General features: G+C 58.2%; 2 protein-coding genes and 1 long non-coding RNA gene across 5 annotated transcripts in view; 1 reads left to right on the top strand and 2 right to left on the bottom strand.

Moving 5' to 3' along the window:
* Positions 1 to 1,079, bottom strand: part of LOC115654084 — a 17,315-nt gene extending 16,236 nt beyond the window's left edge. Inside the window, exon 1 of the long non-coding RNA XR_004001084.1 lies at positions 1,069 to 1,079. This is a non-coding gene — a long non-coding RNA (uncharacterized LOC115654084). The remainder of the gene's footprint in view (positions 1 to 1,068) is intronic.
* Positions 1,080 to 30,460: 29,381 nt separating this feature from the next.
* On the top strand, positions 30,461 to 87,173 carry NPR2 (natriuretic peptide receptor 2). Of its 2 annotated transcripts, XM_030567480.1 has the most exons (22): positions 30,461 to 31,163; positions 53,149 to 53,348; positions 61,428 to 61,541; positions 66,445 to 66,580; positions 66,909 to 67,003; positions 67,340 to 67,472; positions 67,926 to 68,010; positions 69,657 to 69,777; positions 71,314 to 71,388; positions 71,582 to 71,659; positions 72,203 to 72,307; positions 76,880 to 76,951; positions 77,454 to 77,613; positions 79,360 to 79,515; positions 81,205 to 81,373; positions 82,086 to 82,232; positions 83,011 to 83,134; positions 84,742 to 84,810; positions 85,043 to 85,217; positions 85,397 to 85,495; positions 85,704 to 85,795; positions 86,252 to 87,173. In XM_030567480.1, the coding sequence occupies exons 1-22, from the start codon at positions 30,461 to 30,463 to the stop codon at positions 86,312 to 86,314; spliced, it is 3,171 nt and encodes a 1,056-aa protein (XP_030423340.1). In that variant the 3' UTR covers positions 86,315 to 87,173. The 2 variants fall into 2 exon arrangements, with proteins under 2 accessions (XP_030423340.1, XP_030423341.1); XM_030567481.1 differs by lacking the exon at positions 71,582 to 71,659.
* A 1,667-nt stretch (positions 87,174 to 88,840) lies between these two features.
* Positions 88,841 to 126,396, bottom strand: SPAG8 (sperm associated antigen 8). Of its 2 annotated transcripts, none has more exons than XM_030567732.1 (7): positions 126,057 to 126,396; positions 97,296 to 97,605; positions 93,383 to 93,557; positions 92,457 to 92,502; positions 90,447 to 90,561; positions 89,968 to 90,030; positions 88,841 to 88,993 (listed from the first exon to the last, which is right to left on the bottom strand). In XM_030567732.1, the coding sequence occupies exons 2-7, from the start codon at positions 97,539 to 97,541 to the stop codon at positions 88,871 to 88,873; spliced, it is 768 nt and encodes a 255-aa protein (XP_030423592.1). In that variant the 5' UTR covers positions 97,542 to 97,605; positions 126,057 to 126,396; the 3' UTR covers positions 88,841 to 88,870. The 2 variants fall into 2 exon arrangements, with proteins under 2 accessions (XP_030423592.1, XP_030423591.1); XM_030567731.1 differs by lacking the exon at positions 126,057 to 126,396 and adding an exon at positions 103,375 to 103,506.
* Between the last annotated feature and the right edge of the window lie 13,291 nt (positions 126,397 to 139,687).

Here is a 139,687-nt window from a genome sequence, read left to right as displayed (position 1 = left end):
TAAAATCAAGACCAGTAATATGCATACTTGGTGCCAATTTCACAAAGCTGAAAGCAACTATGAACAAAATCAGTTGGGAGGAAGTTTAATTAGAAAAATGTGAATATTTATTGAATACTTCTGCCTTTTCTGCATTATTATTGATAACTTTACCATTTCCCTCTAGTAACAGAACAATGTCATTGTCAGGATTCTTTTTGTTCCCAATGTATTTTAAAAAAAACTTATATTGTCTTTAACTCTGCTGGTCACAATTTTCTCCTTGTGTACCTTTGCTTCCCTTATCAAGTTTCTACAATTCCTAACTTCTGATTTATATTCATCACTATACTCTTTTCCTTTCTTCCATTTGTTACATTTTTTTAATAGCGGGCATCAATTCCCCTCTAAACCAGGTCAGTTTTTTAGCCAGCACGGCCTTCTTTCTCAGTTACGTGACTGTGGCTTTTGGAGTATTTGTTGATTTTGAGTAATGTGTTCAGGAGTAATTAACAAGGTTCAAACAGGCATTGGGTATTTGTGTCTCAAAAAGCCACAGTCCTGCCATGAATGACAAGCTCTGGCAGGGACATTAACCTTCATGCTCAGGGCTGGAATCAATCTCTAGCGATTGGAGACCAGGAGAAGACCTGATGTCAAGGTAGATGATCCCACACTTGCTACTACAGGGTTCTTTCATCTCCTTCTATAGCCCCTGGTACTGGCAGTATCTGAGAGAGGACACTGGGCTAGATGGATCCTGGGGCTGATCCACTCTGGCAATTCCTGCACCCCGACACTGGCTTCTCTCTCTGCTCGGAGTTGCAGAGGGTTAGAGCCCATTGCAGGGCCTAATCCAGGGAGCAGGTTCTTGCTTCATGAGCTTGCTCTGGGCCAGGGACTGTAATAGCTTGGATGCTGCATTTCTTCAGCTCATGCCTCCAGCTGCTCCCACGAGGGAGGTGCTAATGGCTATTGAGATGTTTCTGCCCACAACCTCAGGCCAGGCCCATTCCTGACTGTCGCTGCCTCTGCATGTGGCTGAAGGAGCCGGTCGGCCCTCGCTGCCCTTGCTGCTCCCCTGGTCACACTGCTGATTAGAGATCCTCTCCCTGGCAGCAGCAGTTACTGTCACTCCAGTCGGTCGGTGAGTCTCTTGGCCTTGTTATACAAGTGTAGGCCCAGCCCCTGCGGTGTCACTAGGGCGGGTGCAGTGCACCAGGACTGGGGAATGCTGTGTTTGGGATTTGACCCTGGGTCTTTTGCCAGCAGTGCTTGTCCCCGGCCTGGCATCTCTGCTGTCTCTCACCAGGGTTGGGAGCAGTAACGCCAGAGGCACCCAAGGATCGCCCTAGTGAAGGATTAGCCTCCTTCTCCAGCACCTTCAGTTAAACTCAGCTGGGCGCTGGGCATCCCCTGGGCCCAGCCAGGCAGCCGAGTCCCAGCCGCCAGGTTTTGGTTGTGTGACTGATCAGGATGATGATGCAACCTAGGTGCGATCCCCGCCTGTGCCGCTGCCCTGAGCCACAGGCCCCAGGGCACCAGTTTTGGGGACACACGCCCTGTCTGGCATATCACAGAATAGTCTGTCTCTCTGCTGGCTGCTGAGTGCTGCCTGGGGCAGGCTGGGGGCCCCTCACACCACGTAACACCATCCCATTCCCATGCAGCCCTGTGCGGGAAGTTAGACAAACGCCAATCAAACCAGTAAGGCAGCCAGACTCTGCAGCTCCAGGATCTCAGCTTGAGAAGTGACCCCTGCAAGACCAGTCACACCCTGGAAACAGAGAGCCCCATTTTCTGGCAGCCAGGGCAAGCAGGAGGGCATGACTCCTAGGGGGCAGCAGGGCCAATCAGAGCTACCCCTGCTTGTTAACAGCAAGTGCCTTTCCCTTCTAACCTGGCTGGCTGTGCAAATGCCAGGAGAGGGGCCAGGGAAGCTGTTCTCCTGCCCCCTCCGGTGCCCCTCAGACCCCAGGAGGGACTGGCTTTGGGCACCTGGAGCTGGCATCTTAGAGCTTTACATGTAAAGGTTCCCCAGGCTGGCAGCCCCTGCATGTGCCTCTGTTCTCAGCGCCTTGAGCTCTGCCTGCCCACCAACCTCCAGCAGTTCCTTCACGTCCCATTAGCTCTGAGCTGGCTTCACTCCTCTGGCCCCATCTCCTCACTGCCAGGTCACTGCAGACTAAACAAGCCCTGTCCCCATGAGCCAGTCTGTCCTGCTGCCCCTCAATCCAGGCCCTGAGCTCTGCTCTTTCTAGTCTGGCCTGGACAATGGGCGGCGTGCTCCCAGTGTGCCATCACCCTGGGCGCAGAGCACACGCCAGGCCCTGCAGCCAGTCCATTGCCCATCCCCTTGCACAGAGGGTGTCAGCGTGACCCTTGCATGAGCTCTCGGCACAGGCAAAACACCCCACTGGGAGCACAGGGCCTGACTCTGCCCAGCAATTCATGGCGTGATCGCGCAGTGTCCCTGGAAGGAAGTGGAACCGGACCTCCTCACCAAGTGCCCTGCTGCCTAAGCCACGCATCCGTCTGCCTGTCAAGACTCTTGTGTGGTCCCCATCACTTGGGTATCTCCATGCCAACATGGCAACAGAGACAGTGTCCTGTGGTCTCCGTCATCTCCTGCTTGTGTGTGATCTCCCTGCATGGTGTGCAGCAGCCTGGGGATCACGCCCTCTGGGAGGTGAGGATCTCCTTGGGAGGAGCTGTCCGAATAGTGTGTTTGTTCCTCTGGGCGCGTGTGCAGGGAGTCCTCAAGAGCTGATGGCTCATTTCAGTTGCAGAATAGCCCAGGGTTTAGGGCAGGTCAGGTTCTGTCTTCAAGAGTCCCTAAGGTGTCAGGATTAGCCCTGCCAGCCCTGCCAGGGTCACCCGTAGACACAGCTGCAGTCAACAAACTTGTTGGAGTGAGCAGTGGCTTCTCATGCACCATGGACAGGCCTGTGGCTCAGGGCTGCTGCCCAGCTGCCCTCCCTGGAAGAGGTGCTGGTGATCTCCAGCTGTGGTGGCCCAGGTGCGTCTCGCTGGCTTGCTGCTGTATGCCTGTCCCATGGGATGGCTCACACTTCCCTGGCGCTGGAAGAGCCACGGTCTCAGTGACAGGGCCACCCTCAGGCAAGAGGAGCATCACTGTGCTCCTGCTTTGCACCAGCTGCATTTCCGCAGGCCCAGAGAGCCCAGCTCCCGTGCAGCCGGTCCATTCGGTGAAGCTGGGGCCAGAGCTGGAGGGGATGTGTGGGCGCCTCATGAACAGTGGTGGGGGGAGAACGGAGTGCGTGGCACCATTATAACAACTCAACCCACCCTCCTCACGAAGAGGTTGGATCGACCTCCCTCATCCTCAGGCACTTACAAGGGATTGTTCTGCCCTCTGGTGTCATTGTTGTACCACTGCACATCCAGTCAGTATCTAGGTCTGGGAGATTCTCTGGAAAGTCTCCGTGGAAACACCTGCACTTCTTGATCACGGATGCAGCAGGACTCTCTGATAACACAATCCCTCGGCTGGCCTCGCGTCCAGATCCACTGCAGGGGTTGGTACGCGGTCCTCAGCTGTCTCAGTATGTCTGGATGGAGTAATCGGATGGTCTAATGGCGCCATAACACCTGGTACGTCCAGCTCTGAAAGAATTCTCTGTAGGCATCTCCTCGTGGTCCTGCAGATTAACCTGACTAACGTCTACGAATGTGCCTTCCACCTGGTAACTCGGGACAGGGTCTCACCTGTGCTACGATGTGGCCTGATAACCAGCGAGGGCCATTGCAAAAATTAAGAGCATATAGTGCGTTACTTACACCTAAAGTTTGTGATGGTGCTCGTACATCGGATCCAGCCTGCTACTCTCTCAGCGGCTCCATCAGGGTGCAGAGAGCCCAGGTGAATTGCTAGGTTCCTTCCCATTAAGAGTTCTGCGGCTGGCTTTCCTAGTGTAGCTTCTGGTATCCTGCGATCGTGGAAAAGAAGCCTGGCCTGCTTGGCTTCCATGCTGCCACGTGGCATCTTCTTCATTCCCTCTCTTCTGATTCACACAGCCCACGGCACTCGGCCGCTCGAAGAAGGGTGGCAGGGCGCAGCTGGAATGTCTTGGTTGCTCTTTTGTTGTTAAATAAATTCCTGAACTACAGCACTAGTGAACTGGGTACCATTGTCGCTCCTGTCTGACTCAGGCAACCTCAACATGGCAAAGGTAAGATGCCATTTATCAGCTATAGTCTAGGCTGTGCAGTGGGGCAAGATGCTTGCCTCAATCCAGTTTGAATGAGCATAAATTATTATTAAAAACATCCCCCTCACAAACCTCCCATAAATGGACCAGCACAGGCACCAAGAGTTGCTGAGGCCATGCCCATGGGTGAATTTTTGATGAAGCTGGATTGGCAAACTGTCACGGAGTCACCGGGCAATACTCTGGAACTGCTCCCCACCAAGCCAGGCAGGACTTTGGGGAGCCTCCTCTCCCTTGGAGTAGACTGTCTGCAGGGCAAGAAGCTCACACGGCTTCACCTCCTGGGTCTCTCCTTGGAGCATTCAGCATCCTCTGCCCCTCCGTGCGCTTCCCACAGCGAGTCCACCCCAGCGGGGTCCTGGGGAAGCCACAGGGTCCTGCCCCCTCACTTCACAGTCAGATGTGACTCTCAGCCAGCCAGTAACACAGAGGTTTATTCGATGACAGGAACAGGGTCTGAAACAGAGCTTGTAGATACAGCGAACCGGACCCCTCGGCCGGGTCCATTCTGGGGGGCAGTGAGCCAGATCCCCCACATCTGCACTTCACTCCTCATCCCCAGCCAGCTCCAGACTCCAAAAACCCCTCCAGCCCCTCCTCTCTGCTTAGCCCCTTTCCCAGGCCAGGAGGTCACCTGATCTCTGTCTCCAACACCTTCAGTTGGCACCTTTGCAGGGGAGGGGCCCAGGCCATCAGCTGCCAGGAGACAGAGTGCCAGGCATTTAGGTGCACTGGCCCTGTGCTCTGCAGCAATCACACACCCTTATCCCACCACCTAGATACTTAAGAACTGCACAGGGGACACTGAGGCACCAACAAAGTATTCAGAGAAAACATTACGAACATTCCCAGTTCGCCACACAAACCACACAGTGTCACACAACACTTGTGATCTCCCAGTCCATTCCCAGCCATCACACACAATGGTGTGCAAGCCCACCATGCGTGCAGTGCCAGGATGTGCTTCGTGTAATGACTTTTTGGCACCACCAGTCTACTTACTAGTGGCATGATCACCTGAATCGCTAATCTAAGTACCCACCCTGGATACTCAGCCCCCTTTGGAGAGTATGTGAGCCAGCAGCACCAGGGCCGGGTTCCATAGCTAGAGGTTCTTTTTCAACCATACAACACAGAACCGTCTCAAGCCCCCACCCAGTGACCTGGGACAATTACACCCACCCCAGGTGCCTCTGAGAGGCAAAACTTCCCCTCGCAAGCACAGAGTGTAGGAAAGACACTTTTCATGAAAGGAGGGAAGTCACCTGATATTAACTAGGGAAAATGCCACAAGCAGGATTCATAAACAAACTGTGAGCAGGACGCCCACCCAGAGTGCATGGGGCAGAGCTTCCACCTCGTGTTCTTCCGTTCTACAGCCGACCGTTCCTTTTCTGTGCCCCCCCTGCTCCCTCACCACATCCCACTCACAGGGGGTGTCCTGGGTCAGTGAAACCCGGAGGCGCAGCTGGGTGAGTTCCCCTCCCACCTGGGGAAGAAGGCACCTGGCTTGCTCCGGCCTCTGAGCACTTGCCCTGGCGGCCACTCATGCGGCTCCTGCCTGCTGACTGTTAGTTACCTTCTGCTGCCACCAGCCTCTCTGCTGGGACCTCTGCAGATCAGTCTCCTAGTGACTGTCAGCTTTCAGCGGGCCGGGCACAAACACTGCCCCACGACAAGCTCTCATTTAAGCCCTTAGAGCTAAATAAGCTTCAGTAGGAGCCTGTTATTTTATCTTAGAAGAGTGGGGGGAACAGTTCAAAGCAGAGGGAGGAGGGATGGCTCTGTGGTTTGAGCACTGGCCTGCTAAACCCAGGGTTGTGCATTCAATCCTTGAGAGGGCCACTTAGGGATCTGGGGCCCTAACAGGGAGGTGCAACAGGGAGTTTTGCAAGGGAGTTCTCCAGGTGAAGGAGGAGCACATACAGCATCTGTGGGGTAAGTGACTGTCTGCAGTGTTTGGGTTTGTGTGTGTGTTTGGGGGTTACTTGCTGTGTGCTGAGCTTGTGTTTGTCAGTCTGTTTGGTTTGTTTGTTTGAAGGACCGTGTGCTGTAGCTGGCAGTTGGAGGTGGAGCTACTAGGAAGGTTTGAAAGCTAGAAGCCTCTGGTAATTGGCTGAACCTTAACCAGTGGGCGGGGCATTCACTCAGGCCAGGGCTTTATAAAGCTGTGCACAAGCGACCAGGGAGCTTAGCTAACAGGGAGATTTGCAAGGGAGTTTGGAAGGGGGGGTCCCTTGTCAGTCTCATCTGTGACCCATTGGTCCCCTGAACCCATAACCTGAGCCACATCGAAAACCTTTCTGTTTACAGCAGAGAGGAGCGGATAGGGAGCTGTAGACAGGAATTTGAGAGCGTTTGACAGAGGGAGGCTTACAATGGTGAGGAGGACCCGCAACACCTGTGCCAGCACTGCTTCTGTCTCCTCCACCTGCGCCTGTAGCCAGACAGAGCACCAAAGCATGGATGCTTTTACCCAGATTCTGGTGTGGGCTTGCGAAGACACTAATTTGCAATTTCCACTTACTGATATCCAGGCTGGGGGTGGCATCCAATGTGAAAGGTGTCTACTAGTGGAATCTCTCAGGCAGCAGGTGGGAGAGCTACAGGAGGAGGTGGCCAGGCTGAGGAACATCCATGTCCATGAGCAATTCCTGGACAGTATCCATGTGGAGACAGCTGACGGTGCTGTCCCAGTTGACAGGACTATTGACACTCCAGTGGAGGAGGAGATGCCTCAGGGTGTATCTGACACACCTGTGGAGGAGGAGGCTCAGGGTGGACACAGCCAGCTGGTTACTTCTAGCAGCAGGCAGTGCTCCACCCCTGCTGCGAACCCTCCTGCTGTGGTAAAAGATAACCGTTATGCTCTTCTTGATACAGGAGAGAAGAAATCACCCCCAACAGTTAAGGGGGTGAAGCCTCGTACCCCTAAGGCTGGGAGGTCTGCTGCCACCACTGATAAGAAACGTAGGGTAGTGGTGGTTGGAGACTCTCTGCTGAGGGGGACGGAGACACCCATCTGTCGCCCTGACCGTTCATCCCGGGAGGTATGCTGCCTGCCAGGGGCCCGTATCCGAGATGTTACAGAGGCATTGTCGAGGATTATCCGGCCTTCTGACTACTATCCCATGCTACTCATCCATGTGGGCACAAATGATACTGTGAGGTGTGACGCTGAGCAGATCAAGAGTGACTACAGGGCTTTGGGAGTACGGGTTAAGGAGTTTGGAGCGCAGGTGGTATTCTCTTCGATTCTTCCTGTTGAAGGTAGGGGTCCGGGCAGAAACAGATGCATCATGGAGGTGAATGCCTGGCTGCGAAGATGGTGTCGCCAGGAGGGCTTTGGCTTCCTCGACCACGGGATGCTATTTGAGGAAGGACTGCTAGGAACAGATGGCGTTCACCTTTCGAAGCGGGGAGAGGCCTTATTTGCGCACAGACTGGCTAACCTAGTAAGGAGGGCTTTAAACTAGGTTCGACGGGGACAGGTGAGCAAACCCACAGGTAAGTGGGGAACAAGACCTGGGAGATGGGTTGGAAACAGGAGGGAGCACGGGCTATAATGGCAGAGAGGAAGCAGGGTCAGGGCAAAGCTGGGAGGCAAGATCAAACCAGTATCTTAGATGCCTTTATACAAATGCAAGAAGTATGGGTAATAAGCAGGAAGAACTGGAAGTGCTAATAAATAAATACAACTATGACATTATTGGCATTACTGAAACTTGGTGGGATAATACACACGACTGGAATGTTGGTGTGGATGGGTATAGTTTGCTCAGGAAGGATAGACAGGGGAAAAAGGGAGGAGGTGTTGCCTTATATATTAAAAATGTACACACTTGGACTGAGGTGGAGATGGACATAGGAGACGGAAGGGTGGAGAGTCTCTGGGTTAGGCTAAAAGGGGTAAAAAACACAGGTGATGTCGTGCTGGGAGTCTACTACAGGCCACCTAATCAGGCGGAAGAGGTGGATGAGGCTTTTTTCAAACAACTAACAAAATCATCCAAAGCCCAAGATTTGGTGGTGATGGGGGACTTCAACTATCCAGATATATGTTGGGAAAATAACACCGCGGGGCACAGACTATCCAATAAGTTCCTGGACTGCATTGCAGACAACTTTTTATTTCAGAAAGTTGAAAAAGCTACTAGGGGGGAAGCTGTTCTAGACTTGATTTTAACCAATAGGGAGGAACTTGTTGAGAATTTAAAAGTAGAAGGAAGCTTGGGTGAAAGTGATCATGAAATCATAGAATTTGCAATTCTAAGGAAGGGTAGAAAGGAGTACAGCAGAATAGAGACAATGGATTTCAGGAAGGTGGATTTTGGTAAGCTCAGAGAGCTGATAGGCAAGGTCCCATGGGAATTAAGACTGAGGGGAAAAACAACTGAGGAAAGTTGGCAGTTTTTCAAAGGGACGCTATTAAGGGCCCAAAAGCAAGTTATTCCGATGGTTAGGAAAGATAGAAAATGTGGCAAAAGACCAGCTTGGCTTACCCTTGAGATCTTGCGTGACCTACAAAATAAAAAGGCGTCATATAAAAAATGGAAACTAGGACAGATCACGAAGGATGAATATAGGCAAATAACACAGGAATGCAGAGGCAAGATTAGAAAAGCAAAGGCACAAAATGAACTCAAACTAGCTATGGGAATAAAGGGAAACAAGAAGGCTTTTTATCAATACATTAGAAGCAAGAGGAAGACTAAGGACAGGGTAGGCCCACTGCTCAATGAGGAGGGGGTAACAGTAACGGGAGACTTGGAAATGGCAGAGATGCTTAATGACTTCTTTGTTTCGGTCTTCACTGAGAAGTCTGAAGGAATGTCTAGTATAGTGAATGCTTACGGGAAGAGGGTAGGTTTAGAAGAGAAAATAAGGAAAGAGCAAGTAAAAAATCACTTAGAAAAGTTAGATGCCTGCAAGTCACCAGGGCCTGATGAAATGCATCCTAGAATACTCAAGGAGTTAATAGAGGAGGTATCTGAGCCTCTAGCTATTATCTTTGGGAAATCATGGGAGACGGGGGAGATTCCAGAAGACTGGAAGGGGGCAAATATAGTGCTCATCTATAAAAAGGGAAATAAAAACAACCCAGGAAACTACAGACCAGTTAGTTTAACTTCTGTGCCAGGGAAGATAATGGAGCAAGTAATTAAATAAATCATCTGCAAACACTTGGAAGGTGGTAAGGTGATAGGGAATAGCCAGCATGGATTTGTAAAGAACAAATCGTGTCAAACTAATCTGATAACGTTCTTTGATAGGATAACGAGCCTTGTGGATAAGGGAGAAGCGGTGGATGTGATATACCTAGACTTTAGTAAGGCATTTGATACAGTTTCACATGATATTCTTATAGATAAGCTAGGAAAGTACAATTTAGATGGGGCTACTATAAGGTGGGTGCATAACTGGCTGGATAACCGTACTCAGAGAGTAGTTGTTAATGGCTCCCAATCCTGCTGGAAAGGTATAACAAGTGGGGTTCCGCAGGGGTCTGTTTTGGGACCGGTTCTGTTCAATATCTTCATCAACGATTTAGATGTTGGCATAGAAAGTACGCTTATTAAGTTTGCGGACGATACCAAACTGGGAGGGATTGCAACTGCTCTGGAGGACAGGGTCAAAATTCAAAATGATCTGGACAAATTGGAGAAATGGTCTGAGGTAAACAGGATGAAGTTCAATAAAGATAAATGCAAAGTGCTCCACTTAGGAAGGAACAATCAGTTTCACACATACAGAATGGGAAGAGACTGTCTAGGAAGGAGTACGGCAGAAAGAGATCTAGGGGTCATAGTGGACCACAAGCTTAATATGAGTGAACAGTGTGATACTGTTGCAAAAAAAGCAAACGTGATTCTGGGATGCATTAACAGGTGTGTTGTAAACAAGACACGAGAAGTCATTCTTCCGCTTTACTCTGCGCTGGTTAGGCCTCAACTGTAGTATTGTGTCCAGTTCTGGGAACCGCATTTCAAGAAAGATGTGGAGAAATTGGAGAGGGTCCAGAGAAGAGCAACAAGAATGATTAAAGGTCTTGAGAACATGACCTATGAAGGAAGGCTGAAAGAATTGGGTTTGTTTAGTTTGGAAAAGAGAAGACTGAGAGGGGACATGATAGCAGTTTTCAGGTATATAAAAGGGTGTCATCAGGAGGAGGGAGACAGCTTGTTCACCTTAGCCTCTAATGATAGAACAAGAAGCAATGGGCTTAAACTGCAGCAAGGGAGATTTAGGTTGGACATTAGGAAAAAGTTCCTAACTGTCAGGGTAGTTAAACACTGGAATAAATTGCCTAGGGAAGTTGTGGAATCTCCATCTCTGGAGATATTTAAGAGTAGGTTAGATAAATGTCTATCAGGGATGGTCTAGACAGTATTTGGTCCTGCCATGAGGGCAGGGGACTGGACTCGATGACCTCTCGAGGTCCCTTCCAGTCCTAGAGTCTATGAATCTATGGGGCAAAAATCAGTACTTGGTCCTGCTAGTGAAGGCAGGGGGCTGGACTCGATGACCCTTCCCTTCCTGTTCTGAGACTGGGGACTGTTAGGGTAGGAGTGACCAAACAGCAAGTGTGGAAAAATTGAGGGGGGTGGGTGGGTGGGTAATAGGCACCTATATAAGAAAAAGACCCAAAAATCAGGACTGTCCCTATAAAACCAGGGCACCTGGTCACCCTACTTTAGGGAGAATCCACACCTGTCTCCACCCCTCTTACTTTCATGGGGCTCTGGCTTACTGAGGTCCTTTCAGCTGAGGACAGCCCCTCATTTGGGGCAGGGTAAGCACAGCCCTGTCCCCCTTTTACTCCTACAATTAAAAACATGGATAACAGCATTTCACCCCACTGCAGTCAGTACTAAAATGATTTGTATCCCAACACCAGCCAACATTGGCCAGCACGGCTCTGTCTGCTGGATACCGACACAGAGGGGGTGTTCATGTCAATACAATCTGGTCCTGAAGTCTCCCCACCTCCCTGCCAGCTGTCAGGGGAGAGCTCCTTCAGACCCTGCTTCCAAGTAATAAGGTTGGAGTTCTGTGCTTGCCTCTCTGTCCAGCCACCTGTACCTACCCTCTGCCCTCCAGCCAGCAAGGGGTCAGGGTCTGGGTCTCTCTGTGCAGTTGATTAGAGATGTAGTTCAATAAGGAGGAGGGTTTCTGTAGGCTCAGCCCAGGCTGGCTTGTGTTCCCTGCTGCAGCCCAGAGATAGGACTGCAGGGTGGGGCGGGGCTGGGGGGTGTTCAGATATTTCGCTTTGCTGCAGAGAAGTGGAGCTGCGCAGGCTGCCTAGCCCTCAGGTGAGGCTGAGCCTGCACCCTCCTGTTACAGACTGGCCACCCCCACCTTCCTCAGCTGGGGGCTAGGGTGGGGCAGCCTGCTCCCTGCCTCGCTTCTCAAGTTCCCAGCAGCTCCCTGTGTCCCAAGCCTGCCTGGAGCCAGCACCGCTCTGTGGGTGGCGAGCACCCTGTGCTGGTGCAGTGTATGCTCTCACCACTCTGTTTGCTGCTCGTCCCTGAACCCCTTCGTCCCGCAGGAAGGTGGTGGCCACGAGGTGAGGGCAAAGCACGGCCCTGGGTTTGAACCTGGCGAAGAGAAGGAATGGACCCTTCCCAGCACAGCAGAAGTGTCCCAAGGACCGGGCCGCTCCAGGCTGGTTTGTGCTGCTCTGGAAAGGGAGGGAGCAGGGTGGGGGCGACGCTGGCTGGTAACACTGACTTGGGGCAAAGCATCCTGGAGGAGAACCCCAGAGCACCAGGTTGGCAGCGGGTTCCATGCTGAGAAATGCCCAGGGAAGCACACTGGAGGGATCAATTGGACTTTATTACCTGGGTCTGTGCAGGAAAAGGCCCAGCAGCCAGCATGGGCATCTCAGGCCAGGCTTGGCTCGAGGCCTAGTGGGGGCCGTGGCGTTCGGGTGAGCGAAGAGAGGGACACGCAGTGACCCTACAGTAGGGCGATAATATTGTCTAACCCCTGGGCCGGCCTCCCCTGGAACGCTGGCTCCAGCTGTGGCCAGGCATGCAGTACCCCCGCAGTGCCTGCATCGAGCTGGCCCCCTTGGGCGACCCTGACTCAGGGACACCTGACCTGGGGCCACAACAGGGGCCGTCCGTTCATGCAGCCCCACTCTGCCTCAGGCTCTGAGCACCTTTCTGCAGCAGGCACGGCCCCTGGGGGTTAGGGAGAGGCAGCGCCCCAGGTGTTCCACACTCCATGGGGCTCCAACACACCTGGCCGAAACCCTGGGCTGCACCCCTGGGCACTGCTCTGCTGCTTTACGGCTGCTTTAAATGGGCTGCTGAGATGTTCTCTACTGAGTGAGGGGGACCCCCAGCTGCCACCAAGCCCCGTCTGGCCCTGGCGTAGGGTGTGTGCCAGGGTGGAGGTGCTGAGTGGGGCGGGGCCAGCGTGAGCTGCCCTCCAGTGCTCGCGGGGGACCATTATGGCACAGCTTAGAAGAGGGAACAGCTGAGTTTGTGCTAAGTCCCACTGGGGGTGGAATTGCCCTAGGACTGGGGGCAGGGGTGGCATTAAGCAATGCTGCCTCTATACCCCACACACGCTAAAACTGCAGCCTCGTATCCCCTCCACTGTGACCCTCGTCTCCTGCCACCTCCTCCTCTCCACCCTCCCATGTCTCTGCTACTAACCTGTACCTTCTCTGGGGCAGCGCCTGTCCGAACAGATGCCAGCACCGGCTCCCAGCAGGTCCTCGGGGGTTACTGGGGGGCCAATAATCTCTCAGAATAGCAAAGCCACCCTGTGGTGTCCTCCCAGCAGTGCTGGGGCACTGAGCAATGACCCCTCGGTCTCGACAGCCTACGCTCTCCACAGCACCCGCATCTCAGTGCCTGGCCGTCCGGTCGCTCTCAGGCCACATGGGCTCCTAAAGGAAGCGCCTGTGAGCAAAGGGCAGTGGCTGGAGCCTGGTAGGTACAGGAGAGCTGGCGGGGCAGGCTGGGTGCTACGTCCCCCCAGGCAGAACTGGGCTGGTTACTGCCTAGAACAGGCACACTTCACTGCAGTGCTGGGTTTCGATGGGAACCTCACTGAGCTAAGGACGTGTAAATGAGAACCTCCAGGAGTAGCACTGAGGTTCTTGGGCACTGGTGCGACGGCTGCTGGAATACAGTCTGGTGCCCACAGTTCACAAAGGACGTTGATAAAATGGAGAGGGGTCAGAGAAGCGCCACAAGAATGATTTAAGGCTTAGAAACCTGCCTTGTAGTGACAGCCTCAAAGAGCTCAATCTTACCTTAACAAAGGGAAGGTGAAGGGGTGACTTGATTACAGTCTGTAAGCACCTGTCTGGGGAACAAATGTTTAACAATGGGCTTTCCAGTCTAGCAGCGAAAGGTCTAAACATGATCCAATGGCTGGAAGTTGAAGCTAGACAAATTCAGACTCAAAATAAGGCACATTTTTAACACTGGAACAGTTTACCAAGGCTCATTGGGGATTCTCCGTCCCTGACAACTTTTAAATCAAGATGGGATGTTTTTCTAACAGATCTGCTCTGGGAATTGTTTTGAGGAAGTTCTCTGGCCCATCCTGTGCTGGGGGTCAGACTAGTCCCACAGTCTGTGCTGTGCAGGGAGTCAGACGGATGATCACAGTGGTCCCTTCTGCCCTAGGACTCTAGGAATTTGTGAGCCCAGGCAAACCTGCAGCCTGGCTCGGGCAGTCAGCACGGGAGCCTGTGAACTGAGTCCAGGGTGAAGACAGTGAGAGAGCGAGTGACTGTGAGGGCTGTGCCAGCCCAGGGAGCCCTGAATGGCACATTGCGCATTCCCTGGCACAGCCGCCCCCTCAGCCTGGCGGTGCCAGAAGAGAGAAAGCAGACTCAGGCCGGGGCAACAGGTGGCCTGCTGGGAACCTGGGAACAGGGCCTGTGTAGGAGCCATCACAGCTGGAGTGTGTGTGATAGCCCATGCGAGGGTGCGGGGGAAATACCAGCTCCAATCTGGGCACATGGCAGGAGGAATGGCTAGTCCAGTGGGTAGGGAGTGGCACATGGGGCCTTTCTGCAGTAGCAGGTGCTGGCGCTCACCTGGCCCCAGGCAGGGGAGACTGGCTGGCTTGGGGGGTTCCAGTCTGCCCCAGGTCCATTGTTGGGGTTGCCAGGTGTCCAGTTTTTGACTGGAACACCTGGTCAAAAAGGGACACTGGCGGCTCTGGTCAGCACTGCTGACCAGGCTGCTAAAAGTCCGGTCAGCTCCTGGAAGCAGCTAGCATGTCCAGCTCCTAGGCAGAGGGGTAGCCAAGGGGTTCCACATGCTGCTCCTGCCATGAGTGCTGGCTCCGCAGCTCCCATTGGTCGGGAACTGCAGCCACTGGGGGGGGGGGCAGGAGCAGAGCTTGTCATGGGGGGCTACTATAAACCACTGAATCAGGAGCAGGAGGAGACAAAGGAGGCATTTCTAGAACAAATAAGAGAAATATTCAAAACACAGGACCTGGCAATAGTGCGGGGCTTTAACTACCCAAGCCAGGGGCGCTGGAACTCTTTTTATAGTAGGGGTGCTGAAAGCCAAAGAAACTGTACAGCAACGGTTCCCAAACTTTTTACCTTGTGTTCCCCCCCGTCCCCGTCCATGTCCCCCACTGCCCGCCAGAGCTGGGGCTTGGAGCAGTGCCATGTCTCCAGGAGGGAGGACCTGGACAAGGGTAAGGGGGCCGAGGCTAGGGGCAAGTGAGGGGCCAGGAGTGGAGCCCCATGTAAAACCTGGGGGACCCCCTGCACCCTAGTTCCCACACTTATGACCTAGACATCTGTGGAAAAAGTCATACGGCAAAACACAAAATTTCTGGTAAGTTCTTGGAATGTGTCAGGGTCAACTTTTTGTTTCAGGAAGTGGAGGAGGTAACCAGGGGACCAGTCATTTTCTACGTGATTCTGGCCATCAGGGAGGAATTGGTAGTGACCCTGAAGGAGGAAGGGAATTCGGGTGACAGTGATTGTGAAGTGATGATTTCATGGTTCTAAGGAAAGGAAGGAGTGAAAGCAGCAGAATAAGGCCAATGAACTTCAGAAAAGTCGACTTTAACAGACTCAGAGAACTGGTAGGTCCGGTCCATGGGAAGAAAATCTAAGGAACAAAGTTGCTCGGGAGAGCTGGCTGTTTCTCAAGGAGATAAAATGAAAGGCATAACTGCCACCTATCCCAATGCGAAGAGAATAGTAAGAGACCAATATGGCTCCATCAGGAGCTCTTTCATGATCTGAAAATCAAAAATGAATCCAACACAAAGTGGAAAGATGGATGAACAGCTAAAGAGGGGTACACAGGATCAGCACAAGCTTCCAAGGACAAAATGAGAGAGGCTGAGGCACAAAAGGATTTACACTTAGCAAGGGACAGAAAGGACTCTGAGAGAAGAGGTTCAAATACATTAGGAGCAAGAGAAAGATGAATGGAAGTGGAAGTCCACTGCTCAGCAAGGAAGCAGAGATAGTAACTAATGACATCACACGGCTCAGAGGTTTAATGCCTATTTGGCTTCAGTCTTCACTAAAAAGGTTAATGGTGACCAGATACTCAACCCAATTAACAAGTGGGGAGGAACATAAGCTAAAGTAGGGAAGGAACAAGTTAAAGAATATTTAGATCAGTTAGATGCAGGGCCTGATGAAATTCCTCCCAGGGTACTGAAGGAAGTAGCTGAAGCAATCTCAGAGCCATTAGCAATTATATTTGAGAATTCCTGGAGGACAGAGGAACTCCTAAGGTCACAGAGGACTGGAGAAGTGCAAACATAGTGCCTCTCTTTAAAAGGGGGAACAAAGAGGACCTGGGGATGTATAGATGTATAGACAGCTGCAGCGGCACAGGAGCCAGCACACAGAGCTGTAAACAGGGGAGTTTCAGAGGGAGTTTGCAGGGGAGTCTAAGACAGAGGAACCGACAAGCTAGTTAAGGGATAGGGTGGTGGTCTGGTGCCTGCTGGGGGCTTGTGTTGTGTTGACTACCAGGCGTCAGGTGGGAAGGCCATGACTGATACAGAGGTAGCAGTGAAAGACACAATGAGGATGACTGGATGTGGAAGCTGCGTCATGTACATGATCCTGGAGGGAGCACCTGAGAAGAGCTTTGGCTGCATGAAGTGCCGCCTGATAGAGCTGATGGAAGAGAAGATCCGAGGACTGGAGATGCAGGTGCAAACTCTGGTTGAGTTCAGAAGGGGGTTTGAGCAGAGGATGGAGCACAGACATGAGGGGGCTGAAGTGATAAGCTCAGACGTGCAGATGGAAGCAGGACCGAAGAATTCAGAGGAGAGACTGCTGGGGGAGGACAGTGGAGGGTGGAAGCATGTGACTAGGAGAACCAGGCAGAGGAAAAGACGGGCCAGCGAAGGAGAAACAGAACTCAGGAACAGGTTTGCAGAGTTGGAAAATGAAGAAGGGGCACAGCAGGTGGTCGCTGAAGGAGAGAGGGCAAGGAAAAAGAGAAGAGCTGTTAGTCCTACAAGAGGAGAGGAGGAGTCAATCGGCGCCACACCAAATATGAGCCCCAAGAGGATTGCAAGGGTGAATAGAAATCGAGAGGACTTGCAGCCAGTGGGAGCAGAGGATAGACCGGAGAATCTCACTGTCGCCAGGAAAAGGCAGATCTACCTGATTGGAGACTCCTTACTGAGAAGAGTAGACAGGCCTGTGACTAGAGCTGATCGGGAGAACAGAAGGGTGTGCTATCTGCCGGGTGCTAAGATACAGGATGTGGACCTGCAGCTGAAAAGGATCCTAGCGGGAGCAGGGAAGAATCCATTGATTGTCCTTCATGTGGGAACGAATGATACGGCTAGATACTCTCTGGAATGTATCAAGGGAGACTATGCCAGACTGGGGAAGACGCTTAAGGAAATCGAGGCTCAGGTGATCTTCAGTGGGATTCTGCCGGTTCCTAGAGAAGGGCAACAAAGGTGTGACAAGATTACGGCGATCAACAGATGGCTCAGGCAGTAGTGCTATAAGGAGGGCTTTGGGATGTACGGCCATTGGGAAGTATTTACGGACAGAAGACTGTTCTCTCGGGATGGACTTCACCTGAGCAAGGAGGGAAATAGACTTCTAGGATGGAGGCTCGCCGAACTGATTAAGAGAGCTTTAAACTAGGAATTTGGGGGAGATGGTTGGGAGATGTCCGGGAGATCTCCATGCCAGAATTTAACCTTGAGAGGGAAGTAAACAAAGTAAGCGGGGATACAGCCGTGGACAGAAGAATTGGCATAAGGAGGAAGGGTAGTGTAGATAGCAGACTAACAGGTGATGCTGGTGGTAGAATGTCTGTGCCTAACAGGGTAAAGAATGTCAGTGAAGCCAAATGGCAAAAATTAAGATGTCTGTACACTAATGCGAGGAGCCTAGGGAACAAAATGGAGGAACTAGAGCTACTGGTGCAGGAAGTGAAACCGGATATTATAGGGATAACAGAAACATGGTGGAATAGTAGTCATGACTGGAGTACGGGTATTGAAGGCTATGTGCTGTTTAGGAAAGATAGAAATAAAGGCAAAGGTGGTGGAGTAGCATTGTACATCAATGAGGAGGTTAACTGTAAAGAAATAAGAAGTGATGGAATGGACAAGACAGAGTCTGTCTGGGCAAAAATCACACTAGGAAAGAAAGCTACTAGAGCCTCCCCTGAGATAGTGCTTGGGGTGTGCTACAGACCGCCGGGATCTGATTTGGATATGGATAGAGACTCCTTTAATGTTTTTAAGGAAGTAAACACTAATGGGAAATGTGTGATCATGGGAGACTTTAACTTCCCAGATATAGACTAGAGGACAAGTGCTAGCAAGAATAGTAGGGCTCAGATTTTTCTGGATGTGATAGCTGATGGATTCCTTCACCAAGTAGTTGAAGAACCAGCAAGCGGGGATGCCATTTTAGATTTGGTTTTGGTGAGTAGTGAGGACCTCATAGAAGAAATGGTTGTAGGGGACAACCTTGGTTCGAGTGATCATGAGCTAATTCAGTTCAAACTAGATGGAAGGATAAACAAAAATAGATCTGGGACTAGGGTTTTTGATTTCAAAAGGGCTAACTTTAAAGAATTAAAGAAATTAGGGAAGTGGATTGGACTGAAGAACTTGTGGATCTAAATGCGGAGGAGGCCTGGAATTACTTTAAGTCGCAGCTGCAGAAACTATTGGAAGCCTGCATCCCAAGAAACGGGAAAAAAAACATAGGCAGGAGTTGTAGACCAAGCTGGATGAGCAAGCATCTTAGAGAGGTGATTAAGAAAAAGCAGAAAGCCTACAAGGAGTGGAAGAAGGGTGGGATTAGCAAAGAAAGCTACCTTAGTGAGGTCAGAACATGTAGGGATAAAGTGAGAAAGGCTAAAAGCCAAGTAGAGTTGGACCTTGCAAAGGGAATTAAAACCAATAGTAAAAGATTCTATAATCATATAAATAAGAAGAAAACAAAGAAAGAAGAAGTGGGACCACTGCACACTGAGGATGGAAAGGAGGTTAAGGATAACCAAGGCATGGCCCAATATCTAAATAAGTACTTTGCCTCAGTCTTTAATAAGGCTAATGAGGAGCTTAAGGGTAATGGAAGGATGACAAATGGGAATGAGGATATGGAGGTGGATATTACCACATCTGAGGCAGAAGCCAAACTTGAACAGCTTAATGGGACAAAATTGGAGGGCCCAGATAATTTTCATCCGAGAATATTAAAGGAACTGGTGCATGAAATTGCAAGCCCGTTAGCGAGAATTTTTAATGAATCAGTAAACTCAGGGGTTGTACTGTACGACTGGAGAATTGCTAACGTAGTTCCTATCTTTAAGAAAGGGAGAAAGAGTGATCCGAGTAACTATAGGCCTGTTAGTTTGACATCTGTAGTATGTAAGGTCTTGGAAAAAATTTTGAAGGAGAAAGTAGTTAAGGACATTGAGGTCAATGGTAATTGGGACAAAGTACAACATGGTTTTACTAAAGGTAGATCGTGCCAAACCAATCTGATCTCCTTCTTTGAGAAGGTGACAGACTATTTAGACAAAGGATATGCGGTAGACCTAATTTACCTCGATTTCAGTAAGGCATTTGACACGGTTCCACATACGGAATTATTAGTCAAATTGGAAAAGATGGGGATCAATATGAGAATTGAAAGGTGGATAAGGAACTGGTTAAAGGTGAGACTACAACGGGTCGTACTGAAGGGTGAACTGTCAGGCTGGAAGGAGGTTACTAGTGGAGTTCCTCAAGGATCAGTTTTGGGACCAATCTTATTTAACCTTTTTATTACTGACCTTGGCACAAAAAGCAGGAATGTGCTAATAAAGTTTGCGGATGACACAAAGCTGGGGGGTATTGCTAACACGGAGAAGGACCGGGATATCATACAGGAAGATCTGGATGACCTTGTAAACTGGAGTAATAGCAATAGGATGAAATTTAATAGTGAAAAGTGCAAGGTCATGCACTTAGGGATTAATAATAAGAACTTTAGATATAGATTGGGGACACATCAATTGGAAGCAACAGAGGAGGAGAAGGACCTTGGGGTATTAGTAGATCACAGGATGACTATGAGCCTCCAATGTGATATGGCCGTTAAAAAAGCTAATGCGGTTTTAGGATGCATCAGGTGAGGTATTTCCAGTAGAGATAAGGAGGTGTTAGTACCGTTATACAAGGCACTGGTGAAACTTCATTTGGAATACTGTGTGCAGTTCTGGTCTCCCATGTTTAAGAAGGATGAATTCAAACTGGAACAGGTACAGAGAAAGGCTACTAGGATGATCTGAGGAATGGAAAACGTGTCTTATGAAAGGAGACTCAAAGAGCTTGGCTTGTTTAGCCTAGCCAAAAGAAGGCTGAGGGGGGATATGATGGCTCTTTATAAATATATCAGAGAGATTAATATTAGGGAGGGAGAGGAATTATTTAAGCTTAGTACGAATGTAGACACAAGAACAAATGGGTATAAACTGGACACTAGGAAGTTTAGACTTGAAATTAGACGAAGGTTTCTAACCATTAGAGGAGTGAAGTTCTGGAACAGCCTTCCAAGGGGAGTAGTGGGGGCAAAAGACATATCTGACTTCAAGGCTAATATTGATACGTTTATGGAAGGGATGGTATGATGGGAGAGCCTAATTTTGGCAATTGATCTTTGATTATCAGCAGATAAGTATGCCCAGTGGTCGGTGATGGGATGTTGGATGGGATGGGATCTGAGTTACTGCAGAGAATTCTTTTCTGAGTGCTGGCTGGTGAGTCTTGCTCACATGCTCAGGGTTTAGCTGATCGCCATATTTGGGGTTGGGAAGGAATTTTCCTCCGGGGCAGATTGGCAGAGACCCTGGAGGTTTTTCGCCTTCCTCTGCAGCGTGGGACATGGGTCACTTGCTGGAGGATTCTCTGCAGCTTGAGGTCTTCAAACCACAATTTGAAGACTTCAATAACTCAGACATAGGTTAGGGGTTTGTTATACAAGTGGATGGGTAGGGCTCTGTGGCCTGCTTTGTGCAGGGGGTCGGACTAGATGATCACATTGGTCCCTTCTGACCCTGGAGTCTGAGTCTATGAGATATGTCAACCTAATTTGAATACCTGGAAAGATACTGGAACAAATTCTTAAACAATCAATGTGTAAGTACCTAGAGGATTCTTTGGGATTGGAAGAACATTTTCTTTTATATGATGAGATAAGATTTTCAGTAATTATCATCATATTTGACAAGTGTGTTTGGACGAACAGCAAAGAGTCCTGTGGCACCTTATTGACTAACAGACGTTTTGGAGCATGAGCTTTCGTGGGTGAATACCCACTTCATCAGATGTGTGTGGATGGAGGCCTGAGGCTGGGCACTTTAAGGGAACTGTGTTGTTTGGACTTCTGAGTAACCAGAGAGGTGCTGTAGAAGCTGTTCTGTGCTGGCTGGTAAATCTACGTATTGGAATAACCACCAGCTCCTGGAGTTGGTCTGCCCCGTTTTGTTTGCAGTTCACCTTAATTGAGTGACCTCAGCTGGCTCCCATGGGCAGCACCGTCACAGTGGCATAGTCAGCAGGACCCACAGAACCAGGTCAATTAAGCTTTGGGTCAGAACCCCACGCTATCCAAATTCGAATTTTGGTATTGAGAGTTTGGTTGGTTAAAGAGCAGTTGCAATGGATGAGCAAAGAGCATATGAGGGTCTTGACAAAAAACTGAATTAGAAAGAGAAGCTGCTGAGATAGAGAAAGAAGCTGATAAAAGAAAGAAGGAGGCTGATCAGAGAGAAGAAAGAGCTCGTAAGGGGCGCATGGAGCTGCTGGCTGCTGAGGAAGGTTCGCCACATGTGACAAGAAACTGCCAGACTTCAGCTCCAAGTCAAAGAAGCAAGGGAACAACAGCAGAAATTGTATCCTCTTGAAAGTCCAGTTTGTAACAATGTTGGTATGTTGTGTAACTCTGAGCAGTTGTCTCGGTGTAACTGTCACCGAGTCCCTGGGTGATGCTCTGGAACTGCTCCCCACAAAGCCAGGCAGGACTTTGGGGAGCCTCCTCTCCCTTGGAGCAGACAGTCTCCAGGGCAAGAAGCTCACATGTCTTCACCTCCTGGGTCTCTCCTTGGAGCATTCAGCATCCTCTGCCCCTCCGTGCGCTTCCCACAGCGAGCCTGCCCCAGCTGGAGGAGCCAGAGGGTCCTGTACCCCCACTTTGCAGTCAGACATGACTCTCAGCCAGCTAGTAAAACAGAGGTTTATTCAATGACAGGAACAGGGTCTAAAACAGAGATTGTAGGTACAGAGACCCGGACCCCTCAGCCGGGTCCATTCTGGGGGGCAATGAGCCAGACCCCCACATCTGCACTTCACTCCTCATCCCCAGCCAGCTCCAGACTAACAACCCCCTCCAGCCCCTCCTCTCTGCTCAGCCCCTTTCCCAGACCAGAAAGTCACCTGATCCCTTTGTCTCCAACACCTTCAGCTGGCACCTTTGCAGGGGAGGGGCCCAGGCCATCAGGTGCCAGGAGACAGAGTGCCAGGCATTTAGGTGCACTGGCCCTTTGCTCCGCAGCAATCACACACCCTTATTTCAGCACCTAGATATTAAGAACTGAATAGGGGACACTGAGGCACCAACACAGTATTCAGAGGCCTCGGCTACACTGGCACTTTACAGCGCTGCAACTTTCGCGCTCAGGGGTGTGAAAAAACATCCCCCTGATTGCTGCAAGATACAGCGCTGTAAAGCACCAGTGTAAACAGTGCCGCAGCGCTGGGAGCGCAGCTCCCAGCGCTGGGAGCTACACCCATAGAGGATATGGAGTACGTGCAGCTCTCTCCCGGCGCTGGCGCTGCGACCACACTCACACTTCAAAGCGCTGCCATGGGCGCACTACCGCAGCAGCTCTTTGAAGTTTCAGGTATAGCCATACCCAGAGAAAACATTACAAACATTCCCAGTTCGTCACAGTAACCCAATGTACCCCAACACTGCCACCTGTTATGTCAATGATGTTACTGTGAGGTCAGTAGAGGGTGACCCCACAAGTTGTGCCAGTGCTGTGTACAGGAGTGGTAATGGAAAATTCATAGAGACTGTAAAAGTCAATGGTAAAAGCTGTTTAGGGCAAGTTATGGCTTCTAACATCGCTCTTGTTAAAGCAGATCTGGTCAAAGAGGAAGATTATTTACCAAATCAGAGTGTGAATGTTGTAGTCCTCTAGGAGTTTACTGTCCGTGTGCCTTTAGCCAGAATCCACCTCGAATGGAATGGGGCTAAACATGATGTTGTAGCTGGGGTAAGAAAGTTGTTGCCTAAGGATCTTTTGATTGGGGAAGATGTTAAAGCTTTGTTCAGTCCAGGTAGCCAGTCACAGGACAGGAATGATCTTAAACCTATGTCTGTTATGGGCAATGATTTGAGTGGGAGGCTTTCTCCAAATGTTTATCTGTGCAAAAAAGCAGTTTATCTGTGAATGAAGTTTCTGAATGTCTGTCTAATGTCTCAGAAGTGAATCTGGAATTAGATCAAGACAAGGGGGAGGAGGACAAGATTTTGGGAGGACCCTAGGCAGCCTTGTAAGGTGATGGCTTTGTCTAGTCAGCAGTTTGGGAAGACAAGGATAGTGGAAGATGAGTGTCCCTGTCCCTTACCTGTTTCCTGTGTGGAGAAATGTGACAGTGAAGGGAATGTGCCTGTGTCTGTCGGGGATATTGACTTGCCTATGGAGGAAGCTACCCCGGTCTCCAAGCAGTTGTCTGTGAACAGCCTGGTGTGCTGGGACAAGGGAAGTGAGATCCCAGGCTGTGTGTCTGGTGAAGGAGAATGTGTCTCCGGCTCTTCTGTGTCTGTGGAGAAGACAGAAGCTGCCTTTCAGCCTGTGAGGGTTGAGAATAGTGCAGTTGTCTCAAAGTTGGTTGTGAACACAGCTAAAGCCCAGGAAGGGAATGGTCCTAAGTTCATGTCTGCTGGGGAGAATGGCACTGTGACTAGGTTGCATCCAGTTAGTGTCGTAGCAAAATCCCAGAGACCAGCCAATTCTGGTGCTTGTATTTTGCCTGTTGCTAATGTGTGGTTGGAAAAGGGTGTAGCAACTCTGTCTGACCAGGGTGATATCCTAGCCAGGGCACAAGGAGAGCATGAAGGTGATCTGATTGTGGTACCTACTGACAGTTGGGAAACTTCTAGCAAGAAGAACAAGATTCCTGAAAGTGTATGTGGCAAAGGGAAGGAGAAGGCTTCTAACCTTTTTTCTAGTGAGTCTATACATTTGCCTGAAAGGGGATTGTGTAGGAATCTGCCTGATGGGCCAAAGGTGATCATGGATGTAAGTGAGACCCAGAAAGAGTCTGTGGCGGCTCAGGGAAGTGTTCCTTTAGAACAAGCCCTAGGTGAAGAGGGTAAGGGCAGAACTTCTGAGAGGGGTGAATTGTTGCTTAGAACAGCTTTTAGGGAAAGGAATCCTCATGATAATCTGTGCAAGCAGTTTACTGCAACTGAAGGGTTTGAAAGTGAGTTAATCTAGTGTTTGTGTTGATGCAAATTTCCTGGCTGGCAGGGAGAAGACAGACTTGCTAATAGCAGTTAGCACAGAGAGCCCACCCCATGAGCCAGTGAATTCTGTTAAGCAAGAGAAATCAGGGTTTGATCCTTCAAGACAAGGAGGAAAGAAAGAACTTAATTTTGCAAAGGGAAGCCACAGGTTAACCCTAAAAGGTCCAACCCCCAGTGGTACTGATCCAAAGGTGTGGCAGACAAACATGATTGTAGATGGACATGTGCAATGGGTTTGTTGTTATTGCTAATGGTGATTTTTGTAACCATTGTGTCGCTATTATCAAAAATTGTAAAAATGTACAATGTGCCTATTCTTTTGAAAAAACCCTTGAACATGTTAAGGGGAATACATGGGGACACACTCTATGTTAAAAGGCCTTGTAATGCTAATGTTGCACAGTTAATGCCTGTAAACAGGAGGAAAGACATTCCAGACCTGATGTGCTAGATCACATGACAAAGGGCCCTTCTGCCACAAGCTCCATGCCCAAAACTGCACGTGCAGTCACCTGCCTGATCAGCCAGTGCAATGCTGGGACGTGCACACACCTGTGATCAGAGAGGGGCACACCAGGTGTGAGCGTGTACCCATGTGTTCATGCATGGAACTGTGCACCCCGTAGGCCCTGGGCGAAAGGCCAGCTCTGGCATTCTGCGGGAAGTGTCTTTCTCCCTTGGCGTTTGCTCTCTACAGAGACAGGCTGGGGTCTTGCCCTCTGTGCAGCTCCAAGGCTGTGCGAAGAGCTGCGGTGGCCTGTCTGCACAGCTCTCCGAGTGGGAGGGAAGTTTGGGGCTGGTGCGAGCTTCGGGGGCAGGTGCAACGTGCTGCTGCAGAACAGCCCAGCCCCAGCAGGGCTGTACCACAACTGCGTGGGGCCAGACCCAGAATGATCCCCAGCACTGAGTGCCTGGGCTGTGTGACGGACCGGGGGCAGGCACGGGGTGGGGTGGGGCAGCCGGCTCACGGACAGGAGTCTGGTGCTAGCTCAGGAATGGGGCCGGGTCTCTGGTCCCAGCTCCCCCAGCTCTAGGTGCTGGCACTGCCAACTCCCCTGCCGCAGGGCATCAGGGGGGGCTGGAGCCCAGCCGGGCATTGGCAGCCTCAGCCCCCTCTCTTTGGAGGCTTCCCTGCTGCTCCCTTTCCTGGGGGGAAACATCTGCACCCACCCCCCACCCCGGAACCAGAGGAGTTTATGGGGGAGGGAGGAAGGAGCGGCTCACAGGGGGGGAGGGGGAACAGAAAGAGCCCTGGATGTTCCCTGCAGCCCCCGCCTGAGAAGAGGCCGAGTAGGGGAGGGGCCCCTGGAGGCGCAGGCCTGGGTGCGGGTAGAACTGATGTAGAAGCAGAACAGGGCAGAACTAATTGCTAGGAGGGGACGCAGAGCGGGGTTTTGGGGGAGTGGGACTGGGAGCCCAGTGCTGAATCCAGCTCCCTATAACTTGATCTCAGTCACCTCATTCCATCTCCAGAAATGTGGGTCGCTGGCAGGAGCATGGAGGCTGTGAGGCGCTGTGGGAGCTCAACAGCCAGAGGCCAGGCCAAAAGCCACACGCTCATGTGAAGATCTGTGGGGCTGGCTCGTGCGGTGTGACCTTGGGGGCCACATCCCGCAGGCTTGGCTCCTTGGCCGGCTGCCCCGGGAGCTGGAGGGAGCCTGGATTTCCCCTGCTGGCCACCAGGTGTCACCTCATGTCAGTAAAGCCACCCCATAGCTGGCCGGGGGCACGGAGGCAGCCCCCAGGGAGGGAGAGCAGGCCCCAGCCCCCGGGTGCGGCTCTGGGGCAGGGCTGGGGGCTCTGCGTGTGGGCCCACGAGTGATGGCCAGGGGCGTGCAGGAAACACCGTTTGACGTCCACAGTAGAACTCGTAACGACCCCCCGGGGATGGAGGGTCCGTAACCCTGAAACGGGCGTAACTCGGACAAAACCTCCTGGTTCCTTCCAAAGTTACAGCTGAACAGTGACTTCCTGCAGCTTCGAAACGTTGCTGTGCAGAAGGAAAATGCTGCTTTTACCCAGGTGAATTTAAATGAAAGTCTCACAGAAAGTTTCCTTCCCCATCAAAACTTTTTTAAACTTGCCCTTTATTTTGTAGTGGTTTACGTTTAACACAGAACAGTGCGGGATTCACTTCAGCGAGTTTATTTCTTTATTGGTCTCTGCTGCTGCCTGACTGTACTTCCGGTTCCAATGGGTGCGTGGCTGACCGGCCAGTTTGTAACTCCGAGGTTCTGCTGTGTATTTGGGTGGGGCAGCTAAAGTCAGGCCAATGGGGCCCTGCATGTGTGTGTGTGGGGATTCTGCACCTGCCCCAAGCTTGCAGGCGGGGGAGACTATGCCGCCTCACCCTCCCCTAACTACGCCCATGCTTGGAATGTGCCCACTGGGGCCGGGGCCTCACCCCATGGAGGGCCCTGCCACCTCCCTCACACCTAGTGTCTGTGCCTGGGGGCAGGGATGGGGGGGAATTACCCCCACCCCACAAACCACTGCCCACCCTCCCCTACTGGGCCCTGTCCCGTCCTCCCCACTAGGCCTTGCCCCCCACCACCACAGGCCACTGCCGCCACCTCCACTGGGCCCCACACACCACTGGGCCCTGCCTTTCCACTCCACCACCACTGGGCCTTGTCCTCCCCCATATCACAGGCCACTGCCCCCTCCCTCACTGGGTCCTGCCCTGCCCCCCACACCACAGCCACTGCCCCCTCCCCCAGTAGGTCCTGCCCTACCCCCCACACCATAGGGCACTGCCCCCTCCCTCACTGGCTCCTGCCCCACCTCCCCAACCACAGGCCACTTCCCCCTCCCCCACTGGGTCCTGCCTTGCCCCCCCACACCACAGGACACTGCCCTCTGATGGGCATTGCCCCTGCCAGGTCTCACCTCTGCCTCTGAGCCCTTTTCTTTCCCTGTTTGCCCAGCTCATCCTCGGCCCTTTGTACTTCTGTCTGCTTCCCCTCTCCCCGGGTCCCCTCTGCTCCTAGGAGCTCCAAACCCCTCCCCAGCACCGCTGCCAGCTCCCTGTGCATGGATCAGTGGGCACCGGCCAGGGGATTGGTGCCCCCACACCTCAGGCCAGGCTCTTTCCCCCAGCCTTGCTCCAGGCTGCAGCCCGGGCCGCAGGGGAAGCTTCCTCTGTGGCTGGGTGGGGAGCGGCTCTCACATCTGCTGCCGAGTTTACGAGGGCTGGCGTTGGCGTTGCGTGCAGCAGGCCCTGCTCCAGGGCCGGCCCCGTAGGACCATGGGTCCTGCCCAGGAATGAGAGGAATGCTGCGTGCAGCCCCAGACAGACACATGCAAACCTGCTCTGTGCTGTGCGGCCCAGGCCGGGCATTGGCCACTGGCCCCGGCTCCGGGGCCCCAGCCAGACGCTTCTGCTCCCCCGGCCCAGCACTTCCTCTCACAACAGCAGCCTGGAGAAAATAGGAGGCAGCAGCCAGACAGGAGGGTGGCCACAGGCACCCTGGGCCCTGGCTGGGGGGGCCAGCAGCAGTGCTGCCCATAGGGCATTTGGTTGTAACCCCCATGGGAGGGCCATTCCAGCCCTTTGCCACTGGGCGACTCTGACTGAGCGCCCTTCTCTCAGAGCCTGCTGGGCCTCGTCAGCCTAAGAGCCTCTCCCTGTACCCCCATGGCATTTGCCTGGGGAGGGGTGATGCCAGTGGGCTGGGGCAGGGCCGCGGAGGGGGGGTGGGATACACAGTACATCTTGCTGATCTGGGGTTCCCTGGCTCTGTGAGGGAGGCAGCGGGGGGCTCGCAGGGTGCTGTGTCTAGGTGCACACATTTGTACAGCGTGGGGGCTATTGGTGATCGCTGGCTTCTTGTGCTGGCCTCAGGGCAGAGCCGGTCAGGCAGCCTCAGAGACCGTGGCAAGTAGCGACCTCAGCCCCACAGGGCACTTGGCAAGAGCACAGCTCAGCTCCCAACAGGCAACTCGCCAGGGATGAGGCTGGGAGGGGATTTGGGGGGCAGAAGGGCGGCTCTGAGGTGGCTGAAGGCAGCTTGTCTGAGGGGGGGTCAGGGACGAGGCTGGGAGGGCATGGGGGGCAGGCTCTGAGGTGGCTGAAGGCAGCGTGTCCAAGGGGGAAGCCAGGGACAAGGCTGGGATTTGGGGGGCACGAGGGCAGGCTCCGAGGTGTCTGAAGGCAGCGTGTGTGTGTGTGGGGGGATCAGGGATGAGCCTTGGGAGGGGGCAGGCTCCAAGGCAGGTGAAGGCAGCGTGTCTGAGGGGGGAGCCAGGGACAAGGCTGAGATGGGGGGGCAGGAGGGCAGGCTCCGAGGTGTCTGAAGGCAGGGTGTCTAAGGGGGGAGTCAGGGACAAGGCTGGGAGGGGATGGGGGGGCAGGCTCCAAGGCGGCTGAAGGCAGCGTGTCTGAGGGGGGAGCCAGGGACAAGGCTGAGATGGGGGGGCAGAAGGGCAGGCTTGAGGCGTCCAAGGGGGGCAGGAGTGGCGCGAGGGTTTTTGGCACCCTAGGCGCAGGGCCGGCTTGCCAGTCCCAGGGCTCCGGTGGACCTGCCGCAGGCGTGTCTGCGGATGCTTCACCGGAGCCGCGGGACCAGCGGACCGTCTGCAGGAACGCCTGCGGGAGGTCCACCGGAGCAGTCTGCCGCCCTCCCAAATCCTGGCGCCCTAGTCACCTAAATGGAAGCGCTGGCCCTGGAGGGGGGAGCCAGGGACGAGGCTGCGAGGGGGTTGGGGTGGGACGGGGCAGGCTCTGAAGCAGCTCCAGTTGTTTGGAACCTCAGATCCTTCATTTTACAGAGCTCATAAAACACTTCCCATGGAGACGTCTGGCACTAAGCAGTGCTCAGCTCGGCCGAGACCAGTGGGGCACCCACAAGCTGCTCAGACGGGTGTAAGAGCCCTGCCTGGCATGTCAGAAGAGCCACTGCAGCCGCGGCCACCTTCCCACTCTACAGCTGCTGTGTAAGGAGACTGGAGCCACAGCTGCGGTTCCCAGGCTGCCAGATGTTGCTCACACTGGCGCTACGGAGGACACCCGGTGCACTGTCTGGAGTTGCCCGGGGGAGCTGTGCTGAGCCCGGGCTCCCAGCTCGCTCTGCGCCATGGTGCCGACTGAATTCCTGCCAGCAGCACACGCGTGGGATTGTGCCACATTGCCAGGGCAGAGGCTGCAGCCTGCTGAGAAAACCGCCTTGGTTGGCCCTGGGCGTGTAAGCCTAGGCCAGTCCCAGGGAGGGCAGCAGGGTGCGGGACCCCGTCCCATCCATACCCCCAACGCTCTCAGTGGCTTGCACAGATGGTACGACGAGGCCCCCTGCTCCACTCCCACAGCCGAGTATGCCAGCTGAGAGCCCCCTGCCCCTCCCATATGCTCTGGCTGCAGTCCTGTGCCGGGGCCCTGTACAGCTACCTGGCACGGGGACTCCCCCACCTGGGGGCAGCGCTAGAGGGGGCACGGGGAGCGCAGGGGCCAGCAGCTGGTTTGACAGCTGGGGGGCTGCAGTTCTCCTGTGGAAGTACCATCCAAGGGCCTGGTGAAGGTCTGGGGAGCTGCTCAGCTGGGCCTGCGGAGGGCAGGGAGGTGGGCATGACTGGACGCTGGGGGAGGAAGATATGGAGGGGGGTATGGTCCTGTTGCCAGCTGCCTCTTTCACCTCCGCAGGGCGTTAACTCGTGTCACTAAGGATGGGGGAGCACTGTGAGCTTTCAGCGCCGAGCCTGTGGTGAATGGCTTCCTCCCCTGTGACTGCTGCCCGGCTGCAGCCCTGGAGCGTCCCGGCCGCGCTCCAGGATTTGGCACCGGGATCGTGGGGCCAGCGCGCGAGGCGCCCACGGGCTGCAGCTGGCGGCCCCGATCCCCGCAGCCCCCAGCTCAGCGCTGGCCGAGGGGCGCCGAGCTCCAGCGGGCAGGAGCAGCCGGCCCGCAGCTCGGGCCGCGGATCCGCTTCCAGGCCCCCGTGCCGAGCCCCGCGGGAGCCCCCCGGCCCTGGCCCGCGCGCAGCCCGGGGACCGGCGGAGGCGGCAGGGGGCGCTGGGCGGCTCCGCAGCGGCGGGCTCTGTACAGTCACGTCCGGAGGGAGGCGCAGGGCAGCGGGGGCCGGGGCCGGGGCCGGGCCGGGCCGGGGGAGGAGGCGCCTCTCCTGGGGAGCTCGGCGCATTCGGAGCGAGCGGCGGGCGAGGGAGCAGGAGCCGCGCGGGCCGGAGCGTGGCAGGGCCAGCGCCGGGCGGCTCCCGGGCCGGGGCCGGGCCCCCCATGGCGCCGCCGCCGCCGCTGCTGCTCCTGGCCGCGCTCTGGGCCACCGGGCGTGCCGAGCCCGAGGGCGCGAACCGCAGCCTGAGCCTGGCCGTGGTGCTCCCCGAGCGGAACGTGAGCTACCCGTGGGCCTGGCCGCGCGTGGGCCCCGCCATCCGCCTGGCGCTCGAGGCGCTGGAGCGCGGCGACCCCCCGCTGCTGCCCGGCCCGCTGGCCGTGCGCCTCCACTTCAGGAGCTCGGAGCTGGAGGGCGCCTGCTCCGAGTACGTGGCGCCCCTCAACGCCGTGGACCTGAAGCTCTACCACGACCCCGACGTGCTCTTCGGGCCGGGCTGCGTCTACCCGGCCGCCTCGGTGGGGCGCTTCGCCTCGCACTGGCGCCTGCCGCTCATCACGGCCGGGGCCGTGGCCACGGGCTTCAGCCACAAGCAGGAGCACTACGGCACCACGGTGCGCACCGGGCCCTCCGCGCCCAAGCTGGGCGCCTTCGTCTCGCAGCTCCACGCGCACTTCAACTGGAGCGCCCGCGCCGCGCTGCTCTACGCCGACCACAAGACCGACGACCGGCCCTACTACTTCACCATCGAGGGCGTGTACCAGGAGCTGCAGGAGGCGCTCAACCTCAGCGTGCGCTACCACATCTACGCGCCCGAGGAGGGCGGCGCCGACGCGGCCCTGCACTTCCTGCGGGCCAGCGCGCGCGGTGAGTGCGCGGGGGCTGGGGGTGCGCGCGGGGCCTCTGCGCGGTGAGTGCGCGGGGGCTGGGGGTGCGCGCGGGGCCTCTGCGCGGTGAGTGCGCGGGGGCTCTGCGCGGGCGGTGCGCACGAGGTCTCTGCGCGGCGCAGGGCGCGCAGCGGCAGAGGTGTCCCGGGATGCAGCGGGACGGCCGGGCGCACTCATGGGTCGGTTCCCGAGGGGTCCGCACCCCCGTTTTGCTCCCTGGGTGGGAATTTAGGGCGAGCGCAGCCCTTTGGAAATTGGGCTGAGTGTCCGCGCAGGAGGTTTCGCCGGGCGGGCTGGGACTTAGGCGGAGCAGGGGGCATCGCCGCGCCCGGAGGAGTCTCGGTACTAGCCCAGCGTTCCGCCCGGTGTCCAGCCACGCCTTGGTCTCCTCCGCTCCATGGCACCTGCCACTGCGCCCCACAGCCCCTGCCCGGGCCCCTGCGTGGGGCAGCCCACGCCGCCCACCAGCCGCCCAGCTCTCCTCGGCCCAGGCGCGGACTCAGCCTCCCCGGCGCTCTGGCCGTCCAGCGGTCCGGGGCGCGGCAGGGACCGTGCGTCAGGGCGACTTAGCTCGGGAGGGGGGGAGACGGGACGCAGCGGATCCGGCCGAAGAGTAAATGGACCTGGCGAGGTGGGGCGGGGCCAGCAGAGACCCCAGCCGGTCCCAGGCTGAGTTCTGTGCCCTGGCAGGGGGCTGAGACCGGCCAGAGGGGAACGAAATAGCCCGTGACTGAGCTGCAGGAGTCCCCAGCCCCAGGGCTGCGCCCTACAGGAACTGCACCCTCAGGCACAGCCTGCCCCCCACAGGCTTTGTAGGCCTGGCTCTGGTGTGGGTTCCCGGCTGTTCCAGGGCACCCCTGGTCCCATCCCGGCAATGTGGCTCAGGGGCGCTGCGTGAGACTTTATTATTATTATTTGTGATAGCAGCACTTACACCCTGGCTGAGATCGGGGCCCCGTCGGGCCGGGCGCTGCCCAGACGCCGGCCGAGATTGGGGGGGCCCCGTCGGGCCGGGCGCTGCCCAGACCCCGGCCGAGATTGGGGGCCTGCCGGGCTGGGTGCTGCCCAGACCCCGGCTGAGATTGGGGGGCCCCGTCGGTGCCCAGACCCTGGCCGAGATCGAGGGCCCACCGGGCCAGGCACTGCCCCGACCCCAGCCGAGATCGGGGTCCCGTTGAGCTGGGCGCCGCCCAGACCCCGGCCGAGATCAGGGTCCCGTCGGGCCGGGCGCTGCCCAGACCCCGGCCGAGATCAGGGGGGGCCCCGTTGGGCCAGGCGCTGCCCAGACCCCGGCCGAGATTGGGGGGGCCCCGTTGGGCCGGGCACTGCCCGGACCCCTGCCGAGATCGGGAGGCCCTGTTGGGCCGGGCGCTGCCCGGACCCCGGCTGAGATCGGGGCCCCGTCGGGCCCAGTGCTGCCCAGACCCCGGCCGAGGTCGGGGGCCTGGTCGGGCCGGGCACTGCCCAGATCCCGACCGAGATTGGGGGCCTGCCGGGCCGGGTGCTGCCCAGACCCCGGCCGAGATTGGGGGGGCCCGTCGGGCTGGGCGGTGCCCAGACCCTGGCCGAGATCAGGGGGTCCTGTCGGGCTGGGCGCCGCCCAGACCCCGGCCGAGATTGAGGGCCCGCCGGGCCGAGTGTCGACCAGACCTCGGCCGAGATCGGGGGGCCCTGTCGGGCCGGCTGCTGCCCAGACCTCAGCCAAGATCGAGGGCCCCATCGGGCCAGGCACTGCCCCGACCCCAGCCGAGATCGGGGTCCTGTTGAGCTGGGCGCTGCCCAGACTGATACAGGGAGAGACAAGGCAGGATGAGGGGAACAGCACGGTAGTGGCGAAGGACATGCTAGTGCCATGATGAGGGCGGGGTTTGGCCTGGGCAGAGCCTGGGGAAGGCACCATGGGCTAAACGCCCTTGTAGGGAGTGGCAGAGCAGTGCCAATCTCCGAGCTGGCATGCACCCTTTTGGCCAGGCTGGGCAGTGTCACCCTCTCCGGCCCCAGCACGGTCCCCAGGAGGGTAGCTGCAAGGGAGCAGAGCACAGAGCTGGAAACAAGTGCGTGACTTTTCCCGGCAGCTGGCCGGGAGCTGGGATTCCAGGCCCCGGGGAAGGGGGGGGCGGGCTGGGGGCTGCGCCAGCCTGCTGATGGATTGATAAAGCTGCTGGCCCGCTGGGGAGGTGGCCCTGGGAGAGTGGCTATATCGGGAGCAGGAGGAAATGGAGAGGATTACGGAGCAGCTGGAGCCCAAGGGCAGCCTGAGGCTGTTTCATTATTGATGAGAAGGGGTTATTGATTCCGGAGGCAGCTGCTCGGCTGCTGGCTAATGGATCCTAAGATGCTGTGTCATTAAGAAGGGCAGGGAGTCTGGGATGCTGGAGCCGGCATGGCTGGTGGATGCTCCGCTCTGATCCCATGCAAGCCTGGCCACAGCAGGAGCAGGGCATGGGGCAGTTGGTGCTTCGTGCTGGCTCCTGCCTCAGGTGCTGGGCCTGGGGTGCCCTCTGTGCTGCCCCACACTCATGCTGGGAGCAGGCAGGTGCAGGCCCAGGCTGGAGACGCATTGTTTGCTGCTGAAAGTTAGGAGCTGCAGTGACCTGGCCCTTGGGGGGCTGAGAGCATGAGCCCAGCGGAGGGTCTGAATTCTGGGCCCTCAGGGCCCCATGCCCAGCTCAGGGAGGGGTCAGTGCCAGGGCTCTGTGACTGATGGTGGGTAGTCGTTGGGCTAGGGCAGAGGAAGGGCACAGGGGGTGGTCCAGTGGCCAGGGCAGTCGGTAGGTGCTGGAGACCCAGGCTAAGTCCCTGCTCCAGGGATGGTTTAATTATTTACACGGTGGCAGCGAGTGCTCAGGGTGGGGAGACACCCCCAGCCAGGGCTTCTCTGTTCATTGTGCTGTGGGTGCCCAGCATCTCCCATGCCCCAAGTGAATGTCCTGAGCGCTGTGCTCGGGCCCAGCAGGCCTCAGCTTGGGCTAAAGGGCCTGAGATCAATCGGAGAAGTGCTGGGCTGAGACAGATCATGGGCTTGAGGTCAGAAGTAGCGGATCCCTCCTGGGAGTGATACTGGCACCGGGGCCCTGCGCCCTCCTGGCTCCTTCCAGCGCCCAGGCCTGTCCCAGAGCCTGGCGTCTCCCCCGTCCCGCTGCGCCTGGCCTTTGCTGCCCTGCTCACCCCACAGCAGGGCGTGGGCATGCCTGTGTGCAAGGGGTTGGCCTGCAGCACCGTGTGACATTCCTGCTGCAGCCTCCTCCCCCGGCTTGCTCAATCCTACGGCCTGCTAGCTGCTGGGGGAGGCCCGGGCTGCTCCCCGGCCTCTGTGCCCCTGCTGGGGCAAGGAGCCCCCTTGGGGAGGGGATTTCAGCTGGCAGGCTGGGGGCACCCTGGGGCAGTGCTGGCGGCTGGGGTGCTGAGCAGGGCTTTGGCCTGGCCGGGGAGACAGCCTGGGCGTCCCGTTCCTCTCCGTGGAGGTGCCGGCAGGGCAGCTGCTCTGTTTCCAATTAGTGCCGGGGCGGTGCTAGGGGCAGGAATCCAGGGACCTGCACATTCCTGCTGCCGCCTCAAACCCAAACATGTTTTCACCCTGCTTGGAGCCTGGTGGCTTTGGCCAAGGATTTCCCGGCTGTGCCAGACTCACCCCCATGTGTGTCAGGGGCTCCTGGACCCAGGGCCGGGGATGAGCAAGGGGGGTGGCTCAGAGCAGGCTCCCCCAGCACTTTTCTGCCCCACACAGCTGGGGCCTGTTTTGAAGCCCGTCCCTCGGTGCCCCGCTCGGGGGCTGCTCATGCTGTGGGTCCCCGGACTGTTCCAAGGGCAGAGACCCGGGCTTCGTCAGGGGCGAAGGGCTAGGCTGGGAGATAGAGAGGAATGGGGGCAGGGCTCTGGGGGGCTGAGTTCTGGAGATGCCAGAGCATGAGATGGGGGTCAGGAGGGGCAGGTGCGAGACTGGAGCAATGAGAAAGGGCAGGTCCCCACTTTGCTACTGGAGTACTTGCTGGGGTTGGCCTGGTTCATGGGGCTGGCTGGAGGCCTGCAAGGGGGGGGGATGCCCAGCATGTGGGGGGGGCTGGCGAAGGCGTTTGGCTGGAGGTCTGCGTGGGGTGAGGCTGGCACAGGGGTCTCTCTGAGAATGTCTGTGGGGCTGGCTAGGATTCTGTGGGAGCTAGCTAGAAGAGTGGGGGGTGGAGGCTGGCTTGGGACATGTGTGTGGGGGACCTGGCTGTGGGCATATGGGGGGGGGAGGGGCTGGCTGGCCAGGGGTGCACAAGGGGTCTGGCTTGAGGCATGAGTAGGAGTGCTGGCAAGCTGTGGGGGGGGGGGGGGGGGGGTGGCTGGCTGGCTGGGGGTCACTTTGATGTATGCATTTTTTTTGCCTGCAAGATCACACAAGTCTCTGCAGGGGGTCCCCCTCGCCCCCCCACCCTGGGGATCAAGCCCCCTGCTGGCCACCCTAGAAATGGCACTTTCCTTCTCCATGGGCACTTTGCAAAGAGGGGACAGGCAGGGCCATAAGCTCTGGTCCTGGTGTGCTGAGAGAGAGGAGGTGGGCGGGGGGAGGGGAACGAACTGCGGGGACAAGTGTCCGAGGTGGGTTCTCCCCCAGTGACCGTTTTTCACTCAGGATGGGATGGGTTGCTAAGAGATCTGCTCCTGGTGTCCTACCAGGGTCAGACTGGGTGGGCACAGGAGTCCCGCTGTCCTTGGAGTCATTGGACTCTGTCCCGGACTGCCCTGAATGTAGCGTGGGGGTGGGCGTGGGGGTCACTGGAGCCAGCATCCTAGGAACCAGTCTGACCATCTGGGGCTGCCCGAGCTCCAGGATCACCTGGCCAGAGACCGCCCCCCCAAGCCATGGGGAGCCAGAGCCCGGCTGCAGGAAGAGATGCCCCATCTGGGTGCAAGGGCCCAAGTGATGGAGAATCCCCCCATCTCCAGGGCAGCTCTGCCCAGGCATCGTGCCCCTCACTAGCAAGCGTCTGGCTGGGTTTGCCCAGTGCCAGCTGCCCGCTCACTGCCCTGAGTGCGCTCCCCCGCCGAGGGCTGACAGGTCGGGGGACATTGCCGCTGAGCCATCCCTTCAGCGCTCTCACCAACAGGCTGAGTTCTCCAGTGTCTCCATCCTCAGGGGAGCGGGATCCCCGAGCTGGGCCCATCCCGGCACCGCGTGCAGGGCCGCCCCTGCCGAGCTGGGACGCAATCTGGGGAGCAGGGGACAGAAGTGGGTCTATCTCTACAGGGAGGTTCCCTGGCAGGCAGTGGGGGCTGCTGAGCACAGCAGGGTAGGGGCAGCGCTGTTTTGGCTGGGGGAAGGGTCTTGCCTCGCCCAGGAAGGGCAGCGGTGCTGACCAGGCAGCAGCCCCTTCGCCTCCACTAGTCTTGGCAGTGCAGTAACGCGCCCGGCATCAGCCACGCAGCACTGGGGCAGGCGGGCAGGGGTGGGGAGTTGTGCGTTCCTCTGGAGCAGCAGTTCTTGACCTGAGGTGCAGGGCCGCCGGGGGGCTGCCCAGAGAAACCAGAGAGCAGAGCCCGTGTTAGACTCACTGGGGCTCAGGCAGGGCTGCTATAACCACCAGGCTAACTAGGCGGCTGCCTGAGGCGCCAAGATTTGGGGGTGCCAGAAAGGTTGCCCCCAATTTGTTTTTATACTATTGCTTAGGGGCAGGTACCTGTCAGTCTCCAGCGCTGGGGCCGCGCCAGCAGCCTGTTCACCTTGGAGTCTCCCCCACTTACCCCGGGGCCGCTGGCTGCCATGTAGCGCGAAGGACGGCTGTAGGTGGGAAACAGCAGCAGCAGCAGCGTGACCTCTCCTGCCCCATGGCGGCTATGCTCCCCGCCTGCCCCTGCTGCCGTGGAGGCTGCTGCTGCCCTGGGCTCAGGCCGCCTGGCTCCCCCCGAGCAGCACCCTGCTCCTGCTGCTCTCGGCTGGCAGTTGCCGGGCCCCAGCTGAGCCCCTTGCGTCTCCTCCGCGGCGGCACCTCCCGCTGTGTCCTCCCGGGCGGCCGTGGCCAGGGTGCTTGAGGGGAGGAGCGGCCCCCAGGCAAGCAGGGGAGACTCCGAGGTGAAGAGGCTGCTGGTGTGGCCCGAGCACTGGAGACTGACAGATCCCGATCCCTGCCCCTGCCCGGCACCACCTGCCCCCCAGCCCAGTGAGTGTGCCCTGCCCCATACTGTCAGCCACCCCAAGCTCACTGTGACACCAGCACCCCTTGGCAAAGGGCCCCCTGATCTTCACAAACAGCCGTCACCACAGGCCTGACAAACTCACTCACCCCACACGTGTCTTACAGGGCACTTACCCACAACGTGGAAGGGATCTACACAAGGCTGGTACCTTGTCAAGAGTGAGACTCTTTGTGAGATGTCTGCATGGGTAATACTGAAGGAATAATGGATTTACCTTAGAAGTGCTTTATAGACTTGGCGTAGAAATCAGTCACCAGGGGATAATGGCCCTTTGGGGCAAGGGGGATTTGTCACCCTGGCTGGTGATGCAATGCCAGGCTCAGTTGTTTAGCTTTGCACAATAGTAAGACTCTGACTGGGACACATCAGAGGCAACGGCAAACCACTGAAACGCCTTAAAGGTAAAAAGACACATTACAAAGCCTTTCCCCCTTCTGACAGGCTGTTTATAAAGCCAAGTTTACTAGTTTTGAGGTGGTGGCAGCAGTCAGGGTGCGTGCAAGGTGGAAGTTTCGCCTAGGGCGCAAAATATCCTTGCACCAGCTTAGGACAGAAAGCCAAAGCCCGAGCCCTGCCACCCAGGGCTAAAGCCGAAGGCCGAGCATCTTAGCTTTGCAGCGGCCCCAGGCAATCGCTCTGCTTGGTAGCCCCTAATGCTGGCCCTGGCATTTAGCAGTTGTGCCATAGGCGGGCCGGGCAGTTCGTATTGCATGTTGGGGGACCTCAGAAAAAAACAGGTTGCAAACCCCTGGGCTAGAGCGTCAGGCACTGGCTGGCTGAGGAGTCCCAGGCCTGGCACAGCCTGTGTTCCCGAGCGTCCGGGGCCCCTGTGCTGCCCAGCTCGGTGCTTGCACCGAATACAGTGAACGAGCACTGGGAGCACCGAGCATTAGGGGTCGAGGGAGGTGCCTCCAGCTCCTGGCTGCAGACAGCCCTGAAGAGCTGCAGAGATCTGGCCCTGGGGCGCCCTAGGCTCTTCAGAAGTTAATATGCGGCACGCGTATAGGCACCGACTCCGGGGCTGGAGCTACAGGCGCCAACTTTCCAATGTGCTGGGGGGTGCTCACTGCTCAACCCCTGGCTCTGCCACAGGCCCTGCCCCCTCCCCTGAGCCTGCTGAGCCCTCGCTCCTCCCTCGCCAGAGCCTCCTGCACGCCGTGAAACAGCTGATCTGGAGGTGCGGGGAGGGTTGGGGAGGTGCTGATCAGTGGGGCTGCTTGTGGGTGGGAGGATCTGGAAGCAGGGTGTGGGGAGCTGATGGGGGGCTGCTGAGGTATTACTGTGGCTCTTTGGCAATGTACATTGGTAAATTCTGGCTTCTTCTCAGCTCTCATTGGCCACCCCTGTCCTAGGCTGTCAGTGCCAGGTGACGGGCTGGGCTGGGCAGGAGATGACAAGCCAGTGCTCTCGTCAGGGCTCAGTTTGCTCCCCCTGAACAGTCGCTGACCCTAAGTCCAAACCCTAGGCCCAGGCGGCAGCATCTGGGAGCCAGTAAAGCCCCCTTGGCTGCCTCTGTCTGTGTGCCCTGCACAGGCAGCTGCCAGGGCAGGCAGCTGGGAGCCACCGGCTCTCTGGGGAACCAGCTAATGGGGCCAGGCTGAAGCCCGCTAGTCCCTGTGCGCTGAGTGGATTAGCCGGGGAAGGCCTGGCTCAGCAGTCAGAGGCTGCTGGGAAGGCATTGGCAACGACCCCCAGCTGGAGCGGTGACTCCTGGGTGGGGGGGGGGGGAGAGGAGGGGGAGGCGGAGGGGCTGTCCCCACGGGGTGATGATCGTTGGGGGAGTTGGGGCGGAAGGGCCATCTGGGGGAGTGACTCTCCTAGGGGGGAGGGTCCGTCCCAGGAGGGTGACTCTTGGTGGAGGGGTAGAAGGGGATGATTCAGGGGGGGACTGTCCCGGGGGGTGACTGTCCCAGAGTCACAGCGGGAACGGCTCCGAATGAAGCTCAGCCAGGACTCTGGGGCAGCGTCTCCCCTCAGGGCACCTGTCACCAGGGCAAGGAGCCTGCTCGGCTTCGGCACCTCCTGGATCTGATCTCGGAGCGTTCAGCCCCCTGATCACCCCGGGAGCTCCCCACAGCCAGTCCCCCTGGGCAGGACCCCTGGGGAGCCTCACGTCCCCACAGGGCCCTGCCCCCCACTCCGCAGCCAGCATTGACCCAGCCAGCGTGTGACACAGACGCGTTATTAGTCGTCGGGACCCCAGCGTAGAGCAAAGCTTGTTAGCTCAGGAACATTCAGCAAAGTCCATCTTGGGGGGGACCTAGGGCCCCCTCCCCGTATCCCCACCTCCGAGTCCCAAAACAGGAGACTGGCAGGCCCAGCCTCTGTCAGGCCCAGCCGCTCCCCTCTGGCCTTTGTCTCTTTCCCAGGCAAACAGCAGGTCACCTCACCTGGCCTCCACTTCTCTTTGTTCTCCAACATCTCCAGCTGATTCTTGCAGGGGCTGGCTCCCGCCATCAGTTGCCAGGCTACCGAGTGTTGGCCATTCTCTGTCTATGGCAGCCATCTGGTGTCACGCTTGCCCTCTAGGGGCCTCTGCAATGATATCACACTCTTGTCCCACCAAGGTACTTGAGTAACACATGGGGGAAACTGAGGCACACCCTAGTCAGAGAAAACATTAAGAACATTCCTACTTCATCACAGACTCATTGGGGGGTTGGGGTGTGACTCAGTTGCCAACTTTCCAGTTTCTGAAAACCAGACACCCTGCTCTGGCCCCTCTCCCTGAGGTCCTGCCCCCACTCACTCCTCTCCCCTCCAATCCAAACAAAAACACCTAAACCCCAAAGCAGGAATTATTGCAGGAAATTGCATGTTTCCTACCCCCTTTCAATCTTAACCCTTATCATGTGTTCTGAGGAAAGGGGGCGGTGAAGCTTTGCTGCAATACTTCTCTTGTATTTGTCAGGGACTCTGGAAAGTGTCAAGGAGTTGCTCACTCCTACTGCAATAAGTACCATTACCTGTATCCCTGCCGCGCCGAGCCAGAGATGCTGTGGAAAAGAGGGATGAGACTGCTGCCATAACAACCCGTCAGCAGAGAGCCATTGGGATACAGATAGTTACTACACAAGTACTCTGCACCATAAAATATAAACACAGAAAATGCATTTCAGCAGCAGAACCCTGCTCTGATTCACCCTCTGTACAAAACATGGACTTTTGCTGGCAGCATTTTCATTTTGGCTGAGAAGTTCATTCTTGCCCCTCCTCTATCGGAAGAGCCAGTACTCGAGCCCCATCTTTGCCAAGATCACATTGAGATCAGGTGACACATTCCTCTCCCCAGAGATTGGAGGGGGAGGAGAGCTCAGGGGGTTGAGCATTGGCCTGCTAAACCCAGGGTTGTGAGTTCAGCCCTTGAGGGGCCACTTAGGGATCTGGGACAAACTCAGCACTTGGTCCTGCTAATGAAGGCGGGGGCTGGACTCAATGACCCTTCGGGATCCCTTCCAGCTCTATGCGATAGGTGTAGCTCCATGTATTATCTCTGCGCTGCACAGAGAAAAGGTCCACAGCTCAATGAGGCAGGTCCTGGAATAATCCCAACGAGGTAGTGGGTATTTAGGACCCTCTTAGAGACACAGCATTGAGGGAAGCATGTGGGGAGGAGGAGGAGAGATACCGACTCTGCTGAGCTAAACCTCCAGCGCCCTCCCCAAAAAAGGTTCCTAAAAAGTCAAAGACCTTTAAATAAACTCCAATACTGACACAATGACCACCCCCCATACACACCAGAGGCGAGGCTGCAGCATGGAGTAATTCCGGGGGGTTGGGATCAGGGGGTCCATTGTGGTATCTCTGTTCCTCCTGCAGAATGCGTGGCAGGGGAGCTGGCTCTAGTCCAGTGCAGGGAGGGGGGAGGACTGCATGGGCAGGGTGCATGCCTGGGAGGGGGGATGAGGCTCAGAGCCAAGGTGGCCCCATTGGGGGAGTGGGGCACACAGGGGTTTTGCAGCCTCGGGCTGGCTGGGGACACAGCAGCTCCAGGCTGTGTGTGCAGAGGAGTTGGCAGTGACGTGACACACTGCCAAGGGGCAAGTGGGCTGCCCTGGGCAGGGGGCACAGCAGGTGCACAGATGGGGGCACCCTGCCCTGGCTACTCACCTATGCCAGGGGGAAGCTGGCCGTGGTGCAGCAGAGGCACAGATGTGGGGGGGTTGAGGGAGGGCAGCTGGGCAGGAGCAGGGGGGAGGGCCTGGGCTCCCATCCCTGGCGCTGCTGCTGGAGCGGAGGAAACGGCAATGGAGACTCTGGCGCAGGCACACACTGAGAGAAGCAAAGTGGGGGGGGGCAGCCACTTGCTGCCCACTCGCTGCCCAATCCCCTCACAGCACGTCCCTGCCCAGGTACCTGCTTGGCCCCAACTGTTCAGTGCTCCTGCAGGCAGCAACCAGACGTTGGGTGTCCAGACAGTGTTTCTGACTGGAAGCTGTCAGGTGCCCTTTTCAACCAAACTTTCCAGTTGAAAAAAGGGGCACCTGGCAACCCTAGGCCATGTAGAGGGGCCGTCCCAGAGGGGTGATTCTGTTGTGGGGGAATGGGGCATGGAGGAGCTGTCACAGGGGGAACACTCGTGGGTTTGGGATTTAGAGGGGCCATCTCGGGAAGGTGACGGGGGGGGATATTGAGGTGCTGTTCCAGGGGGGTGACTTGTTGGCGGGGAGAGTTGGAGCACAGAAGTGTCATCCAGATGGAGATGATGGAGCATTGAGGAGTTTTTGTTGGGGATTTAGTCACCTTAAATGGAAAGGTAGATTGGGAACTTTCCTTGTCCCCATTCCCCCCACAAGGAGAAAAGGGGAACATCCAGTGAGACTGAAAGGAGGAAAATTGAAAATGGATCAAATGAAACTCTTTTTCACATGGTGTGTAATTGGCCTGTGGAACACACTGCAACAGGATTTCATTGAGGCCAAACTTTTAACAAGTTTCAAAGGGGATTGGCCCTTCCTGAGCATTACAGCAATATTCAGGGTGCACTTAATGCTAACAGTTCTGGCAGGGAGATTAAACTTTGCTTCAAGCCCAGAGAACAATCTCTAACTATTAGAGACCAGGATGGGACCTGATGTGGGGTACTGCCACGGTGCAAGTCTCCCCCCTGCGGCACCTCCTGCTGGTCATCCAGGGAATTAGTGTTTCCAACTTCAGAGCACCCTCTGCAGGCCAGTGTCCCCCTGCCTCTGTGCCTGAGTCCCTCCTGGACCCCAGTACCCCTTTCAGGCCAGGGTGCTTCCCCCTGGCAGTACACCCCCACCACAGATCTGGATCTCCCCTCCCCAGGGAACCCCCACCCCATTCTCACCTCACCTCAGTATCAGGCTACTGCCAGTCATCACCTAGCCCCCATTCCCTGGGGCAGACTGCAGTGTCAGCCACACATCACCAGCAAGGGGGTTGGACCTGCTGCCTCTGCAACCCTAGTACCTGTTCTTGGCCTTTAACAAAGCCTCAGCGGGGGGGGGGGGGTTCCAGGCCAGAGCTCCTCTGGCCTTCCCCCAGCCCTGCTCACTCCCAGGCAGCCAGACCCTTCTCTCTCAAGAGCTAGAGGGAGAGACCTGCTCTGGCTTCTGGCCCCAGCCCTCTTATAAGGGCCAGCGGGGCCCTCATTAAGCCAGCCACGGCCTGACTGGGGCATGGCCCCCAGCTGAGGCTGCTTTCCCTGTCAGCCCCGCTTTTCCCTCTCTGCCACAGCCTCTCCCCGGGCTGCTGTATGCCTTTGTAGGCAAGAGCAGGTAACCACCCCGCTACAGGTCCATAATCCCACACTTGCTCCTGTGGGTCACTGTGCCGTCCTCTGGAGTATCTAGCACTGCCCATGGGCGGGGCCCTGGGCTGATGGGTGCCGGGTCAATCCTGTCTGGCAGTGCCTGCGAACCCATCCAGGTGGTGGGGGTGGGCTCTGAGTACATTCCTCGGCTGGTGTGGTGTGAGTCCTGCATCGGCCTCGTGCGCTGCCATGCCGTTGGGGCTGGGCCAGCGGGGCTCTGGGCCCTGCATCACACTTGGACCGGTCCCCCCAGTTCTGTGCAGACTCTGAGCTATTCCTGCCTGGGACAGCTCGGTGTGTTCCCAGGGGGCCCACAGCCCTCAGCCGCCTGGCAGATCCCAGCTGGCCAGTCATGGCAGAGCCCAGGCTAGAGCTCTGCCAGGTGGGGGTGAGCAGGGGCACATGTTTGTGCAGTGAGATGTGACTGATGCTTACACTCGCCACCTGTCTCTGCCCTGCAGCGATTCACACCACATCACCCCTATTCTCTGCCTGTCTCTGCCCTGCAGCATCTGACACTGCATGTCCCCCCGCCTCTCTTCTCTGCAGTGACTGATACCACATCACCCCTATTCTCTGCCTGTCTCTGCTCTGCAGCGTCTGACACTGCATGTCCCCCCCGCCTCTCTTCTCTGCAGTGACTGATACCACATCACCCCTATTCTCTGCCTGTCTCTGCTCTGCAGCGTCTGACACTGCATGTCCCCCCCGCCTCTCTTCTCTGCCGTGACTGATACCACATCACCCCTATTCTCTGCCTGTCTCTGCCCTGCAGCATCTGACACTGCATGTCCCCCCCGCCTCTCTTCTCTGCAGTGACTGATACCACATCACCCCTATTCTCTGCCTGTCTCTGCTCTGCAGCGTCTGACACTGCATGTCCCCCCCGCCTGTCTCTGCTCTGCAGTGATTGATACCACATCACCCTCATTCTCTGCCTGTCTCTGCTCTGCAGTGTCTGACACTGCATGTCCCCCCGCCTCTCTTCTCTGCAGTGACTGATACCACATCACCCCTATTCTCTGCCTGTCTCTGCTCTGCAGCGTCTGACACTGCATGTCCCCCCCGCCTCTCTTCTCTGCAGCGATTCACACCACATCACCCCTATTCTCTGTCTGTCTCTGCCCTGCAGCATCTGACACTGCATGTCCCCCCCGCCTGTCTCTGCTCTTCAGTGACTGATACCACATCACCCTCATTCTCTGCCTGTCTCTGCTCTGCAGCGTCTGACACTGCATGTCCCCCCCGCCTGTCTCTGCTCTGCAGCGATTCACACCACATCACCCCTATTCTCTGTCTGTCTCTGCCCTGCAGCATCTGACACTGCATGTCCCCCCCGCCTGTCTCTGCTCTTCAGTGACTGATACCACATCACCCCTATTCTCTGCCTGTCTCTGCTCTGCAGCGTCTGACACTGCATGTCCCCCCCGCCTCTCTGCAGCGATTCACACCACATCACCCCTATTCTCTGCCTGTCTCTGCCCTGCAGCATCTGACACTGCATGTCCCCCCCGCCTGTCTCTGCTCTGCAGTGACTGATACCACATCACCCTCATTCTCTGCCTGTCTCTGCTCTGCAGTGTCTGACACTGCATGTCCCCCCGCCTCTCTTCTCTGCAGTGACTGATACCACATCACCCCTATTCTCTGCCTGTCTCTGCTCTGCAGCGTCTGACACTGCATGTCCCCCCCGCCTGTCTCTGCTCTGCAGTGACTGATACCACATAACCCCTATTCTCTGCCTGTCTCTGCCCTGCAGCATCTGACACTGCATGTCCCCCCGCCTCTCTTCTCTGCAGTGACTGATACCACATCACCCCTATTCTCTGCCTGTCTCTGCTCTGCAGTGTCTGACACTGCATGTCCCCCCCGCCTGTCTCTGCTCTGCAGTGACTGATACCACATCACCCCTATTCTCTGTCTGTCTCTGCCCTGCAGCATCTGACACTGCATGTCCCCCCCGCCTGTCTCTGCTCTGCAGTGACTGATACCACATCACCCTCATTCTCTGCCTGTCTCTGCTCTTCAGCGTCTGACACTGCATGTCCCCCCCGCCTGTCTCTGCTCTGCAGTGACTGATACCACATCACCCCTATTCTCTGCCTGTCTCTGCTCTGCAGCGTCTGACACTGCATGTCCCCCCTGCCTGTCTCTGCTCTGCAGTGATTGATACCACATCACCCTCATTCTCTGCCTGTCTCTGCTCTGCAGTGTCTGACACTGCATGTCCCCCCCGCCTGTCTCTGCTCTGCAGTGACTGATACCACATCACCCTCTTCTTCTTCGAGTGATTGCTCACATCCATTCCAGGTAGGTGTGCGCGCCGCGCGTGCACGTTCGTCGGAAACTTTTTTACCCTAGCAACTCCAGTGGGCCGGCAGGTCGCCCCCTAGAGTGGCGCCGCCATGGCGCTCTATATATACCCCTGCCGGCCCGCCCGCTCCTCAGTTCCTTCTTACCGCCGTGTCGGTCGTTGGAACTGTGGAGCGCGGCTTAGCTGTCCTCCACGTCCCTAGCTCTCCTAGTTCTCTATCGTTTATCTATCGTTCATCTCTAGTTCCATTATAGTTGTTAATTAGTTTGTTAAGTACATAGTTTAGTTAAATAGTTGTTAAGTAGTTCTTCGCCGGGGGCTTAGCCCTTCCTGGCACCCGGCGCCAGGCTCATGCCTGTTTCGCCGGGCTTCAAGCAGTGTGCGGCCTGCAAGAAGCCCATGCCTACCAGCGATCCCCACGAAGCGTGCCTGAAGTGCCTCGGGGAATCGCACAGATCCGACAAGTGCCGCATCTGTAAGGCTTTTAAGCCGAGGACAAAGAAGGAGAGGGATCAGAGGCTCCGAACTCTCCTAATGGAGGCGGCACTTGACCCGTCGGCTTCGCAGGCCGTGGTATCGGCACCGGCACCGGATCGCTCCGGCACCGAGAAGACTCCTCGGCACCGACCCTCTCCGGCACTGGAATCAGAGCCAAGGCCGTCGAAGTCTGATACTCCGGCCAGGCAGACCCGGCTTGAGCGCCCGGCCACGACATCGGCCGCGGCGCCGCCGGCACCGTCAGCACCGTTGACTCCGGGCCCGGCGGGTCCGTTGAGTCCGGTGCCGCCGAGCTCCCCCATGAGATCTGGGGTTGAGGTAGTGGTCCCATCCACACCGGAGACCTTCGCCTCGGCTCGGGACCTTATTGCCCTGACTGAGCCCACTCGGCTGCCACCCCCGGTACCTCCGGTGCGGGTTGTGTCCAGAGGCAAGCCCATGATATCGGCACCGCCCAGAGACAGTCGTTCACGATCCAGGTCCCGACGTCTTGGGCGCTCCAGATCCCGACGCCGCTCGCAGTCCCGGCACCGCTCCCCTCAGCGGTACCGGTCGCACTCGCGGCAACGGTCGGCATCGAGACGGTCACGGTCAGGCTCCAGTCGGCGACACCGGCACCGCGACTCCAGGAGCAGGTCCCGACGCTACTCGCCGCACCGGTCGACCTCCCGGCACCGAGCTGGTGGCAGGTCCCGGTCTCGGTCGACCTCCCGGCACCGAGCTGGTGGCAGGTCCCGGTACCGAAGCGGCACCAGGTACCGATCAGGATCCCGGCACCGTGACAGATCCCGGTCCCGATCCCGGTCCCGGCACCGATATGACTCCCGGCACCGGTCCCCGGCACCGAGACGATCCTCCGTGCCGGCCCACGCAGACCCTTACCATCCGGGGTCGGCCCCACCGTGGCCCTCGAGACAGCCGTCCGTATCCTCCCAGACGGACAGCGGGTATGCGCTGGGCACCGACCGGCAGGCGGCGCTGTTTGGTGATCCGCCGCTGCAGGACCAAGGCCCACAACAGTGGGGATTCTGGACACCCTGGGCGTACCATCAGGCCCAGGGCCCCCAGCAGCTCCCTGCTAGACCGGCGACTGCGGAGCGTAGGGCCCCTGAAGCCTCCTTGTCTCGCCCCCCTCCCTCCCCGGAAGGGGAGGAAGGGTCCAAACAGCAGGACTCCGCTGTGGCTCCGGAGGCAGAGGCGAGGGCTGAGGAAGACCCTCAGTTGGACACTCTCGTGCCTGGGGTCTCATCATCCTCCTCCCCGGATGAGGCGGTGGCGGGTACCTCCTCCAACAGTCCCCCCCCGCTGGATCTCAGGGCGCACCAGGACCTCCTCAGGCGATTGGCTCAAAACCTGAGTCTGCAGGCAGAGGAGGTCTCGGAGATAGAGGATCCAATTGTCACCATCCTCTCTTCTGATGCTCCCACCAGGGTCGCCCTGCCCTTCATACGGACCATCCAGGCCAACGCCAATACTATCTGGCAGTCCCCGGCCTCCATCCCTCCGACAGCGAAAGGAGTCGAGAGAAAGTACATGGCCCCTTCTAGGGGATACGAATATTTACATGTTCACCCGACTCCCGGTTCACTGGTGGTGCAATCGGTGAACGATAGGGAGCGTCACGGCCAGGAGGCTCCGGCCCCCAAATCCAGAGAGGCCAGGCGGATGGACCTCCTTGGCCGTAAGGTGTATTCGGCTGGGGCGCTGCAGCTCAGGGTCTCTAACCAGCAGGCCCTGCTGAGCAGATACACCTTTAACTCCTGGGTGGCAGTGGACAAATTTAAGGAGCTGCTGCCACAGGATGCTCGCCAAGAGTTTACGGCCATCTTGGACGAAGGCAAGAAGGTCGCACGCACGGCCTTACAAGCCTCCTTGGACGCTGCGGACTCGGCTGCCCGTACCCTCGCGTCAGGAGTTACGATGCGTTGCATCTCCTGGCTGCAGGTTTCCGGCCTTCCGCCGGAGCTCCAGCACACTATACAGGACCTTCCTTTCGAAGGCCAGGGCCTGTTTTCCGATAAGACAGACCCCAGACTCAAGAGTCTAAAAGACAACCGGGTCATCATGCGGTCCCTCGGGATGCACACCCCCGTGACGCAGCGTAGACCCTTTAGGCCGCAACAACAGCAACAACGTAGGCCGTTTTCCCAGTTCCGCCAGCGGCAGGACCTTTACAGGCGCCGCGGCAGGAACGGCAGGCGCAGGCAGTCTGGGAACCAAGGGGGGCAGAACCAAGGATCCTCAAAACCCCCACCTGGTCCTAAGCCTTCATTTTGAAGGTGCGCCCGAGGGCGCGGTAACACTTTCCCCTATGGATCCTTCCCCCCCATTTTCCAACCGCCTTTCGTTTTTCCTCCCGGCGTGGTCCCAAATAACATCGGACCGCTGGGTCTTAAGCATGGTGCAGACGGGATACCGCCTGCAGTTTGTTTCGTTTCCTCCTTCCCGCCCTCCTTCCTCGTCCCTCTTCAGGGACCCCTCTCACGAGCAATTCCTTCGGCAGGAGGTGCAGACGCTCCTCAGCAAAGGAGCTATAGAGGCGGTTCCGGAAAACGAGAAAGGCAAGGGGTTTTATTCCCGCTACTTTCTGATCCCCAAGGCCAAGGGGGGCCTCAGGCCTATCCTCGACCTGCGAGAACTCAACAAATACCTCGTGAAGTTGAAGTTCCGCATGGTATCCCTGGGGACCATTATTCCATCCCTGGATCCGGGAGACTGGTACGCCGCCCTCGACATGCAGGACGCGTATTTCCACATTGCCATTTGGCCGCGCCACAGACGCTTTCTCCGCTTCGTTGTGGGGGCTCTTCATTATCAATTTGCAGTCCTCCCATTCGGCCTGTCCACGGCCCCGAGGGTGTTTACAAAATGCATGGCAGTTGTCGTGGCGCATCTTCGGCGCAACCGTGTCCACGTGTTCCCTTATCTGGACGACTGGTTGATTCGGGGCACGTCGGAACAGCAGGTCAACAGCCATGTCCGCATGATCACCGCCATATTTGCAAGTCTGGGCCTCTTGATAAACACAGACAAGTCCACTCTGAGGCCCACGCAGAAGGTGGAATTTATCGGGGCCGTTCTGGATGCCACTGTGGGCAGGGCCTCGCTGCCTCTGCAACGGTTCCAGACCATGGCGGCGATCATTCAACGTTTGCGGTCAGCCCCATTGACGTCAGTGAGGACATGTCTAACCCTGTTAGGCCACATGGCGGCGTGCACTTTTGTGACCGACTACGCTCGGCTCCACATGAGGCCTCTCCAGCTGTGGCTTATCAGTCATTACAGGCCGGCAAGGCAACCTTTAGACATGTTAGTCACAATCCCCCAGAAGGTCTTAGATTCTCTCGGCTGGTGGTTAGACCAGTCCGTATTATGTGCGGGTCTTCCCTTTCACCCCTCTCAGCCCTCGGTATCACTGACAACGGATGCCTCAGATCTAGGCTGGGGGGCCCACGTAGGGACCCTGCGGACACAGGGCCTGTGGTCCCAGGAGGAGGTGGGGCTCCACATCAACATGCGGGAGTTGAGAGCGGTCCGCCTTGCTTGTCAAGCGTTTTGTCATCAGCTTCAGGGTCGTTGTGTCGCCGTGTTCACGGACAACACGACGACCATGTACTATATCAACAAGCAGGGAGGCACCAGGTCCTCCTCCCTGTGCCACGAGGCGATATGACTCTGGGACTTTTGCGTAGCCCACTCCATTCACCTCAGGGCTTCCTTCCTCCCTGGAGTACGGAACACTCTGGCAGATCGATTGAGCAGATCCTTCCTGTCACACGAGTGGTCCCTTCGCCCGGACGTCGCTCTCTCCATTTTCCAGAGGTGGGGTTATCCCCGGGTGGACCTCTTCGCGTCCAAAGGGAACAGGAAGTGCCAAGCGTTCTGCTCCTTTCAGGGCAGGGAGCCGGGGTCGATAGCGGATGCCTTCCTCATCCAGTGGTCAACCCACCTGTACTATGCATTTCCCCCGTTCCCTCTGGTACACAAGGTCCTCCTGAAGGTGCGCAGGGACAGGGCTCTCGTGATCATGGTGGCCCCGGCATGGCCCAGGCAGCACTGGTACACCATGCTGCTGGACTTGGCCTTAGCCGACCCAGTTCCCCTGCCCCTTCATCCGGACCTGATTACCCAGGACCACGGGACCCTCTGTCACCCAGACCTGCAGTCGCTGCACCTAGCGGCGTGGCTCCTGCGTGGCTGACTGGTTCCGAGCTGCGCTGCTCCACGCCTGTGAGAGAGGTGCTCTTGAGCAGCAGGAAACCGTCCACAAGAGCCACATATTCGGCGAAATGGAAGCGCTTCTCCTGTTGGTGCGTAGAGAGAAATCTCCGCCCTATGGAAGTTTCGGTAACCGAAATCTTAGACTACGTTTGGTCCCTCAAAGGGCAAGGTCTGGCCTTATCGTCGTTGCGAGTCCACCTAGCAGCTATCTCCACCTTTCACCCGGGTGCGGACGGTCGCTCCGTTTTTTCTCACCCGACGGTGTCGAGATTCCTTAAAGGGCTGGAATGTTTATTCCCTAACGTCCGTCCCCCTGCTCCAACCTGGGATCTTAACCTGGTGTTGTCCCGGCTCATGGGGCCCCCCTTTGAGCCGTTAGCTACTTGCTCCCTGCTCTACCTCTCTTGGAAAACTGCCTTTCTAGTGGCTATCACCTCAGCTAGACGGGTGTCGGAGCTCCGAGCTCTTGTGGTAGACCCCCCATATACGGTCTTCCACAAGGACAAGGTGCAGCTGAGACCACACCCTGCTTTTCTGCCCAAGGTGGTCTCAGCCTTCCACGTCAACCAAGAGATTTTCCTTCCGGTTTTTTTCCCAAAACCTCACTCCTCAGGCAGGGAGCAGCAGCTCCACTCGCTGGATGTCCGTAGGGCTCTCGCGTTCTACATAGAGAGGACTAAGCCCTTCCAAAAATCCCCCCAACTTTTCGTGGCGGTAGCGGACCGTATGAAAGGGCTTCCTATCTCCTCCCAGAGGTTATCCTCGTGGGTAACGTCCTGTATCAGGACCTGCTATGACTTGGCTCACGTTCCTACGGGCCGTGTCACTGCGCACTCTACCAGGGCGCAGTCGTCGTCGCTGGCTTTCCTCGCCCCTGTGCCCATCCAGGAAATCTGTCGGGCAGCGACCTGGTCATCGGTCCACACCTTTGCTTCCCATTACGCCCTGGTCCAGCAGTCCAGAGAGGACGCGGCCTTCGGATCCGCAGTGCTCCATGCCGCTACTTCTCACTCCGACCCCACCGCCTAGGTAAGGCTTGGGAATCACCTACCTGGAATGGATGTGAGCAATCACTCGAAGAAGAAAAGACGGTTACTCACCTTTGTAACTGTTGTTCTTTGAGATGTGTTGCTCACATCCATTCCACACCCGCCCTCCTTCCGCTCTGTCGGAGTAGCCGGCAAGAAGGAACTGAGGAGCGGGTGGGCCGGCAGGGGTATATATAGAGCGCCATGGCGGCGCCACTCTAGGGGGCGACCTGCCGGCCCACTGGAGTTGCTAGGGTAAAAAAGTTTCCGACGAACGTGCACGCGCGGCGCGCACACCTACCTGGAATGGATGTGAGCAACACATCTCGAAGAACAACAGTTACAAAGGTGAGTAACCGTCTTATTCTCTGCCTGTCTCTGCTCTGCAGTGTCTGACACTGCATGTCCCCCCCGCCTCTCTTCTCTGCAGTGACTGATACCACATCACCCCTATTCTCTGCCTGTCTCTGCCCTGCAGCATCTGACACTGCATGTCCCCCCGCCTCTCTTCTCTGCAGTGACTGATACCACATCACCCTCATTCTCTGCCTGTCTCTGCTCTGCAGTGTCTGACACTGCATGTCCCCCCTCCTCTCTTCTCTGCAGTGACTGATACCACATCACCCTCATTCTCTGCCTGTCTCTGCCTGCAGTTGACTGCATGTCGCCCCTGTCTCTGCTCTGCAGTGACTGATACCACATCACCCTCATTCTCTGCCTGTCTCTGCCCTGCAGCGTTGACACTGCATGTCCCCCCGCCTCTCTTCTCTGCAGTGACTGATACCACATCACCCTCATTCTCTGCCTGTCTCTGCCCTGCAGCGTCTGACACTGCATGTCCCCCCCGCCTGTCTCTGCTCTGCAGTGACTGATACCACATCACCCTCATTCTCTGCCTGTCTCTGCCCTGCAGCGTCTGACGCTGCATGTCCCCCCTCCTCTGTCTGTCTCTGCTCTGTAGTGACTGACACCACAACACCCCCATTCTCTGCCTGTCTCTGCCCTGCAGCGATTGACACCACAACACCCCCTGTGACAACTGGTTTTAATGTTTCCTCTGAATACTGTGTGGGTGCCTAAGTTATGGCCGACACTCTATCACCTGGCAACTAATGGCCCGGCCCGGTCCCCCTTTCAGGGGGATGCTAAAGGTGTGGGAGAACAAAGAGATCAGGTGACCTCCGGGCCTGGAAAGAGATACAGCCCAGAGAGGAGGGGCTGGAGGGAGTTTGGCAGTTTTGGAAGCTGGCTGGGAAATGGAGGGGAGTCCCGACGGGGCTTGGGCCTCCCAACAGGGCCGTGGCCTCCCTGGGTAAAGGGGGTCCTGTTGTCTGTACCAGCAAGACCTGTTTTAGACTGTGTTCCTGTCATCTAAATAAATCCTTCTGCTTTACTGGCTGGCTGAGAGTCATGTCTGACTGCAAAGTGGGGGTGCAGGACCCTGTGGCTTCCCCAGGACCCCGCTGGGGCGACTCGCTGTGGGAAGTGCACGGAGGGGCAGAGGATGCTGAATGCTCCTAGGAGAGACCCAGGAGGTGAAGCCGTGTGAGCTTCTTGCCCTGGAGCCAGTCTGCTCTGAGGGAGAAGAGGATCCCCAAAGTCCTGCCTGGCTTTGTGGGGAGCAGTTCCAGAGCATCGCCTGGGGACTCTGTAACACCCCCATTCTCTGCCTGTCTCTGGCCCGCAGTGACTGACACTGTCTGTCCCCACCCCCGCCTGCCTCTGCTCTGCGGTGACTGACACCTCATCATCCCCATTCTGTGCCTGTCTCTGCCCCGCGACTGACGCCATTCTGTCCCCGTCAGCTCTTCGCCTTTCTCTGCCCCCAATGACTAATACCTCCCGTCCCCCCTCCTCTGCCTGTCTCTGCTCTGCAGCAAACTGACACCACCCCTTCCCTCCCATCTCTTGCCCACAGTGACTGATGCCTCCCCTGTGTTTCCCCTCACAGTCATCTACGTCTGCGGCCCCCTGGAGATGCTGCACCAGATTATGAGGCTGGCCCAGCAGGAGAGCCTCACCAATGGCGACTACGTCTTCTTCTATGTGGACGTGTTTGGGGAGAGCCTGCGTGCCAGTGCCACCCGCGATGCCTTGAAACCCTGGCAGAACAAACAGAGTCAGGACGTGGGCCTGCGTCAGGCCTTCCAGGTACCCTCCGGGACTGGGGCTCAGGGCTTGGGCCTGTCCTGCGCCAGTCCCGTGTCAGCCCCCAGGCAGCCTCCAAGAGTCCAAAGCAGGGCCTTTGAGTGCACACGATCCCTGTCTCGCTCTGAGGCTCTGTAATAGTCAGCAGCCTCCAGAGCATCTCCTGGTGCCCAGGGGCACCTCTGCAGTGGTCAGCTTCTGCTTTCCCCTTTTCAGGGCTTCCAGCGCCACCCAGTCCAGAGAAAATGAAGCATTCCCTGCCTGGGATCCAATTGCCCCTGCCCCTCTAGCCCCAGCTAAGTGTCTCTCTCATGATAAACTCAAATAGCAGTTGCCCACTCAGGCAGCCCACCTCCCAGCTGCAGCCAGGCACAGTCCTGCCCCCCTGCACCTCCCACGTGGAGTGGGTCCTTCCCCCAACTGCTAACTCAGGGCCCTGCAGGAACCTCCTCAGGCCGTGTCTATGCTACAGACCTCGGCTGGCGCACAAGACGCTGGCATGAAGCCACTGCAGTTAATACATCGCTTGTGCACATGCTTGCTGGGGTCCTCGCACTGTGCTTGTGGCCATGATCAGGGCGGCGCTCCATGGGTAGGTGTCCCAGCGTGAACTCACATCAGCCGGCACGTTGGCTTTTGGCAAATGCTGGTGATGCGACATGGGGCAGAGATTAATTGTACAGGGGTGACAGGGAGTGAGGCAGCAAGTCCCCAGCACGCAACAGCCTCCCAAATGCCATGCCTAGGCTGTAAGTTTTGCACCTTTTTCAAAAGTCCTGCAGACTCACCCAGCACTTCCCAGTCTGCTGGATCTGACAGGAGCATGGAGCCTGCACCGCTCTGCGCTCTTGTCAGATGCGTTGCGAACATGGGACGTACGAGCCTCTGGTGTTTGCAGAGCTGCAGGAAGAACTGCATCAACAGGGAATGTGACGATTTCTTGGAGGACAGATTGCCATGGGACGTCCGAAAACCAATTCAAGGTTGTTGGTGGTCTCACAGGGCAGCTGCAGATGGTGGAACGCCACTCCTGGGCTGAGAAATGAGCAGTGACCAGTGGGATCGCACTGCGGTGCAGATTTGGGACGACAAGCATTGGCGCAGTCCTGGATCTGTGTGCCGAGCTCTCCCCAGGCTGCCAGCACAGAGACACCAGAGCAAGAGCTGCACTGACGACAGAGAAGTGAGTGGCAATTGCACTGTGGAAGCTTGCAATGCCCCACTCCTACTGGTCGTGGGAAATCAGTTTGCAACTGGAAAATGCACAGCACAGGCCGTTACTATTCAAGCCTGCAGGGCCATTAATCATCTCCTGTTATGCAGGACTGTGACTCTCGGCGGCGTGTAGGACATAGTGGATGGATTTGCAGCTGTGGGGTTCCCGAACAGCGGTGGAGCAATAGACAGCACGTATAGCTCTATTTTAGCCCCAGACCACCTTGCCACAGAGCGCATCAGCAGAATGGGCTTTTCTGTGTTTATGCAACGCTGGTGCATCACTGTGGATGCTTCACTGATGTCAGTGTTCGCTGGTCCGGACGCTCCCATCTTTAGAACATAAGACTGCTCCGAAAGCTGCAAGCAGGGACTTTATTTCCTGATCCTCATTGGCAATGCTGAAATGCCAGGAGGGATCCTGGGGGCTCCCCCACCCCTTACTCCTGTGGCTCACGAAGCTGTACACCAGCCACCTGGACAGCACCAAGGAGAGATGTGCCCGTGGAATGTGCTTTTGGTCAAGTGAAGAGACGCTGGTGGTGGTTGTTCACAGGATTAGATCTCAGTGAGAAAAACATCCCCTGTTGTGTCCTGCAGAATACCGGTGAGGCACGGGAGGAGAAGCTGCTGTTAGCGTGGAGAGGGAGTGGCTGTCTCCTGAGTTTGACCAGACAGACAGAAGGACTGTGAGAAGAGCTCGTGTGGTTGTGAGAGGCCTTGAAAGAGCCCTTTACCCGTGATCCCGACAGTGTGGTGTGGGGGCCAGTGCTCCACTTGGCCCTTACGCATTGGGACTGTTAGGAATTGTGTGGGGGCTGGGGACCATTTCTAATAAGAACAGCTTGTCCGTGGACCTGTGAATTGGGCGCTGCGTGCTGTACCTTTATCATTATCCCACTGTGCGTTGCTGAGCCCAAGAATTCTGCTGCCCAGGACGAGAACAAGTCAGGGGCATTTCAGTAGCGCTGGCCTTCTGTAGCATGTGTGGCTAAATAAAGATAAACGATGGTCCCAAGCCAGGTTCTATTGGTGCCCAAAGTGGTGCATGGCAATGGTGTGCAATTAAAAACCGATACGCTAGAAAGTTCGGAAAGAAAGGAACAGAACGAAACAAGGAGAAAGAACATTCTTGTCCACTTCAGCCCATTTTGGCTGCCCATACCACAGCCGAGGCTCTCTCCTGTCAGCGTACAGGAAGCTGGGCTGCTCCTGGCTGCCCCTCTGGGTGTAGGGGTGCAGGCAGGGATGCGCCCCCATGCGACATGGACTGTTAAGAGGGCTATAGGGAGGTGCTGCAGTGGAGTTCTCCATGGACTGCAAAGGGAGGCGAGCCCGGGCTTATTGAACCTGTAGGTCCACGAGAGTCTGCAGCATCTGTGTTTGCTGCCGGAGAAGCCCCATCATGGCCTGGTGCACCTCCCTCTCCTTGGTCTGCCGGGACCCTGGGGCCTTTCTCTTGTCTGCTCTTTCCCTCTCCATACAGTCTGCAGTATTCTCACTCTGGGCACTCTGCTCACAGTCTGATGCAGCGCTGGCTTGCAGGATCTCACTGGACATGGGGTGTGGGGGTGCATGTCCTCTTAAATCCCGAGTCCTCCTCTGGCTCAGGAGGGGGAAACCCCTGAAGCCGCAGTGGCAGAGCTAGAGGTGGCGCACACAGCGAGACCCTTGCAGAGTCTCTCGGTGAACGTTTCACAGAGAGCTCATGGGAAGAGGCAAGGAACATCCCTCAGCATATGAATAAGCTGCTCCGCCTGCCACCCTGGCCTAACTCAAACAGGGCAGATACCACCTCGTCTCGTCGGTGTGCTTCTACCTCTTCTTGTACGAGTACATGAGCGAGAAGTCGATGGCTGTGTCCTTTCACAGTGCGCTCCATCACCACCACTGCATTTAGACTGTCGTGAGAAGGGCATTCACGTTCCTTCCAGGTGGGACTGGCTGGCCTGGGGGAGTCTCAGACGGGTCCTGGCTCGTGGCGTAGCAGGACCCCCTCTCCTTGTCCTCACTGTTCACAGCAATGATCTGGCTCTGGCTCTTGGAGGCATCCGTGGAGGTGTGGGGGTGTCTCTGCTGAGGGTGGCATGCAGCTCTTTGTATAAGCAGCAAGTCTGTGGCTTGGTGCCAGATCGGTTGTTGGCCTCCCTAGCTTCCTGTTACACCCACCACAGCTCCTCTGCTTTCATGCCACACTGCCGCTACTCCCTGCCACACCCCTTCTCCTGGATCCCCCAAGCAATTGGCTCACGGCTGTCCACGTTTCTATGGTCGGTCCGTAGTGGTGCTCCCCACAGGCTCGGGAGATCTGGTACCTGTCTGCTCCAGGAAGGAGCGTGTTGCTGGCTGGGCGGTTGCACATGACGGTGGAGGGCTGCTAGGCTAGATGGACATTTCAGAAATGTCTGGTGGTTTTTAAATAGGGTGCTGGGTTCCGGTCTTCGTGCCCCTGGGCAGCCAAGTTCACAATTGTGACCAGAGTGGTTGTACTGGGCATTGTGGGACAGCAGCCAGAGGACCGGTGGTGTTACTGCGTCGCCGTAACAGGGCGCATGCATGGGCGGGAGACGAATGGAAGCATAGAGACATGCACAGCTAGTTCCACACGAGCCTGACTCTGAGTGTAGACAGGCCTGGAGCCCTGCAGACATAACTACAACTTTCTGGACTTACCCTTCTCCGCGGCCTCCTGCTGCTTCTCTCCTGGCATCACCTGATTCCTCTTTGGGGGGCTCAGTCTGCAACCAGGGTGGGCCAGCCTCAGCTTTCCAGCTGCTAAGGGGTGAGCCACCCTGTTATTGGTTCCCTGCAGAAAATCCTGCAGAGCCAGAGCCCCGAGGGAGCTCCCCCAGGGCCCAAGGCAGCAGTTTACTACTCACCTGGCGCAGTGTGTGAAGGTCCCGAGGTCGGCAGACAGATGCAGAGGTTCAGACGGGTCAGTCTAGCCAACACCCAGCCAAGCCCTGTCTCACCCTTTGTCGTTTGTCCCAGGTGTGTGATCAGTGTCTCTGCGCACTCAGCTCCTGGCACCGCCACCTGGCACCGGTCCCCTGTGCTCTCCGCTCCGGGCTTTGCTCTGCTTCACTGCAGAGAGGCAGGGAACCTCCCTCCTTGGCTGTTGTCACTCGATGCGACTGTCTCGCCATTGGGGCCCCCCTGGCTCGCCGGAGCCTCCATTCACACACCTGTGGATGTCATTCATGTTAATAACTCTGGTTCCCAGCCGGGCTGCTGAGTCAGCACCTCCTCCCTTCCCTTCCACGCAGTGCCTGGCCTTGCCAAGTCCAGAGGGAAACAGGCTGGGGCTGGGGGTCGGGGGTCAGGCCTATGCCAGGCTGGAGTTGGGGGTTGGGCATTGGGCCTATGCCAGGCTGGGGGTCAGGGGTGGAGGCTACAACAGGCTGGGGTTGGGGGTCAGGGGTCGGGCCTACGCCAAGCCATGACTAGAGTTCGGGGGTCGGGCCTGTGCCAGGCTGGGGCTAGAGTCAGGGATAATGCCTATGCCAGGCCAGGGCTGAGGTCAGGGGTCGGGACTAGGACTGGGGTCAGGCCTACGTCAGGCCGGGGCTAGGGGTTGGGGGTTGGGCCTACACCAGGCTGGGAGTCAGGGGTCATAGCTGCAACAGGCTGGGGCTGGTGGTTAGGGGTCAGGCCTATCCCAGGTCAGGGCTAGAGGTTGGGGGTCGGACCTGTGCCAGGCCGGGTCTGGAGTCAGGGGTCAGGCCTATGCCAGGCTGGGGATCAGGATGTGATGAAGTGAGAATGTTCATAATGTTTTCTCTGAATAATGTGTGGGTGCCTCAGTTTCCCCTTTGCATTTCTTAAGTATCTAGTATCAGAGGGGTAGCCGTGTTAGTCTGGATCTGTAAAAGCAGCAAAGAATCCTGTGGCACCTTATAGACTAACAGACATTTTGGATAATGAGCTTTCGTGGGTGGGTATTCACTCACGAAAGCTCATGCTCCAAAATGTCTGTTAGTCTATAAGGTGCCACAGGATTCTTTGCTGCTTTTAAGTATCTAGCTCAGGGGTCGGCAACCTTTCAGGAGTGCTGTGCTGAGTCTTCAGTTATTCACTCTAATTTAAGGTTCTGCGTGCCATGTCACGGAGTCCCCGGGCGATGATCTGGAACAGCTTCCCACCAAGCCAGTCAGGACTTTGGGGAGCCTCCTCTCCCTTGGAGCAGACTGTCTCCAGGGCAAGAAACTCACACGGCTTCACCTCCTGGGTCTCTCCTTGGAGCATTCAGCATCCTCTGCCCCTCCGTGCGCTTCCCACAGTGAGCCTGCCCAGTGGGGTCCTGGGGAAGCCACCGGGTCCTGCCCCCCCACTTTGCAGTCAGACGTGACTCTCAGCCAGCCAGTAACACAGAGGTTTATTCGATGACAGGAACAGGGTCTAAAACAGAGCTTGTAGGTACAGCGAACCGGACCCCTCAGCCGGGTCCATTCTGGGGGGCAGTGAGCCAGACCCCCACATCTGCACTTCACTTCTCGTCCTCAGCCAGCTCCAGACTAACAGCCCCTCCAGCCCCTCCTCTCTGCTCAGCTCCTTTCCCCGGGCCAGGAGGTCACCTGATCCCTTTGTCTCCAACACCTTCAGCTGGCACCTTTGCAGAGGAGGGGCCCAGGCCATCAGTTGCCAGGAGACAGAGTGTCAGGCATTTAGGTGCACTGGCCCTTTGCTCTGCCACATACTTAAGAACTGCCATGGGGACACTGAGGCACCAATACAGTATTCAGAGAAAACATTTAAGAACATTTCTAGTTCATCACATGCCAGTAATACATTTTAACGTTTTTAGAAGGTCTCTTTCTATAAGTCTATAATATACAACTAAACTACTGTTGTATGTAAAGTAAATAAGATTTTTAAAATGTTTAAGAAGCTTCATTTAAAATTAAATTAAAATGCAGAGCCCCCGGACTGGTGGCCAGGATCTGGCCAGTGTGAGTGCCACTGAAAATCAGATTGTGTGCCACCTTTTCACACGTGCCATAGGTTGCCTACCCTGATCTAGGTGGTGGGAGAAGAGGGTGTGATTGTTGCAGAGCCCTAGAGGGCAGATGTGATGCTGGCTGGACAGAAAATGGCTGACACCCTGTCTTCTGTCTACAAAGTTGCCAGCTGACGGTGTTGGAGAACAAAGAGATCAGGTGACCTTCTGGCCCGGGAAAGAGACAAAGGCCAGAAAGGAGGGGCCGGAGAGTTTTTAAGTTTGCATCTGGCTGGGGATGTGGAGTGAGGGGCAGACGTGGGAGTCTGGCTCACTGCCCCCTAGAATGGACCCAGCCGAGGGGTCCGGTTCGCTGTATCTACAAGCTCTGTTTTAGACCCTGTTCCTGTCATCGAATAAACCTCTGTGTTACTGGCTGGCTGAGAGTCACGTCTGACTGCGAAGTGGGAGTGCAGGACCCTCTGGTCCCCCCGTACCCCGCCTGGGCGGGCTCGCTGTGGGAAGCGCACGGAGGGGCAGAGGATGCTGAATGCTCCAAGGAGAGACCCAGGAGGTGAAGCCGTGTGAGCTTCTTGCCCTGCAGACAGTCTGCTCCAAGGGAGAGGAGGCTCCCCAAAGTCCTGCCTGGCTTTGTGGGGAGCAGTTCCAGAGCATCGCCCGGGGACTCGGTGACACGGGGGTTGGGCCTGTGCCAGGCCAGGGCTGGAGTCGGGTCAGGCCTATGTTAGCCTGGGGGTCAGGGGTCGGGACTGCACCAGGGCTTCCAGGTCCATGCCTGGGGTGGGGTTTGGGGGCCCCCACAAAAGCCATTCCCTCTTCAGTGATTGTCAGGAGCCTCACCTAGTGCCCTCTCCCTCAGGAGCAGGACACAGGTGGTGGACTCCACCCCTGGGGGGGATTCTGGGAGACTCCAGGGGGACACATGGTGTCACACAGGACCGGTGCTATGACCCCAACTTTGGAACAGCTTCTACAAGGATCCCATCATGTGCCAGACACCCTAGGGTGTCACTTCTCCTCCAGGGTGAGCCACGCGGCCTCTCCACCTCCTTAGGCTGGACCCCCTGCTCCACCCTGTGAGCTCCACCCCGCGAGTCCAAGGCAGACCTGTCCAACCTTGGGGAGCAACGCTCCCTTCCGCCGGCGTCTGCAGGGACACTCAGCCAGTGGGGACAGACAGTCGGGATTATTAGTCGACAAGCCGCACAGCATAGGAAGTCCTTGGTTAGCCCAGAGAAAAGAAAGTCACAGCTGGTCAGGTCCGCCCAGAGCCCCAAGCCTTGGCCCCTGACCACCTTGCAGGGTGTCCAGACAGCAAATGTGAAAAATCAGGATGGGGGTGGGGGGTAATAGGAGCCTATATAAGAAAAAGACCCCAAAATTGGGACTGTCCCTATAAAATTGGGACATCTTGTCACCCTACTGCTGTGTCCCCGTTGGGTGTGCCCTAAGCGCTCAGCAGCCAGCCCTTAACCACCCCTGGCACCTCCCCAGCCCTTTGTTCTCCAGCTGGGCAAATGCTACTTGGCTTCTTGGTGAGAGGGAGCCGCCCATAGCCGCTGGTTGCTAGGTATCAATGTCCCAGTGACTGGGTTTGCCATTGTCTTCTCACAAACTCTCTGGATATGGGGCCCAAGCCCCAGACTGAAGAGAGCCATCCACGCCCGAGTCTCTGAGCCACTGCAGAGAGCACCAAGCCTTTCTACTCACTAGGTAACACTGCAGCACACTGGGGAAACTGAGGCACACATAGACTGCATAAAAATGTTACAGAAAATTCCCATCTGGTCACCCGAGGCCCAGAGACAGAATACCCCTCTCTGAGGGGCGCTGTCATCCTCCTCTCCCTGGCCCCAGCAGGATGGGCTCGCCGCTGGGTATGAGGCTGTGGCCTGTGCTTTGCCTTGCAGACGGTGCTGGTGATCACCTACCATGAACCCCAGAACCCCGAGTACCAGCACTTCCAGACCCAGCTGATCCTGCGAGCCAAGGAGGAGTTCAAGGTGGAGCTCGGCTACTCGCTGGTAAGTGGGCTGGGCCTGCCGGAGCATTGCCAGGGCTTCTGTCTGCCTGGCACCTTCCCTGCTGGGCTGTGGGCAGGGGGTGCCATGGCACGACCCAAGAGGCCTACGGGGATGGGGCCCGGCCCGAGCATCCTTAGCAAGGCCTGTAAAATATTGGTCCTGGTCTCAGCTGCCTGGTCCCAGGGCTGGGCCAGGCCAGCCTGCCCCATGTGTGCCAGTGGCATAGAGCAGCCTGGGAGCGGGTGTGCGGGCTGGCTCCCCTCCCCAGGGCAGGGATGGGCTGGGCGAGCCAGCAGGAGATGAAGGGCGCAGGGTGGGATGGAGAAAACGAAAACGTGAGAGAGGAGGAGGGACCCAGCACAGGAGTGTGGAGGGTGAGCGCCCCCCACCCCGTATGGAGCTCTTGACACTCTCCCCACCCACAGGCCCTGAGGATTCCCCACACAGGAGTGCTGGCAGCTGGGAAGCAGGTGGATCCTGGCCAGTCCCCATCCCGCCCACCTGCCCCGCTCTGGGAAACCTCTCCCAGGGCTCCGAGCAGGAAGGGAACAGGCTGGTAGACACAAAGGGCCCTTCTGGCTGTGCCACGGGTCGGCAGGGGCCCCGTCTGGCTCGGTTAGGCCGGAGGATCTAGGGGCCTGCCCAACCCCCGTTCCTGACAGTGCTGCTCTGTGAGCCCCAGCCATTGAGGTCTGTGCTGTGGGGCTGCAGGGTCCTGTTCACACGTGCATGGCACTGGCTGAACTTGCAGGAAAGCCCTTACACACACAAGCACACACTGCCCTTACACATGTGCACACTGCCCATACGCACACACACTGCCTTTACATGTGTGCACGCTTCCCTGACACACATGGGCCACCCTTACATGTGTGCATGCTGCCCTTACACACATGCCACCCTTACATGTGTGCACACTTCCCTTACACACATGTTGCCCTTACATGTGTGCATGCTGCCCTGACACACACTCTGCCCTTACACGTGTGCATGCTGCCCTGACACACACGCACTGCCCTTAGACGTGTGTATGCTGCCTTGACGCACACTCTGCCCTTACATGTGTGCACGCTACCCTGACACACATGCGCTGCCCTTAGACGTGTGTATGCTGCCTTGACACACACTCTGCCCTTACATGTGTGCATGCTGCCCTGACACCACCCTTACACATGTGCGTGCTGCCCTGACACACATGCACTGCCCTTACAAGTGTGCACGCTGCCCTGACACACATGCTGCCTCTGTCTCTGGCACGTCAACCCCCTGCAGCAGCGGCAGTGGGAGCTCCCTCTCAAGCTCTGTCACTCGCTGAGGACTGGCCCTGGGGATGGTTCCCGTTGAACAGTGCCCCTCCAAGAACAGCAGGTCTCTGTCACGGTGGCAGCGTGGGCTGGGCCTTGCCCGCATGACTCACAGAGTTACGGCCGCTGCAGTGCCCTGCTCAGTGACAACAACCCCTGATTGCGGTGCAGGCAGGTGGAGGCTGAGGGCATCCTTGACCTATCGTTTCTGTGCTACTAAGGGCCCGGGTTTCTGAATACTCTGAGAGTGTCGCTTAGCAACCTCCTGGATTCGGAAGGGGCGACGCGTGCGGTCGAATCTGGCACGCTGCAGCGGGAGTCGCCTGGGCTGTTGCTGTCGGCGGTGTCTGCTGTGCACGTGGGGTGGGAGTGGCTGTTCGTGAGAGCCTCTCGCTCCTCTCACATGCCACAAGGACAAGGAAGTTCCAGGGAAACCAAGGGGCAGCAGCGTTACAGCTGATGAAAGGAAATGCACAATGTGTGATCGGCCTGCGGAACTGTCCGCCACAAGGTGTCGCTGAGGCTGCAAGCCCAGGGAAGGCTCAGCTATTTCTGTGGTGAATGAGACCAGCCAGACTCACAATACTAAGGATTAAAGACAGTTTGGGAGGGACCCGTACCTCACAGTGGGAGAGCCCGGAGGGATGGGGCTGCCATCCCATCCTTGGGGTGTGGGGCTGCGGCAGGTTCAGCTCCTCTAGTGCTGCAGCTGGCGGGTGTTGACTTCTGTGGCTCAGGTAGCTCCATGAGTTGCTTAACTTCTCTGTATCTTTATGAACAAAGGGAATTGCCCTGGTTATGCCGTATGCTGGGATCCCTCCTATGAGGGTAGAGTGGCTGTTGTGGGGTGTCAGGGAGTCACCGGGCGATGCTCTGGAACTGCTCCCCACAAAGCCAGGCAGGACTTTGGGGAGCCTCCTCTCCCTAGGAGCAGACTTGTTCAGGGCAAGAAGCTCACACAGCTTCACCTCCTGGGTCTCTCCTTGGAGCATTCAGCATCCTCTGCCCCTCCGTGCGCTTCCCACAGCGAGCCCGCCCCAGCGGGGTCCTGGGGAAGCCAGAGGGTCCTGCCCCCTCATTTCGCAGTCAGACATGACTCTCAGCCAGCCAGTAACACAGAGGTTTATTCGATGACAGGAACAGGGTCTAAAACAGAGCTTGTAGATACAGCGAACCGGACCCCTCGGCTGGGTCCATTCTGGGGGGCAGTGAGCCAGACCCCCACATCTGCACTTCACTCCTCGTCCCCAGCCAGCTCCAGACTAACAACCCCCTCCAGCCCCTCCTCTCTGCTGAGCCCCTTTCCCGGACCAGGAGATCAGCTGATGTCTGTCTCCAACACCTTCAGTTGGCACCTTTGCAGAGGGGGGGGCCCAGGCCATCAGGTGCCAGGAGACAGAGTGCCAGGCATTTAGGTGCACTAGCCCTTTGCTCTGTAGCAATCACACACCCTTATCCCACCACCTAGATATTAAGAACTGCACAGGGGACCCTGGACACCAACACAGTATTCAGAACAAACATTAAGACCATTCCCAGTTTGTCACATGAGGATACTCTCGGGGTTCAGCCCCATTATGTGAAGGTCTTGGTTAGAGCTGGAGCCCAGACTTCACTGCCCTATGGCCTGGTGGCTGGGAGCCACTCCTCAGCCAGGAAGCTGGAGTCTGTAGTCGTCTCAGGGTCTGTCTACACAGCAAAGCAAAACCCCCGCTGGCCCGTGCCAGCCGACTTGGGCCGTGGGGCTCGTCCCTGCTGTGTGGATTCTGCAGCCTGAGCGCTGGGATCCTCCCACCCCGAAGGGTCCTGGAACCCAGGGCTCCAGCCACAGCAATGAAACAGCCCTGCAGCTGAAGTCAACTGGCAGGGGCCAGCCATGGGGTTTTCTTTGCTTTGCAGACAGACGTTTAGGAGCTTCCCCGTGGGGCTGGGCTGGTGGGTGGCCGAGGGCCCCAGGATGGGGCTGAAAGCTGCTGTGGAATTAATGGAGCTGGGAGTCACTCTCGCTGTTGGGGAGTCTCTGGAGCATGTCTGGGTTGGCGACACTCCCAGTTTGGCTGGGCTGGGCTGGGCTGGGCTGGGAGCCCAGCCAGCTGCTGTTGGGCGACGCTCAGGCTGCAGCACTGCCTGGCTCCCTGTGTCAGGCAGCACCAGGGGAGCGGGAAGCTCCAGGGCTTGGTGCCTGAGAGCAGATCCTCTCTGCTAAGCAACCTCTGGAGTGACATTTGGGAAGCTGCCCTCACCCAACCCGCACTGTCCCCAAGGGCCCCGCGCTGCCCCTGAGGTGTGACCCCACGGAGGTGGAGTGGGTTCTCCTGCTGCCTGCCAGTGCGGTCCAGGACAAGCCAGTGGATCTGATGGTGCCCTGGAGAACGTGTGGGGAGCCCACCTGCTTTGTGCAGGCCCCAGCACCTCCCACTAGGAGCTTGGACAGAGAGATGCCAGCTGCTTAGCTGGAAGGTCACCTGCCCCACGGAGCTGGGAGGTCTTGCTGCAGGTGAGAGAAACTGGCAGGTGCTCACACAGCCCCTAGAACAGCAGCACATGCACACAACAGCCTCCTGAGGCTTTCCCCTGCACCCCACAGCCTGGACCTCTGAAGGGAGCAGCAGCGCCCCAGCCCCGTTCCCTCACCTGTCACCGTGGGTCCCTCCTGTACAGCCCCAATCTTTGCACTCTCCCCCTATACCGGGCGTCTCCCCAGTCCCTGCTCATTCCGTGCCCTGCTCAGAAGCCCTGCATTCCTGCTGCACCCTTGCCAGGTGGGGCACGGGGGCCTGTGGGGTCGTGTCAGGGATAGGGACCACATTGGGTGCGGGGCCGTGGCAGGCATGGGCAGCTGTATGGGCTGTACTGTGGATCAGAGCCAGGGAGCTGGGGGGCTGTGCTGGGGATTGGCTCTGTGCTGGGTGCAGGGCTGTCTGGCACAGGGCACGGGGGGCTGTACGGGCCATGTTGGGGATCAGGACTGGGGAGCTGTACTGGGGATTGGCGTTGTGCTGGGTGTGGGGCTGTCTCTGGCGCAGGGCAGCGTGGAGAAGGTACAGGGGAGCTGTACGGGCCATGTCAGGCATCAGGGCTGGGGAGCCATACTGGGGATTGACGCTGTGCCGAGTACAGGGCTGTCTCTGGCGCAGGGCACGGAAGGGCTGTACGGGCCATGTCAGGGATCAGGGCTGGGGAGTCGTGTTGGGGATCGACATTGTGCCGGGTGCGGGGCTGTCTCTGGCGCAGGGCACCGTGGAGGAGGTACAGGGGGACTGTACGGGCCGTGTCAGGGATCAGGACTGGGGTGCTGTACTGGGGATTGGCGCTGTGCTGGGTGTGGGGCTGTCTCTGGCGCAGGGCACCGTAGAGGAGATACAGGGGAGCTGTACAGGCCATGTCAGGCATCAGGGCTGGGGAGCCGTCCTGGGGATTGACACTGTGCTGGGTGCAGGGCTGTTTCTGGTGCAGGGCATGGCGGGGCTGTACGAGCCGTGTCGGGGATCAGGGCTGGGGAGCTGTGCTGGGGATTGATGCTGTGCTGGGTGCAGGGCTGTCTCCGGTGCAGGCACCAGGACGGGCGCAGGGCTCTGATGTCTCTCTCCCGCGGGCAGATGAACCTGGTGGCTGGCTGCTTCTACGACGGCGTGCTGCTCTACGCCATGGCACTGAACGAGACGTTGGCTGAGGGCGGCTCCAAGAAGGATGGCACCCGCATCGTGCAGAAGATGCGGGACCGGAAGTTCCAGGGTACCGGCCTGGGGAGCCCGTGAGGCGAGGGGAGATACCAGGCCAGGCACCCTGGCTGCCACAGGCTGTGTCCCCGTCACTATCCCAGCAACTTTTGCCAGGGCAGCCATGGCCTGTGCTGGTCCCACTGGATGTGCTCAGGCTCAGCGCCTGGCCAGGCACACAAGTTACCAGGGGGAGGGGGACAAGCAGCCCCAGGCTCAGCTACTGCTCGTCGGTGTTTCGGGAGAGAAGCTGGTGCCGAGTGCTCACTGGTCAGGAAGGGACCCCCACCCCCTCTCTTTGCCTCCCCTGCCCCAGGGCGCTCACCCCTGCCCCTCCCTTCCAGGGGTCACCGGACTGGTGAGCATGGACAGCAACAACGACCGGGACACGGACTTCAGTCTGTGGGTGATGGGTGACCCCGAGAACGGGGAATACGAGGTGGGTGCAGCCCTGAGCCGGGGGGCTCCAGTGTCCTCAGGACTGTCCCAGCTGCCGAGCCACCTCCCAGGGCAGGGCAGTGCTGGGAGCAGGAGCTGAGCCTGCCGTGGGGGTTAGGGGAGGGAGATGCAGCAGGGTCAGTGCCCCCAGCAGGGGTTGGGGGGATTTTGGGGGACAAAGCGGGTAGGTGGGGGGAGGGGGAGGCTTTGTGATGCCTGTGCTCTGGGCTGTTGGGGGGCTGTTTGTCAAGGAAGGGGATGCATGGAGGGATGGGGGAACTGCTGGTCTGGCTGTGGAGGGATCGCTGTGGCCCAGCTGTGCTCTCTCTCCATGCAGGTGGCAGGGCACTACGCCGGGGCAGAGAAGAAGCTGAACTGGCTGGGGAGGCCCATTCAGTGGGTGAAGGGGGCGCCCCCCCCTGACAACCCCCCCTGCGTCTTCGATGTGGATGACCCCTCCTGTGATAAAAGTGGGTGTGATGGGCCTGCACCCCTGCCCTGGGCAGCCTGCATCCTGTTGGGCCTGTCTCCTGAGCTCCCGGCATCCTTGCCTCCCATTCAGCCTGCCCTGGGGATGGGGTCAGGGGGCCCGGCATCCCTCTGTCCCAGCAGCGTCTGGACTGGAAGGCGCCTGCCCCATATGCAGAAAAATGCCCAACTGAGCCAGGAGCCTTGGGACTGCAGGACGCCTGCTCCCCTGAGCCCCACCCCCCGGATCCATCCCCGGATCTCTGAGCATGGGGAGCTCTGTCAGGTCTCTGGCTGCTGCCCTCAGTACTAGGCTTGGGGCCCGTCTGGGCACCGAGCAGCACATGCTGGGTGCCCCGAGGGAAGGGCTGAACATTCAACAGGGAGCAGGACACGGCTTGGGGGCTGTGTGGGGAGCCCTGCCCTGCTAACGAGCTCTCCACTCGTCTCTCCAGCCCCACTCTCCACGCTGGCCATCGTGGCGCTGGGCACCGGCCTCACCCTTGTCATGTTTGGAATCTCCAGCTTCCTGATTTTCAGGTGAGACGGCTGTGCCCAGTCCTGGCACCCTGCCTCCGGGGCCCTGCCCTGCACCCTGCTTCCGGGGCCCCACCACGACACCCTGCTTCCGGGGCCCCACCCTGGACCCTGCTTCTGGGGCCCCGCTGCAGCATCTTGCTTCCAGGGCCCCGCCCTGGACCCTGCTTCCGGGGCCCTGCCCTGGCACCCTGCCTCTGGGGCCCTGCCTTGGACCCTGCTCCTGGGGGCCCACCCTGGCACCCTCCTCCCGGGGCCTGGCCACAGCACCCTGCTCCTGGGGCCCGGCCCTGGACCCTGCTCCCAGGACCTGTCCTTGGCACCCTGCTCCCGGAGCCCCGCCCTGGACCCTGCTCCCGGAGCCCCGCCATGGCTCCCTGGTCCCAGGTCGGATCACAGCCACTGCATGTGCACTGCAGGGTGCGTGTGCAGGGTGGGGTGGGGTGAATCCTCAGCAGTCCCCTTCCCACTGGCACCCAGCAGCCCCTCAGCAGAGGCCAAAGGCAGAGGGGCCTGTTCAATGGAGCCCCCAGGAGGGGGGCCAGCTGAGGGCCGGGAGTGGGGGGCGGCTCTGCCACTGCCCGGGGTGCTCTGTGCCTGGCCCAGCCAGTCCCATTTGCAGAGTGCCAAGGCGCAGGGCCTGGTTGGTGGCCACCCCGGCAGAGACGTCCTGTCCTGGGGGCTCCTGGGCAAATGTCCCACCCTGTGATCACAGCCGGCCAGTCTGCCCAGGCAGCCCCAATGGGGAGGGAGCTGTGAAGGGGAGTAGCCATACACAGCACAGCCAGATCCCTCGATACCAGCTGCCCTTCGGAGGGCACAGCTCTGGGTCCTCTGCCCAGCCGGCTCCAGCCTCACGCTGCCCAGCCTGGGGCCACCCCCACATCTCAGAGCAGCAGGCCCACCGGCAGCTGGGTTCCTCTGGGAATCGCTCTGCTCAGAGCTTCTGTATTAACCCCAGAGCCTCCTGGGGAGCTCAGCCCCATGGCACCATCCTGCTCCGTGTCAGCTGGGAAACCATTAGCCTGGCCCACCGGCACGGTATCTGAGCTGCCGGCCTGCTCCCCGCCCCACAGTATCCAAAGGCGTTGGCTGGCGTCACAGCACCAGTGCAGGGGTCGGGAGGCTGCGGCCAGGGCTTTCCAGGGCCCCTCCAGCAGCGAGCCTGCGACGTGCACCATCCTGGGGAGTGTGTGCTGCCCCTGCTCCCGCCTGATCTGCACGGAGTCCCTGAGCGGTGCCACGTCCGGCACAGGGGAACTGGGTGCCCCACAGGGATCCCACAGGAGGCTTTGGAGGATGCTGCTCCCAGGGGACAGCACCCCATTCCCTCAGCCACCCCAGTGCAGTGGCTAATGGGTACAGCCCCCACCCCATGCTGTATGTGCACAGGCTTGTGCTCCGCTGCACACACACAGCATAGCACGCTGCACATGCCTGGTGAATCTCCTGCGTGCACACCCAGTGTGACTGGGCTCTGAGAGCAGACATGGGGGGGCTGCGTGGCACTAGGGTCTGACTCCACCCTGGGCACAGGGTGGTGGGGACAAGCCTGGGGGCTGGACGCTCTGGGACACTCCAGATGTATCACCTGTGCGCACGGTGCCCCTGGGGGTCCAGGGGCTCCCCTGACACCCTGTGCTCCCCAGGAAGCTGATGCTTGAGAAGGAGCTGGCCAGTATGTTGTGGCGGATCCGCTGGGATGAGCTGCAGTTTGGGAACGCCGAGCGCTACTACAAGGGGGCGGGCAGCCGGCTCACCCTGTCGCTGGTGAGAACTCCCATCCCCGTACATCCCGCGCCTCCAGAGCGCCCGCGCCTGTGGCCATCCCTGTGCCTGTACCCCTCGTCCCCTCCCCAGGAGAGCGCTTACCCCTCGGCCCCTCCCCGAAGGAGCCCGTACACCCCGCGCCTCCAGAGTGCCTGCGCCTGTGGCCATCCCGGCGCCCATACACCTCGGCCCCTCCCCTATAGAGCACTTACCCCTCGGCCCCTCCCCGACAGCCCCTGCGCCTCGGCCCCTCCCCTATAGAGCCTGTACACCTCGGCCCCTCCCCTATAGAGCCCGTACGCCTCGTGCCTCCAGGGCGCCCGCGCCTGTACCCCTCAGCCCCTCCCCGACAGGGCTCCTGTGCCTTGGCCCCTCCCCGACAGCCCCCGCGCCTCAGCCCCTCCCCGACGGAGCCCCTGAACCTCGGCCCCTCCCCGACAGCCCCCGCGCCTCAGCCCCTCCCCGACGGAGCCCCTATGCCTCGGCCCCTCCCCGACAGAGCCCCTGCACCTTGATCCCTCCCCGACAGCCCCTTCGCCTCGGCCCCTCCATAACAGCCCCTGCTCCTCGGCCCCTCCCCAACAGATCCCCTGAACCTCGGCCCCTCCCTAACAGCCCCTGGCCTCGGCCCCTCCCCAATGGGGCTCCTGCGCCTCGGCCCCTCCCCGAGGGGGCTCCTGCACCTCAGCCCCTCCCCGACAGCCCCTGCGCCTCGGCCCCTCCCTGACTGGGCTCCTGCACCTTGTCCCCTCCCCGACAGCCCCTGCGCCTTGCCCCCTCCCTGACAGCCCCTGCGCCTCGGCCCCTCCCCAACAGCCCCTGCGCCTCGGTCCCTCCCCAATGGGGCTCCTGCGCCTCGGCCCCTCCCTGACAGCCCCTGCGCCTCGGCCCCTCCCCAACAGCCCCTGCGCCTCGGTCCCTCCCCAATGGGGCTCCTGCGCCTCGGCCCCTCCCCGAGGGGGCTCCTGCGCCTCGGCCCCTCCCCGACAGAGCCCCTGCGCCTCGGCCCCTCCCCAACCGGGCTCCTGCGCCTCGGCCCCTCCCCAACAGAGCCCCTGCGCCTCGGCCCCTCCCCGACCGGGCTCCTGCGCCTCGGCCCCTCCCCGACGGGGCTCCTGCGCCTTGGCTCCTCCCAGATGGGGCTCCTGCACCTCTGCCCCTCCCCGACAGCCCCTGCGCCTCGGCCCCTCCCTGACAGCCCCTGCGCCTCGGCCCCTCCTCGACGGGGCTCCTGCGCCTCGGCCCCTCCCCGACGACAGAGCCCCTGCACCTCGGCCCCTCTCCTGTGGGGCCCTGCCCTGTGTACCGTGCCCTATACACTCCCTCAGGCACCCCCACAGAGCCTTTCTCTGCACTGTCCCCTGTCACCTCCCCAGCCATCCCCACGTAGCTCTTATAACCCACCCCTCACCTCGAGGCACCCGCCATGCCAGCCCCTGGTCCTCCTGCCACCTCGTAGGCTAGAGCGCCCCCCAGGCCACATCCTGCCCCCCACTGTCCCTATCACGCTCTCCTAACTGCCTTGTTCCCTCCCAGCGTGGCTCCAGCTACGGCTCCCTGATGACGGCCCAGGGCAAGTACCAGATCTTCGCCAACACTGGCCACTTCAAGGTGAGTCCCTGGCATTCGCCTGCCCCGTCCCCTTGCATTGCGCCCTGCCCCATGTGGCGCTGAACCTGTCCCTGTCCCTACCCCCCAGGGGAACATGGTGTTCAAAAGGCATCTGCACCTGCCCCGTCCCCTTGCACTGCCCTCCCGCCCGTGCGGCGCTGACCCTGTCCCTGTCCCTGTCCCTGGCCCCCAGGGGAACGTGGTGGCTGTCAAGCATGTGAATAAGAAGCGGATTGAGCTGACGAGGCAGGTGCTCTTCGAACTCAAACACGTATGTACTGGGGAGCTGGGCAGGTTGGGCTCGCGGCCGGGGAGGTGATTGGGGGCCCAGGGGTCTGTGCTGGAGCAGGAGTGATTGACGCAGGGTGGGGTTTCCAGCCTACCCCAGCACTGGCTGAGTGCGGCATGGTTCAGAGCCCTGGCTGTGCTCAGCTCACATCGAGGTGCCTTGTGGAGCCTGGGGGGTCCTACGTGACGCCAGGTGCCCGAGACATGTCAGGGACACGTGTGTCCATGGGGGTGGGCGCACACAGGCAGCAATGCACAAACGCAGATGCACCCTCCGCCCTGCTCTGCCCAGGACCCCACAAGCCCCATTTTATCATCCAGCCCGAATCTGGCTCTCAGGGCCTGAGCCGAGGCCCAGGAACAGCTGTCGCTGTGCTAGCATCGAGTGTGTTGTGTGGCTCTGATTCCAGAGTGCCTGCGCTGGTCACCAGACACTCAGGCCGGCCCCATCCCCTCCCAGACCTGGGTGGTGTGGGGTTACCCAGCCAGAGCTCTGATGGGTCCCTGCTTCTGTTTCCGGCCCTAGATGAGGGACATCCAGTTCAACCACCTGACCAGGTTCATCGGTGCCTGCATCGACCCGCCCAACGTGTGTATCGTGACGGAGTACTGCCCGCGGGGCAGCCTGCAGGTGAGGGGGCTGGGGCATGCCGCCGGCTTGCTTGCCGCTGGGCGGTGACCCATGGAGAGGCTGCGGCAGCCAACAGAGGCCCGGAAAGGGGCTGGCAGGGTCTGTTACAGCGCACTGGCCCAACAAGAGAGCAGGACGAGCTCCTCCTTCGGCACCTCTCCGCAATGTGTGGAAAGAAAAATGGCGTTGTTGTGGGTGACGTCAGTCAGGAGGTCTCCTGCTGCCCGTGGTACAAGATCAGCAGTTTCTAGACATTATAACTGATGCTTTTCTAACACGAAAGGTGTTACACCCAGCGCGGGAGCAGATGAATTAATCGCTGGTGTGGAGGCTGGTGATTGCCCAAGGACCAGTGATTGAGACCTGACCACATCCAGTACGAGCAAGCGGACAGCTCCAAGCAGGGAAATCAGTACTTACTGCTTCAGAAGGGCCTCTCCCAACCCAGAGGAAAATTATGAGTAAAATTTATTGGGAGGGAAAATTTAGACAGAAGAATTTGAATGAAAAGTGGGAATTTTGAAAGCAGAGTTTATTGGCTGGCCAAAAATGATCCCACAATTGTGCAAGCGAGGAACTCTGGTGAAGAGCCCATCATGGCTGTCCGTACCCATACACAGAGTACGCTGCTGTGTAGGGCACCAGGAAATTTGGGGCACCGCATATCCTGGTACCCTGCGCAGCTGTGTGCTGCTCCAGCCCCTGCTCCACCTCTTCCGCAGGGCCCCTCCCCCTGCTCCGGCCCCGCTCCTTCCCTCCCCCACCACGCCCCTTCCCAGCTCCGCCCCACCTCGCCCCTGCCCCGGCTCTTCCCCATGGCCCCTGCCCCTGCCCCTTCTCTCCCCCAGCCCCGCCCCACTTGCCCCTGCTCCACCCCCACCTCACCCCTGCCCCAGCTCTTCCCCATGGCCACTGCCCCTGCCCCTTCCCTCCCCCAGCCCCGCCCCACTTGCCCCTGCTCCACCCCCACCTCACCCCTGCCCCAGCTCTTCCCCATGGCCACTGCCCCTGCCCCTTCCCTCCCCCAGCCCCGCCCCACTCGCCCCTGCTCCACCCCCACCTCACCCCTGCCCCGGCTCTTCCCCATGGCCCCTGCCCCTGCCCCTTCCCTCCCCCAGCCCCGCCCCACTTGCCCCTGCTCCACCCCCACCTCACCCCTGCCCCAGCTCTTCCCCATGGCCACTGCCCCTGCCCCTTCCCTCCCCCAGCCCCGCCCCACTCGCCCCTGTTCCACCCCCACCTCGCCCCTGCCCCGGCTCTTCCCCATGGCCCCTGCCCCTGCCCCTTCCCTCCCCCAGCCCCGCCCCACTCGCCCCTGCTCCACCCCCACCTCGCCCCTGCCCCGGCTCTTCCCCATGGCCCCTGCCCCTCCTCCAGCCCCTCCCCTCCCCCATCCCCGCCTCTTCTCACCCCTGCCCCGCCCCCACCACACCCGTTCCCTCCCCCAGTCTGACCCCACTCGCCCCTGCTCTGCCCCAACCACGCCCCTTCCCAGCCCTGCCCCACCTCGCCCCTGCTCCTTCCCTACCCACCTCACCCCTTCCCAGCTCCGCCCCACCTCGCCCCTGCCCCGGCTCTTCCCCATGGCCCCTGCCCCGCCCTACTCGCCCCTGGCCCACCCCAGCCCCCCCCCCCCACTCCACCCCTTCCCCTGAGGACTCCAGAAGCAGTCGGGCTCCCTGCACTCACCACATGGTAAGCGGAGCGACTCGACCCCAGCCTGCTCTGCTCCCCTGGCTCCCAGCTGTGCTGCTGGTGAGTGCTGGGGGGTGGTTCCCCCTCCCCCCAAGCCTGGGAGCCAGGGGAGCAGAGCAGGCTGGGGCTGCACTCCATTTCCCGCAGGAAGTGGCCAGCCCCTCCGCCCCCCAGCCCCACAGAGGGCTGGGGCAGGGCCCCCCACACAGCCCCCTCTCCGTGGAAGGGCGGCGTAGGGCACCAAAATAGCTAGGACGGCCCTGGAGCCCATCCTGGTTCAGTGGGGAAGTGATGCTGTCGCCCACACATCTCCTGTCTGCTCTACAGCCAGTTGGCTCTTAGCTCATGCTCTAAGCTTCAGTGGCTCCAGGTTCGATCCTGCCCGCCAGCGACCGGCTCTGTCGGCGTTACAAGTGGGATCAAACCAGGGACCTCTGGAGGTTAGTGCAGGAGCTGAAAGCCAGCTGGCTGTTAGCTAGGGCTGCAGAGCAGACTCCCCATCTCTCTCTAAGTGCTCTCCGTGCCGCTAGCTGGGACAGACACCACCCCCAGGAGGTGTGGGGGTTACAGTGGCAGCCATTGGATATGGAAAAGGGGGAACTAGCTATCCCTGGCAAATGATGTGAATTAGAATGTACAACGTGAAGAACATTCCTGTACTTCCATCCCGGGCACATCACACGATCCATTGTCTACAGCCAAGCACTGAGGTACAACCGCATCTGCTCTAACCCCTCAGACAGAGACCAGCACCTACAAAATCTCCACCAAGCATTCTCAAAACTACAATACCCGCACGAGGAAATAAGGAAACAGATCAACAGAGCCAGACGTGTACCCAGAAGCCTCCTACTGCAAGACAAACCCAAGAAAGAAACCAGCAGGACTCCACTGGCCATCACATACAGTCCCCAGCTAAAACCTCTCCAACGCATCATCAGGGATCTACAACCCATCCTGGACAATGATCCCACACTTTCACAGGCCTTGGGTGGCAGGCCAGTCCTTGCCCACAGACAACCTGCCAACCTGAAACATATTCTCACCAGCAACTGCACACTGCACCATAGTAACTCTAGCTCAGGAACCAATCCATGCAACAAACCTCGATGCCAACTCTGCCCACATATCTACACCAGCGACACCATCACAGGACCTAACCAGATCAGCCACACCATCACCGGTTCATTCACCTGCACGTCCACCAATGGAATATATGCCATCATATGCCAGCAATGCCCTCTGCTATGTACATCGACCAAACTGGACAGTCTCTACGGAAAAGGATAAAGGACACAAAGCAAATATTAGGAATGGCAATATACAAAAACCAGTAGGAGAATACTTTAACCTCCCTGGCCACACTATAGCAGACCTTAAGGTGGCCATCCTGCAGCGAAAAAACTTCAGGACCAGACTTCAAAGAGAAACCGCTGAGCTTCATTTCAGCTGCAAATTTGACACCATCAGCTCAGGATTAAACAAAGACTGTGAATGGCTTGCTAATTACAGAACCAGTTTCTCCTCTCTTGGTTTTCACACCTCAACTGCTAGAACAGGGCCTCATCCTCCCTGATTGAACTAACCTCATTATCTCTAGCTTGCCTGCGTATAAATACCTGCCCCTGGAAATTTCCACGATGTACCCATGAAAGCTCATGCTCCAAAATGTCTGTTAGTCTATAAGGTGCCACAGGACTCTTTGCTGCTATTCCTGCACTCGTCAAGTTTGAATGGCAGTGACCCCCTGCAGAGCACAGGCCAGAGGAAACACCCCCCCCCCAGTTACCCTGGGACTGAGCCCCAGAACTTGGGTTTGACTAAAGCATCTTAGAGGAAGGCCTCGGGGGCTGATCTGTGCACGCGAAGAGATGGAGACTCCACCACTGCCCGTGGCAGTCAGTTCCCAGGCTTCAGCAGTGTATTTCCAATTGAAATTTGTCTGGCTTTAATGTCCAGCCTTCAGTGGTGGTTCTGCCTTACCCTGCTCGATTGGGAGCCCTTCGCTGCCCAGAATTTTCTGTCTGTAACGGTATTTACACACTGATCGCGGCACTCACCATCTTTTGGACTGAGCTCTTCCAGTCTCTCACTGTCAGGCATTTTCTGCAGCCCTCAAATCATTGTTGTGGCTCTTTTCTGCCCCTCGCCAAGATGCGATTCAGGATGTGGACACCAGAACTGGACGCAGTATCTAGTATCAGGCTCCCCAGTGCTGTAGAGAGGTAGAATCACCTCCGTGCCGCTTAGCAAATGGAAGACTGAGCAGCGACTTGCTGACAGCGTGCAAGGACCTTCCCAGGCAGCAAACCTTGGGCACTGAAGGCTGAGCAAGAACTGACGGCTGGAAGTTGAAGCCAGATACATTCAGCTTGGAAATACAGCACCAGCGAGGGTGACTGACCACTGGAACAGACTGCCAAGGGCCATGGCGTTTCTCCATCTCGGGGCCTTCAGACCCAGACTGGAGCCTTTCCGGGAGATGCTTTGGCAGGCACAGTCGGTGGGCTCTGTACAGGGGTGTGCACGGGGACTGGAATGGCCTGTGCTCTTTGGCAGTTCAGACTAGATGATCTAATAGCCCCTTCTGGCTTGCACTCTGTGAATCTGTGAAAGAGAAACCCCATTGCCATGCCAGTTGTGGCCCGGATTGCAGCACCTGTCTCAGCGCGGGGGTTGCTGTGTCCAGGGGCTGGGAGCCTTGGCACAGGGCCACGAGGGCTCGGGCATGTCTTGAGGGGGAGTCGTGGTGCTGGTGGCTGGAGTGTCCCATGGGGTGTGGCACACCTGCCCAATGGAGAGGGCCTGGCTGGGGGTGGCTTGGCTGGAGTGCCCGGAGCCCACACCTGACACACTTCACTCTCTGGCACCTCCCAGGACATCCTGGAGAACGAGAGCATCAACCTGGACTGGATGTTCCGCTACTCGCTCATCAATGACATTGTGAAGGTACGAGAGCGTGGGGTGGGGCTCCTCTCTGCCCTGCATCTGTGGGTCTGGTGCCTTGTGCTTGGGGCCCTGTTGGCACTGGGGGAGCAGTGTGGGAACTCCATGGCCAGTCAACACCACCGGCCCTGCAGGCAACGCTCCCCACTCTGGCTGTGGTGTTGGAGGTGGGGGGGAACCTTGTTAGGCCCCACCCCACACTAGGGAAGGTACCAGGGAACCACCTGTCCCTGCTCTTGGTTCCTCAGGGAGTGCAGAGCCCCGTAGGACCAGCCCACTAGCCAGGGTGGGACGCTGGCGCTTTCCCTGCTGGTGACCCCTGGGTAGCTGTGGCTGGATCGTGCCAGCTCCTGTGCCCTCTGGGCCGTAGGGGGTAGAGTTTCTGCCCTGATGGGGTGCCCCCAGGTTCTGGTTGGGGGCGGCGGGGTAGGTCGGGGCTGTCTCCTGGTTTGGAAGCCCCAGGAGTCCTGACGGGTGACGTCTGAGCAGCATCTGTCTGGCACAGGGAATGGCCTTTCTGCACAACAGCATCATTGGGCACCACGGCAGCCTCAAGTCCTCCAACTGCGTGGTGGACAGTCGCTTCGTGCTGAAGATCACGGACTACGGGCTGGCCAGCTTCCGCTCCAGCTGTGATGCCGAGGACAGCCACGCTCTGTATGCCAGTGAGTGCCCCCGCCCCGGAGTGCACCTGCTGTCCGCCCTCCCCAGGAGCCCCGCTTCCTTCCCTGCCAGCAGCATGGAACGATGCAGCCTATGGCGGGACACAGCTGAGAGTATCAGTTCAGGACAAATTGCGCAGAGCAGGGCGGTCACAGCCCCAGGCTGGGGGTCCTTTATTACTAACACACACCAAACCAGCCAGACAGAGAGGACTTTGGTTTCACCCCACTGGCTAACCACAAGTCACACAAGCAATTTCCTTAGACACTCCAGTCTCCCAGTGTCACCACCAGTGCCACCCATCCTGGGATGAATGGTTATGAAAACCAACACCCCAGTAAAAGAAAAAGGTTCTCTCGATCCCAAAGGACCAAGCCCCAGACCCAGGTCAATATACACTTCAGATCTTACCCACAAATCACGCTGTTGCCAATCCTTTAGAATCTAAAATCTAAAGGTTTATTCATAAAGGGAAAAAGATAGAGATGAGAGCTAGAATTGGTTAAATGGACTCAATTCCATACAGTAATGGCAAAGTTCTTAGTTCAGGCTTGTAGCAGTGATGGAGTAAACTGCAGGTTCAAATCAAGTCTCTGGAGAACATCCCCAGCTGGGATGGATCATTCAGTTCTTTATTCAGAGCTTCAGTTTGTAGCAAGGTTTCTGCAGAAGCAAGAAGCTGGATAGAAGACAAAATGGAGAGGTTTCCAGGGCCATTTATATTCTCTTCCCTGTGGAAGGACACCCCTTTATTCTTACTGTGGAAAATCACAGCAGCAAAATGGAGGTTGACATCACATGGGGAAGTCACATGTCCAGGCATGACTCCATTTGCAGGCTGACGCCATTGTTTACATGTTAGTTTGAACCTTTTCAGGAAAGCTCAGATATGGATTGGCGTCTCCCAAAGTCCATTGTCAGTTAAGTGCAACTCCTTACCTGAGGAGATTGTGAAGGCTGGGACTATAACAATGTTTAAAAGGGAACTGGATAAATTCATGGTGGCTAAGTCCATAAATGGCTGTTAGCCAGGAAGGGTAAAGAATGGTGTCCCTAGCCTCTGTTCATCGGAGGATGGAGATGGATGGCAGGAGAGAGATCACTTGATCACTGCCTGTTAGCTTCACTCCCTCTGGGGCACCTGGCATTGGCCACTGTCGGCAGACAGATACTGGGCTAGATGGACCTTTGGTCTGACCCGGTACAGCCGTTCTTATGTTCTTAAGTGTTTCTCAGTAAGTGCCCATTCTCAAGAAGCTGAGCAAATGCTTCACAGGCTACTTTGGAATCAAACACATTTGAGATACAAGTACATAGCCCATATTCATAACTTCAAACTCCAAAATGACACACACACACACAGCCAGCATCATCATACCCAGCAAATCCTAACCTTTCCATAGACACCTCACACGACAACCTTGGTACAATATTTGCTGCAAATATATAACAGTGGCTGCAGCAATGATCTCTGCGGTCACAGTTCATGTCAATAACGTCATAGAGGAGAAGGGGTCCCCTATGCTCCCCAACCTGCTCAGGACCGAGAGGGCAGCTCAGCCTGGGCTGCCCCACAGCGTGCTCCCCTGGCCACCCAGCCTGGCCCCCGCACTGCTCCCGTCCGGGCTCCACTGACCTGGGTGAGGCTTGGCCCTGGGTGCTCTGGGCTGCTGGGTTCTCTCAGGGTGGGTGGAGGTCGGACCCGTGGGGCTCCACTCAGAGGTGGCTGTGCTCCTTGCTCCTCCCAGAGAAGCTGTGGACGGCCCCAGAGCTGCTGCAGCAGGGGCGCCTGCCCCTCCCAGGGATGCAGAAGGCTGATGTGTACAGCTTCAGCATCATCCTGCAGGAGATTGCCCTGCGCAACGGGCCCTTCTACATCGAGGGCATGGACCTGAGCCCCAAGGGTGAGTGGGGGCTGGGTCCCCAGGGATGGGGCGGTGGGGGGGCTGGATCCTAACGGGGGGGCAGAGCTGGGGCCCAGGGATGGGGTAGTGGGGGGCTGGACCCCGAGGTGAGACTGTGGGTGGGGGAGGCATGATTGGGTCCCTAAGGATGGGGCAGTGGGGGGCTGGACCCTAACATGGGGGGGCAGGGCTGGGTCCCTAGGGACAGTGCGGTGGGGCCCAGACCCCAAGGTGCAAGAGCTGGGGGGGGCAGGTCTGGGTCACTAGGGATGGGGCGACGGGGCCTGGACCCCGAGGTGCAAGGGCAGGGGGTGGGGCAGGTCCCGGTCCCTAGGGATGGGGCAGTGGGGGGCAAGACCCTAACATGTGGGGGGGCAGGGCTGGGTCCTCAGGGATGGGGCGGTGGGGCCCGGACCCCGAGGTGCGAGGACTGGGGGGCAGGGCTGGGTCCCTAGGCACAGGGCAGCGGGGCCCTGGACCCCGAGGTGCGAGTGCAGGGGGGCAGGTCTGGGTCCCTAGGGATGGAGCGGTGGGGCCCAGACCGTGAGGTGCGAGTGCAGGGGGACACGGATGGGCCCCAGGGACAGGGCAGCGGGGCCCCGGACCCCGAGGTGCGAGTGCAGGGGGGCAGGGCTGGGTCCCTAGAGATGGGGCAGTGGGGCCCAGACCGCAAGGTGCGAGGACTGGGGGGCAGGGCTGGGTCCCTAGGGACGGGGCGGTGGGGCCCAGACCCCAAGATGCGAGTGCAGGGGGACAGGGCTGGGCCTCAGGGACAGGGCAGCGGGGCCCCGGATCCCGAGGTGCGAGTGCAGGGGGGCAGGGCTGTGTCCCTAGGGATGGAGCGGTGGGGCCCAGACCGTGAGGTGCGAGGACTGGGGGGCAGGGCTGGGTCCCTAGGGATGGGGCGGTGGGGCCCAGACCCCGAGGTGTGAGGGCTGGGGGGCAGGGCTGGGTCCCTAGGGATGGGGCGGTGGGGCCCAGACCCCGAGGTGCGAGTGCAGGGGGGCAGGGCTGGGTCCCTAGAGATGGGGCGGTGGGGCCCAGACCGCAAGGTGCGAGGACTGGGGGGCAGGGCTGGGTCCCTAGGGATGGGGCGGTGGGGCCCAGACCCCGAGGTGTGAGGGCTGGGGGGCAGGGCTGGGTCCCTAGGCACAGGGCAGCGGGGCCCCGGGCCCTGGACCCCGAGGTGCGAGAGCTGGGGGGCAGGGCTGGGTCCCTAGGGACAGGGCGGCGGGAGCCCATACCCTGAGCTCAGAGTTCAGGGGGGCAGGGCTGGGTTCCCAGGGATGGGGCGGTGGGGCCCAGACCCCGAGATGCGAGGACTGGGGGCGAGGGCTGGGTCCCCAGGGACACGGCGTCAGGGCCCGGACCCCGAGGTGCGAGGACTGGGGGGCAGGGCTGGGTCCCTAGGGATGGAGCGGTGGGGCCCAGACCGTGAGGTGCGAGTGCAGGGGGGCAGGGCTGAGTCCCTAGGCGCAGGGCAGCGGGGCCCCGGACCCCGAGATGCGAGTGCAGGGGGACAGGGCTGGGCCCCAGGGACAGGGCGGCAGGGCCCGAACGCCGAGGTGCGAGGGCTGGTCCAGGCCAGGGCGAAGACACCCAGGCTGCACATCCGGCAGCGCCGGCGTTGGTGCCCCGGGCCTGGCTGGACTCCTTGCCCAGGCCGGTGACGCGCTCCCGTCCCCGCAGAGATCGTGCAGAAGGTGCGGAACAGCCAGAAGCCGTTCTTCCGGCCCTCCATCGACATGGGGCTGCACAGCGAGGAGCTGGCCGTGCTCATGGAACGCTGCTGGGCGCAGGAGCCCGCCGAGCGCCCCGACTTCAGCCAGATCAAGATCTTCATCCGCAGATTCAACAAGTGGGTGCCCCGGCTGGGGCGGGACAGGGCTTGGGGCGCAGCTGGCACCGAGGGGCTGGGGAGGTGTCTGGGGTGTGGGAACACCTGGGAGCAGGGCTGAGACATGTGAGGGGGGCACAGTCGGGCAGGAACGGGGAAGCAGGATGGCGAGTGCGTGCGAACACAGGAGCCTTACGGTGTCGCACACAGCCCCTCCGGGGGGGGGGGGGGTCTTATCTCCCACCTCCCAGTCGTGTGTTCTCAGCTGGGGCATGCTGCTCAGCCTCCCCACTTGGGGTGGGGGGTTCTGCTCCCCACGGGGCGTTGGGTGCCAGGTGTCACTTTCCTGGTGACTGGGTTTTCAGATCCTCCATCAATATGGGGCCAGCCTCAGAGCCAGCAGGGCGACATTCAGACCTGTGTGCCAGCCTCCCTGAGAGCAAATGGGCCTTTCTCCCCCACTACCCCCACGAGCATACAAAATATAGGGGAAACTGAGGCACACTGCAAGGTCATGTAACATATTCCAGAAATTTCCCACTCGGTCACAGTAGCAAGCAGGGTTGTGTAATGCCACAGCCTCTTCTTGAGTGCCAGCCTCAGGAGGAGACTGGGGAGCAGCAGCCCTTGGGGAGCAGGCGCTGGGTGGGTGGGTGTTATGGTACCGCCGTGTTGTGGACACAAGGTCCCCCCATAAGTCTCCCATGGCCTCCCTGCCGGCCTGGCTCTGCAGGGAAGGCAGCACCAGCATCCTGGACAACCTGCTGTCGCGCATGGAGCAGTACGCCAACAACCTGGAGAAGCTGGTGGAGGAGCGGACGCAGGCCTACCTGGAGGAGAAGCGCAAGGCCGAGAACCTGCTCTACCAGATCCTGCCCCAGTAAGAGACCCACACAAGCCCCTGAGCACGCGCTGGCAAGGGGGGGCAGCCGAGGGGGCATATGCCAAGCTCCCCCACGGGTGTGTGCTGGCACGGGCTGAGCGTGTGGAGCACCTCCATGAGCGTGTGGTGGGGTGCGGGGCAGCGTGCCCCCTGGGGAGGTCAGCACCCGGTGCACATGAATATTGCCCGGGACTTTGGAACAAGCAGGGGAGGGCAGGTGGGCCAGGCCTTGGGGAACCCGAGGTATTAGGTCAGTAGGTCAGGGTGCCCCCATGAGGTGAGAGGCCCAGACGTGCTCCCCTGCCCTGGCTGGCCGCCCGCCCTCGCACACTGGGTCAGGAGGGTGCCCCTGCCCAGAGCCTGGGGTTGGGGGGACAGCGCAGATGCTGTGCAATGGCTGGAGCGGGGGCTTGTGGGGGGCAGATCTGGGGATGGTTTGGGGGGAGGGGTGTCAAGCAGCAGATGCCTGAGCCACCACTAAGCGCCCCTTGGGCCGTCCCACAGCCCCACAGGATCCTTGCCATTCCCTCAGAGACCCTCCATCGCCCTGGCCCCACCAGACTGGGGGGACGAGGGGGCTGGCAGGCATTCTCGCTGCTGACTCACGGGAGTGGCTGGTGGCTGAGGGTTAGAGGCCTTAGCACTGGTGCACCCGGCCTTGTGCCTGGGGTGGGGGGCAGGGGCCTAGTGCTCCTGCCTTGCTCCCATTTCACAGCAGGGGTGGGGGGGGGCACCAGTTTGGGACAGCAGCTCACACTGACCTGCTCCCCCCAAGCTCCGTGGCCGAGCAGCTGAAGCGTGGGGAGACGGTGCGGGCCGAGGCCTTCGACAGCGTCACCATCTACTTCAGCGACATTGTGGGGTTCACAGCCCTGTCAGCTGAGAGCACTCCCATGCAGGTAACCGGGGGGAGAGAGCACACCTGTGCAGGTAACCAGGGGAGAGTCCCCATGCAGATAACTGCGGGGAGAGAATACACCTGTGCAGGTAACTGGGGGGAGAGAGCCCTGTCACAGAGTCACCGGACGATGCTCTGGAATTGCTCCCCACCAAGCCAGTCAGGACTTTGGGGAGCCTCCTCTCCCTTGGAGCAGACTTGTTCAGGGCAAGAAGCTCACACGGCTTCACCTCCTGGGTCTGACCTTGGAGCATTCAGCATCCTCTGCCCCTCCATGTGCTTCCCACAGCGAGCCTGCCCAGGTGGGGTCCTGAGGAAGCCACAGGGTCCTGTACCCCCAACTTTACAGTCAGACGTGACTCTCAGCCAGCCAGTAACACAGAGGTTTATTCGATGACAGGAACAGGGTCTAAAACAGAGCTTGTAGATACAGCGAACCGGACCCCTCGGCTGGGTCCATTCTAGGGGGCAGTGAGCCAGACCCCCACATCTGCACTTCACTCCTCGTCCCCAGCCAACTCCAGACTAACCACCCCTCCAGCCCCTCCTCCTCTGCTCCATTTCTTTCCCAGGCCAGGAGGTCACCTGATCTCTTTGTCTCCAACACCTTCAGCTGGCACCTTTGCAGAGGAGGGGCCCAGGCCATCAGTTGCTAGGAGACAGAGTGCCAGGCATTTAGGTGCACTGGCCCTTTGCTCTGCCAGATACTTAAGAACTGCCTAGGGGACACTGAGGCACCAACACAGTATTCAGAGAAAACATTAAGAACATTCCTAGTTCATCACAAGCCCCCATGCAGGTAACTGGAGGGAGAGAACAACTCTGTGCAGGTAACTGGGGGAAGTGAACACACCTGTGCAGGTAACCAGGGGAGGGAGAGCCCCCATGCAGGTAACTGTGCGGGAGAGAACACACCTGTGAAGGTAACCGAGGGAAGAGCTGCCTCTATGCAGGTAACGGGGGGGGGGGGGAGAGAACACACCTGTGCCCGTAACCGGGGGAGAGCCCCCATGCAGATAACTGGGGGGGAGAGAACACACCTGTACAGGTAACTGGGGGGATAGATCACACCTGTGCAGGTAACCGGGAGAGAGCCCCCATGCAGGTAACTCGGGGGAGAGAACACACCTGTGCAGGTAACGGTGGGAGCACCCCCCATGCAGGTAACTGGGAGGGAGAGAACATACCTGTGAAGGTAACTGAGGGGAGAGCTCCCCATGCAGGTAACTGGGAGGGAGAGAACACACCTGTGAAGGTAACTGAGGGGAAAGCTCACCCATGCAGGTAACTGGGAGGGAAGAGAACACACCTGTGCCGGTAACGGGGGGGGAAGAGACCCCCCCATGCACGTTACCTAGGTGGGGGGAGAGCAGCGCCCCTGCAGGGAGCCAGGGGGACCCCTGTGGGGATGGCTCTGTAGGGAAGCAGCCAGCGAGCAGCCTTCCCGGCCCCCTGGCAGCCCAGTTCCCAGAGCTCTGAGCATGGGCTGACCAAAGCGTGGGGGTCCGTGGCCCGCGGTGTGGGTGTGGCTGGGCGCCCCGGGGCAGTGCCAGCAGCGCAGCGAATGGCCAAGGAGGCTGGGCCCTCACCTGTGCTCCCCACCCGCAGGTGGTGACTCTGCTGAACGATCTGTACACCTGCTTCGACGCCATCATCGATAACTTCGATGTGTACAAGGTGAGACTGGCCGGCTGCTATCAGGGCAGGGCCTGGACACAGCCCTGGCACTTGGGCGGGTTGGGGGAAGCCGTGCCCCAGAGGGGGTGAGGAGCTGGGATGGTGCACCTCGGCAAGGGGCCCCGGGGCCTGGCTCTCAGCGGGATGTGGTCACTCCCCTTTGATCTCCCTGGGGTGGCAGACCTGGGCATGCGTTTGCCGGTGCTCGGCCTTGACTCTGCTTGGCCCCCAGGTGGAGACGATTGGAGACGCCTACATGGTGGTGTCAGGGCTGCCGGTGCGGAATGGGAAACTGCACGCCAACGAGATCGTCCGCATGGCGCTGGCACTGCTGGAGGCCGTGAAAACCTTCAAAATCCGACATCGGCCCAACGACCAGCTCCGGCTGCGCATCGGCATCCACACCGGTGAGCCACCGGCACCGCTCGGCAGAGACCAGGCTCCTGCAGCCGGCGGGCGGGCACAGGCCCAGCTCCCCGGTGGGGGCACGCGCTCTGAGTCACCAGCAGGACTGGCAGGGGCGTGCTGGCCTGGGACAGGAGGGGTTCCTGGGACCTGCAGGGGTGACGGCTCTCTCCCCCGGCAGGTCCTGTCTGTGCTGGGGTCGTAGGGCTGAAGATGCCCCGGTACTGCCTGTTTGGGGACACGGTGAACACAGCCTCGCGCATGGAGTCCAATGGGCAGGGTAAGTCTCCTCCCCAGCGGGCAGCTCACCCAGCCCCCACCCAGTGGCCGGGCATGTTAGGGATCTGGCCCTCACCACCCAGTGGCAAGGCGAGTTGAGCCCATCTAGCCCAGTAGCCCCCAGCCCAGATCCAAGCGGTGGGTCTGCGAGTGTAGCTCCAGACCCCCTGCTCTGGCCCTTGGTGACGCCTCCCCCTCCTCTGACCCAGCACTGAAGATCCACGTCTCATCCACCACCAAGGAGGTCCTGGATGAGTTCGGCTGCTTCGAGCTGGAGCTCCGAGGTGACGTGGAAATGAAGGTGAGTCTGGGGCGCTGCTCTGCCAGGGCCGGACGGACGGGGCCAGGGCTGTTGGCATCTCAGTGCTCCTGGGCAGGGACAGGCCAGCTGGGCCCCCGGCGGGGATGGAGATACAGAGCCGACGGGGCACCGGGCGCTGGAAGGTGAGCACGGAGCTGGGAGCAGGTGGAGGGGCCAGGCGTGGGGCCAGTAGCCCAGGATGCCAGGGCCATGGGAGTGCACATACTGGCCCCTGCACAGCTGAGCCCAGCTGCACCACAGCAGCTCTGCCCAGGGAGGGCACATCCTGGCAGCGGGGAGACTTCTCGGGAGCTCTCAGCTGTGACATCCCTTCTCGGGGCCTGGGTGGCCCTGGCTCTGCGAAGCGGAAGCCTAGGGGGGCCTGGCTCCAGCTCTGGGCCATGGAGGACGCGGGGGGTGTGGCTCTGGCCTGAGCTGCTCCCCTCTGGCTTCCAGGGGAAAGGGAAGATGCGGACGTACTGGCTGCTGGGCGAGCGGACAGACGACAGCATCATCTGAGGCCAGCCCTGGGCTGACTCGGGCTCTGCACAGAGCGGGGCTCCGTCGCTGAGCTCCGCGCGCAGGAGGCTGCGCTCCATCTCCGAGCACCACTCCCCAGCCACGGCAGGGAGCGCCCGGCACGCAGGCTCTGCCTCCGGACTGCAGGCCCCAACCGAACCGGCCGAACAGCGGGGCCCTGCTCTGCTGGCAGACTCACAGGGCTGGCACTCAGCCGAGGCGCCCTGTGCACGGTGAGCCGTGCTGCCCAGCCAGCCCTGCCTGCCCCAGCTGCAGTCTCCTTCCACTCAGCCTCCGAGTCCAGGGCCTGGTGGTGATGGCGGGAACCTGCCAGGCCCTGACTGGTGCCGGCACAACCCCACTGCCCTCCTTGGAGCCTGGCTGTACCCTGTGCCAGGGAGGGGCTGGCGGGGCCCTGGGCACCGCCTGAGAACGAGCCCCGGGGCCCTGAGTCTCTGTAACCCATGATCCCCTCTCCAGGCTCGGCTGGCTCTGAGCCCCTCAGCCTCGCCACCCCTGGGCCCAGCCGGCTCTGAGCCATCCCCCCAGGGGCCTGGCTGCTCCCCCATGGCACTTGGCCTTCTCTCCAGTACTCAGCGCCCTGCCCCGAGGTGAGCGAGCTGGGGCTGCTGCCAGGGCTGGCCCTCAGCTGGGGTGCGGGCAGCTCCCTCCCCCACTGTCCTGTGGCCTGGTTCACACGAGCCCGATTCAGCTGCTCGTGCCTTCCCTTGCCCTGTAACTACCTAGGGGGCTGGGCCAACACCCACACCCTGGCAGTGCCCACATCCTCCCCCGGGTGTGAATACAGGGCTCAAACCGTGCACACGACTGTGTTGAAATACAGACTTCCTGAACCGGACCCCGCGTGTCTCTGGGGGCTAATGGGGGAGGGGGTGTGGGGAGAGGGGCTGCTGCGGTGCGACCTCAGGCAGCTGGGGGGGAGAGGGGCTGCCAGGGTGTGAGCCTGAGTGGCTGTGGGGGGAGAGGGGCTGCTGCGGTGTGACCCCGGGCAGCTGTCTAGGAGCTGCAGGGGGAGAGACGCTGCCACCATGTGTCCTGGGGGGGGGGGAGGCTGCCGCGGTGAGACCCCGAGTGGGTATTGGGGGGGGGAGGGGAGAGACGCTGCTGCAGTGCGAACCAGGCAGCTGGGGGGGAGAGGCTGCTGCGGTGCGACCCCCAACGGCTGTCGGGGGCAGAGGGGAGCTGGTGCCACCCTGAGTGGAGGGCTGGGGAGACCTGGCCGGTCAGGTTGCTTTGCCTGGCTGGGTAGTTGGTGCCCAGCTGCAGGGGCTGCAGTGAAGACCAGCTCCTGCAGCGTGTGCCCATGTCATGGGAGGTGGCCCTGTGTGCAGTGATGCCCTGGCACTGCCATGCCCAGCCCTGGCAGCAAGGCCCTGCAGCAGCCGCAGGCCCCGCCTGGCTCCTGGGTCGCTGCGTCTCCTGGAACACAGCCAGGGAACGGCTCGCTGCCCCCGCCGGGTTTGCTTTGGCCTGTGGCCGGAGCGCTTTCCTGCTCAGCCAGCCCCTTCCGGGAAGGCACCTTTGCTGGGAGCCCGCAGCAGGGCTGGTGAGAATGAGATCACCCCTGTTCCCAGCGAGCACTAGGGGGAGCAGTGGGCCATGACCAGGACTGGGGCTACTCCCCCTTTCAAGGCGGGAGGGTGGGGGGGTCAGGGCCAGGGCTCTGCTCATGCCGTCACTGGGGTTGCACTGGTGTCGTGGGGAGCAGGGTCCAGCCCCCTGGGGCCTGTTCAGCTTCTGGCCTCACCAGCAGGAGGCAGGAGTGAGCAGGCTGAGCCGCAGGGGTGGGCAGGACGCCCCAGCTGGCAGATCTGGTCCGTCCCATGGGGGCCCAGCAGGGGTGGGCTCCCCTGTTCCATGATGCCAGAAGAACCCAATGCAGGCTCACGGGCTGTCTGTGCCCATGGGAGGCAGGGCTTAGCTGGCAGCTCTGGTATCCCACCCTGTGCTGCAGCCGCCTGCACCAACCCCAGAGCTGCAAGGAAATCAGCAAACCTGCCACCCCACGGCCTGATGGCAGCAGCTGCTGCCTCCCCCATCCCCAGTAGGGCCAGGGCCAGGGCCAGGGCTGGGCCATGCCGGCCCCAGTGGGCACCCAGCCTCGCCCGGTGGAACTGCTGCTACTGCCCCAACAGCTGCATGAGACTCCAGCAGGGAGGGGGCGCTTGGGACATGGCGGGGACAGGAGCCCTTTGCCTGGGACAATGTCCCCCGACCCAGCTCCAGCTCAGCCAGGCTCCCTGGCCTGCTGCAGCTGGACTCACTGGGCACGCCGGGCTAACAGGCCCCATTCAAGCGGGGCAGCCAGGGATGCTGTCGGCCCTGGCTCAGCACAGCACCTCAACCCCCCCCAAAATGCACTGGGGAGGGGACAGGGCTGGCGGGGGCCCAAGTCTGTGCCCGAGTACCCCGAGCCTGTACAGGGCACTAACAGCCACCTCCTGCAGCACACGCAGCAGCCCTCCAGCCCAGCGCGGAGCCCCCAGCGTCACACCAGCCAGCCGGTCCCGTCCACTCTTTATTGCCCTGCGGGGCCTAAAGTTTGGGGTAGTTCTCTGGGGCGTAGGGCAAGGGCTGGTCCAGGTAGTCGCTGATCGGGGTGGTGAAGGTCGCGTTCCTCCGAAAGGGGGTGTCGCTGGTACGGATGTTGGAGACGCCCTGAAAGAAGAGGAATTGGACAGCGTCCCAGGTGAACAGAGCAGGGCTTCCAGGGGGGGCCTCAGTTGTGGGACGGGGCAGAGGCAGCAGGGCCCCTGGCTGGGGGACGGGGCAGAGGTGGCAGGGCCCCGGCTGGGGGACAGGGCGGACATGGCAGGGCCCCGGCTGGGGGACGAGGCAGAGGTGGAGGGCCCAAGCTGGGGGATGTGGTGGATGTGGCAGGCCCCGGCTGGGGGACGGGGCGGACATGGCAGGGCCCCGGCTGGAGGACGGGGCAGAGGCGGCAGGGCCCCAGCTGGGGGATGGGGCAGAGGCGGCAGGGCCCCAGCTAGGGGACGGGGTGGACATGGCAGGGCCCCGCATGGGGGATGGGGCAGAGGCGGCAGGGTCCCAGCTCGGGGACGGGGCAGAGGCGGCAGGGCTCAAGCTGGGGGATGTGGTGGATGTGACAGGCCCCGGCTGGGGGACAGGGTGGACATGGCAGGGCCCCGGCTGGGGGATGTGGCGGACGCAGCAGGGCCCCCAGGCTGGGGGACAGGGCAGAGGCAGCAGGGCCCTGGCTGGGGGAGGGGGTGGACGTGGCAGGGCCCCAGCTGGGGGACGGGGCAGAGGCGGCAGGGTCCCAGCTGGGGGATGGGGCAGAGGCGGCAGGGTCCCAGCTGGGGGATGGGGCAGGCCCCAGCTGGGGGACGGGGCAGAGGCGGCAGGGTCCCAGCTGGGGGATGGGGCAGGCCCCAGCTGGGGGACGGGGCAGAGGCGGCAGGGTCCCAGCTGGGGGACGGGGCAGAGGTGTGCTGAGGAGAGCAGCAGGAGTCACTCCACTCCCCTGCCCCTGGGGGTGGCTGCCAGTGTGTTGGGTCAGGCCCAGCCCTGCTAGCAGCCGTGCGTGGGAGGCAGGTGGGTACGGCTGAGCGGCTGGGAAAGTCGCCCGCTGCTCGCAGGCAGCCCGGCTGGCATGGACTGGGGGTACTTACAGGCAGCTGGCGGGCGCTCTCCAGCCAGAAGGTGTGGGGCTGCTCCAGGCGATAGTCGTGGGGCTGAGAGAAGCACAAACGCAGAGCGTGCCCGTCAGCAGGGAGTGCCCGTTGGCTGTGCAGGGAGCTGCACCCCCCCCCCAGGCTTCCCGAGCTCCTGGGATGGGCGCTCAGCTTGCCCTGCCTGAGGACCCCGAGGCGGGCACTAGAGTGGGCAGCACGTGAGGCTGCAGCTCAGCCCCCGTCAGCGCTGGCTGTGATGCCGAGCGCCAGGAACAGCAGGGGCTGAAAGGCTGCGCATTACCCCAGCTGGGAGAGTGCAGGTGGCAGGTCCGTGCCCTGGCCATGTGCCCATCCAGCTCCTCCCCGCTTGGCCCCTCCTCCCATGGATCAGTCACTAGCCCACCCGCCCTGTGCCCCAGCTCTGTCCCTGCAGGCTGAGCGCTGAAGCGGTGCCGAGCCCTGGGCCCAGCGCTCACCCTGGTGGGGGGCAGCAGTGCAGCCTGGAAGCCCTCCTGGCAGTAGTCCCGGTGGGTGGTGGAGAGCGACTCCATGGGCCCGGCAGGAGGGTAAAGCTCCGTCAGGGTCTCCTTCCTGCAGAGAGACGCGGGGGTTATGAGGGATAGGGGCGCAGCACCCCAGGCACCTACCGGGGCCCTATGGGAAGGTTCTGCAACCACACAGGGCTCAAGCTGCAAGGGGCCCCGCCCCCATGGGGAGGAGTCTGCACAGTGCTCACCTGGCTCCACCCCTGGGGAGGAGTCTGTGAAGAGCCCCGCCCCCTCACAAGGGTGGGGCTGGGCGAGTGTTAATATGCTCAGGGGCAGGGCTTGGCTGTGCCCTGGTGCCCACATGGGCGCTGGCTGCAGGGCGCTGGGTAGGAAAGCAGCAGAATGGTGCATATCAGGCTGGGCTGCAGCCTCCTCGGGGCTGGCCAGAGCCTGGGAGTGAAGCCCACATCCTCTGTCCCGGCAAGCCAGTGCCCCGCAACATCACGCAGGCCCTGGCTGGGCCGTGCCCTCAGGGCTCCCATTAGTCAGACACCCAAAGCCGCTGGCCGCCCCCAGAACAGTCCATCTTTGGGGCTCCATGGGCCAGCTGGGACACCCTACCAGGCCTAGAGACAGTGGCTCCTTGGCCTCCAGCTGCCAGGCCCATGGCCACCCAGGCGTTTCCCTCCCCACTGGACATGTGCTAGAATGGGTCCCCGGGCCGGGCCAGTGGAGCAGCTGCTCCCAGCCCCACCTGCTCACACTGCGCCTGGGAGGGAGCGCTGCCCCCCAGACTCCTTGGAAAGGCTCCTAATCTCTCCTGCTGCCTCCTTTCCCAGGCTCACAATGCTTCCCTTATCACGGGCTGGGGGAGCAGCCAGCACATGGGCCCCAGACGCTATCACGAAGGAAAAGCAACAGGAAACCCCCAGGCCTGGAGCATGAGGCAGCCCAGTGGCTCAGCACAGGGTGCAGGCGAGGAAAAAGGAGTTCCTCCACCTGAATCTGAGCCGCACTCGCCTCTGCTGGGGTCGGCGTGGGTTGGGCTGAACCAGGAACCAGCCGCACTGGCCCCAGGCCCTTCACAGCAGTGAGCCCGCCAGCCGCCCCGCAGGGGGGCTACAGTCCAGACAGGCACCCGGCACTGCCGGAGTCTGGGCCCCACGGAGCGCTCACCTGGCGGGGCCTGGGCCAGCCAAGTGTCTCACACCCCCTCCAGGCTGGGCACCCGACTGGGCCGGGCAGCCTCGGGAAGGGTCGCGCTGGGCTGGGCTCTCGCTATGCAGGATAAAACTGCGTGTGAGACAGCTGCAACCCCTCCCCAGCCCCTCAGAGATGAGGACCCCCACAGAATGTCCCCCTGCCCTAGCCCCACGGGACGCCTGGGAAACCACAGCCACGAGCTGGCAGAGCCAAGTGACATTGTGCTGGAGCTGTGGAAAACCGGGGGCCCTGTACCCAGGGCTGGAGGCAGGAATCCAGAGCAAGCAGCACCCAGTGGGGCCAGGAGGCCCAGGAATGTTGGCAGTGCCAGGGCAGCCAAGCAGCATATCGGGGCATTTCCACAGGCTCTTCTCCAGCACCGGCTGCTCAGCGCACGCTTCCTCGCCGGGGAGACGGACTCCGCTAGTGGGACTCTGGCCAGCACGCTAAGAACAGCAGTGGAGACTAAGGTGACCAGATAGGGGCAGTCCCGACTTTTGGGTCCTTCTGATATAGGCTCCTATTACCCCCCCACCCCGTCCTGATTTTTCACACTTGCTGTCTGGTCACCCTAATGGAAATGCTGCAGCACCAGTGGAGACTCAGTCGGAGACCACACATGGCCCCCAGGGTCGGTAGGGTGGGCTAGAGCCCGGGTGGCCAGGCTGAACCTCTGCCACTGCTGCAATGCCCACAGTGATTCAGCTACCCGGCTGGAGCGCCATCTCCCACTGCGCAGCCAGCCTGCTCACTGCCAGCCCCGCACTGCCCTCCCACCCTCCCTGCTGGACTCACCTGTATTTCTGGTACAGCATTAACTCCAGCATGGCCTCCCGCTGCCCTGCAGGGAGAGACGGGGCACAGCTCTATGCTGCAGCTCCTGGACTCACAGCCCCTGCCCAGGCAGTGGCGTGGGGTGGGCTGGGGGGCCAAGAGAAAACACAAGGGCAGCCCACGGGGCGCAGGGAGCACCATGGCCACATAGGGAAGGGCAGCGACCCACACCCACAGATACAGCCCAGGCACCTGAGACCCAGAGAGAGCTGCCTCTGGGGGGAGCCCATGAGCATGAACCCGGGAGGGGCGGCGTAGAGGGTCACATATCTGCCAGCCTGAGACGCGAGGGATGAGGTGGCCGGGGAGGCAGGGGCCGTTACAAAGCATTACAGCAGCATGGCTCACAGGCCAGTCCCTACTCCCCCCCAGTCTCCCCGGGATGCCGGGGCACCATGCCACCTCACACACCAGGGCACAGCTTGAACTGCACTGAAGTCTACTTTTCCTGTCCCAAATGGCTGTGTTGCTGTGGGCTGTTAAACAGCTGCCATGCCTCACCCCAGAGGCAGGGTAAGTGATCCCTGCATACACAGCTACAAAACGCTCGGGTGCTGCCTGGAGGAAAAGTGCTAAGACTGCCTGATACTGTTACTCTCCCCAAGCCAGGTGGAACAGGGATGGGGGCTGCCATGGCAGGGGTGGGGCGCTCACCCTTGCACAGACCAGCGCTGCCAGTCCCGCCGGGTTTTGGTGATGAGGCCCATCCCCACAAGCAGAGACTGAGCCTGCAGACCCCTAGGGAGCCAGTGGGGCAGCGCCAGGCCCCAGAGCACAGGGACAGGCGAGTGGCCCAGGGTGCTACCCCATCCCACTTTCACATTGGAGCACATGGAACCACAGCCCTGTGCTCCCCACCCGAGCTGCTCCAGGCCCCCAGGCCTCACCTCTCACAGGCAGCCCGGTCCGCTGGGGCCTGCGATAGGAATCCTTCATGGTGGTGCTGTCGGCCAGCTGCGAGAGGAGCTGAAGGGTGAGCAGCCCACGGTGCCCGTGCCGGTAGAAGAAGCCTTCACTGCACAGCTCTGGACTCGGCACTCGATCCAGCTCGTTCGTGGTCCTCTGGAAACAAGCAGCAGCACCAGCAAGTCCAGGGTGGGGAGGGCACAGCCAGCCCCGGCCCCAGCCTTCCACGCCAAAGGAGGACGGCTATCGGGCAGCGTGGCCTGTGGAGACTGCAGCACCCAGCATGCACCACTCCTCGGCAGCAAGGCAGCCTGCCAAGGGGATGGGTCTGAGTGCAGCTCACCCCAAGCCCAGCTCCTTCTCCAGCTTCCTCTGCTCCCCCAGTCCCCGAGGAGCTGCGAGACACAGTGCTGCTGTGCCAACGCCTGCTAATGCCAGGACTGTGCCCTCGGCGGGGGGAGCCTTACAGACCCCTCCGCACAGTGAGATGTGCTGCACGGATACAGCCTCGCACCAACACTCAGAGCCCAGCACGAGCCCTGAGAGCAGCAGCTCGGTGACCACAGGCTGGAAGAGGGCCTGAGACAGGGGCACTTTCTCCTGCAGGGTCCAGAGAAGCAAGGCTGCCTCAGTGTGTCAGGACTCGTCTCAGAGACTCTCAAAAGGGGAAGAGGGAAACCAGCCCTTGGCCCTGGGGCAGGGAAAAGGTGCAGATGGCACCAAAGTGTCCAGCTCTACCCCCTCCCTCACCTCCCTACCAAGGATCACCCCAACTGTTCCTCTTCCTTCCTTGGACCCCCCTGCCTCCTAGGCCAGCACCCCGGGTGCCTCTGTCACAGTCTTCTCATCTCTACAAGGGGAACAAATATTGACACGCGGCTCTTCGGTCTAGCAGAGGAAGGTGTAGCAGGATCCAGCAGCTGGGAGTTGAAGCCAGACACATTCAGATAGGAGCTGAGGTGTAAGTGCTTCGCAGTGAGAAAAATTCGCCGTTTCCTGAGGGTCCTGGGGGATGCTCCATCGCTGACCCTTGTAGCTCAAGATAAAAGCTGCTCTCCTTCCAACAGGAATTCATCCAAGGAAGTTCTCCAGCCACTGTTATACAGCAGGTCAGACTGGTCCAGGCCCTGTGTCACGGAGTCCCCGGGTGATGCTCTGGAACTGCTACTCACAAAGCCAGTCAGGACTTTGGGAAGCCTCCTCTCCCTCGGAGCAGACTGTCTGCAGGGCAAGAAGCTCACACGGCTTCACCTCCTGGGTCTCTCCTTGGAGCATTCAGCATCCTCTGCGCCTCCATGCGCTTCCCACAGCGAGCCTGCCCCAGCGGGGTCCTGGGGAAGCCACAGGGTCCTGCCCCCCCAGTTCGCAGTCAGACGTGACTCTCAGCCAGCCAGTAACACAGAGGTTTATTCAGTGACAGGAACAGGGTCTAAAACAGAGCTTGTAGGTACCGCAAACCGGACCCCTCAGCGGGTCCATTCTGGGGGGCAGTGAGCCAGACCCCCACGTCTGCACTTCACTCCTCGTCCCCAGCCAGCTCCAGACTAACCACCCCCTCCAGCCCCTCCTCTCTGCTCAGTTCCTTTCCCGGGCCAGGAGGTCATCTGACTTCTTTGTCTCCCTCACCTTTAGCATCCCCTTGCAGGGGGGAAGGGCCTGGCCATTAGATGCCAGGAGACAGACAGTCAGCCAGGAACTGAGGCCCCCCCCACAGTATTCAGAGGGAACATTAAGAACATTCCCAGTTCATCACACCCTGTGTCGTGCAGGGGGTCAGACTGGTCCCAGGATCTCTGCCGTGCAGGGGGGTTGGACCGGTCCCACGGCCTGTGCCGTGCAGGGGGTCGGACCAATCCCAGGGCCCTGTGCCGTGCGGGGGCTTGGACCGGTCCTAGTCTCTGTGCCATGCGCGGGGGTCGGACCGGTCCCACGGCCCATGCCATGGGGCAGTCGGACCGGTCCTAGGGCCCTGTGCCGTGCGGGGGGGTCGGACCGGTCCTAGGGCCCTGTGCCGTGCGGGGGGGGTCGGACCGGTTCCAGGGCCCTGTGCCGTACGCGGGGATCGGACCAGTCCCAGGGCCCTGTGGCATGCGCAGGGGGTCGGACTGGTCCCAGGGCCCTGTGCCGTGCGGGGGGGTCGGACCGGTTCCAGGGCCCTGTGCCGTACGCGGGGATCGGACCAATCCCAGGGCCCTGTGCCGTGCGGGGGCTTGGACCGGTCCTAGTCTCTGTGCCATGCGCGGGGGTCGGACCGGTCCCACGGCCAGTGCCGTGGGGCAGTCAGACCGGTCCTAGGGCCCTGTGCCGTGCGGGGGGGTCGGACCGGTTCCAGGGCCCTGTGCCGTGCAGGGGGGTCAGACCGGTCCCAGGGCCCTGTGCCGTATGCGGGGATCGGACCGGTCCCAGGGCCCTGTGGCATGCGCGGGGGGTCGGACTGGTCCCAGGGCCCTGTGGCGTGCGCGGGGGGTCGGACTGGTCCCAGGGCCCTGTGCCGTGCGCGGGGTCGGACCGGTCCCAGGGCCCTGTGGCATGCGCAGGGGGTCGGACTGGTCCCAGGGCCCTGTGCCGTATGCGGGGATCGGACCGGTCCCAGGGCCCTGTGGCATGCGCAGGGGGTCGGACTGGTCCCAGGGCCCTGTGGCGTGCGTGGGGGGTCGGACCGGTCCCAGGGCCCTGTGGCGTGCGCGGGGTCGGACTGCATGATCACACTGGTCCCTTCCAGCCTTGGAGTCTAGGACTTATGATGTGAAACTGGCATCAGGGTACTGGACTCTCCCACCCTGGAACTCAATTCACTGAGCCACGACTGGCCTGGCGACAAGTGTTGCCATAGCATAAAAGAGACACATCCTTTGAGCCTCTGAACAGAAAGGCCCAATCCCCACACACCCTGTGGCTCTTTATCCTGGCTGTTGGGAGGCTAGGAGCTCTGCAGGGAACCCCATCCTGGCCGGTGCTGAGTGTATGGGGTTGGGACTGTATGCGCACCGAGAGCCCTGGCCGGGAGGGTGCTGACATTGACATTTCAGTAATGAAGGAGATGTCAGGGCGGGTGAGATTGGACTTGTGGGCCAAGTGCAGACAAACCGCTGAGGCTGGCCGGGGAAGCCAGTGCAGGGGTGACGTGGGGAAAGTGACGGGCGAGGAGAATGACCTGGGTAGCAGAATTCCGAATGCAGCCGAGTGGGGCAGGGCTGCATGGTCAAGGCCAGAGAGGGGTGCGAGGCGCTGGGATCCCGGAGAAGAGTTTTCACTGTGTGGGTGGACAGGAAAGACTGGGTCTTCCAGACACGATGCAGAAAGACTCAGCAGGATGTAGACCTCGCCTGGGGGTGAGGGCCTAGAGAAGTGCCCGAGTAGAAGATGAGGCGAGGTTACGGCCCCAGGTAGCAGGCAGGATGGTGGATCATACCAAACTCTGCCTGGGAGGACCAGGGGGGGTCTGATATATGTGACCTCCCACCAGGAATGGCTCCAGTGCAGCCACTGGCACCATTCAGCACAAGTCACTGCCCCAGGACTCCATAGCACCCCCACTGCTCACAAGGATGGCGAAGCTGTCATGAAACTGACCAGAGGCTCATTAGGGAAGCCAGAGAAGCAGCAGCAGCCGCAGGGGCCTACAGACTCAGGCAGATGCTAGGCATTGGTCTGCTCTGGTATAGTGAGGGGTGGGTACCAAGCTAGCTGGGCCCTGATGCAGAGTGCCGGGGTGGGGGGGGGGTGGAGGCAGCGGCCTTGCTGGGCCATTGGCAGGGTGGGGTGATGCCAGGCTGGTGGCCACGGGACATTGATGTAGGGACATCAGTGCTTTGCATCAATGTGGCGTTGTATGTGCTGCTGTGTAAATACCAGCAGGCTGCCACTTTGCTGCAAACAGATGGGGGAAATTACCTCCTCCTGCCAGTTATGGACTAGGCACTTCCCGCGGGATACAAGCCCTGGTTGCTTCTCAGGCATCTCAGCCTTGCTGGGCGACATCTCGACCATGCAGGGCAGCAGCTCTCCCAGGCTGCTTCCCGGCTCTCCATGGCTGGGTGGCAGCTCAGCCAGACAGGGCTCCATCTCAACCTTGCTGGGTGGCATTTCTCCAGGCATCTCTGCCACGCAGGACGATAGCTCTCTGTGGCAGGGCGGCATCTCTCCATTGCTCCCTGGCAGCTCTTCCTGGCTGTGCAGCACGGCTTGCTCTGGAAGAGCTAACCTGTGTGTAGGAGGAAGGAGAAAGCACTGTCATTTACACTATGGTCACAATGCAATGGGTTCACAATCAACATCTGCTCTCCACAGCAGATGCCGTCTCACCCTCGACCCAACCCAGAGACCCAGCTAGACCAGGGCCTAGGTGCACCTTGATGCAGAAGTCCATGGGGCTCTACCTATGCAGCCCTGCCTCATGACACGGCCCTCCCCCCCTCCACCTGGTCCCACCATTCTCAGACCAGTGGTGGTAGTAGGGATCCCATTCTCCCCCACAATGAGGCAGGAGCTGCAGCAGGGCCCCTCTCCCATCAGGAGCACCAGCGTTTCTTGTTCCCTCCTGGAGAGGTAGGGTGTGAAGAAATTGGAATTTTCTGTAATATTTTTGAGAATCCTGCGTGCCTCAGTTTCCCCTGCGTGCTGCATTGTTGCCAAGTGAGTGGGAAAGGGCTGTTTGCTCTAGGGTGGGCTAAGAGACACAGGTGTGTGTGTCACCAAGCTGTCTGGGCCTTGGTCCCCACACAGTAAGGCATTTGAGAAAACAATGGCAACTCGTCACCCAGACATTGACTCCATGTGACCAAGGCCCCAGAGGGATTGGGATTTCCCACCTCTCAGCAGGAAGGCTGAGCACCATTCCCCAGCTGGAGAACAAAGGACTGGGGTGGAAGGAGGTGGGGGATCAGAGCTGGCAGCTGGGAGAAGCCAGGTTCTCACCTGGAGTCTGACCTACGAGATCAGATGGGGAGACAGACGGAGCTTGACCCAAGGGCAGGAGTGCAAGTAGGGCAGTACCCTCCAGTACGCAGTACCGGCAAGAGATTTGAGCGAGTACTGGGTACCGGAAAGACTTGGAGCTAGTCCCCCCTCACCCTTGGGCTGCACTCTGCTCCTTAAAGGAGCAGAATGCTGTTAGGGAGGGCATTCATTCTCGAACTGGCTTTAACAGCACAATACATATGCTAACAACCTTAAACAAAGGCTTTAAGTTTGTTAGCATATGTATTGTGATGTTATGTTGGTCAGGAGTCCTCAAGAGGGGAGAGTGGGGGGATGGAAGGTGTTTAAACCGTGGTTTTGACTCTGTTTCTCCCCATTGGTCTGAATTATCCATGACCTCCATACTGCATCACATCAAGTCCAAATCATTAGAGGAATGCCTCTGCTTGCACTGCCCAGAGGATGTTTGGATTCTGATGTCAGCCCAGTTCTGCAGCCTGACAGGAATCAGGTGTTGTCCCCAGTGTACAAAGAATTCTTCTTTGCAGCCAAACTAGTCTAACATGCATTTTGCTAACTGGAACTGGAGCAGCAAAACAAAGAAAACAAATGCCTCATTTTCCAGCTTTGTGGGTGAGAGAACTAGAAGTGAAGATTATAATGCTAGACATTGACGGCCTCAAACCAGCTGCCTCAGGAATCTGCCAAGAACTTTGCTGACAATATGTTCCTCATCTTAGCAACGGAGCTAAGAGTTATCACACGCCTGTCCACCTTTATTCGAATGAAGCTCCCTCTGATCTCACAGCTCAGGCATCAGTTTTGTCCAAAACAATTTACAAACTTGGAACCTAATCCTGTAAACCTTTAATCATTTGATCAACCCCACTGAAGACAATGAGACTATTTGCATGACTATGGACCAATTTTGTGGGCTGGTAAGAGTTTCAGGAGTCTGTTCCTGTAAAGGAAGTCAAATCCCCCATTGAAATACGTTAGGTACAATAGTTAGTTTAGGGTACGGTTCTACTCAAAATTGGTCTATTAATAAGTCAGACATATGCTGAAATGGCTCCTCACCCAACTCCCATATTCCACATAAACAGACTGAATACTACATGAGGGGGGAAGTGAGTAGCTAAGCATGTTGATGTTTGTATATACAAAGGGGGGGTAATCAGAGGGGATGGGGAGAGCGGGGGGGGCCCGAGCTGCGGCAGGGAGGGGTTGCATGGAGGGTCACGTGGGGAGGTCACACACACCCCTTGTGTTCCTCCCATGAGTGCAGTACCTGCAAGAAATGATTTCTACTTGCACCACTGCCCATGGAGTTCCCTACAGTGTGGCTGGGCTCTGGGCTGGCCAGACTGGACGATGCTCCAACCGTCAGTTCTCTGGGCTACCCTAAGCGCTCCCTGTGCTGTGTCCAGGTGACGGACAGACCCGACTGTTCTGGCAGTGCTGGGTGAGTGTCACTGCAGATGCTGGGTGTGATGAAGTGGGGCTGTTCTTAATGTTTTCCCTAATACTGTGGGGGGGCCTCAGTTTCTGGCTGACCCTCTGTTGCCTGGCAACTAATGGCTGGGGCTCTTCCCCCCTGCAGGGGATGCTAAAGGTGTGGGAGAACAAAGAGGTCAGGTGACCTCCTGACCCGGGAAAGGAACTCAGCAGAGGAGAGGTTGGAGAGGGGTTCAGTTTGGGGGCTGGCTGGGGACGAGGAGTGAGGGTAGACCTGGGGATCTGCCTCACTGGGCCCCAGAATGGACCCGACTGAGGGGTCCGGTTCTCTGTACCTACAAGCTCTGTTTTAGACCCTGTTCCTGTCATCGAATAAACCTCTGTGTTATTGGCTGGCTGAGAGTCACGTCTGACTGCAAAGTGGGGGTGCAGGACCCTCTGGCTTCCCCAGGACCCCACTTGGGCGGGCACGCCCGGAGGGGCAGAGGATGCTGAATGCTCCAAGGTCAGACCCAGGAAGTGAAGCCATGTGAGCTTCTTGCCCTGGAGACAGTCTGCTCCAAGGGAGAGGAGGCTCCCCAAAGTCCTGACTGGCTTTGTGGGGAGCAGTTCCAGAGCATTGCCGGGGGACTCCGTGACAACAGGTGGTAACAGTGGGATGTACTGCACTCCGTGAATGGCGATTCTTGCAGTAAGTGACAGGGGAGCAGTAAAACAAAGGAGGGATAATGAGGACCAGGCGTGCTGAAGGCTCAGAGAGGGACGGCTTCAGGGGGCAGTTAACCTCTGGGAGTGTGTGACCAGCGAGGACTGTTGGAGTAACGGGGTCCCCCTAAGGACTGCAGCGAGCAGTCTCAGGGGCGGAGGAGCTTGCCGCTCGACCCTGGGAGAGAGAAGGACTTTTGCAGTAACAGGGTTCCCCTGGGGATTGCAGGAGCAGTCCCAGGGGTGGAGGAGTCTGCAACTCAACCCTGGCAAAGTGGTGATCACGAGAAGGGCTGGCACACCAGGGGTTCTTCCTGGAAACCATGGGGGAGCCAAGAGCACACAGGCCTGTGAGTCCAGAGCCACTTTGGAGCGGTGAAGTGATGGCCTATCACCATCCCCTTAAGGACATTGTGATCCTGTGCACAAAGAGAGGGTTACACATGGGGACGTTCACCAAGGCACAGTTAATCGTGCAGTTGGAGGAGAAGGACCGCTCTGAGGAGCAGATTCCTGACCCAGATGGGGCTACAAGAGGATCTGGGAGCAGCTGGAGCAGCAGCCAGGCATCCCCGGGAGTCTGGTCCCCAATCAGACGAGGGTCTTCACGATCGGGTTCCCCATCAGGCGATCAGAGACGGATGGGATGGGAGCAGATCCTGAGAGAGCGAGAGGACCATGAGAGAGAGCAAGAGCCTGAGGAAAAGCTGCAGGAGAAGCAGCAGCGGCACGGACTGGTGATGGTGGAGCTGAGAGGCATAGGGGGCTGCTCAGGGGTGAGTGAGGATAGACCTCGGGCTGCCAGTTCCACAGGGAACCTCAACACTAAATTGCTGCCCCTGGTTAAGGAGGGAGGGGATGTAGATGCCCACCGTACTGCCTTCAGACAGGCGGGTGATTTGAACCAGGGGGACCCTGCGGAAATGCCCCAGTATCTAGCTCCTTTGCTGGGTCCCAAGGCCATAGACGCTGTCAGCCAGATGGGTGGGGTGGTGGACAGGCTCCCACTCCTGGCCCCGGCCTATATGTCTGCGAGGAGTCTCCTGAGCTCAGGCCCCGGGGGCCCCCAGTGGGAGCAAAAGGTGGTCGTCAAGGGGGAGACATGCCTGGGGTGGCGAGACCCTGGGACAGAGAACTGGACCCCTCAGCCGGGTCCATTCTGGGGCCCAGTGAGGCAGACTCCCCCGTCTGTCCCCAGGCAGCTCCCAAACTGACCAACCCCCTCTAGCCCCTCCTCCTCTGCCGAGTTCCTTTCCTGGGCCAGGAGGTCACCTGACCTCTTTGTTCTCCCACACCTTTAGCATCGCCTTACAGGGGGGAAGGGCTGGGCCATTAGTTGCCAGGCGACAGAGTGCCGGCCCAAAACTGAGGCCCCCACACAGTATTAGGGGAAACAATAATAACAGTTCCACTTCCTCACACTGGGGAAGGTGCATTAATCCCTGTGGAGTGGACAAGTCTCCATCAGGGTCTGTCTCAGTGGGACTTGCTGAACAGAGCTCACAGGGTGAAGCAGGGGGGCTGCAGCCCAGGGGTCCAGTCTCAGGAGGTGGTGAAGCTGCGTGGCTTATGCTGGAGGAAGACTGAGACCCTCGGGAGTCTGGCCCACTGACAGGTTCCTTCTAGAGACTGTTCTAAAGCTGGTGAAACAGTTACAGTCTTGTGGGTCTGTGACATGGGTAGCAGCAAGAAGGTCCCCCAGCATTCACAACTCAGCTTCTGAGATATCTGCTTTGATAGGAGCCATGCCCCCTGTGTTATTCCCCACCTGTTATATACAGATTCCTCTGCTGCAGTGGGGCTGGCAGGGCATCTAACACGCCACTGAGATGCCTAGGGAACTTCCCCCTCTCAGCAATCATCTCAGACTCAGGCAGACAGGGCTGTATCGGTTCCTCCAGCCCCAGCTTTCCGCCACAGAGCGATTAGCTCAGGCTCTCTGCAGACACAGGCAGCATCGCTCACCTGGGGTCAGTTTCAAGCTTTACTTTATGGCTGCAAGAGCCAGAAACTTCCCTGCTTTAAATGAAAGCTGAAGTTGTGCTGTGATGGCCGACCCCTGAGGCTTGATCCAGGCCAGCTCATGCCCCATCTACAGATACTCCTGACACCCTGACCCTAAATCCCACACATGCCCTAGGTCCGCCCTTCTTGTGCTCTGTGTCTCACACCAGACGCCACACTGCATGTGCCCAGTCCCCACACCAAGCCACGCCCCCATGCACCCTGTTCCCCACACCAAGCCACGCCCCCCATGTCTTGTTCCCCACACCAGACGCCACACTGCATGTGCCCAGATCCCCACACCAAGCCACGCCCCCACGCACCCTGTGCCCCACACCAAGCCACGCCCCCACGCACCGTTCCTCACACCAAGCCACGCCCCCACGCGCCCTGTTCCTCACACCAAGCCACGCCCCCACGCGCCCCGTTCCTCACACCAAGCCACGCCCCCACGCGCCCTGTTCCTCACACCAAGCCACGCCCCCACGCGCCCCGTTCCTCACACCAAGCCACGCCCCCATGAGCCCGTTCCCACACCAAGCCAAGCCCCCACGCGCCCCGTTCCTCACACCAAGCCACGCCCCCCATGTCTTGTTCCCCACACCAGACGCCACACTGCATGTGCCCAGTCCCCACACCAAGCCACGCCCCCACGCACCCTGTGCCCCACACCAAGCCACGCCCCCACGCACCCTGTTCCTCACACCAAGCCACGCCCCCACACGCCCTGTTCCTCACACGAAGCCACGCCCCCACGCACCCTGTTCCTCACACCAGGCCCCGCCCCCTGTTCCCCGCGCGCCCCGCACCACCCTCCCGCCACCCTGGGCCCTGCCCCCACTTCCCCGGTGCCCTCAGCCCGGCGCCAGCCCCCACCCCGCGTTACCTTGGTCCACTCGAACTCTGACCCCACCCATGACCCCCTTGCCCCTGCGGGGTCCCGTCCTCGCGCGGCCGCTCTCGCTCCATCTCGGGCCTTCCAATCACTTCTGCGCCTGCGCAGTCAGCCTTGCTGTCTCCATGGAGACAGTAAACACTGTGGGGGCGGGCCTTTGAGGGGCGCATGCGCTCCAGGCCTCACAAGCCCTGTCTCCCAAGCGACGGAACGCCACTCCCCCATTGGCTGAACGGAACCTGTGACATCTAAGAAGCACCTCCCATTGGGCGGCTGCAGGGCAAGGGTCTAACTCCAGCACTGCCCCCTCCCCCCGCGTGGGCCCCGGGGGCGGGGCTCGAGTTGCGCAGGGCTGCGCCCCCTGCTGCAAAGAGCGTCTGGGAGCAGCCTGGCTGGGCGGGGCTGATGGGCGGGGTCAGCAGGAAGGGGCGTGGCCAAGTGGGGGCTGTTGGGGCATGTCATAGTCCTGGCGGGGGGGGGCGTACCAGTCCCTTGCCCGTTAACTCTGAACCCTACTGATGGCGTTGTGACAATGTCCCTGCCCAACTTGCAGAGCCCATAGGAACGGCCGTACCGGGTCAGACCAAAGGTCCAGCCAGCCCAGTATCTGTCTACCGACAGTGGCCAATGCCAGGTGCCCCAGAGGGAGTGAAGCCAACAGGCAATGATCAAGTGATCTCTCTCCTGCCATCCATCTCCATCCTCTGACAAACAGAGGCTAGGGACACCATTCCTAGCTGTGACGAAGTGGGACTGTTCTTAATGTTTTCCCTGAATACTGTGTGGGGGCTCAGTTTCTGGGTGGCCCTCTGTCCTCTGGCAACTAATGACCAGGCCCTTCCCCCCCTGCAAGGGGATGCTAAAGGTGTGGGAGAACAAAAAGGTTAGGTGACCTCCTGGCCCGGGGAAAGAGACAAAGCCCAGAAAGGAGCAGCTGGAGGGGGTTTCACTTTGGAGCTGGCTGGGGATGAGGAGTGAGGGTGGATATGGGGATCTGCCTTGCTGGGCCCCAGAATGGACCCAGCCGAGGGGTCTGGGTCTCTGAACGCACAAGCTGTGTTTTAGACCCTGTTCCTGTCATCAAATAAACCTCTCTGTTACTGGCTGGCTGAGAGTCACGTCTGACTGCGAAGTGGGGGTGCAGGACCCTCTGGCTTCCCCAGGAACCCGCTGGGATGGGCTCACTGTGGGAAGTGCACGGAGGGGCAGAGGATGCTGAATGCTCCAAGGAGAGACCCAGGAGGTGAAGACGTGTGAGCTTCTTGCCCTGGAGACTGTCTGCTCTGAGGGAGAGGAGGCTCCCCAAAGTCCTGCCTGGCTTTGTGGGGAGCAGTTCCAGAGCATCGTCCAGGGACTCCGTGACACTTACCCATCATGGCTAATAGCCATTCATGGTGTCAAGGTTCCTTCCCCACTCTGAACTTTAGGGTACAAATGTGGGGACCTGCATGGACACTTTTAAGTTTAATTATTATCTTAGATCTCATAACTCTGCCACCATCCAGAAATTTCAGTGTTCGGAGCACTTCTTGTCCCCCCCGAAAATCTTCCCCTCCCTGGGCAGCCTTGAGAGGCTTCACCAATTCCCTGGTGAACACAGATCCAAACCCCTAGGATCTTAAAACAAGGAGAAATTAACCATCCCCCCCTCCTTTCCCCCACCAATCCCTGGTGAGTCCAGATCCAATCTCCTTGGATCTTAAACAAGGGAAAATCAATCAGGTTCTTAAAAAGAAAGCTTTTAATTAAAGAAGAAAGGTAAAAGTCATGTCTGTAAAATCAGGATGGAAAATACTTTACAGGGTAATCAAATTTGTATAGCCCAGAGGAACTCCCTCTAGCCTTAGGTTCAAAGTTACAGCAAACAGAGGTAAAATCCTCTCAGCAAAAAAGGACATTTACAAGTTGAGAAAACAAAAATAAAACTAATCTGCCTTGCCTGGCTGTTACAATTCTGAAACATGAGAGACTGGTTTAGAAAGATTTGGAGAGCCTGGATGGACTGTACCCGACACCAAGATTTGGAGGTCTGGTCCCTCTTAGTCCCCAGAGCGAACAACCCCCAAAACAAAGAGCACAAACAAAGACTTCCCTCCACCAAGATTTGAAAGTATCTTGTCCCCCTATTGGTCCTCTGGTCAGGTGTCAGCCAGGTTTACTGAGCTTCTTAACCCTTTACAGGTAAAAGAGGCATTAACCCTTAACTATCTGTTTATGACACATGGACTTAATCTCCATGAATTTATCTACTTTATCTAGCCCAGGGAAGGGTAAGGTGCTGGGATGGGCACCGGCAACCCTGGGATGTGGTGGGATTGTCCCCGCTACACCCACCTCCTGCCTCTTGTGTTAGTCTCGACAGGCAGTGCTGCAGGACAGGTGCTGTTTCAGGCCACATGCCTGTGCAGCACCCAATGGCACCCTTATGCTGCCTGAAGTCTCTAGCTGCGCCTCTAGCCCAGCCATGCGCTAATAGCCCTGCTCTGAGTCCCCGGCCTCCCTAACTCCAGTAAGGAAAACCAGGCACGCCATGTGCACAAAAGCAAATGGGATCCTTTTAACAGTCAGCAGCTTACACAGGCTGGCATGATCTGCTGCAGCCCTGGCCAGTGGCTGAGTGCAGGGAGAGCTGCAGAGCCAGCCAGCACCAGCAGGATCTTTCAGATTTCACTCAAACTTTCCAGAAACCTGAGCTGGGGCCTCTGTCCGGCAGGTGAGAGCAGGGGACAAGATGGAAGCCAGGCGCAAAGGTCCCCTTCCAGGGTAATCAGGGGCGGTGCTCATGCTTTGGGACTTGTGGGCTTGTTCTTTAGTGTCCTTCTGCTGGGCCAAGGAGGCCAGGAAGGTGAAAGCTTTTAGCTCCTTGTTTTCCCCTACGCAGTTCGGGCCCACCCAGCCTCCTCCATCTTATTTGGCTGGAGGACGGCCAAGCCCACTGGGGAGCGCTCCCTGCTATCTGGGGGCAGGGCTGCAGCCTGCACACAGAGTTGCAGCAGTTTAGTGAAGACGCTGGAAGCCGATTGGAGAGCTTCTCCCGGCCACGTAGTTAACCCATTTCTGCGAGAGGTGGTAGCTGTGCTGGCAGAAGCTCTCCCATTGCCACAGCGCTGTCTACATGAGGGGTTGGTCTGTGTATGTGTGTGGCTCGGGGGGGTGGATTTCTCACAGCTCTGCACACCCCTAATCTAGGTCTACAGTGTAGGCCTGGCCAGAGAGGTGTGAAGAAAAGCAAAGTGTCTATGAGAGTCCCTGCCTCACTCCACCCCACCATGTCACCCACATAGAACATGGGACCTACCTACAAAGCAAAAAATCCTGCCAGGCCTCTTCAGTTGTCAGAAGGGCACCAAACCCACACAGTGCTGTGCAGTGCACCTGTATGCATAGCAGGTGCTTCACAAACTCCACACAGCAGCACTGAAATGCAGCCACCTCTGGGGTGGATAGTAGCGGCCAAGCTGAGCATTGCATCTGACTACACAAGGCGGACAGCCGTCCGTGGACATACATTGGCCTGCCCTTGCTCTCTGCTCCCCTCCTCCCTCCCCTAGGCTTTCCACCCAGTCTCCTGCTGCGGGTGTGAGAGCCTTCTCCACTGCAGTTCTGCTGGCTGGAGCAGCCTCTCTCCACATCATTTCAAGCTTGAGCTGAACCCCAGATCTCCTCTCCTGCCCGGGCTGCCTGATCAGCTCTGCAGGACGGGGCGAGCAGGGGTGCTGCGTTTGACTCCTCTGGGCTGTGCAGGTGCCATGGGCTTGTGGGGGGAGCCGTGCTGCTGACCTTGAATGTAAGACCAGGCTCCTGCACCACTCCCCACTGCCTGCTTGGTCTGTGTATGACCCAGTGTGATGGAGTAGGGACTGTCTGTGTGGGAGATGGGAGAGTCGGGGATTACTTTAGGTGAGGGACAGGTGCTCAGCCTATAACCTGAGCTAGGCAGGGGAGAGGGGTGTCAGCACCTTTGCTGGGGGAAGCTGGACAAAGGAAGGGGCCGGCTGGAGGGAGTTGGGTGAGTTCAGTTTCGGTTTTGGGCTGGGTACTTGGAATTCAGGGAATCCCAAGCTGGAGACTAAGCTTTCTGAACCCTAGAAGGACTTGATTGAGGGGTCCTGGTTGTGACTACAAGCTCTGCTGTAACCTGCATTCCTGTTGTCCAATAAATCTTCTGTTTTACTGGCTGGCTAAGAGTCACTGTGGGTCCCAGGAAGAGGGGTGCAGGACCAGACTCCCCCAGACTCCCCCACACTCCGTGACAACTGGTGGCAGAGGTGGGATATACTGCACCCCGTGGACGGCGCTTCCTGCAGTAAGTGACTGGGGAGCAGTAAAACGAAGGGGTGGTTACCCCTGGGAGTGTGTGCCCAGTGAGAAGGACTTTGCAGTAACAGGGTCCCCCAGGGGATTGCAGCGAGCGGTCCCAGGGGCGGAGGAGTCTGCAGCTCGACCCTGGCAGAGAGGTGGTGACCTCACGAAGGGCTGGTGCACTAGGGGTCCCCCTGGAAACCGTGGGGAGCGGCGAGCACCTCGGCCTGTGAGTGGCCAGCAGGAAGATGTATGCCAAGAGGCGCAAGTGTGACCTGCTGGAGCTGTGCAAGCAGAGGGGGCTTCACCCAGGGAGGCTCACGAAGGACCAGCTGATTGCCCGGCTGGAGCAGGGAGACCGCATGAATGAACGGAGCCCTGTCTCTGAGGGAAGCAGCCTGGCAGATGCAGCGCAGGCACCAGTGTCTGTCCCCGCTGGGAGTGGTCAGCCGGCGGCACAGGCCTGGTCTACACTACGCATTTAAACCGAATTTAGCAGGGTTAAACCGATTTAACGCTGCACCCGTCCACACAACGAAGCCCTTTATATCGATATAAAGGGCTCTTTAAACCAATTTCTGACTCCTCCCCGACGAGGGAAGTAGTGCTGAAATCGGTATTGCAATGTCGGATTAGGGTTAGTGTGGCTGCAAATCGAAGGTATTGGCCTCTGTGGTATCCCACAGTGCACCATTGTGACCGCTCTGGAAAGCCATCTGAACTCAGATGCACTGGCCAGGGAGACAGGAAAAGCCCCGCAAACTTTTGAATTTAATTTCTTGTTTTCCCAGCGTGGAGCTCTGATCAGCACGGGTGGCGATGCAGTCCCAAATCCAAAAAGAGGTCCAGCATGGACCGTACGGGAGCTACTGGATCTGACCACCGTATGGGGAGACAAATCTGTTCTATCAGAGCTCCGGTACAGAAGACGAAATGCCAAAGTATTTGAAAAAATCTCCAGGCTATGATACAGAGTCCACAGCACAGTGCTGTGTGACAAGCATAACGGAAAGCCAAAGAATCAAATGTACGCTCATGGAGGGAGGGAGGGGGTACTGATGACTCCAGCTATCCCACAGTCCCCACAGTCTCCGAAAAGCATTTGCATTCTTGGCTGAGCTCCCAATGCCTGAAGGGTCAAAAACATTTTCCCGGGTGTTTCAGGGTATATGTTGTCAATTTACACCCTTCCCCCCACCCCAAAAGAAAAGGGAAAAAGAACGTTTTTTGCCTTTTTTCAATGTCACCCTATGTCTACTGCATGCTGCTGGTAGGTGGGATGCTGCAGTGCTGACCACCAGCATCCTGTTCCTAGTGGTAGATGGTACAATATGACTGCTCTCCATCATTTTCATCACCCTGTGAGTGTTCCTAGTTGGCCTCGATGAGGTTGGCTGGGGGTGCCTGGGTAAAAATGGGAATGACTTCTGGTCATTCCTGGCAGATGATACAGAACAGCTGGTAACTGTCCTCATCATAGCAACTGGAGGCTGAGCTCCATCAGCCCCCACCCCCCTTTCATGTCTAAAGAAAAGATTCTGTACTGCCTGGACTATCATAGCAGTGGGAGGCTGTGCTCCTTTCACCCCACACCCTTTGATGTCCTGCCTGGACTGTCATAGCAGCTGGAGGCTTCCTCCCCCTCATTTTATCTCACTAAAAAGTCAGTGTTTCTTATTCCTGCATTCTTTATTACTTCATCCCACAAATGGTGGGACACTGCCACGGGTAGCCCAGGAGGGTTACGGGAGGAGGGAAGCAACAGTTGGGGTTGTTGCAGGGGCACCCCCTAGAATGGCATGCAGCTCATCATTTCTGTGGGATCTCTGGGGCTCTGACACAGAGCAGCTGTGCTTTCTGGTTCTCTAGTATACTTGCCCCATATTCTAGGTAGGACTGACTCTATTTTTAGACAGAACATAAAGAAGGGAATGACCCAGGGAATCATTCCTATTTTTGTCCATGCACCCCCAGCTGACCTCAGTAAGGCTAGGCAGGAGCACCCATGACAGCAGCAAACAGTACAAAACAACTGATAACCATCATCTCATTGCCAATTTACAATGGTAGACAGCACAATAAGGATGGTAACCATCTCTACTACCTTGCAAAGGCAAATGAATGCTGCTGTGTAGCACTGCAGTACCGCCTGTGTCAGCAGCATCCAATACACTTACGGTGACAGTGACAAAAGGCAAAACGGGCTCCATGGTTGCCGTGCTATGGCATCTGCCAGGGCAATCCAGGGAAAAAGGGAATGAAATGATTGTCTGCTGTTGCTTTCACGGAGGAATGATTGAGTGACGACATTTACCCAGAATCACCCGCGACACTGTTTTTGCATTGGGATCTCAACCCAGAATTCCAGGGGGCGGGGGAGACTGCGGGAACTATGGGATAGCTATGGGATAGCTACCTACAGTGCAATGCTCCAGAAATTGACGCTAGCCTCGGTACATGGACGCACACCGCCGAATTAATATGCTTAGTGTGGCTGCGTGCACTCGACTTTATACAATCTGTTTTACAAAACCGGTTTATGTAAAATAGGAATAATCTCATAGTGTAGATATACCCTGAGGGCTTCCCGAGACCCCCCATTCCTATGCCCAGGGGAAGGGCGGGGAGGAGCCCAGCGAATGCCAAGGCCACTGTGACCCCCCCGGCCAGCAGGGGATCCTCCCGGCGATGCTCGGCATCCGTGGAGCGCAAGCGGCAGGAATGGGAGAGAGAGATAAAACTGAGAGAGCTGGAGGATCGTGAGCGACAGAGAGGAGAAAGAGAGACAGAGAGAACATGATCGGGAGGAGAAAGAGAGACGGCGTCATCATGAGCTGGAACTGGCGAGGCTGAGGAGCAACGGGCCCCCGGCTGCAGGGAGTGAGGGGGGGCCCAGGACTGCACAGAGCTTTGAGAAGTGCATCCTGGCCCAGCGTAAGGAGGGGGAGGACATGGAGGACTTCCTGGATGCCTTTGAGACGGCCTGCTGACATAACCTTATTCCCAGATTTTGGACCTTAGCGTCCAAAATATGGGGGTTAGCATGAAAACCTCCAAGCTTAGTTACCAGCTTGGACCTGGTACTGCTGCCACCACCCAAAAAATTAGAGTGTTTTGGGGCACTCTGGTCCCGCTGAAAAACCTTCCCTGGGGACCCCAAGACCCAAATCCCTTGAGTCTCACAACAAAGGGAAATAATCCTTTTTCCCTTCCCCCCTCCAGATGCTCCTGGAGAGATACACAGACACAAGCTCTGTGAAACTACGCAGAGTGATTCCCCCTCTCCGTTCCCAATCCTGGAACAAAAGTACTTTCCTATTCCCCCAGAGGGAATGCAAAATCAGGCTAGCAATCCAACACACAGAACTCCCCTGATTTCTTCCTCCCACCAATTCCCTGGTGAGTACAGACTCAATTTCCCTGAAGTAAAGAAAAACTCCAACAGGTCTTAAAAGAAAGCTTTATATAAAAAAGAAAGAAAAATACAAACAAATGCGCTCTCTGTATTAGATGATACAACACAGGGTCAATTGCTTAAAAGAATATTGAATAAACAGCCTTATTCAAAAAAGAATACAAATCAAAGCACTCCAGCACTGATATTCATGCAAATACCAAAGAAAAGAAACCATAGAACTTACTATCTGATCTCTTTGTCCTTACACTTAGAAACAGAAGACTAGAAAATAGAACTACTTCTCCAAAGCTCAGAGGAAACAGGCAGACAGACAAAAGACTCAGACACACACTTCCCTCCACCCAAAGTTGAAAAAATCCGGTTTCCTGATTGGTTTTCTGGTCAGGTGTTTCAGGTGAAAGAGACATTAACCCTTAGCTATCTGTTTATGACACGCCCCCCCAAATTGCAGACAGTGGGGAAGCTCACTGGCGGCAATTTCCTTCTAGAACTTGAAAATAAACAGATTAATACAACACATGCACCTTTACATATACTACTAAGTATATAACTAACAGACTTTTACATTTTAAGAACACTTTTTAACTACTGGATTCTGGGAAACTCTCACGGGAGAGTGCATCAGCAACTTTGTTAGAAGCTCCTGTGATGTGTTGAATTTCAAAATTAAAATCTTGGAGAGCTAAACTCCAACGAAGAAGTTTCTTGTTGTTCCCCTTGGCAGTATGAAGCCACTTTAGTGCAGCATGGTCAGTTTGTAGTTGGAACCGCCGTCCCCAAACATATGGGCGTAGCTTTTCCAGGGCGTACACAATGGCATAGCATTCCTTTTCACTGACTGACCAGTGACTTTCCCTCTCAGACAGTTTCTTGCTGAGAAACACGACAGGATGGAAGTTGTGATCTGTTGCTTCCTGCATGAGCACTGCTCCTATACCACGCTCAGATGCATCTGTGGTTACTAGGAATGGTTTGTCAAAATCCGGGGCCCTGAGTACAGGGTCAGACATGAGCGTTGCCTTAAGCTGGGTAAAGGCTTTTTGACACTCATTAGTCCACTTAACGGCATTTGGCTGGGTCTTTTTGGTTAGGTCGGTCAATGGGGCAGCGATTTGGCTGTAGTGTGGTACAAATCGCCTGTAGTATCCGGCCAAGCCTAAGAAGGATTGGACCTGTTTCTTTGACCTTGGGACAGGCCACTTTTGGATAGCATCCACCTTGGCCTGTAGGGGGTTTATGGTTCCTCGACCCACCTGGTGCCCCAGGTAGGTCACTCTGTTTTGGCCTATTTGACACTTTTTGGCCTTAACAGTTAGTCCTGCCTGCCTGATGCGCTCAAAGACCTTTTCCAGGTGGAGTAGGTGTTCGGGCCAGGAGTCTGAAAAAATGGCCACATCATCGAGGTAGGCAACTGCAAATTCTCCCAGTCCAGCTAGTAGACCGTCTACCAGCCTCTGGAAGGTGGCGGGTGCATTTCGAAGGCCGAAAGGAAGGACATTGAATTCATACACCCCCGTATGGGTGACGAATGCTGACCTCTCCTTGGCAGGTTCATCTAGCGGTACTTGCCAGTACCCCTTGGTTAAGTCTATGGTAGAGATGAACTGGGCACGTCCCAACTTTTCCAATAGCTCATCAGTACGTGGCATTGGATAGTTGTCCGGACGAGTTACAGCATTTAGCTTACGGTAGTCCACGCAAAAGCGTATTTCCCCATCTGGTTTGGGTACCAGAACCACTGGAGATGCCCAGGCACTGGTAGATGGGCGGATTATACCCATCTGTAGCATGTTCTGGATCTCCCGTTCTATAGCAGCTTGGGCATGAGGAGACACCCGGTAGGGTGGGGTTCTGATTGGGTGAGCATTACCTGTATCAATGGAGTGGTATGCCCGTTCAGTCCGTCCTGGGGTGGCTGAGAACTATGGGGCGAAGCTAGTGCACAGCTCCTTGATTTGTTGCCGCTGCAGACGTTCCAGGGTGGTTGAGAGGTTCACCTCTTCCACGCCACCGTCTTTTTTTCCGTCGTAGTAGACACCGTCAGGCCACTCAGCATCATCTCCCTGGACTGTAAACTGACAAACCTGTAAGTCTCTGGAATAGAAAGGCTTGAGAGAATTAACATGGTACACTTTAGGCTTTAGTGAGGAATTGGGAAATGCTATGAGGTAGTTTACAGCTCCCAGGCGCTCTTGGACCGTGAATGGCCCTTCCCATGATGCTTCCATCTTATGGGCCTGTTGCGCCTTCAAGACCATAACCTGGTCTCCTACCTTGAAGGAACGTTCTCTGGCATGCCTGTCATACCAGGCCTTTTGCTCTTCTTGAGCATCCTTTAGGTTCTCTCTAGCAAGGGCTAAAGAGTGTCGGAGGGTGCTTTGTAGGTTGCTTACAAAGTCCAGAATGTTAGTTCCTGGAGAAGGCGTAAACCCCTCCCATTGCTGCTTCACCAACTGTAATGGCCCCTTAACCTCGTGACCATACACCAGTTCAAATGGTGAAAACCCTAAACTGGGATGTGGTACAGCCCTGTAGGCAAACAGCAACTGCTGCAACACTAGGTCCCAATTATTGGAGAATTCGTTGATGAATTTTCTTATCATGGCCCCCAAAGTTCCATTGAACCTTTCCACCAGGCCATTGGTTTGATGGTGGTACGGGGTGGCAACCAAGTGATTCACCCCATGAGTTTCCCACAGTTTTTCCATGGTCCCTGCCAGGAAATTAGACCCTGAATCTGTAAGGATGTCAGAGGGCCAACCTACCCTGGCAAAGATGTCTGTTAGGGCCAGGCACACAGTGTTAGCCCTGGTGTTGCCTAGAGCTACTGCTTCTGGCCATCGGGTAGCAAAGTCCACGAAAGTCAGTACGTACTGCTTTCCTCTGGGCGTCTTTTTTGGGAAAGGGCCCAGAATATCCACAGCTACTCGCTGAAATGGGACCTCAATTATGGGGAGTGGCTGGAGAGGGGCCTTGACCTGGTCTTGAGGCTTTCCCACTTTTTGGCATACCTCACAAGACCGGACATACTTGGCAACGTCCTTGCCCATCCCCTCCCAGTGGAAGGACTTCCCCAACCGGTCCTTGGTTCTGTTCACCCCAGCATGGCCACTGGGATGATCATGGGCTAAGCTTAAGAGCTTCCCCCGGTACTTAGTTGGAACCACCAACTGTTTTTGCGGCTGCCATTCTTCCCGGTGTCCACCAGAAAGAATTTCCTTGTATAAAAGTCCTTGGTCTATAACAAACCGGGATCGATTAGAAGAGCTGAGAGGCGGTGGGGTGCTCCGTGCCGCCGCCCACGCTTTCTGAAGGCTGTTATCTGCTTCCTGCTCAGCCTGGAACTGTTCCCTTGAGGCTGGGGTCACCAGTTCTTCCTCAGACTGTGGACTTGGGCTTGGTCCCTCTGGAAGCGATGTAGGTGATGGGGTTGTTTCCGTTGCTGGTGAACCGCTCTCCGCTGGTGCACCTGAGGGTATTTCAGGCTCTGGCTGAGCCTTTTGGGTATGGCTGTCTTTTGCTTCTGCCAGTTCTGGCTTGCTGGCGCCCTCTGGCGTTGAGTTTGAAGATGTGGTTGCACTTGCTGGTGCTGGTTGCGGTTCCAGTTCCGGGCCTGGGACTGGAGATGCTGTGGCTGTTTCAGTGGTAGGCATGGAATCCGGGTCCACTGCCTCTGTCTGGGTCTCTGGTAACACAGACGGGGCTTCTGTGGACGGCTCAGGAACAGGAATGGGTCTGGAAGCTTGCCTGGTTTGGCTACGGGTAACCATTCCCACTCTCTTGGCCCGCCTCACCTGGTTGGCCAAGTCTTCCCCCAGTAGCATGGGGATAGGATAATTGTCATAGACTGCAAAAGTCCACATTCCTGACCAGCCTTTGTACTGGACAGGCAGTTGAGCTGTAGGCAAGTCTACAGCTTGTGACATGAAGGGGTAAATTGTAACTTTGGCCTTTGGGTTGATGAATTTGGGGTCAACGAAGGATTGGTGGATAGCTGACACTTGTGCCCCCGTGTCTCTCCACGCAGTAACCTTCTTTCCGCCCACTCTCAAATTTTCCCTTCGCTCCAAGGGTATTTGAGAGGCATCTGGGCCTGGGGATCTTTGGGGTGATGGTGGTGTAATGAATTGCACTCGCATGGTGTTCTTGGGACAGTTGGCCTTGATATGTCCCAGTTCATTACACTTAAAGCATCTTCCATCTGACGGGTCACTGGGCCGAGGTGAGTTACTGGAGACTGGTGAGGTTGAAGAGTAGGGTATCTGTGGCTTTACTTGGGTGGTATGTAGGGTCTTTGGCTGTCCTCGGTTGTAGGGTTTATGGTCTGTGTGCCCCCTGGGGTAATCGTTCCCCTTGACAGTAGCTTTTTTGCTTTCTGCCAGTTCCATCCATTTGGCTCCAATCTCCCCCGCCTCAGCGATAGTTTTGGGATTTCTATCTTGTATGTACCGTGTGATGTCTTCAGGAACACCATCCAAGAACTGCTCCATTTGTATGAGGAGGTTCACTTCTTCCAAGGTTTGAATGTTGTTTCCTGTTAACCAGGCCTCATAGTTTTTTGCAATGTAGTAGGCGTGTTTGGGAAATGACACCTCTGGTTTCCACTTTTGGGTTCTGAAGCGCCGACGGGCATGATCTGGGGTTATCCCCATCCGGTATCTGGCCTTGGTTTGAAAAAGTTTATAGTCATTCATTTGCGGCTTGGGCATTTCAGCTGCCACCTCTGCTAAAGGTCCACTGAGGTGTGGCCTTAATTCTACCATGTACTGGTCTTCGGGGATGCTGTACCCAAAACAGGCTCTTTCAAAATTTTCCAAGAAGGCCTCGGTGTCATCACCTGCCTTGTAGGTGGGAAATTTTCTGTGCTGTGGAGCAATAATTGGCGCCGGGTTGTTAGGGGTGGCTGGCACATGCAGCCCAGCTTTTGCCAACTCCAGTTCATGTTTCCTCTGTTTTTCCTTCTCTTCATTTTCTTTTTCCATTTGTTTTTGTTGTTTTTTCCATTTCTTTTTGGTGTTTTTCCATGTCTCGGCGGTGGGCCGCCTCATCTTCTGCTTGTTTCCTTCGGTAGGCCACCTCTTCTTCTTCTAGTTTTCTTTTGTGTGCTGCCTCTTGGGTTGCCTGTTCTCTTTGGAAGGCTGCCAGTTTCATGTTTTCTTCCTTTTCTTTTATCTCCATCTCTTTTTGTTTTATTTCTAGTTCCTGTTTGTGTTTTTCCATCTCTCGCCTGTGTTCAGCTTCTTTGAATTGGTCTTCGGCCTCCATTTTTGTCCTGGTAGACATGGTTCCTGTTTTCTTGTGTTGGGGTGCCCTCCGGTGTTTCCCTTTTGAACTGCAGGCTCTGTTGCCTCCTGAAGTCTGCCTAGCAACAGTGTTTTTTTCCCTTTCTCTCTCTAGCTAATGTTCAATTAAGGGAAACCAGAAAAACCACTTTATTTGCATGCATATAAGTGCTGGTACTTGCCACCTAATGGGAGGGCTATTGCATGACAAAAGACCCTCAACAGTCTTCTCGCTTAACATGCAAACCACAAACTGCTAGAGAGAGCAGAAAAAAAAAAATTCTCTCTGGTTCCCTTTTAAAACCAAACTGTTTCTCTCTGCTAAAAAGCCCTTAGCAGAGAAAAGAAAAATACAAACAAATGCGCTCTCTGTATTAGATGATACAACACAGGGTCAATTGCTTAAAAGAATATTGAATAAACAGCCTTATTCAAAAAAGAATACAAATCAAAGCACTCCAGCACTGATATTCATGCAAATACCAAAGAAAAGAAACCATAGAACTTACTATCTGATCTCTTTGTCCTTACACTTAGAAACAGAAGACTAGAAAATAGAACTACTTCTCCAAAGCTCAGAGGAAACAGGCAGACAGACAAAAGACTCAGACACACACTTCCCTCCACCCAAAGTTGAAAAAATCCGGTTTCCTGATTGGTTTTCTGGTCAGGTGTTTCAGGTGAAAGAGACATTAACCCTTAGCTATCTGTTTATGACACCTGCGAGCTGCACCAGGTAGCTCCGGCAGACAGGCTCCGGGTTCTCACCCCCTTACTGGACCCCAAGGCCGTGGCATTGTACCGCCAGCTGGGAGAGGAGGAGAAAGGGAACTACGAACTATTCAAGCAGGCCCTGCTGCGCGAGTTTGGGCTGACTCCTGAGATGTACCGGGAGAGGTTCTGGAGTCAGGATAAAACCCCTGAGGTCTCATATCTGCAGCTAGCTGTCCGCATGGAGGGATACGCCAGCAAGTGGGCAGATGGGGCCCAGACAAAGGGGGACCTGGTTAAACTGCTGGTACTGAAGCAACTGTATGAGCGGTGCCCATCTGACCTGAGGCTGTGGTTGAGGGACCAAAAGCCAGAGAGCCCGTGACACGCAGGGCGACTGGCTGATGAGTTTGTGAAGAGCCGGTCGGGGGGTGGCAGGGAGGAGTCCCAAAGAAACAGGCCCACCGCGATGCAGAGAGAGAGTCATCCTGGGACCTCCCAAAGGGGGAATAGGGAGAACCCCCTCCCAAGGGGAATGCCCAGTGTCAGGGACTAGCGACTGGTTCGAGGGGACCAACGGGAGATGAGCTGCTATCAATGTGGCCAGAGGGGCCACATACAGTCCCAGTGCCCCAGGCTCAAGGACAGACTGAGCAGACCGACCCCACATCGGGTTAACTTGGTAGAGACCCAGCTGGACAAGGGGCAGCATTCGCAGGAAATGGGAGCTGGCCATATACCGCCTGCGAAGGAGGGAAGAGGTCCCCAGGTCAGCTCCTCTGGGGGGCTGGATGCTCCAGGCTCCGAGTTTTTGGTTTACAGGGTGAGTGCGGGGCTTCCCCTCTGGAAAGAGTGCCTTGTTCCCCTGGAGGTAGATGGGAGGAAGGTCACTGGGTACTGGGACACGGGCGCAGAGGTGATGCTGGCCCGGCCCGAAGTGGTGGCCTCAGATCAGATGGTGCCCGACACCTACCTGACCCTGATGGGCATGGGCGGGACCCCATTCAAGGTGCCCGTGGCGAAGGTACACCTGAAGTGGGGGGCCAAGGAGGGTCACAAGGATGTGGGGTTACACCCACATTTGCCCACGGAGATGTTAATGGGGGTGACCTGGAGGTCTGGCCAAGCAACGCCTGGGGTGCCCTGGTCATGACCCGTTAGTCAGAGTCGACACAAGGCACTGTGCCCTAACAACGGGGAAGGTACTCTGCCCGAGGTGCAGGACCCTAACCTGGTGGGGAGGGAACGCCCAGGTACACGGCTCAGAGAGGCTGCGGGCTCAGACCCAGCCAGCGAGAGAGAGCAGGTCCCCATCCCAGTCCCAGCTGCTGAGTTCCAGGCCGAGTTGCAGAAAGATCCCTCCTTGCGGAAGCCCAGGGACCGAGCTAACCTCAGTGCGGTACAGACCATGAGGAGAGGTTGCAAGGAGAGGTTCCTGTGGGAGAAGGGGTTCCTGTACCGAGAATGGGCTCCCCCACGGGAAGTAGAGTCATGGGGGATCAGGAGGCAGCTGGTGGTTCCCCAGAAGTTTCGTCACAAGCTGCTGTACCTGGCCCATGACATCCCTCTCGCAGGGCACCAGGGAATCCGGCGCACCAGGCAGAGGCTGCTACAGAACTTTTACTGGCCTGGGGTCTTTACCCAGGTCCGACAGTACTGCCAATCCTGTGACCTCTGCCAGAGGGTGGGGAAGGCCCAGGACTAGGGGAAAGCGGCTTTGAGGCCTTTACCCATCATAGAAGAACCTTTCCAGAAGGTGGCCATGGACATAGTGGGACCTCTCAGCAAGACGACCCAGTCGGGGAAGAAATACATCTTGGTGGTGGTAGATTTCGCCACTCGCTACCCCGAGGCGGTGGCCTTGTCCTCTATCGAAGCAGACACAGTGGCAGATGCGCTGCTGACAATTTTCAGCCGGGTGGGGTTCCCCAAGGAGGTCTTAACGGACCAGGGGTCCAACTTCATGTCGGCCGTGCTCCGGTCCTTATGGCAGAAATGTGGGGTCCAGCACAACTGGGCCTCAGCGTATCACCCCCAGTCCAACGGGCTGGTAGAAAGGATCAATGGGAGGCTGAAGATGATGCTAAAAACATTTATGGAGCAGCACCCACAGGACTGGGACAAGTACTTACCTCACTTGCTGTTCGCGTACAGGGAGGTACCCCAGGAATCTACCGGGTTTTCACCTTTCGAACTGTTGTATGGAAGGTGGGTAAGGAGGTCCCTAGACCTGATGAGGGACGAATGGGAGGGGAAGGCCGCTCCCGAGGGAGAGTCAGTGGTGGAGTATGTCCTAACCTTCCGGGAAAGACTGGCCTAGCTCATGGGCCTGGCCAGGGAGAATCTGGCCCGAGCCCAGAGGAGGCAGAAGGTCTGGTATGACCGCACGGCACGGGCCCGCGCCTTCGCCACCGGGGATCAGGTGATGGTTCTCATCCCCGTGAGGAGAAACAAACTCCAGGCCACCTGGGAAGGGCCCTTCAAGGTTGTCAAGCAACTGAATGAGGTAAACTATGTGGTGGAGCTGTCGAACCGGGCACATCACCGCCGGGTGTACCATGTGAATATGATGAAGCCATACTACGACAGGGGGAATGTGGTGTTGGCCGTGTGTGAACATTGGGAGAAGGAGGGATATGACCCTTTAGTGGATCTATTCCCTGGGACAAGAGCTGGTTCCCCCCTGGAGGCGATTCCCCTCTCTGATCAGCTGACCCCGGGCCAGCATGCTGAGATCAGGGGGGTGCTGCATCTGTACCGACAGCTGTTTTCCAACCAGCCTGGACGCACTAATTTGACTGTCCACCGGGTGGAGACCGGGTCACATCCCCCTATAAGATGCTCCCCTTTTCGGGTCACTGGTAAAACTGCCCAGGACCTAGAAAGAGAGGTCAGGGACATGCTGGCTTTGGGGGTGATCCAGCCGTGTTCCAGCACTTGGGCCTCGCCCGTGGTGCTGGTTCCCCCAAAGGGATGGGTCAATCCGGTTCTGTGTGGACTATCGAAAGCTCCAAGCCGTCACTGTATTTGATGCCTACCCCACGCGCAGGCATTTATTGGGATGGCGGGGTACTATCGAAGGTTCGTGCCCCACTTTAGCGCCATAGCCGCCCCCATCACTGAGATGTGCAAAAAGGGGAAGCCAGACAAGGTGATCTGGACTGAGCAGTGCCAGGAGGCTTTCCGGGCGCTGAAGGAGGCTCTGGTTAGTGGCCCAGTTCTGGCAAACCCAGATTTTGACAAGCCCTTTATGGTGTTCACCGACGCCTCAGACACGGGACTGGGGGCAGTGTTAATGCAGGAGGATGAAAAGGGGGAGAGACACCCCATCGTGTACCTGAGTAAGAAGCTGCTACCCCGGGAACAAAGCTACGCGGCCATCGAGAAGGAATGCCTGGCCATGGTGTGGGCCCTTAAGAAGCTAGAGCCATATCTCTTTGGGCGACACTTCACCGTGTACACCGACCACTCTCCCCTGACCTGGCTGCACCAGATGAAAGGAGCCAACGCCAAGCTCCTGAGGTGGAGCCTGCTCCTGCAGGACTATGACATGGACGTGGTCCATGTGAAGGGAAGTGCCAACCTGACAGCGGACGCGTTGTCCCGGAGAGGGGACCCTGAACTTCCCCAGGTCACTGGGCAGAGTGACCCCGCTCAGTTCAGTCTCGAAGGGGGGAGAGATGTGATGGAGCAGGGACTGTCTGTCTGGGAATGGGAGAGCTGGGGATTTCTTTAAATGAGGGAGAAGATCTAAGCCTGTAACCTGAGCCAGGTGGGGGAGGGGGAGGGGAATCAGCACCTTTGCCAGGGAAGCCAGACAAAGGAATCGGCCGGCTGGAGGGAGTTAGTTCAGTTTCGGTTTTGGGCTGGGTGCTTGGAATTCAGGGAATCCCAAGCTGGGAACTAAGCTTCCTGAACCCCCAGAGGGACTCAATTGAGGGGTCCTGGTTGGGCCTCCAAGCTCTGCTGTAACCTGTGTTCCTGTTGTCCAATAAACCTTCTGTTTCACTGGCTGGCTGAGAGTCACTGTGAGTCCCAGGAAGAGGGGTGCAGGGCCGGACTCCCCACACTCCGTGACACCCAGACAGGGGTCTCAGCCCAGCAGGTGGCAGGGGTCCCCCCAGACAGCCCTGCAGGAGCAGCCCCTCCCCGCCCTTTCTGCCCTGGGGGGAGCCAGCCTCAGCCATGTACCATTCGCACCATCTGCTCCCCACACTGCCCTGTGTTCACCTCCATCCCTGCGGAGTCGGTGTCCCTGCCCTGGGACGTGCCCTCAGAGGGCTGCCTGCCCCCACCCTGACACCCACTCCACACACTTCACCTTGTGATACACACACACCTCACCCTGTCCCCCGCCACCTCACCTTGCCCTGGGACATGCCTTTGCCCTCAGCGGGCTGCCTGCCACCCACACACTCAGCCCCCTACACCCTGGGACACACCCCACTCCACACACACCCCACGGCCTGCCCATGGGACACACCCTCACCTCCAGGAGGGTGCCTGCCACACCCACCACGCCCAGCGACACACACAGACCACACAGTGAGCCCTCCTGCAACACCCCCCCCCCATTAAATCCACAGCCGGCATGTGCTGCCTCTCCCGCACCCCCATACACTCCGACACACCCTACAATCCACACAGCCCGAGCCCGGCTGCTCCACACATGGCCGGGCCGGGCCCGGTGCCACGCTGCAGGCTGGCCATGTGCTGGCTGATATAAATACCCAGCCGGGTGTTTTCTTTGGGAGCAGGAACGTCCCCAGAGCCGAGCTGAGAGAAACCAGCTGCCTCCCCTCCCCAAACCCACAAGTGGGCCCCTGGCCAGGAGCCCCCGGCAGCCCAGAGCCAATAGCAGGGCTGGCTGGGCCGGGAGGAGCCCTGAGCCCCAGCCAAATCCCACAGAGCCCGGGCCTCAGCTCCCCCTGCCTCACGGGATATTTATAACAACAAGCAGTGCCTTGAGCCGTGTGTACAGAGCAAGCGCCACCCGGCCCCCGCCACTGCAATGCCCAGGTCCTGAGGGCGGCTTTGCTCCCGGCCCTGGGGTGCGGGGGGCACCGCGGGGTCTATGCCCAGCCGGCCAGGCCACCGCATGGCCCTGACGGGGTTTCAGAGCAGTGAACTGAGCTACCAGCCTGTGCACCAGCACCCCCAGGGCACAGACCCCACCAGGCTGGGGGGGATCCCAGCACCAGCCCCCCCGTGCACAGACCCCACTGGGCTGGGGGTGGATCCCAGCACCAGCCCCCCCGTACACAGACCCCACCAGGCTGGGCAGGGGATCCAGTCCTAGCGCCCGAGAGCACAGACCCAACCAGGCAGGGGGGGATCTGGCCTTAGCACCCCAGGGCAGATCCTGCTGCCCTCAGGGGCTGTGTGTGTGAGACCCGGTGATGCAAGGACTGTGCTCAGGAGATGGGGCTGTGAATACTCTGAGGTTCCTACCTTGCCCCTTCCACCCAGCTGGGGTCCCACAGCTCTGACGTCAGGATCCACTGCCCTGGGCATATGCACCATCGCTGGTCATGTCCCTGGGTAGCTCTGCGTAGGGGCGTCCGTCATGGCATTGCACCAAGAACAAGAGGCAGGGCTTCACCCTGGCCCAAGGAGTGATGGCACCACAGACGGTCGAAGGCGCCTCTCCCACAGGGGACTGCAGGATAGGAGCACGCACACACCCACACTCACTGTCAAACTCATTCACACCCAGACACAACACCCACGCACAACCACTGTCACGCACATTCACCCCCGGACGTAACTCTCATGCATAATCACTGTCATCACCACCCCCGACACAACACCTGCACACAACCATTGTCACACCCAGACACAGCCACTGTCACGCCCAGACACAACACCCACGCACAATCACTATCACATTCAGACACAACACCCACGCACAATCACTATCACCCACATTCACCCCTGGATGCAACTCCTGTGCATAATCACTGTTGTCACCACCCCCGACACAACACCTGCACACAACCATTGTCACACCCAGACACAGCCACTGTCACGCCCAGACACAACACCCACGCACAATCACCATCACACTCAGACACAACACCCACACACAATCACTATCACCCACATTCACCCCTGGATGCAACTCCTGTGCATAATCACTGTTGTCACCACCCCCGACGCAACTCCTGCACACAACCACTGTCACACCCAGACATGACACCTGCACATAACCACTGTCACAGCTGTTCACTGAATACACTACATCCCCCCAAGTCCTTGTCATACCCGTTTGCAACACACTCTCACTGTCACTAGTAACTGTTCATGGGGAGTCGTCATCTCATGGTGTGTTTCTAGTGGGTCCTGCAGGGATCCATTCAATGTTGTTGTGAGCTGGATGACACCTTGTTATGATGTTAATTAAATCCCGTTGAGATTGATAGGTGTGAACTCACCCTTGAGAGCATAAGCCCCTACTCAAGACAAAACAGGGGGTGTACACCAGCCCAGAGGCTTTTGGCTGAGTTCTCTTTTAGGGGTCGGGGTGTGCAGGGAGGTTATCGAGAAATTGAGAACAAACGAACAGAGAGTGGGAGAAGCAGGAGCCTGTGAGCACAGTGTGAGCCTGGAAAAAGCGAGAGAACTTTGGGGTCTGGTGCTGGCTAAAGAGGTTTGGGGCTGTAAACGAAGAAGCTGCTCCTTTTGATCTGGGTTCCTCCTGTGTTCAGGGAAGCAGGGCTTTGTACATTGCTTGTAAATAAACAAAGAGAACACCAGACAGTGTCCATTTCTTCCAGCCAGAACATCCCCAGGACCCCAAAATCTGACTGGCTGCTTGGGTCGAGAAAGGGCAGCACTGTCTTTATCAATGATGTGGAAGGAAATATAAAGTCAGTACTACTAACATTTGCAGAGGAAACAAAATTGGGGGGTTTGGCAAATGCTGATGGGGACTGGCCTTTTATACAGGGCAGCCTTTGTCGCTTGGCAAGTTGAGCTAATTTGAACAACGTGCATTTTAACACAGTCAGCTGCAAGGTCATATAGTGAGGAACCAAGAAGCCATAGGTGGGGACCCTGTCCTGGAAAGCAGTGAATGAAAAGACTTTGGGGACCTGCTAGATAACCAGCTGGACATGAGCTCCCAGCATGATGCTGTAGCTACAACAGAGAATGTGGTGGATCCTTGGATGTATGTGCAGGGGAAGATGGAGGTAGAGGAGAAACCACCTCTGTATACACATTAATGAGACTATTACTGGCTACTGTGTCCAGTTCTGGCAGCCACATTTCCAGAAGGCCGCTGACCAATGGAGAAGGGCTTAGAAAAGAGCAACAAGAATGATTCAAGGTCTGGAAAACCTGCCTGGCTGGAAGAGACCAAAGACGTTCAATCCATTTAGCTTAGCAAAACGAAATGTCAGCGGTGACTTCGGACATGGGGTGCAGCTTCCTGACAGTAGCTGCCTCTTTATCCTAGCAGACGAAGACAGAACGAGCTCCAATGGCCGGAAACAGAGCCAGACAGATCGAACTGGATATACGGCACCAATGTTTAGCAGGATGGGAATTTAACCGCGGGAGCAACTTATCCAGATTCACCATTGCTGGGAGGTTTGTTGAAACCAAGACTTGGTGTCTCCTTCTAAAAGCTCCACTGGCTCTCCCAGAAGTGCGGCTGGAGGAACCCTTGCCTGGGGCTGGTTGCCTGGGCAAGGCAGGCGGGCCAGTCAGCTTGGATGTTCCTAATGGGACCCTCTCTCTTTGGCAGCTACATACGAGGGGGTCACACAGCTCAGCGCTTCTGCAGGTCGAGCTCATCACACCGGACAGGGGCTCTGTGTGTCCTGCCATCCCCCCACAAGCGCCCCTCCCCTCTATTTCAGGAATGCCCTGCAACCCCCTGCTGTCAGGGGCTCTGCATTCCCCCCACGTTCCCCTCCATTCTCCCCCCATGTCATGAGTTCTGTGTGCCCCGATTCTCCCCTTCCGGCCCCATACTGGGGTCCCCCATTTCTCCCGCCTCCTACCATTCTTATGGACTCTTCTTTCATGCCGGAAGTCACCCTTTGAACTCCACCGGACAAGGGCAGAGCTGAGCTGGGGCTTGTTCTTAGCAAGGGCCTTTGCTCTCTAGGCAGTTTGGCTGGTGGTTCTGCTAACCAGATTCCAGGGGCTCTGTGTCTGCATCATTTGCCCCCTTCCAGCTTTCCGCTTTTCACCACAATCAACAGGCTCTGCCCACAACTGTCTCGACCATCCCTGGACCTGGGGCCTGGAGCTGCTGTGGAATTGGCAGCCAGGAAAATGCCTGTGAGCTGACTGTATGGCTGTGCAAGTGTGGTTAGTGAGTCAATGGATCACCCGCCACACCCACTCATGCACAATCCCCATTGCACACCCAGAGCCCAGCCCACACACTCATCCCAAGACATGGCTAGATTCAGCATCCACACATAGGCTGCTCTTCGGCCAGTTTCTAAGCGGCTCATTGTGGTTACGCTCACCTTCATTCCTGACTGACTCCAGCGACGCCCCAAAGAGGAGCTGCTTCCCCAAGGGCTGAGCGTCCCCTCACCTGCGTTAAATTCACACCGTTGGTTCAACAGGTGCCACTGTGTGTCCTCACCAGGAACAGGTGCCTTCGCACTGCATGTGAGCCAGCTACCCCGGGGACCTGTCCCAAGTGGCCATGGCAGCTGTGGTGTTAGCAGATGGAGCTGGGCCCAGTAAGCTGAGGCTGCTTGATTCACCACAACCAGCTCATCTGTGAGAAAACCACAGCCCTGCAGGGACAGTACCTTTCCCCATCAGTTCCCACCTGGCTAGGTGCTGGGGAGAACACCCCTCTGCCTAGTCTGGCTGCCCTCTCGAGAGACACCCACACACCCAGGGACAAATTCTCTGCTGGCATAAGAATTGGGCCAAAGACACAGAGTCTCTCTCTCTCTCTCACACATACACACAACACTCTGCCTCACCCGAGGGCTCTGCCCAGGAAGCCTGGGGGAGTCTGGACTGTGCCATGCAGCAGGGCAGATCGGATGGTCAGAACGGGCCCTTTCAGCCTGGACGTCTCCGATCAGTCCACACACACAGGCTCCTTGCGCCGCTTCTGGTGTGTCGCATCTCTCGGTGCAGAGTGGGTGCAAACAGCCTGCAATAGGCATGCTGGTGCTTGGTGCCCATGCTGCCCGGGCTGGCTGGGGCCTGCCCGGATCCCGCCCAGCGTGGTGCCGTCTGGAATCCCGCACGCCGGGAAGAAGAAAGGCCCTTTGATAGCTGAGCAGCAGGTTCCTGCTGGAATGTGCTGGGCGCCTGACGCAGGCTGTCATTCCAGGCAGCTCTGCGGTGTGTGCTGAAGGGGGGACCTTGTGTGAGGGGCACCAGTAAGGGGCTGGAGGACTCTGTTCAGCTTGGCTCTGCCTCCCTTGTCCTTCCTGCCCCCAGCATGCTGGGAAGCCCTCTGCAAGCCAGGGGCAGAGCAGCCTGGGGGGCCAGCAGCAGTCACAGACCTTCCTGCTGGCCACTGGATGGGAGCAACTGGAAAGGGCTGGAGGGACCCAGCTCCCAGTGACGCTGGGCCTAGGGAGGGGGTGCTGGCTGGGAGGGAGGAGGAGGAGGTGGTGATGGCGCCGGAGGCAGACGCTGGGAGCTGAGTGGAAAACATTAAGGGCTGTTGATTCTGCCAGCCCCGCCAGCCAAGGGGGCTCCAAGTGGACACATCTCATCTGTGTCCATCTGCTGAACAGCTGCTGGGAAAGAGAAACAAACAACCGTGGAGCTCCGGCTCCACACACAGCCCCCCCGTGAGTCATGACGGCTGCCAGCGCCGGCGCCACACACAGCCCCCCTGTAACGGCTCCGGCTCCGCACACAGCCCCCCTGTAACAGCTCCGGCTCCACACACAGCCCCCCTGTAACAGCTCCGGCTCCGCACACAGCCCCCTGTAATGGCTCCGGCGCCACACACAGCCCCCCTGTAACAGCTCCGGCTCCACACACAGCCCCCCTGTAACGGCTCTGGCTCCACACACAGCCCCCTGTAACGGCTCTGGCTCCACACACAGCCCCCCCGTGAGTCATGACGGCTGCCAGCGCCGGCGCCACACACAGCCCCCTGTAACAGCTCTGGCTCCACACACAGCCCCCCTGTAACGGCTCCGGCTCCACACACAGCCCCCTGTAACGGCTCTGGCTCCACACACAGCCCCCCCGTGAGTCATGACGGCTGCCAGCGCCGGCGCCACACACAGCCCCCTGTAACAGCTCTGGCTCCACACACAGCCCCCCTGTGACGGCTCTGGCTCCACACACAGCCCCCTGTAATGGCTCTGGCGCCACACACAGCCCCCCGTGAGTCATGACAGCTGCCAGCGCCGCACACAGCCCCCTGTAACGTCTCCGGCGCCACACACAGCCCCCCTGTAACGGCTCCGGCTCCACACACATCCCCCCGTGACGGAGACGGCTCCGGCTCCACATGCAGCCCCCCCGTGATGGCTCCAGCTCCGCACACAGCCCCCCGTGACGGAGACGGCTCCGGCTCCACACGCAGCCCCCCCTGTGATGGCTCCAGCTCTGCACACAGCCCCCCGTGATGGCTCCGGCTCTGCACACAGCCCCCCGCGATGGCTCCGCACACAACCCCCCGTGACGGCTCTGGCTCCATACACATCCCCCCGTGACGGAGACGGCTCCGGCTCCACACGCAGCCCCCCCTGTGATGGCTCTGGCTCCGCACACAGCCCCCCGTGATGGCTCCGCACACAGCCCCCCGTGACGGTTGCTGGCTCTTGCCGAGCGCGCAGACAATGGCCTCACAACACTCCAGGTCCAGCCGACTTGGGCTTGGGGGGTGCTAGTGCATGTGTGTGGCACTGTGTGCCAGGGTGATGTGTGCAGTGCAGTGACTAGGTGAGTGTGAGCACGCTGGCCCCGGGACCAGGTCTAGAGCATGGCAGGTCCCATTCACTGAGCCCTGGGACTGGGCCTGAGTGGGTGGGGTGCGGGAATGGCCGAGTGTGCTGAGCCCAGGGGCTGGGCCAGGGGTGCGGGAATGGCCGAGTGTGCTGAGCCCAGGGGCTGGGCCAGGGGTGCGGGGAAGGCCCCGGTGTGCTGAGCCCTGGGACTGGGCCTGAGTGGGTGGGGTGCGGGAATGGCCGAGTGTGCTGAGCCCAGGGGCTGGGCCAGGGGTGCGGGAATGGCCGAGTGTGCTGAGCCCAGGGGCTGGGCCAGGGGTGCGGGGAAGGCCCCGGTGTGCTGAGCCCTGGGACTGGGCCTGAGTGGGTGGGGTGCGGGAATGGCCGAGTGTGCTGAGCCCAGGGGCTGGGCCAGGGGTGCGGGGAAGGCCCCGGTGTGCTGAGCCCAGGGGCTGGGCCAGGGGTGCGGGGAAGGCCCCGGTGTGCTGGGCCATGGGGCTGGGCCTAAGGGGTGCATGGGGGGTGGGGAGAAGGCCCCAGTGTGCTGAGCTGAACCATTCTGATGCGGGGCCACGCTGTGCCCTTGACGAGGACGAGCCAGGACATGATCAAAAATAACATCTGGGCTTTAAGCCAAACTGCTGCTGGGAGGCCTGAAGCCATCTGCCCATGCCTGTGAAGGACGAGGGGGCTGGGCAGGGCGGCACCGGGTCCCTCCTGCCTCCCCGGGGCTCGGCTCCCTTGTGCTGTGGACACCGGGCACCACAGGGAGGATTTACCGTGGCTGGCGCAGCATGGCAGAAGCCTGCAGCTTCAGGCTGGCAGGATCCCCGGCCTTTTCCTGCCAGGCTGAGCAGGGCAGCTCCTCGTGGGGAGCGAGAGCCATGCATGGGCGCGTTGCCAGCGGGGAGCGGATGGGGTCAGCTCGTAGGGACCCGAGCAAGGGTCGGCCCGGCCCCCCAGGGCCCCTGCTGCTGCCCATCACCCAGCACAGCCAGCCTCAGCCCCAGTACATCAGGCCCCATCCTCATCCCCTGCCCTGGCTGGCCCCAGCACAGCTGACCCCCAATGTACAGCTGGCATGAGTCAGACCCTCACAGTGAGGATATTGGGTTCTTTGGTTGCTCTTTTGAGACCCCGCCCCCGGTGCCATCTGTGGGGGGAGGGGCAGGAGAGTCCCAGCTCCCCCCACTCCCAGAGCAAGGGGCTCATGCAGCTGCTGGATGGTGTGGGGGCCCCACCTACTCCCCAAACCCCAATGTTCTCATTAATCCTGCCCCTCCCCACACCTGGCAAATAATTTTCCGTCTCCATATCAGCTTTGCCCCTGTGACGAACTGGGAATGTTCTTAATGTTTTCTCTGAGTACTGTGTTGGTGCCTCAGTGTCCCCATGGCAGTTCTTAAGTGTCTGGCAGAGCAAAGGGCCAGTGCACCTAAATACCTGACACTCTGTCTCCTGGCAACTAATGGCCTGGGCCCCTCCTCTGCAAAGGAGCCAGCTGAAGGTGTTGGAGACAAAGGGATCAGGTGACCTCCTGGCCCGGGGAAAGGAGCTGAGAGAGAGGAGGGGCTGGAAGGGGTTGTTAGTCTGGAGCTGGCTGGGGATGAGGAGTGAAGTGCAGACGTGGGGGGTCTGGTTCGCTGTATCTACAAGCTCTGTTTTAGACCCTGTTCCTGTCACTGAATAAACCTCTGTTTTACTGGCTGGCTGAGAGTCACGTCTGACTGCGAAGTGGGGGTGCAGGACCTTGTGGCTTCCCCAGGACCTTGCCAGGGCGGACTCGCTGTGGGAAGCGCACGGAGAGGCAGAGGATGCTGAATGCTCCAAGGAGAGACCCAGGAGGTGAAGCCGTGTGAGCTTCTTGCCCTGAACAAGTCTGCTCCAAGGGAGAGGAGGCTCCCCAAAGTCCTGACTGGCTTGGTGGGGAGCAGTTCCAGAGCATCGCCCGGTGACTCCGTGACAACTGGTGGCAGCGGTGGGATGTACTGCACCCCGTGAATGGCGCTGCTTGCAGTAAGTGACTGGGGAGCAGTAAAACAAAGGAGGGATAATGAGGACCAGGCTTGCTGAAGGCTCAGAGAGGGATGGTTTCAGGGGGCGGTTAACCTCTGGGAGTGTGTGACCAGCGAGAAGGACTGTTGGAGTAACGGGGTCCCCCTGAGGACTGCAGCGAGCAGTCTCAGGGGCGGAGGAGCTTGCCGCTCGACCCTGGGAGAGAGAAGGATTTTGCAGTAGCAGGGTTCCCCTGGGGATTGCAGGAGCAGTCCCAGGGGCGGAGGAGTCTGCAGCTCGACCCTGGCAAAGAGGTGATGATCACGAGAAGGGCTGGCACACCAGGGGTTCTTCCTGGAAACCACGGGGGAGCCAAGAGCACACAGGCCTGTGAGTCCAGAGCCACTTGGGAACGGTGAAGTGATGGCCTATCACCATCTCCTTAAGAAGGACATTGTGATCCTGTGCACAAAGAGAGGGTTACACATGGGGACATTCACCAAGGCACAGTTAATCGTGCAGTTGGAGGAGGAGGACCGCTCTGAGGAGCAGATTCCTGACCCAGATGGGGCTACAAGAGGATCTGGGAGCAGCTGGAGCAGCAGCCAGGCATCCCCGAGAGTCTGGTCCCCAACCAGACGGGGGTCTTCACGATCGGGTTTCCCATCAGGGGATCAGAAACGGATGGGATGGGAGCAGAGCCCGAGAGAGCGAGAGGACCGTGAGAGAGAGCAAGAGCCCGAGGAAAAGCTGCAGGAGAAGCAGCAGCAGCATGGACTGGTGATGGTGGAGCGGAGAGACATAGGGGGCTGCCCAGGGATCAGTGGGGAAACACACCTGGGGTGGCGAGACCCTGGGACAGAGAGAACTGGGGTGGTGCCGCCGCAGATGCTAAGGGGCTGTGGGACCTGGGTGAAGGTCCCCGGGTTGAAGCCCCTCGCCCTGCCTATGGCCCAGATCCCTGTGCAGACCCAGGAGGGGTCGGGCTGGCTGGTAGTTGGGGTTCTCCAGGATATCGGCTCAGAGGCCTTGTTGGGGGGTGACTGTGTCTCTTTGGGACAGGATCCAGGTCCTGCTCCTGTAACGGCTGAGGGTTTGAATTCAAATCCAGGGAACCAATTGGCTAGGATGGAAATGGTCAGTGAAAATGCAAATGACCTGGCTGGCAGGGGGCAGGGGTTGCTGGGCTCAGGATACCTGCCTATCTGTAACCAGCCCCCTGGGGCTGAGTGGGAGGGAGAGATGCTCCCCGCCCCCCTGCACACCGGAGAGGGGGCTCACGCTGGCTCTGATGCTGGGACCAGAGCAGAGAGCTCGCTGCCTGCCCCCACTGGGACAGCAAGGGCAGCGCTGAGCACGGGGGGAGCTGAGACCCCAGCTGAGTGGGAGGACACCCGGGCAGGACAGGTCGGCTGCCAACCAGGTTTGCCTGGTCCAGACATGCTGCTAGGAAGTGATTACACAGCAGGGAGGGAGCTACCAGGGACAGGGCTCAGGGGGGCTGTGACCCCAGGCCCAGCCAGCGAGAGGGAGCAGGTCCCACTCCCTGCCCCAGCCGCTGAATCCCAGACCGAGCTGCAGAAGGATCCCTCCTTGGAGAAGCTGAGGGAACTTGCTGGCCACAGCGCTGCAAACCCCCTTGGGGAAGGCTGCAGGGACAGAGTCCTGCGGGAGAAGGGATTTCTATACCGGGAATGGGCTCCCCAGGGGGAAGTAGAACTGGGGGGAATCGGGAGGCAGCTGGTGGTGCCCCAGGAATCCACAGGGTTCTTCCCATTCGAGCAGCTGTATGGGAGGAGAGTGAGGGCACCCCTGGACCTGAAAGGGGAGGATTGGGAGGAGAAGGGGGAAGACCCCCTGGGGGATCTCTTCCCTGAGGTGGGAGCCAATCTCCCCATCAGGTGTTCCCCATTCAGAGTCACTGGGAAAGCAGCCCAGAACCTGGAGATAGAGATCAAGGACCTGCTGGCTTTAGATGGGATCCAGCCGTTTTACAGCCCATGGGCCTCACCCGTGAGGCTGATCCCCAAGGGAGACAGGATGATCTGGTTTTGTGGGGGCTATCAGAAGCTTAAAGCCATCACAGTGTCTGATGCCGACCCCCTGCCTAGGCCTGGGGAGATTCTAGACAAGCAGAGGGGGATGGAGAACTTGGCCCTGGCAGACACTGATAACATGTGCATCTTTAGCCAGACCTGGGAGGAACAGGTGTCCCAGGTGAAGAGGGGGCTGGGCTGGCTCAAGGAGGTGGGACTGATGGTAAAAGCTGGAAAGTGTAAGGGGGGAGGGCAGAGGTGTTGTTTCTGGGCCACAAAGTGGAAAGTGGCTTCCCAAGCCTGGAGCTGGCCAAGCCCAGAGCTGGCAAAGGCCAAGATGGGGGCTCTTAACCAAGAGAGCCCAAATTGCAGCCCAGAGTGCTGGGAGAAAACCGCATCCCAGTTTGGACCCCAAAGGTATTGGGGTAGCAAAAGGGTTCAAGCCACATAAACCTTCCCACATGCGGCCTGCGAGTGCCATCAAGCACACCCGACCTAAGGAAGGGCGTGAGACTGGACTGTCCTGGTGTAACTCACACCAAGAGATGGGAGAGATGCTTGGGCATGCATAGGAATGTTGGTGGGTTCGAACTTCCCCAGGTCACTGTCGGGAGTGACCTCGCTCAGTTCGGTCTCGAAGGGGGGAGAGATGTGACGAACTGGGAGTGTTCTTAATGTTTTCTCTGAATACTGTGTTGGTGCCTCAGTGTCCCCATGGCAGTTCTTAAGTATCTGGCAGAGCAAAGGGCCAGTGCACCTAAATGCCTGACCCTCTGTCTCCTGGCAACTGATGGCCTGGGCCCCCCCCTGCAAAGGTGCCAGCTGAAGGTGTTGGAGACAAAGGGATCAGGTGACCTCCTGGCCCGGGAAAGGCGCTGAGAGAGAGGAGGGGCTGGAGGAGGGGTTGTTAGTCTGGAGCTGGCTGGGGACGAGGAGTGAAGTGCAGATGTGGGGGTCTGGCTCACTGCCCCCCAGAATGGACCTGGCCAAGGGGTCCGGTTCGCTGTATCTACAAGCTCTGTTTTAGACCCTGTTCCTGTCATCGAATAAACCTCTGTGTTACTGGCTGGCTGAGAGTCACATCTGACTGCGAAGTGGGGGAGCAGACTTGTTCAGGGCAAGAAGCTCACACGGCTTCACCTCCTGGGTCTGACCTTGGAGCATTCAGCATCCTCTGCCCCTCCATGTGCTTCCCACAGCGAGCCTGCCCCAGCGGGGTCCTGGGGAAGCCACAGGGTCCTGTCCCCCCACTTTGCAGTCAGACGTGACTCTCAGCCAGCCAGTAACACAGAGGTTTATTCGATGAAGGAACAGGGTCTAAAACAGAGCTTGTAGGTACAGAGAACCAGACCCCTCGGCTGGGTCCATTCTGGGGGGCAGTGAGCCAGACCCCCACGTCTGCCCTCAGCCAGCTCGAGACTAACCACACCCTCCAGCCCCTCTGTTATAACCTTAGTCCCAGATTTGGACCTTAGCGTCCAAAATATGGGGGTTAGCATGAAAACCTCCAAGGTTAGCTACCAGCTTGGACCTGGTACTTGCTGCCACCACCCAAAAAATTAGAGTGTTTTGGGGCACTCTGGTCCCCCTGAAAAACCTTCCCTGGGGACCCCAAGACCCAAATCGCTTGAGTCTCACAACAAAGGGAAATAATCCTTTTTCCCTTCCCCCCTCCAGGTGCTCCTGGAGAGATACACAGACACAAGCTCTGTGAATCCAAACAGAGTGACTCCCCCTCTCTGTTCCCAGTCCTGGAACAAAAAGTACTTTCCTCTTCACCCAGAGGGAATGCAAAATCAGGCTAGCCAATTCAACACACACAGATTTCCCCCTGACTTCTTCCTCCCACCAATTCCCTGGTGAGTACAGACTCAATTTCCCTGAAGTAAAGAAAAACTCCAACAGGTCTTAAAAGAAAGCTTTATATAAAAAAGAAAGAAAAATTACAAATGGTCTCTCTGTATTAAGATGACGAATACAGGGTCAATTGCTTAAAAGAATATTGAATAAACAGCCTTATTCAAAAAGAATACAAATCAAAGCACTCCAGCACTTATATTCATGCAAATACCAAAGAAAAGAAACCATATAACTTACTATCTGATCTCTTTGTCCTTACACTTAGAAACAGAAGAATAGAAAGTAGAAACTACTTCTCCAAAGCTCAGAGAAAGCAGGCAGCCAGAAAACAAAGACTCAGACACAAACTTCCCTCCACCCAGAGATGAAAAAATCCGGTTTCCTGATTGGTCCTCTGGTCAGGTGCTTCAGGTGAAAGAGACATTAACCCTTAGCTATCTGTTTATGACACCCTCCTCCTCTGCTCAGCCCCTTTCCCCGGGCCAGGAGGTCACCTGATCCCTTTGTCTCCAACACCTTCAACTGGCACCTTTGCAGAGGAGGGGCCCAGGCCATCAGGTGCCAGGAGACAGAGTGCCAGGCATTTAGGTGCACTGGCCCTTTGCTCTGCAGCAATCACACACCCTTATCCCACCACCTAGATACTTAAGAACTGCACAGGGGACCCTGGACACCAACACAGTATTCAGAACAAACATTAAGAACTTTCCCAGTTGGTCACAGTCACCCTAGCTGCAGAAGGGTGGAAGCAGGGAGCAGATTGACCCATGGCTCATGAGGGAGGTGGGGAGAGAGGCTGGGTTCTTCAACTCTCCCCCTAGTCTGGGAGAATGGTGTCGGCTGTCCCCCGCCCCAGTAACTCCTCTGGTTCCTGAGGGCGAGGAGCGCCTCCTGCCTCCTGCAGTGCCCCCAATGGCGGCTTTTCCCCAGGAGGTGTAGGGCGCCCTGCCTGGAGTCGGCTCAGCCCTGTGCCTGGAGCATCTGGCCCCTGCCCAGACTGCTGCCCCCAGCTCACCCGGGCATCACTCAGGGCCGGGGTGGCTGGGTCCGTGGCCGGCTCCGAGTCGGGGTCAGGAGCTGGCGTCTGGGGTTCTCAGCAGGGCACGGCTGAAGACATCTGGGTCATCACTCAGGCAGCTCCTGGAGCTGTTTCTGGTCGATATACTGCTGTCACGGAGTTGCCAGGCAATGCTCTGGAACTGCTCCCCACAAAGCCAGTCAGGACTTTGGGGAGCCTCCTCTCCCTTGGAGCAGACTGTCTGCAGGGCAAGAAGCTCACACAGCTTCACCTCCTGGGTCTCTCCTTGGAGCATTCAGCATCCTCTGCCCCTCCGTGCGCTTCCCACAGCGAGTCCACCCCAGCGGGGTCCTGGGGAAGCCACAGGGTCCTGCACCCCCACTTTGCAGTCCGACGTGACTCTCAGCCAGCCAGTAACACAGAGGTTTATTCGATGACAGGAACAGGGTCTAAAACAGAGCTTGTAGGTACAGCGAATGGGACCCCTCGGCTGGGTCCATTCTGGGGGGCAGTGAGCCAGACCCCCACGTCTGCCCTCCACTCCTCGTCCCAGCCAGCCGCAAACTGAAACCCCCTCCAGCCCCTTCTCTCTGGACTTTGTCTCTTTCCTGGGTCAGGAGATCACCTGACCTCTTTGTCTCCCACACCTTTAGCATCCCCTGCAGGGGAGGAAGGGCCTGGCCATTAGTTGCCAGGGGACAGAGGGTCGGCCAGAAACTCAGGCCCCTACACAGTATTCAGAGAAAACATTAAGAACAGTCCCCGTTTGTCACAACTGCCATGGGCCAATCTGGGGGGAACCACTCCAGACCCACTGGGCGGTGTGTCCTGCAGTGTGTAGCTTCACAAGACGATGCAGAAGTCTTATGGCCTGGTGGCCCCAGGGTCCCAAGTTCTAATCCAGCAGGTTCTTATATGGAGGAGGCTGTTCAGATAACTTGGGGATGAATCACCAGGGCAAGAAGCTTACACAGCTTCGACCTTCCTGGCTCCGACCTCAGAGTATTCAGCATCCCATTCTCACACCATGCGCTTGCTGCAGCAAGTCGGCCTGGGTGGGGCTCTTGGGGAAGCCAGAGGGCCCTGCACCCCAGCTCCGCAATCAGATGTGACTCTCTGTGATGTTATTGATATAAACTGGGACCATATAGAACATGGGTTGCAACCAAGGTCCTGTAGCGGCACCAAATCCTAGGTAAAGGGGGTCATATAAGGTGTCCAAGACCGGGTTACTGGTTATGATTATGCTGTCTGTATGTCTGTAGCATTTTGGTAGTTGAAGTTATGAATATTGGCTGTATGCTGTCTGTATTTCAAACTTGTGCTGTGTTACTGGGAAAGATCCCAGACAAGCTGTTGTCAGCTCTGTTTAGCCTGCTTGATGGCCCATTAAGGACCGTCAGCTACACAATTGTCCCATCGAGAGAAGGCAGTTACGCCCTGTGACTCAGCTGGGTGTGCAGAAACTGGCCCATGTGACTGCAAACTCCATTTTGCTGTAACTTTCCACAGCAGGAACAAAGGAGTGTTCTTACACTTGGAAAAGCCTATATAAGTTGGAGGCCTCATCTCCATTTTGTCTTCAATCCTGCTTCTTACCTCTGGAGGGACTTTGCTACAAACAGAAGCTCTGCACAAGGGACTGAATGACCCATCCCAGCGGGGGATGTTCTCCAGAGACTTGATTTGAACCTGCAGTTTACTCCATCACTGCTACAAGCCTGAACTAAGAACTTTGCCATTACTGTATGGAATTGATTCCATGTAACCAATTCTAGCTCTCATCTCTATCTTTTTCCCTTTATGAATAAACCTTTAGATTTTAGATTCTAAAGGATTGGCAATAGCGTGATTTGTGGGTAAGATCTGATGTGTATATTGACCTGGGTCTGGGGCTTGGTCCTTTGGGATCAAGAGAACCTTTTTCTTTTACTGGGGTGTTGGTTTTCATAACCATTCATCCCAGGACGGGTGGCACTGGTGGTGACACTGGGAGACTGGAGTGTCTAAGGAAATTTCTTGTGTGACTTGTGGTCAGCCAGTGGGGTGAAACCGAAGTCCTTTTTGTCTGGCTGGTTTGGTTTGCCTTAGAGGTGGAAAAACCCCAGCCTGGGGCTGTGACTGCCCTGTTTGAGCAATTGGTCCTGAATTGGCACTCTCAGCTGGGTCCCGCCAGAAGCGCATCGTCACACTCCCAGGCAGCGCAAAGTGGAAGGTTTATTAATTGCCGGACGCAGCGCAGGGCAGGACGTGTTTACACAGAAATCAGTGACTTTCCGCCAAGTCCATCTTGGGGAATCCTGCGCTCCTCCTCTTCCAGCAGCTCCGACCCATTCCCTCCTCCTTGTCTTTGTCTCGCTTCTGGGCAGAGTCACCTGGTTGGATCCCTCTCCTGGGTCTCAGGTTACCAGCCAAGTCACACTCTCCTATTCCCACCACCCAGGCCTCGGTGCAGCACACAGGGAAAATGAGGCACACACGCTATTCATGCAAAACAATAAGACTCACATAGACTCACATACAACACAACAAGGGGAATCCCCACTTTGTCACAACCATATTGGGTAGATAACATGCTCCATTCCATTCCATCCCCAGCCCTTATGCACACTAGATTGTGACAAGGGGGCACACAGAGTCCCTGGGTGATGCTCTGGAACTGCTCCCCACAAAGCCAGTCAGGACTCTGGGGAGCCTCCTCTCCCTTGGAGCAGACTGTCTGCAGGGCAAGAAGCTCACACGGCTTCACCTCCTGGGTCTCTCCTTAGAGCATTCAGCATCCTCTGCCCCTCTGTGCACTTCCCACAGCGAGCCCGCCCCAGCGGGGTCCTGGGGAAGCCACCGGGTTCTGCACCCCCACTTTGCAGTCAGACGTGACTCTCAGCCAGCCAGTAACACAGAGGTTTATTCGATGACAGGAACAGGGTCTAAAACAGAGCTTGTAGGTACAGAGAACCAGACCCCTCAGCCGGGTCCATTCTGGGGCCCAGCGAGGCAGACAACCCCATCTGCCCTCACTTCCCGTCCCCAGCCAGCCCCAAACTGAAATCCCCTCCAGCCCCTCCTTTCTGGCCTTTGTCTTTTTCCCAGGCCAGGAGGTCACCTGATCTCTTTGTTCACCTTTAGTCATCCCCTTGCAAGGAAGGGGGAGAGGGCCCCAGCCATTTGTTGCTAGGATACAAAGTGTTGGCAATTTATGCACACTGGAGACTTAAGAAATGCATAGGGGAAACTGAGGCACCCACACACTATTCAGAGGAAACATTAAGAACAGTCCCACTTTGTCACACCTCTTCAGATCTAGTTTGGTGAAAATCTTGGCAGTACTCATGCAGTCCAACAACTCTGGTCACACAAGTCACACAAGAAATTTCCTTAGACACTCCAGTTTCCCAGTATCACCACCAGTTCCACTCGTCCTGGGGATGAATGGTTATGAAAACCAACACCTCAATAAAAGAAAAAGGTTCTCTTGATCCCAAAGAGTCAAGCCCCAGACCCAGGCCAATATACACGTCAGATCTTACCCACAAATCATGCTGTTGCCAATCCTTTAGAATCTAAAATCTAAAGGTTTATTCATAAAGGGAAAAAGGTAGAGCTGAGAGCTAGAACTGTTTAAATGGAATCAATTCCGTACAGTGATGGCAAAGTTCTTGGTTCAGGCTTGTAGCAGTGATGGAGTAAACTGCAGGTTCAAATCAAGTCTCTGGAGAACATCCCCTGCTGGGATGGGTCATTCAGTCCTTTGTTCAGACCTTCTGTTTGTAGCAAAGTCCCTCCAGAGGTAGGAAGCAGGATTGAAGACAAGATGGAGATGAGGCACCAGCCTTATATAGGCTTTTACAGGTTTAAGAACACGTCTTTGTTCTTACTGTGGAAAATTACAGCAAAATGGAGTCTGCGGTCACATGGGCAAGTCCCTGCACACCCTGCTGAGTTACAAGGCGTATCCGCCTCCTCTCAATGGGTCAGTTGTGTAGCTGATGGTCCTTAATGGGCCATCAAGCAGGCTAGGCAGAACCAACACCCACTTGTCTGGGGTGTCACCCAGAACTACAGCACCAATTTGAAATACAGACAGTATAGAGCCAATACTTATAACTTCAACTACAAAATGATACAGACATTCAGACAGCATAATCATAACCAGCAACCCATAACCTGGTCTTAGACACCTTATCTGACCCCCTTTACATAAGATTTGGTGCCACTATAGGACCTTGGTTGCAACCATGTTCTGTATGGTCCCAGATTATATCAATAACTGTGACAATGCGTTTCTGGCAGGAGCCAGCTGAGAGTGCCAATTCAGGACCAATCGCTTCAACAGGGCAGTTACAGCCCTAGGCTGGGGTTTTTCCACCTCTAAGGCAAACCAAACCAGCCAGACAAAGAAGATTTCGGTTTCACCCCACTGGCTAACCACAAGTCACACAAGCAATTTCCTTAGACACTCCAGTCTCCCAGTATCACCACCAGCGCCACCCGTCCTGGGATGAATGGTTATGAAAACCAACACCCCAATAAAAGAAAAAGGTTCTCTCGATCCCAAAGGACCAAGCCCCAGACCCAGGTCAATATACACATCAGATCTTACCCACAAATCACGCTGTTGCCAATCCTTTAGAATCTTAAATCTAAAGGTTTATTCATAAAGGGGAAAAAGGTAGAGATGAGAGCTGGAATTGGTTAAATGGAATCAATTACATACAGTGATGGCAAAGTTCTTAGTTCAGGCTTGTAGCAGTGATGGAGTAAACTGCAGGCTCAAATCAAGT

Source organism: Gopherus evgoodei, chromosome 6 (genome assembly GCF_007399415.2).
Source record: "Gopherus evgoodei ecotype Sinaloan lineage chromosome 6, rGopEvg1_v1.p, whole genome shotgun sequence".
NCBI classification, from domain to species: Eukaryota; Metazoa; Chordata; order Testudines; family Testudinidae; genus Gopherus; species Gopherus evgoodei.
The sequence above is the reverse complement of the archived record's forward strand: the minus strand, read 5'-3'. Positions and strand labels throughout refer to the sequence as shown.

Bases quoted from the DNA above. Each gene is read 5' to 3' on its own strand.
- SPAG8 (XM_030567731.1), bottom strand. From the start codon at position 103,457: ATGGAGCGAGAGCGGCCGCGCGAGGACGGGACCCCGCAGGGGCAAGGG. The intron at 90,562-92,456 runs GTGAGTCCAGCA...GTCTCTCTGCAG, and splicing joins ATGCTGTACCAGAAATACAG to GAAGGAGACCCTGACGGAGC. The intron at 90,031-90,446 runs GTGAGCGCTGGG...TGCTTCTCTCAG, and splicing joins CACTGCTGCCCCCCACCAGG to CCCCACGACTATCGCCTGGA.
- NPR2 (XM_030567480.1), top strand. From the start codon at position 30,461: ATGGCGCCGCCGCCGCCGCTGCTGCTCCTGGCCGCGCTCTGGGCCACC. The intron at 67,473-67,925 runs GTGGGTGTGATG...TCGTCTCTCCAG, and splicing joins TGACCCCTCCTGTGATAAAA to CCCCACTCTCCACGCTGGCC. The intron at 76,952-77,453 runs GTACGAGAGCGT...TGTCTGGCACAG, and splicing joins TCATCAATGACATTGTGAAG to GGAATGGCCTTTCTGCACAA.